The 122,825-nt window shown below is 48.7% G+C and overlaps 3 protein-coding genes across 14 annotated transcripts; all 3 read right to left on the bottom strand.

Annotated features, from left to right (window-relative positions):
- Nucleotides 1-6,217: 6,217 nt before the first annotated feature.
- UPK3BL2 (uroplakin 3B like 2) lies at nucleotides 6,218-14,925 on the bottom strand. Of its 2 annotated transcripts, XM_019493490.2 has the most exons (7): nucleotides 13,389-14,925; nucleotides 11,643-11,786; nucleotides 9,998-10,223; nucleotides 9,157-9,233; nucleotides 8,446-8,575; nucleotides 7,951-8,038; nucleotides 6,218-7,810 (listed from the first exon to the last, which is right to left on the bottom strand). In XM_019493490.2, exons 1-7 carry the CDS (start codon nucleotides 13,447-13,449, stop codon nucleotides 7,745-7,747), a joined length of 792 nt encoding a protein of 263 aa, XP_019349035.1. In that variant the 5' UTR covers nucleotides 13,450-14,925; the 3' UTR covers nucleotides 6,218-7,744. The 2 variants fall into 2 exon arrangements, with proteins under 2 accessions (XP_019349035.1, XP_014465339.2); XM_014609853.3 differs by lacking the exon at nucleotides 7,951-8,038 and having other exon boundaries at nucleotides 13,389-14,919.
- Nucleotides 14,926-19,828: 4,903 nt separating this feature from the next.
- On the bottom strand, nucleotides 19,829-33,066 carry LOC102557773 (uroplakin-3b). The gene is made up of 6 exons (XM_014609851.3): nucleotides 32,875-33,066; nucleotides 30,682-30,831; nucleotides 28,275-28,497; nucleotides 23,548-23,624; nucleotides 22,763-22,892; nucleotides 19,829-21,836 (listed from the first exon to the last, which is right to left on the bottom strand). The coding sequence occupies exons 1-6, from the start codon at nucleotides 32,930-32,932 to the stop codon at nucleotides 21,680-21,682; spliced, it is 795 nt and encodes a 264-aa protein (XP_014465337.1). The 5' UTR covers nucleotides 32,933-33,066; the 3' UTR covers nucleotides 19,829-21,679.
- Nucleotides 33,067-42,130: 9,064 nt separating this feature from the next.
- On the bottom strand, nucleotides 42,131-113,203 carry DTX2 (deltex E3 ubiquitin ligase 2). 11 transcript variants are annotated; one of them, XM_019493460.2, is made up of 11 exons: nucleotides 113,110-113,203; nucleotides 105,786-106,154; nucleotides 98,535-99,141; nucleotides 77,342-77,400; nucleotides 64,754-64,885; nucleotides 50,167-50,211; nucleotides 48,269-48,336; nucleotides 44,395-44,553; nucleotides 44,110-44,271; nucleotides 43,136-43,225; nucleotides 42,131-42,915 (listed from the first exon to the last, which is right to left on the bottom strand). In XM_019493460.2, exons 2-11 carry the CDS (start codon nucleotides 106,063-106,065, stop codon nucleotides 42,691-42,693), a joined length of 1,827 nt encoding a protein of 608 aa, XP_019349005.1. In that variant the 5' UTR covers nucleotides 106,066-106,154; nucleotides 113,110-113,203; the 3' UTR covers nucleotides 42,131-42,690. The 11 variants fall into 11 exon arrangements, with proteins under 11 accessions (XP_019349005.1, XP_019349004.1, XP_014465365.1 ...); XM_019493459.2 differs by having other exon boundaries at nucleotides 48,269-48,339; XM_014609879.3 differs by having other exon boundaries at nucleotides 50,167-50,253.
- Between the last annotated feature and the right edge of the window lie 9,622 nt (nucleotides 113,204-122,825).

Here is a 122,825-nt window from a genome sequence, read left to right on the forward strand (position 1 = left end):
GAAGAGGCGACGTGCTGTTCTCAGAGCCCCAGCCAGCTTGATTTCCCAGCTTAGTGAAGCCAGGGGTTTTCCTTGCTCTGTCACCAATACCCCTGCAAGCCAGACTAGCATTGATCCACAGACTGGCCCCGTGGGCTGAGTGCTCCAGGAGGGACTCAAAGAAGGGGATGTGCTGAAGTGCAGGAGAACTTTAAAGGCTGCCTTCCCTGGTAGTATGAAAGGGGAGACTATGATTTACAAGGGCCTGCTGAATGCATTGAGCTTGCTCTGACACTCCCCACCCCTTTGATGACCTCAGATGCCATCCCCACTGCTGCCTGGATACCCTCCTATTGCCTTGACAGCCCCCCCCACCTCCCAGCCTCTGCTGTGATCTGGGCATGGAGAGCTCTGGGATGTGGCAGACAGTACAATGCCCCCCGCCTCCCAGTGCTGAAATGAATTATAGCCGTCTGGATCCCAGCCCTGCTTATATAGAGCATGCTGCAGAGCACACAGAAAGGCTCCCTGGTCCAGGTCCCTATTGGTAGTGGCCAAAAAGATCCCAGGACAGATGCCTGGGTGAGATGTAGCTCAAAAGGGGGCAAGGTCCTCAGGTTTGAATGACCTCTTTGCCACCCCAGACTCATGCTGTGCCCTGGGGGCTTTTCTACAGCCAGTCAGCATGTAGCGAATGGGCAACCAAGGAGAACCCAGCCAGAAGGAAGAGGAGGTATGGGAGCATCCAAACTCATCCCTGCCTCAGACTTCAGGCCAAGTTTTCCAGCTTGCTGCGGAATTAAAACAAGTTGGAATGGATCGTTCAAATCCCCCCCCCCCCCCAAAAAAAATCACAGTCTACATTTTATTTGCACCAAGAGGCATCAAATTAATTTATTGTGGTGTGGAGCTCTAAAAATCTTGTTGTAGGCAATACCTTGCCAGGAGCTCGCCTCTCCGATTTTTACTTGCCATGCAGGACCCTGCTGTTCAGAGCGGGTTGGACTCTTCGTAGCCAGTCTGCAAGCATCACCGGGGGGGTTATTCCTCCTCCTGCATCCATCTGGATGACTGGAGCCAGGGGGCTTAAAACCACCTGACCCAAACCACAGAGTGGCAGTCTGTCTGGGCTGCCACAGATGCTTCTTACAAGCCCCCATTTTCTTTCAAATGCTCTGCTCCTTCTATGCCTCCCTGCCCCTAGCACATCCCACTGCTGGAACTTGATCCACATGAATTTGCTGCCTCTGGTCTTTCCCATCTCTGCTCCACACTGTCACGGTCCACGTGCTCATCACTAGTACTAACCCCTCAAGGGTGTGGAGAGGCTATGGGGCAGATCAGGGGTCCAGCTCTCTAAGGCTCTGGCTACTGATGTGCTAAAGCCCATGTGCTCTGGAAGGTGAATGCAGGCCAGGTGGGAACTGGCCAGAGGGTCTTAGAGATTAATGAACCACTGGCCATGAGGGATCCAGTCACCCTCCACGGGGCAATGGCAGGTTATTCTGAATGCTGAAAGACCTGAATATCAGCAGATGGCCACAAGCCAAGTTAAAGACGTAACACATGTCACCCACTTTACCTTCCAACGTGTTCCCTGAGCAATTCCCACGTAAGCAATTCCCCCCACATGAGGATGGACTGGCAACCACTCCACCTCTTTTTCCCTGCACCCCAGAAAACATTCTTTGTTGGGCTGATCTATCTGCTTTCCCTCAGACTCCTCCAACCTATAAATCCAATAAAATAACTGCTGCCAGCCTCCCAGGGGTATCAGTGTGGGCCCCTCTGCAGCTAGTACCACCTCTATGCTTTGCATCTCTAGCCTTGGTGTGTTTGTTTCTGAGAGTCATTGAGATTTATAGCTGTGCAGCTACGTCAGGCCTTAAAATGCCATCGAAGCTCATCTACTCCCCCCGTTCAGCCAACCCACACACGCTTCCCACTGCTGCACAGCCTTAATGGCAGCAATTTGAGGGCCTACAGCCTGAAACAGAAATGATTGCCAGTGATGGGCTGGAGCGCATGGTGACTCACTCCTCACGCGTGCTGGACCAATGTTTGCGCCACGTTCTCTTTGTCTTGCGAGTATCCCTCTGCGTTTCCAGTTGATCGCTTGCCCATCCCAGCTCTTTACTAGCAGGAGGTCTCAGGATCCAGGGCTAGTCAGGCATGATTAGAACACCAGCCATGTCTCCTGACGTCCCCTACACAGGGTCAGCCCATGAATTCACATATTGCAGTACTCTGCCAGCATGCATGGGCTTCTCTTACCTAGCAACCCAGCTCCATCTTCATGCTACAAAAGAAAGCAAGTTGCTCGCAAGATGCACCCCCCATTTCCTGGCGAGTAAATGTTCTTCTTCCTAGATTTACAGAGCTGGAAGGGACTCCAAGAGGGGTGTTAATCCAATTTTGTAGCTATGGAGGATTCACCAGCTGCACCTTTGCACCACACAGTCATCTTCTGCTCTTGTGGCAGGTCTTGCGTTTCTTTTCAGCTTCCTGGCATAAGTCTTAATATTGCAGCCCTTCCCTGCTGAATGCTATGGAACTGTCCATCAGTGTAGTTCATGTTTGGGCAGCAGCTCCTGAGCAGCATTTGATCTGCACGTTGTGCCCTATTCAGAAGAAGGCTTTTGGCTATGGGGAGCAAATTGAGTGCCCAGGGTAGGAAAGGGAGGGGAACAGAGGTATGTCTACCACTGAAGATGTGGGGGGGAAGGGTGCACAGAGATTCTGGTGCCCCCTCACAGTCAGTGCCTGGGGCTGATGCCCTGCTCATTAGTTACTCTACTGTGGGAAGCCATTTGGGCCCAAGACCTTCCTAGCCCACAGGCATGCAAATCAATCTATCTATTGTATTAAGTCAGTCTATGGGGCATATGCCAAAACTGCCTTCATGAAAAACACCCAACTTTCCCTACAAGAAGCCAAGATAAATATACATCACACCCAGCTAGGCTAGGTCCTGATGCATTTTAACTCGTTACTGATGCTTAATGGGATTTGTCCAGCTTCATTAACACAAATAAATCAGTAGCACAAATTCCACCTTCAGACTGACCCAGAGCCATAGGGTTACTGCATACAGCCAAAATCCAAATGGGGCTGTCATAGCACATCTAAGAACTGTGCAGGCTTGCCATCTAATGGTCAAACAGCAAATGTCACCAGAAGAAAGGAAAAAATAAGCATACTTCTATATGAGGAGACTGCCTACAGAGAGCAGACCTTTGGTAGAGATCTCCCGGTTACTCATGAAGCAGATATGCAATACTGGACACCCTCATACATGACATTAATCACAGCTTCAGCAGATAGGCTAAGAATCATGGATGGGACTGCTAGTGATAACTACCTGCAAGGGTCCCAGAAACATCCATACAAGTCCCCTGTCTTCAGTTGCTCAGAGTTTATCTACTAGGGCTAAAATGTTTCGTGTTGCAAAGTTTCAGTAAGAAGGTCTCATTCATTAGGTAAAAAGATACTGCTCCCCACTGAAGAAAGAAGCCTCCTCTCTAGGTTGGTTTAGCACTTCAAGTGCTCTGGAGCAAAGGCCTAGCCTTTGGAAAGCAAACAGCATCTGCTCACTTCATTAAGAACTGAATCATAATGCCTTTGCACAAAGGGACCCAATTAAAATTGCCTGCATGCTTTTCTCCTATTAGAGGGGAAGAAGGTGAACCCCCTTTTCACACCTTCCTACTGTTTTTAAATTGGCAAAATGTGGGGAAAGAATGAAACAAAAATGGAAGAAACCTCACTTTTTGCAGCTGTCTGGCAAGAAGACTGCCAGCAGGTCACTTATTCTGCTGCCTTACAGACAAGCCAGTTCCAATCTCAGGCCAATTTATCCTTCACCAATACAAACTTGAAGCTAAAACCCAACCTTAAAACAGGGGACCACACAACACCCACCTCTCTCCAGACAGCCCTTCTCCTCCAGTTTTTAACACTCCTTGTGGCTCTATGCTTATTAGCTGGTCATCACTTCCAGCTGGCCCTCAGCCTCCCAGCCAGGCAGACTATTACCCACTGACAGCCTGCAGCTGAGCTCTGAGCACCCCATTAGACAGATGCAAATAGCACTTTTCCCCAGTTTGTTCCTGTTACCCTAATTTTGCTTTTGGCCAACAGTAACGAAGTGGCAACAAGTACGGGCTGCTTCACTTCCTGACTATGTGTTTCTGACTGCTTTCAGCCTTTGCCAGTTGAGATGGTCAGCCAGCAGGAAAAGCAGCTGCTATTTGAAACCACTTTCTCTGGAGTGTGCCTTTTTTAATTGAATCTTTTATATAAGAAAACAGTTTTGACATTTTGGGAAACCAAACTGTTTCATTAAAAGCCATTTTTTTTTCTGAGTCTTCTCTTAACAAAATCCTATTTGCCACTGAAAACCTCTTTCAGTCAGAAACCTCTTTGACTGACTCTGTTTATAATTATCCTCTGGAATAACTGAGTCACCCCAAACAGGGTTTCTCTGTCACAGGCATAGAGGTGCAGCTTGTTTTCCCTGTGACTCAGATGCCATATTTGTAATTCTCCCCTTCAGGGCAGAACGCCCAGAGCACGGCTAATCCCCCGCTTAAACAATGTGGCCACTCCTTGTCTTACTACATATACAACTGCATGTACAAGCTTTATTGAAATACCTGCACCTGCAAAACTGACTGAGGGTCCTTCCTACACCACAAAGGTTCACTTCCCCTGCACCTAGGATGCTCAGGCTCTGCTGCACTTCAAAGCACAGTACAAATCACTGCTAGTAATGATGCTGTGGGCAGGCTGTCTCTGGGGATTGAGCTCAGGGGCTCGAGAACAAAAGCCTTGAGGTGGTAGCTGTCACAAAGCACTATGCACAAGTCATGGCTGCAGATGAACAGACAGCCCCACCAAACAAGCACGGAGAGCAACCCTGTAAAACTGAGATGATGAAATTGCCAACAGGAGCTGAATGACCACCTGGCCATTGTCCTAGATGCCAGTTCTCCCTTTGGGCTATTTGGGCAGTCCTTTGCCTGTTCTGTGCTATGTGTCCTTCCCATGCCACGTACATCTCTGGCTGCAACTCCATCATGGCCATCACCCAAGCCAGAGAAACAGTGACTGTGAAGAGAGGCCTTGTTACACCTTATGCTGTGAACCGCACAATGTTGATTGGCTTAGTGCTAACTTGGCATTTGGAGCAGTCACACCTTAAGGCTAAAAACCTTCTCTGATCATCTCCAACCTGCACAGTTGTGACTTACCACTAGCAGCTTCGTGAGCAGGGCTGGTGAGCCAGGACAGGCATCTAACCCTGCTCTATGGGCAGGGGTGTGAGACTGGCGGGGAGGGAGTGGGAACGTGTAATGGTCAACAGTCACGTGCCTCCCCTGGAGCCTGGCGGATGCAGCATGCTGGTGGCTCACCATGATGACACAACTCCTCTTTCCCTCCTCCTCCTTTTCCTCCCTGGGCCCTACCAGGGCTACTAAATGCTCCCACTAGCCATGGCATTGTGCTACAGAAGTAAACCAGCAGACTGGCACAGTGCAATGCTCCTGGCCCAGCCAGCAATGGAGCCGTCACCACCTCACTGGGATGGGCAGCAGAACCAGCACCAGAGCTCCCCTGCATAGTGTCCTCCACATCCTCGGTGCTGCTCCATGCAGCTTTCCTCTTTCTCATGCACTGGGCCATGCTCTGCCCACCCTGCAGCAGCATCCTGGTACCCAGCTCTGGCTTTCCATGCCTCCCCCATCCTCAATCCCCACTCTCCCTGACCTGCCTCAAGCTGCCGCCATCTTCAGCTGCACGCAGAAACACCATGTGGGGGGTGGGCCACTGCATGCTGGGATACTGGAGGACTTCAGCTTGGGTGGCACAGCTGTGGGGAGTGGCCACACCTCAGTGGAACAGGAGCTGGGCAGTGCGGATCAGAGATAAACATGCCCTGGAGTGACGTAACTTTGAGTCAACTAATGAGTGCTTTAAACCATTTAGAGGTGATAATGTGCAGCCAGACAAGGGGTTTAAGGCTCCAGAAGCTGCCTAAAATTACCCTGTAACAAGGCCCTGGTGCACCACACCACCCAGGGAGACAGACAGACAAACCATATTGGATCACAGAAGGTGTAGTTCAGCCAGGGATGTTGGCCTACATAGAGGATTAGGGGCTCTAGGACTCCAACCTGCACATCCCAAGAGGCAGAGTGCCACAGGGCAATGTCCAGGTCTGACAGAGGAACTTAGCTTCATGCAAGTCAGTTTTAATGGGTATTTTGAAAATAAAAAAGCAAATGGCAAATAGATACATGGCATGTTGTTGCTGACGCACAGATGTGGGGAAGCACAGGGTTGCTGTTTGCTGGGGCATTGCCTGGGAACACTGTCCTACATGTCAGGATAGGATTGCCAAGGCACCAGATACCACTGCAGTTCCAGGGAAGCAGGCATCCAAATTCATCAGGCTTGTTTGAGAACCCCAGTCCTTTCTCCAGGGGGCCTTGCAACTGCTGCTGACATCCAGCTCATACAAATCTAGCCCAGCTCTTACTCCTAGAAGATGTACACCCAGAGAAGTCTCATGCCTTTAATACCAGTGCTCCATTGGGTTGCTTAATGCCTGTCATGAATGACACCCAACTCTTGCCTGGAGCTTTACCAAGAAAGCCTTATCTCAGAGCAGAGCTCCCGTTGCTGCTGGATCACAACAGATTCATCAAACCGGATAGCACAACATGTCTCTTAGCAGATATCAGAGCAGCTGCAGAACATGCCCCCTGCTGTGGTTTCCTGGGCTCAGATGGGACTAAGGTAGGCAAGGGACTGGGATGGCTCTTTAGCTGGCATACATGAAGCATGGGGGCCCTGAGCAAATGATCTCCCTTGCCCACGGTGTCTTGCTGATCTAACCAGCAAAGCCCCCAGATGTTATCGTGCCTAGTGCTCAAGTACATGCTTAGAATTAGCCTTGTGCTTAGGCTACTGGGGCAGTGCAGAAAGGGATTATATAGGGCGGTGTACAAGGAGGGCATCAGGCCACCCACCAGTGACTTCTCTGGTCATGCAAGGGATGGAGTTGTGGGGTCTGGAAGAAGTTGACATCCAAGGGGGCCAGGCTGGGGCCTGCTACTTCTGCAGGAAAGTCAGGCTGTATGTCTGTCTGAGTGGGTGGCTGCAGAGAGCCTTGAGCCCAGCATCTCCACCTCAGCCATATCCATGGAAGGCCTGGATGATTGCAAGGGAACACCATCATCCCATCCTGTTAAGAGTAGAGTATGCATCCTGTACCCCAGAAATGCCAACTTCCAAGGGCTGGTCCCAGCCCCAGGCTGGATGTAGACTTCTACCCCTAGCCATGGCATTCAGGGGGTGTTGGAGCTAAGGGCTGGGTGTGTCCTGTCACAGGGTTTGGGCCTGGCTCTGGTCATGTTAGAGTTAGAGGTATGAGACTTCTCTCTCCTAAGTCATGGCTGAGTGTAGCTGGGGGAGGAAGCAGGGCAGGAGGGAGAGCCTGGCAGGAGCACGGGAGGGGTGTTAACTAAAGCCATCATCCATGGAGCATGCAGTAAATGCATCAGAGGGACAGGAGCAATCGTCAGAGAAGGTGTCCCAAAAGCAAGAGCCCCCCGCTTCCCCAACCCCAACAGCCTCCGAGAGCAGAGCGGCAGGGGGTGCTGCTGTTTCACAGGTGCTGTCCAGGAGCTGAGAGGTTCTGCTGCGTGGTGGTGGCGGGGCTCAGGGCCTGTTCTCAGGCTGGCTGTATACATGATGAGTATTATAGCGTGTCACTGCCACGGGGGCCTCCTTGCTGGATATCTCGCTGCTTCCGCAAATATCTGTACTGTGAAAGGAAGGCGAGGGAACAGGTTGGTGCAGAGCAAGGGTTCAGCAAGGGGAGCAGTGTGTGGCTATCCTGACCTGTGGGTCAGGCACCGCACTGTCTGTACTCACTGCTGAGAGCTGCCTCTGAGCGATACCTACATGTGTCAGCTTCACCCCCCCTCTCCGGCTACCGCCAGACTCTTCTGGGCTGAGCTCCCTCTGCTGAGCCGAAGAGGCGGGTGTCAGGCTAAATCAGAGAGAAAGGGTTTGGTGATTTCCTATAGGCCAGTGGGGCTTCCTTGGGGGCTGATAACCACAGACCCTATGATCTGTCCACTGGCTGCTCCCACTGGTGAGAATTTAGTTGAGACCAGGATCTACCAGACCAGCTTTAGCTTTAGTTCAGATCCAAATGTCCACAGCCCCTGCAGTGTGGACATGACCAGGCTATCTTTAAACTACCCAGTTTGGCTCCTGTTCAGCTCCTGGGGATGGTTTCCAGCCTCTACTCAGCTGCATGTTACTGGATTCGGTAGCAAGCTGGGTAGTTTAAAACTAACAGCAGTCTCTCCAGACACAGGCAGTCTGTAGAGAGGGTGCAGAGCTATCTTCAGTGATTAGATGCATACTAGGGGCAGATGAGTGGGGACTCACCATACGTAGATCAGCGTGGCAATGAAGCAGACCAGCAGGATGGCCAAGAGGATGGACAAAATGGTTGTGATCACAATCATGCTGGCGCTGCGCCTCCTGGGCTGGGGGTCGATGGTGTTGGACTGTTGTGCTGGAGCAAGGAGCAGGGGGACAAGAAATGATGTCATACAAAGAACTAGCAGGGACCCGCACACAGCAAAAAAGAGAGCTAGGCCGTGATTCAGCAAAGCACCTGCTTGCCTGCAAGCCCATGAATAACCCCATTGCCCTCAATGGGACTAAAGGTCTTCAAGAGGACAAGTCATGTACTGGGTGGGAGTGGTCTAGCCAGCAAGACACTGGCCTGGGCCTCAGCAGACCAGGGGTTATTCCTGGCTAACCAGGAATATTCCTTCCCCAGCCCTATCAGTTTCCCATGCAGTACAGGCACTGCAATTGCTGGCTCAGGGGCAAAGGAAAAAACGCAGCCATGTTACTTTCAGTTTTCTACTGCACCTCACAGTCCATGACACCCCTGGGAGGTAGAGCAGGGCTGTTACCTTGCTTTTACAGAATGGGAAACTGAGGCACACAGAGAATAAGGGACTTGCTCAAGGATGCATGAAGAGGCTGTGGCAGCTGCAGGAATGAAGCCAGGCCTCTGGTAACTAAACCGCATGGCCTTGAGGTTTGTGATGGATGGCAGACAGCGAGCAGTGCACAAGCAGTTACCTGTCTTCAGCATGATGTCATCTAGCCACTCTGTCTCAGCCTTGGGCTGAGAATTATCCATTGCAAGAAACTTCACACTGGGAAGAGAGGAAAGCAGCTCAGAAGTAGCTGGGGCCACTGGCTAGCACCTGTTGGATTATAGGTAACAGTGGGTGGGGGAGGGAACCTCATGGACTCATGGACCCTGCCAGACTGCAATGCCACGTCCCATTATTCTCAAACACTCAGAACTCATGAGACCAGGAAAACAAAGCCCAGGCCAGACTTCAGCACCTGCAGACTGGTGTTGCTCTAGGAAGTCAGTGGGGCCATGGCAGTTTGCACGTACTGGGGATCTGTTGTCATGCTCTATCCCTGGGGCTGACAAGGAGAGGACTGTTCTGGGGGTGTGATGAGCCTCAGAGGTAAATCAATAGGAAGAACCTCCAGACGAATGAAGTTCGTGAGCTCCAGCCCCCCCATCAGCCCTCACAATACGGAGGAGTGATGCATCATTTCTCTGCACTCAGTGGACTCCACCATGTAGCAAAAAGGTCAGGAGTCCTGACAGCCCCTAGGGATGGTATGAATCAGGCACACCAGCTCCTGCAAGCTGCACAGTGATGACTGGCATCACATACCTTTGACTCCTTTGCCTGACTGACCAGGTGCCATTTACAGCTGGGGCAGTCTTTTGGCACATGTCTGGAGTAAGACTTATTCATGCTTCTAGAGCCATAGCAAGATGCCTTCACAGCTCTGCCACCATCTCCCTCCCATGAGTCTAAAGTGTTTCCTTAGGGCATACACTGCCTACCAGATGTTATGGCATGAGCACTCCAGTCCAGCCATCATCTCTTACCTGTAGGGTCCTGGGACTGGTAGTGGACCATTACAATTGGGCCTGGATCTGTCCGTCATACAGCTGGTCTCGCTCCCCACACGCAGCACAGTGATGTCCGTGGAGTCTGGCAGGCAGGGGTAGTTGAGCCGGGCAGTGTTCAGGGTCATATACGAACTGTTCAGGGGGAAATCCTGATAGGCTGGCAAGCTCTTGGGGGGTACTGGGTTGACAAATTTTGATTTCTCTGCCAGGACAACAGTGAAAAGCAGGTGAGAATCCAGGCTGGATATGGCAGCAGACTGATTCTAGTGAGTCTGCTCCTGATTTACACTGGGTGAGGAGGGAATCAACAGTGGAGTCCCACCAAATTATGGAACCAGTACACACTAGAGGCTGCCCTTTTCCTGTTGTAACTTGCCTACCTCTTTGAGTCTTTGCATTAAGCATTTCTGGGTGGGATAAATGCCCTACCCCATGGAGGTAACAGAATGGCTTCCTCTCCCCTCCTCTGTCTTCTCCCAGAACCACTGTCCATACTATGGCCCACTCCCTCTCCAAGTCTTAGAGGTGCAAACATCACCAGTGCTGGCTTGGATCCTTTCTGACTGATCTGAGTCCTGCCAGGGCCTTTATACGTCTACTCCTCCAGATACTCACCGTGTTAGGTACATACAAATGCATCACCATGCACCTAATATGTGGCTAAGAGTTTCGTTCCTGGGATGCACCTGACCTGCAAAACCCTCTGTATGGAAATGCCCTGCTCTGAGAAAGCCATATATTCCCCAGTAAGAACTGTTTCTTTTGTCCCATTCCTCTGTACAGCTCACTGTCACGGGGCATTATTGAGGCAAATTGCTCAAAAAAGGATCCTTAGAAAAGGGATGAGATGTCTCCATGAATAGGAATGGCTCCAGCTATGGCTCTCAGGATGGCACATGGAAAGAAAGCTCCCAAGCCTCTCCCAAGCTCACACTCTTGTACCACAAGTTTCCTGCTTTGAAGCCAAGGGCCCTATCCCCAGTCCAACATGATACTGGGCTGGATGGACTTTGGGGTTTCCTGGTGATGGCCAGAAGCTAGGAGCTCCCCTCTGCTAGCTCATCCCAAGCTTTTACCCCATAGGGAAAGCAAGCACGGAGCAGTCTAGCTCAGCACTTCCCTGTCATTCTGAAGAGCACTCAGGCAGATAGGGTGTAAGTCCCAGAGCCTACAAGCTGCTGTGCTTCCATTAGCTTCTAGCCCCAACCCCTTTGCATTGGAGTGAGGCACCTTGAGGGCACTGGTTGATTTGTCTGCAGTGTCCAGATTCATGGTGCCCACCCCCATAAGTTGCTGTGGGGGCTTTCAAGCCAGCACATGCCCCACTCTGCAGCCTGCATCCAATGACAGCTTCATCACCTACAAATGGAGAGCTAAAAGCAAGGGGGAGCAGATCTCAAGCCAACCAAAGCTTGGGGACACCATACACTGAAAAGAAAACAGCTGTCTGCCGACTCCCAGCCAACCAGCACTGCAGCTGATCTGTGCAGTGGGGTCTCCCTGGACCTATGTGACCACTGCAAGGCACCTGAGTCCGTATCACTAGAGCAGGCAGTCACTGCACAGAGTGGGCAACGTGGAGGCAGCTGAGGACATGACATTGCAAATGAACCACACATACCACTAGTGAGGACAACCACCAGCCAGATCTCATCGGTGGTGTTGGTGTACGTATCAAAGATACAGCGAGGCTGATTGAGGGCAAAGGTGGAGGTGGTGATCCTTCCTCTCAGTTCTGGACCAGCAAGGGAAGGCTTCTCAGTGACTGGAGAAAAGCAATGAAATGCACAATGACTAGGAGCAGGACATAAGCAGACACCTCCTAATGCCTGAGCGTGGCAGATAGTGGGGACAGATACACAGTGCAAAATAGATTCCCAGTCTGGAGCTCTATCCACTAAACCACTCTTGAGACAAGTAAGAACAGAATGGGGTTGAATATCTCTTTCTGGGGCCAGTGCCTTTCTCCATAGAGACCATAAGAAGGACTGTCCACAACACCCTTTTGTTCATGTAAGCCTTGTCCCCACCAGGCTAACAAAGCCAGCTTAGGCATTCCCGTCTCTTCTCAGGGCATCAATCAATTCTGTACCTGTAGGGCAGGGCAGCATGACAGCAAAGTGCCACACCTGCCTCTGTGCTGCTCTAGAGAACTACACAACCCCCAAGTCCCACACTTGGCTCTCAGAGAGAGTTCAAGGCCTGTTACAGGACAGTTTGACCTAAAATAGCTACTCATCCTTCAGCTCCACCTGGTACCTGGACCTGGCCCTTTGCATGGTCATTCCCACCTCTGCCACAGCATTGCCCAGCCACCTTGCTGATCTGAGAATACCCCTGTCCACCCCCAGAGCAATGGGTACAGAGCTGGAGTCTTTACATCATTCAAAGCTCTGTGACCTTGATTGCTCAGACTTTTTGGAGAGCTGTCTCCCTGTAGGGAAGGGGTGTGAATGCTGTAACTGTCTCAGAGAAGATCCTTCTGCCACCCATCTGAATGCCCTCTAGAAGATTTTCCAAGAGATCTCAAGAAAGTCTGGAGATGAGGAGCCCCTCACCCCACACCTTTGTCTCTCTTGATTACTGGGGCAGGGAGCCAGTGCTTTTGTGCTCAGGAGGCACTCGTGTACAATACTGGGCCCAAGTATGTGCCCAGCCAGGCAGAGAGATCCAGCAGCTCAACTGGGCCAAGACCCCCAGAGCTACTTGGGCAAGTCACTTCCACTCTCTCTGTTTTCCCATCTGTAAAATGGGGTAATTCCTTGCCCCCTGGGCATAGTGAAGCAATGCGTTACCGGGATTTGCATGACTGAGAAGCACTGGTGCTCTGCAAAGAGGAATTCTCACTGCCCTGAGGTCAGTTCTGGCAAGGGAACCCCTGTCCTGCCTCCTCTTATGTAGCAAAGCATTGAGTTTTCAGCTCCAGAGCCCCATGATCTCTTGGGCAGGAGGGGCCAGGCTGGGACAGCTCTGTTCACACTGAGGGATATTGTATCCTACAAAGATCCCCATCCAACCTCAGTATGAAGGCCCAGGGTGGGGTAAAAGGGAGGACCCTATGCTGGGGCCTGAGATGTGCTGGATCCTCCTCAGTGTTGTCACTGCTCTGTGATCTGTGCTGCGCAGGCTACAGCTGGGATCAGAACCGCTCCAGTGAGCTTAGCAAGTAAAGCCTGAGCCAAGCGGCAGCTCCATCCTGATCACTTACTCAGTCAACGAACTGCCTGGTTTCCATAGGGGAGTAACTCAGCACCCTGCTGAGTGCCACCGTGCGGTCTGCTCTCTCAGCCCCAGCCCCAGGAGTCGGGACTCCTTCCCATCAGCCCTTTCCCTGCCCACACCATGAAGCTACAGCCCAAGGACTCACTTTTTTGGGTTGTGTAGATGTCTGTCAGCAGCAACAGCAGCAGAACCCGAAATGCCGTCATCGTGGCTCGGGCTGGTCCAGCAGCTGCTCTCTGCCTTGTTCCCCCTGAACTACTGTGGAGGGGATGGCTTGGGCTCAGTGTTCTGGTCCCTCTGGTCCTGCCTGCGCCCTCCCAGAGACTGACATTCCTCGCCTCTTCTCTCCTCCCCAGGCTGACAGCAAACAGGTCTGGCAAGTTTCTTGGGGAGCAGTTGATATGCACTAGTGCACAGCAGTCTTGGGAGTGCCAGGGTGGGGTGCTCTTGAGGACAAGCCTCTTGCCTCAGTGGAGAGAATTGTCCTGCAACTCCCCGCCTGGGCCAGCTAGCCTGAGGGCACTCATCATCACGGAGGGCAGAGGTGTGACCTGGATGTCCCACTCTTGTCCCAAAAAGGTGCATGCCCGGACCATTCAGCGTACTCAAAGCTGTCCTTGGTAACTGCCATGTGCAACACTGCCCTTTCCTCTTCCTTCCAGTTATACAGATCCAGCCTCCACACCATCCTTCCACGCAGCCTCCCTTGCAATGATGCCAGGGTCTTCTCTGCAGCCCACCAGTTCACTCCCTCCCTGCCTGGCTTCATGTCTTACCTGCAAGCACTGAGAGGTCTAGAAATGAACCTTCCAGTCTTCAGGGTTTCACGGCTGGGTTTTATCTTGGCTCTGTCCCATTGCAGCAGAGACTGACTAAGCCTTGATTTTTCACAGATGCAAAGCAAACAGACACCTCTGATTCACAGGTAACTAAGCGCAGCTGATGTCCTGAGACAAGGGGATTGGTGAGGAGAGAGCTCATGCAATGAGACATGGCACAGCTAGAGGCCTGGTCCTGTTCCATTCATTTCACAGTGGGAAATGGAGCACAAGATGGTAAAACAGCTCATGTTGTTATAGCGCTCACTCAGAACATCATGCCTGGCTAGAACCAGTCCTGGACGTGAAGCTTGGGAACCATTTAGCTAGTGCTAGGAAGGAGAAAGATTCCCCAAAAGGCAGGTTGTTTCTGAGGTACTGCATTTCTAACCTGGCCAAAGTAGGTTGATGCTGGAAGTCTTGTGATACAGCACGATCTTGTGTGGTTTTGGAGCAGCCTGCTCTGGATATGCAGGTCAGGACCTTGGAGACATGCTTCTCCATAATGCCTGGAGAGATGCAGGAGTTTCCTGAATTACTGAGGCAAAAGAATACCAACATGGATGATCCCTGAGATGCTGAGGGTTCAATCCTGTGAACATATGCTCTGTTCGGGGGCTAAGGTGCCAAGTGCCCCATAGGCTAGGCTGGACACTTTCAACTTCCATGACTTGACATGGCTTTTAGTGAAATTCATGGTCCAGTCACAAATTCACAGTCCTATCTTGCATCCACTGAAGTCATCAGGAGTTTTATTTGTCATCTTGGTAGAAAACTGCCTGCCCACAAAAGACTTCTTTACTTTTCATTCTATCCAGGAAGAGCACACAGCAACTGCTGAAACTTTCTTAGCCTGACGAAGGGTTTTTGAACCCAAAAGCTTGCTTAATAACTATTCTCCAACTATTTGGGTTGGTCTAATAAAAGATATCAAATTCACCCAAGGAACCTTGTCTGCCTATGCCCACAAAAGGGGCATTCAGAAGGAAAGGAGCCTGGGCCTGCCCCGTCCCACCCACTGGAAGTCTCTGACGAAGATGGGATGAAAACAAACACCGCTAGAAAAAATGCCAAGGTCAAGTGCAGGTGATGAAGAAAAATGTAACAAGCCTGAACATGGGTTCAGTTGAGTCAGGGCTGCCAGTGAAGAGCCAGCTGCTAGCAAGGATAGCAAGGCTGGTTGTGAGGAGCGAGTGTGCTCGTCTCTGGAGAGCTTTCCAGTTCGAGAAGTAGCTCAGCGGAGATTTTCCTCCCAAACTTCGATCAGCAGTTCAAAAACTGTGGTGCAGTTTTAGAACAGTGATTCTTAATGAGGGTGCCATGGTACCCTGGGGTGTCTTGAGATCCTTACAAGGGTGTCACAGGGTGTAATGCTATCATGATTAAGGGTGCAAACATGTTTTACAAGAAAACACAAGGTTTCAATAGGAATCCATGATGCCAAAAACCCTCTGCCCTGTTCCAGTATTTCTGAGTTCTTTGAAACAGAATTGCTCTATTACTTTCCATAGTCAAAAAATAAGTAAACCCAAGAGCTGGCATTTTCCCATGAGTACCCTGAGTATATAAAAGTTGAGAACCATTGCTTTAGAATCTGTTTTGTTTCCTTCACATCTGTGTTTCCCAGTTTCAGCAAAAACACAAAAGGAAAACAGTTCTCAGGACAATACTGACCCATCTGAATCCAGGAGGAGCTGAAAAACTTTGACAAAGGCCTGAGATTTCATGAGATTTCCAGCGTGATTTCTAGAGAAGCCTGTTCTTCAGCCAGCCTTCCAGCACGTGGAGATCCCTTTGTCACTGTAGAGAAGGTGACTTGTGAACAAGGCATGGGAAGTTGAGGAGGCCCCTGCAGATGACATTGCCTTATGCAGCGGTTAGATTATGTTGTATGAGATGGTTTGGCTAGAGATGATCCGAACTCAGGCAGGGGTTGGACTAACTGACCTCTGGAGGTCCCATCCAGCCCTACTTCTCTCTGACTGTATGACACCAGCTTCGAAACACAGCTGAGCAGAAAAGTAATGCTGCTGCTAACTAGTAGGCATCGGTTTTAGGAAACAAAGCCATTTTCACATGAATTTCCAACTATTTAAATTGTTCTAATAAAAGATACCAGATTCACCCAAAGAACCTTGTCTGCCTAGGTCCTTAGACCAATGTGGCTACAACCTACACCCCCATTTTCACATGAAAACGCCTCATTCTAAAACAGGGTATTTGGTTATTCGCAAATCAGTTTTTTCCAAATGAAATGTTGTTGAAAATGATGCAACTCCACCCTAAAAATATCAGTTCTGTACCAAAACAGTGTTGTTTTAATGGAAAACAATTACAGTGAAAATTGCTCTGGTTCTGCTACGTGCTAGGTGGGGGCTTGGATGCTTATATGGCAGAATGATCCCTCCTGCTGCACCTGACATGGGGACCCCAAGGTGGCTGCAACCACAAGGGCTAGAGACTTCAGGATGGGGGACCAAGCCCCACTCCTCTGTAGGAGGGGACATCTTTATGAGCGGAGAGGTTTGTGGAGGATCAGAAAGGAGAGAGCAAAGGGAGATGGATGATTGGGGGCAGCTCTGAGGGAGCTGGTGGGAAAATGGCAACAGGCTGGAACAGTTTGCACCGCGTTTGCTGTACTAACCCCTGGCAGGCAGGAAGGTCCCAACCAGAACTGACTTACTCCCTAGCCATTAGCTTCTTCTTCACCACTGGCTCAGGCCTGGCTCCTCACTGGCTGCATGCCTGGATGGGCCCGTTCCCCCTGGGTGCACCTGCCGCGCTCTGAAACAACATCCATGTTTCACCTCCCTGCTCCCTCTCTCTTGCAGACGCAGGTGCCTCCCTAAGCATTCCTGTCTACCGGGGTCACTGATGTGTGCGAGCAAAGCTGACGTGAATTTTGGCCTGCCCCTCACCTCTGTTCCCACCTTAAGGGGAAAGCAGGAGGGGGCACTGACACGCCTGAGCAGCAGAGCACCTGCCCACCACCTGGGCTGGGCCCTGCAGCAGTGACTGACTCACTCACCTTGAAGGTGCAGAAAAATTTAGGCAGTGGTGTATGGTAGCAGGGCAGCCCTGCTCTGTCAAGGGAATTTCATGGCTCCCTGCATCTGGGAGGAGGAGGGCGATGGCTGCCCACTTCATGCCTGTACTGGGCTAGGTAGGATTGGAGAAAAAAGGGCTCCCCTCTCAGCACCCCAGCAGTTTTCTGTCTGAGGTGGGTGGCAGCAAGCCCTTTCTGGACTGGGGAAATAGGCCAGTTGGCTCCCACACAGCCAGGAGGCTTGCCACACCTGGTGGAGAGTGTGGGCACTCTGGTCGGATGGGCACGGGCCAGCATGGGGCTAACAGATGCAGCGCCTGGGGCCAGGAGCAGAGAACCTAGTGTCCTCAGGGGCTCTTTTTAGAGCAAGGACCTGACTGGGGGAAACTGGCTGGGAGCGTTGCTTCCTGTACTACCTGCTACAGATGGGGGTTGTGGGAAATTCTATTGGAAAATTCAGTGGAGCGGTGGAGAGAGGCATCATGCAGATGGAGTGAGGACTGCTGAGGAGAGAGGCAGGCTGTGCAGGAGGCATGGGCGACTGGTGCTGACAGGGGGTGGATTGCCTTTTGCGTAAAGTGGATCCTGCTGCCCTGAAAGAGGGAAGATACCTCCCAGCTGGAGGCCATAGAAGAAGAAAAGGGAGGGTCAGCTTTGCAGTACTGCATCTGCCACAAGCATAGGTAGGGGAAGGGGGGCAGGCTAAAGCAGCATAGCACCCGCAAATGCAGGGCAGCGGTAGGGCAGCAAGGCAGCCTGGCTTCCAGCGGCTACAGCGGGGGTGAGGAGGGAATGGGCTTGGAGCTGGGGCTAGGGAAGGGGTGTGGGACTGAGCAGGGAGCAGTTTGTCCAGAGGCCATGGCTCCTGCTGCTACGCACACTCTGGGAGGCATGGGGGCATGTGCCCCCAGATCTGTGTGGGGCAGGGTAGGTTGCTGCTGCGGGCAGTGGTGGCATTGGGAGGGGACCATGGAGGAGGGGGCTGCAGCCACCCCAAAATTCACCATAGCCTCCCCAATCCCCCCACCCCCCAGTGCTGTCCCTGCCCCTCTGCCAGGGAGAGCTCTGTGCAGACCCAGCACCAACCCGCAGAGGCAGCCTGTTCTGCCCCACACAGATCTGGGGCCACATGCCCCCATGCGCTCCTGGGACGCATGCAGCGGCAGGAGCCACCCCGCCCCCCGTGACTCGGGGCAGGTGTAGGAGTCCTGGGGGCTCTGTCCCCTCCAGCCCAGCAGCGCAGCTGAGGCTGGCTCCACTCTGGCCCTCAGCTCTGGGCCCCTCCAGGCGGTGCAGGGAGGCAACCGAGGCTGGTGCGGGGCTGGGGGGTGGCAGATTTCTTGGTGTGGGGGGTGCCAGCACCAGGCAACAACCCTGGGGCCCCGGGTCAGCTCAGCTCCCTCCTGATCCCTGCCCAGTCCCAGGCCCAGCCCCACTCCCCCCACCCGGCCCCTTCCCCCACAGATTTTCCCACCGGGGGGGGTGTGTGCGCATGCACTCAACCCTCCCCCCCACTATTTTTTTCCCCCTCCACCTATGGCCACAAGGTTGGGCTCTGTTAGAGTGTGACAGTGTGCATGGGTGTTAAGAGCATGCCTGCAGGTGTGCACATAGGTGCATGCAGTTTGTGTGTGTAAGAGGGAATATACCATTTTTTCCTGCTTGTTCTGAGGTCCTGCAGAAGTCCCCTGGCAGCCAAAGTAGCCGAGAACAAACACTGCACACCTGAGGATACAGGGACACAGATGCCCTGGTAACCACTGCTCGCTATACACCCCCTCCCTTCACAATCACAGTAACATAGGAAGACAACAGAAGTTACAACTTCAATAGAAGCTAGACCAGGTCACTGTCCCTGTCCCTGTTCTACTGATAGGGAAATGGAGAGGAAGGGACATGGCCAAGGGCACACAGGAGGTCAGTAACAGAGACCCCCAAGGGCTGTGCTATACTCACTGCACTGGCTGTCTCCACCCATGCTCCTGATTCAGGATGGGAGCTCTAGCTTCCTGTGCAAGGCGTTAGCCAGCAGGATTGTTGTTGTCTGAGATCATATTGGTGAGGGCTGACATTTCACATTTTGTCTTGCACAGAGATGCATTGCTCTCCCCGCCCAGCCCATTTTCATGGGGCATGCGTGCAATTCTTATTCTTCCCATTCCAAGGTCTGCATCAGCACTGACTAGCCCTACCTCTTTCTCAGACACAGGCCACCCCTTCCCCTTCAGCTCAGTCTTTCTGAGCCTCTTTCACCCTCCAGCCTCCTTGCACATCCACCCGCCTGCAGGAAAATGCCGTGACATTCCTTGGCCTAAGATGCTTGTGTCTTTACACAGTTTAGCCTGCTCATGGCTCCCCTCTGTAGTTTTGGGTGCTTGAGGCCTTTCCTGGCTGTGCAGCATTGCTGTATATCAAACAGCTGCTGCACCCAGTTGATGCCAATGCACTTGGTAAGTCCTTCTGGTGGAAGGTGCCATGTTAGGGAAATGTCATTCGTGACATCTCTGGCTCCTGGAATGCACCATTTTCTTGCAGTTATACCATGGCCACATTGTTTGGTGGGGTGGTAAACAAAGCTGGGTGAAGATGAAGATGGAGCTGGAGCTGTGTAGCAGTTTGTGCTTGCAGTGTGTGCTTAGCAGTTCTGCCTCCTAGACACTCCCTGATCAGGAAGGTTTGGGACAGCTGCAGAGGTCAGAAAGGGCAACAGAGATGCAGCACTTTAAAAATGCATACTACAGTTTACTTCTCAGGGGGCAGATCATTTGTATAAACTGACCCCTTCCCCCAGCAATATGTACAGGAAGCTGAGCCTCTCACAGTCCTGGCTCACTGGATGGTCCCCGAGGATGGCTTCCTACTGGGGCCAGGGAGGGAAACTGGTATCTGGTCCTTTACATGAGGCCTAGAGTTCCCAAAACTGCACCCCTGCTGGGCTGATTCATCTCCTGGTAGGACAGCTCTGTTACAGCCTGACTGGGCTACTGAGTTGAGAGCACTGGTAAGACAAACCAATGTCAGTAGCCATTAAACTGAGACTTTGGCTTTGCTCCCAGCCTTTGGCCTCGCTAGATGGCTCAGATCTCACCTAGATAACTGTCTTGGACTTAGAAGCCATGGGGATAGGCTGTGGAGGGGGAATACTGCTTGCTTTCTTCCCCAGTCACCTGTTGGTGTTGGCTGTGCTGGTTGGGCCAGTTCTGGGCTCCCTTGAAGAACTGTCACATGTCAGACAACCAGGCAGAGCTTTGGAAAGGGCCTTTTTTGGAGCAGAGGAACCTCCCATGCCTCCAGCCAATCTCCTTGGTTTCACATTGACCTCAGGTGGAGCCATTATGGACAGCCTGCTGTTCTATACTGTGGGCTTGGGAGTAAAGAGTAAAGAGCAAGCCATTGCGGGGAGGGGAATGATGAGGTCACAGGCTGGATCACCATTGAGTCATCGTGGGCCAAACAGCCAGGAACGAATGCCACTGGCAGAATCCAGGTCTAGACTCCCTCAAACTGGCCAAAAGAGAGCTGTTTGGATCCAGGTGTCTGGCCCAGGCCCATGCCTGTCTCCTGGAGCAGCTTCTGCTATGCTGGGATGGGGAGAAAAGCCACTGAGAGCAGCAAGTCCTTGCCTGTTCCCCACACTGTGGATACAGCATTGAGGTTTTAGCAGAGGGAAGATCAGGCTGGGCTGGACTGGGCTGGGCTTGGTTTGCTGCTGGCCTTTCCATGCTTAGGGTCTTTGCTCTTGTTGCAATGTTACCACCCCTGGAAAAGAGAATCAACAGGACAAGGCGGACTGCCAGACTAGCACAGCACCCAGGGATGTGCCCTGGGCAAGGGGAGGCTCCTTCTCCAGAGCACCCGGCTGGGCTGCTTCCTCTGCTTACCCGGAGGCGGCAGCCTTGGTTCCCACAGCAGTGCAGGGAGGAGGCTCTGCAGAAAGGGGATCCAGCTGCCCATGCTCTCCTGCTCCTGCCTCCCCGCATCCTTGTGCTGTGCTGTCCCCATGTGGCCTCGCCCTGTCAGCGACGCTGTAGCTGCTTACCGCATCTGCCTCACTGGCACGGGATCCTGGCCAGGGACGCCTGCCAGCATCCGCACCTCGGCAACCCCCCTCCACAGGCTCCTGTTGTTATTCTGGCCCCATCAATAAGTCTGGGAATCAAATGAATCCTGTGAGCCACAAATTGTGGAGAGAGGCTGGTGGGCACCAAACCCTGAGCTCAGCACTGGGGAGCGGCATGGGGAGTTAGCAGAGCCTGACCTTTGATTGACAGGGGCTGGGAGCGTGGTGTGTTTACAAGAGCCACGACCAGGCAGGGCAGTAGAAGCAACAACAGCAAGGCAGGGACTGGAGCTGAGGGCCTGCGTGGGGTCCCCTCCCTTCCTGGTGCCATTTGAGGCCTGGCAGCCCAGGGCGTGTGAATACAGTGCTGGGCTGGGTGCAGGAATGGGGGCTGTGTAGTGGGGTGCAGGGTGGGGGCGCTGGGGTCAGGGGCCAGCAGGGAAGTTGAAGCCATATGTAGAGCCTGAGTGCACATCAGCGAGCCAGGGACCGTGGAGCAAGGGAAGCTGTGGCTAAGAAGAGGCAGCTGGGGACCCTGGCACATCACTGGGGGGCTGGGGTGGGGCCTGAGATGGAGGGATGTGGTGGGTATCATAGCGCCGCCCCTTGAAGGACCCGGCAGGCGGCTCCTCTGCCACGACAGGATCCTCTCGCTGCCAGAGCTTAAAGCTGCAAGAAACAGAGAGACTGTAAGCATGGAGGCAGTCAGTCGCAGGGAGATGCACAGGGGACCGGACAGTACCCCCTCCCGGCCCTCCCACAGCACCTGGCTGAGCTGCTGGCTGTGCAACGGCCAAACCACCCTCCACCCAGCTGAGAAGGTAGGGCAGGAAGGCCCCCAGGGCAAGCTGGCCCCACCCTGGCCTCATCCCACCAGGTGCTGAGGGCAACTGGCTGGGAAACTGGGGTAACTGCTCCTGAGGGAAAATGGCTGGGAAAAGAAATAACCCCAAAATTGGTTTTCTGTTCAAAGCAAAGCTGAAACCTGTGGCCGAGAGCCCGGCGGGAGTAATGGAGTCATGGCATGAAGGGCAATGCAATGGGAGGATGCTTCGTGTGATGGCCACGGGATGTGCCCTGTGCCTTCTTGTGGGGCCATGGCTGAAGGACAGCCTCTGAGCAGGGAGGCAAAGCAATAGGGCCACTTCAAACACCTCTGGACAGGCAAGGGAAGAGACTGGTGCCAGCTAAGCTCCATACAGACAGCTTCCTAGGACTGACCAGATCAGAAAGCCACTCTCTGGAGAAAGGAGACTGTCTGTCTGGAGAGGCTGGGCCTGCCACTGCTGGAGAGGGGAAGCTCCAGGTAGCATGCAGACCTCCTGTTCTCTCCAGTGCCTTGAGGTGTCCCTGCTGGCAGGTTTAAACAGGCCTCTGGTGTAAGCCAGCTGGCTGGGCACTGTGGGCACCATGGGTCACCCAAGGGAACAACAGAGGGTCCCAGGTCCAGCCAGACCCATTCACACCAGGCAGGGGGAGGCAGTCCACAGGAGGTGAGCAAGTGCTGGGGGCCCTTAGAGTCCCACAGGCTCAGGCTGACCGATTGCTCCCTTAGCAGAAAAGCCGGGCTGGTCTGCGTTCCCCTTGGGGCTTACCACTCATAGGCGCTTGTGCAGAGGAATGCAATGGTCAGGATGCCGACTAAGCTGGAAAGGATGACGGTGATGACAACCATGGTGCCGCTGCGCCTCCCTGGCCAGGTGTCAATGGTGCTTGACCTGTGGCCTGCAGCACACAGAAGGAGAGAGGAGTGGAGGGGATCTCCTGGAGGACTGAAACCAGTGCCATGAGGGAGGAGAAACCAGCTGTGGAGGGTGCTGGATACGGAAGGGTCTGGGAGGAGAGGGAGGTCCTGAGCAGAAATAGGGAGGAAGATGGCAGAGATTGGGATCACTGGGGTCCAGTTCCCTCTGTAGTGCTCAGTGCTGCTCAGTCATTTCCTTGCTGAGCTTTCACTTTCCTCTCTGGTTCAGTATTGTGACTGTTTGACGAGTGTCTGATTCCCCCTAAGGACTGGAAAACAGTTGTCATACAGGGTGTATGACTGCTGCTATAAGGCCAAATGTGGAGAGGCAGCGCTGTTCCATCTGGCTCACCCCGGCAGTGAGACCAAGTGAGTCCCAGTAGTTAAAACTTGGGTTATGAAAAGCCGAGTCTTTCTGAGAGGGGAAGGGGCTGCTGCACTTGTGAAGAGATCCTGTAAGAAAGTCCATTTCAGGCATAGGTCAGTGCTGCCCCTCAGGGATTCATTACAAACTCTGGAAGTCTGCAGCCATTTTTTGTGCTGCCCAGGCAGTGGGAATAGGCACATGCAGGGCTTAAAGGGAACAAGAGCCTTACCAGTGAAACTGGTAAGTGGTCCCTGTCCTGCTGGCATTACCTTGCTTCAGAGTGATTCTTTCAGACCATCTTGTCTCTGCCTTGGCGCCATTGGAATCCAGGATGAGAAACTTCACTCTGAAAGAAGGGGGAGCATGGAGGAAAGAGAGAAGGTCATAGATTCATAGATTCATAGATGTTAGGGTCGGAAAGGACCTCAATAAATCATCGAGTTTGACCCCCTGCATAGGCAGGAAAGAGTGCTGGGTTTAGATGACCCCAACTGGATGCCTATCTAACCTCCTCTTGAAGACCCCCAGGGTAGGGGAGAGCACCACCTCCCTTGGGAGCCCGTTCCAGACCTTGGCCACTCGAACTGTGAAGAAGTTCTTCCTAATGTCCAGTCTAAATCTGCTCTCTGCTAGCTTATCGCCATTATTTCTTGTAACCCCCAGGGGCGCCTTGGTGAGTAAAGCCTCACCAATTCCCTTCTGTGCCCCCGTGATGAACTTATAGGCAGCCACAAAGTCGCCTCTCAACCTTCTCTTGCGGAGGCTGAAGAGGTCCAGGTGCCCTAGTCTCTCCTCATAGGGCTTGGCCTGCAAGCCCTTAACCATACGAGTGGCCCTTCTCTGGACCCTCTCCAGGTTATCCACATCCCTCTTGAAGTGTGGCGCCTAAAACTGCACGCAGTACTCCAACTGCGGTCTGACCAGCGCCCGATAGAGGGGAAGTATCACCTCCTTGGTTCTGTTCGTCATGCATCTGCTGATGCACGATAAAGTACCATTAGCTTTCCTGATGACTTCGTCACACTGAATACTCATGTTCATCTTGGAGTCGACTAGGACTCCAAGATCCCTTTCTGCTTCTGTGCCTCCAAGCAGGTCATTTCCTAGGCAGTAGGTATGCTGGACATTTTTCCTCCCTCGGTGCAGCACTTTGCATTTCTCCTTGTTGAATTGCATTCTGTTGTTTTCCGCCCATATGTCCAACCGGTCCAGGTCTGTTTGTAGTTGTTCCCTGCCCTCCGGCGTGTCCACATCTCCCCATAGCTTTGTGTCATCTGCAAACTTGGACAGAGTACACTTCACTCCCTCATCCAAGTCGCTGATGAAGACATTGAAGAGTATTGGTCCAAGGACCGAGCCCTGCGGGACCCCACTGCCCACACCCTTCCAGGTCGATACTGACCCATCCACTGCGACTCTCTGGGTGCGACCCTCCAGCCAATTCACCACCCACCGGACTGTGCAGTCATCCAAGTCACAGCCTCTTAACTTGTTCACCAGTATGGGGTGGGATACCCTATCGAAGGCCTTCCTGAAGTCTAAGTATACGACATCCACCCCAGTCCTGCGTCCAGGCGTTTTGTAACCTGGTCATAAAAAGAGACTAGATTAGTCAGGCATGATCTACCTGCTACGAACCCGTGCTGATTTCCCCTCAGCATAATTTTTCCTGCCGGGCTCTCACAAATGTGAGCCTTGATAATTTTTTCAAAGACTTTGCCTAGGATGGAGGTGAGACTGACTGGCCTATAGTTGCCTGGGTCCTCCTTCCTCCCCTTCTTGAAAATGGGGACTACATTGGCCCTTTTCCAGTCCTCCGGGACCTGGCCCGTGTGCCATAAGCGTTCAAATATTCCCGCCAGTGGCTGCGCAATGATGTCGGCCAGTGCCTTCAGCACCCTCGGATAGAGCTCGTCCGGGCCTGCCGACTTGAACGCATTCAGTTCCTCCAAGTGACTCTGCACCATCTCAGGGTCTACGCATGGAAGTCTGGCGCCATGCTGCTGCCTCTCTACAACCCCAGTGAGAGACTTGTCGTGCCCCTCGCTTAGGAACACTGAAGCAAAGAACTCGTTGAGGAGTTCAGCCTTGTCCCCCTTGTCTGTCACCAATTGCTTATGCCCATCTAGTAGGGGTCCTATTCCACCCTGGACCTTCCTTTTACTCCCTAAAAAACAATGTTTTGTTAACCTTAACTTGGGATGCCATCCTCAGCTCCATGGTAGCTTTGGCCCGTCTAACTGCCTCCCTGCAAGCGCGAGCAGAGGAGGTATACTCCTCTTTAGTAATCTCTCCCCGTTTCCACTTTTTATATGCCCCCCTTTTAGCCTGTAGACTGCTCTGGATTTCTCTGCTCAGCCAAGGAAACCTCTTGGCCCCTTTCCCCCTTTTTCCCCTCATCGGAATCATCTCCCTCTGTGCCCGAAGGATCATTTCCTTAAGGCACAGCCACCCTTCCTGGGCTCCCAACTCTTTAAAACTCCTACTCTGCAGTGCGTCCTTGACTAATCACCTGAGTTCACTGAAGTCAGCTTTCCTAAAGCACTTTCACCCTACTAGTTACCTTACCCACTTGATGTCTTATGGTGAATTCTATTGTTTTGTGATCACTGTCCCCCAGGTGACCACCGATCTGTAGGTCTCCTACCATGTCATCCCCCGTTGCCAATACCAGGTCCAGTAAGGCATTCCCCCTAGTGGGACCATGTACTTCCTGCGTCAGATGGAGGTCCTGTATGCAGGATAGGAACCTGCGTGAACAGTGGGACTTTGCTGTCTGCGTCTCCCAGCAGATGTCTGGGTACTTTAGGTCCCCCATGACTACCGCCTCCCTGGTTTTTATGGTCTCTGAGAGCTGCCTCAGGAGCCCCAAATCTGGTTCTTCCCCTTGGTGTGGGGGTCTGTAGCAGACCCCTACCACCAAATCCCTTTCTCCTTGACCTCCATGTAACCTAACCCATAATCCTTCTACTTTCTCCTCCTTCGATTCCGTTTTGATAAGGGTCGATGTATATCGCTCATTGACATAGAGCACAACCCCTCCCCCTCTCTTCCCCACCCTGTCCTTTCTGTACAGCTTATTACCCTCAATGTGTACCGCCCAGTCGTGGGAAGAATCCCACCAGGTTTCTGTTAGCCCTACTAAGTCGTAGGTGTTTTCTGCAAGCAGGAGCGCTAGTTCATCCTGCTTGTTCCCCATACTCCTAGCATTAGTATATAGGCACTTGAGCCCTGCGACTGGCGTCTTCCATTGCCTTCATATTTTGCTACCTCTTCCATTCCTCACCCTGCTCATCAAGATTTTATGGCAGGGTCAGGAAAGCCACCAAGTGATCTCAGGGTCTCCCCAATCCTCCAGAAAAAGTGGGAGAAATTTGGAGATTAAAACAAAAGTGTAGCTTGCAAGATGTATTTCAATACTAAGGTCAGTGAAATCTAGCTGGAATCCAGCCCCTCTTTCCCTTTGGCACCAGAGATGCTGAAGCAAATTGCAAAGCCAGATAGGTCTCTTGCGCTCCATGATAAAAAACATCCTGTTTAACAGGCAATCCCTGGGTCTGTCCATGTTAGCCAGTCCAAGACTCCTGCCTACTGGAGGGGCTGAGGCTCTGCTGGTATCAAGTGATGGACCTGTGCTGAATCTAAAGGAGCTGTAGTGCATGAGACCAGCAGATGCTCTGGGCTTTTATCTTGTCTGAATTTTAAGGCTGGAAAGGACTGATATTGTCCCTTCTGCAGGCCACAGAGCCTTATCATTCATTACTGGAGTGAGGCTGTAGCTTCTTTTTGAGTTGTGACATTTCTTTTGGAAGGACAGATAGTGATTCTTGAGTGCTGGAGAATCCCCAGCAGTTAATTATCCTCCCTATTTAAACATCCGTCCATATTTCTCATGTGCATTTGTTTCTTTTCAGTGTCCAGCTATTGGGTCTCACTTTGACTGGGAACATGAAGGAAGCCCCTGCTCTCAGAAGCCATGTAGTGTAGGAACAAATGGATTGTGATCTTGCCCCCTCCGAATCTGCTCTTTGGGAAACTAGAGAGAGCAAGCATAAAAAAATCCCAGGCTCAAGGTCCCCGAAGCATCTCAGGTCCTGTGGGATCACATGTCAGAATAAGTAGGAAGGAGAGAATGGAGGAGAAATCTTCCCTCCTTCTCCTGAAGAGGTGCAGGTGGCACCTACATCACGATTCTATGGACAGGAGCCAGGAACACATTGGGGGCATGAGTTCTTCAAGAGCCCAGGAGTTACTAAGGCAACTGAATCGTTAACAAGCACAAGATCCTTAACCCTGTGGTCCAAGGACTGGAAGCCAGAAGGCTCCTGGAAATGTCATTGACCCTTCTTGTCCCTTAGTCAGCCCAGCCATATAAAGTGGGTGAAAAAGAACCAGGAATCTCCTTAGAGCGTGCATATGCTGAAGAGAGAAGTAACTGGGGGAGAGAAAACTCAGCTGCAGCCAAGGTGGAAAGATTCATAGGGTCGGAAGGGACCTCAGTGGACCATCTAGTCCAACCCGCTGCCCCTGGCAGGCAAGAAAAGGGTCATCAAACCTGGGATCATATGATCCCATCCAGGTGCCTGTCCAGTCCAAGATGCTGTACTGCTCAGAGGTGATAGGGAACTCACAAGGCTGGGAGAGAAGAGTTGGGGCCCTTAATATGAAAGATGTTTAATGTCTTAACAGTAAGCTCTTTGGGGCAGGGACCTCTTTCTGTGCTGTGTTTGTACAGTGCCTAGCACAGAGAGGCCCTGCTCTATGCCTGGCACTCTTCAGAGCTACCTACTGCAATCCAAAAAACCCACTAACCTCCCTTCTCCATGTACAGCTGGACTGAGCCCCCTCCTGCCTCCAGCTGCCTGTTTCACTGACTGAAGGTTTCTACAAACTGCCAAGAGGTTATTCTGCATCCCCCTGGGTGTACTTGATGGGGGATGTGCCCCTGGAGGCAGGTGATGCCTTGCTGATTTACCTTGGGGTCATTCTGCCTCACCTGTAGGGCCCGGGGTTGGGCAGGGGTCCATTGCAGTGCTGCTGGCTGTTGTCGTTCCTGCAGAAAGCATCACTGCCTACTCGGAGCACGCTTGTGTTGGTGCTCCTAGGACATGGGAAGAAGGTGATGGTAGTCCTCAAGGTCATGTAATGGAGAGCAGTCGAGAGCCGCTGGTAAGGTGGGATGTCAGTGCGAGATGTTGGGTTTTTTAAACTGGAGGTTGCTGTTGGTTAAAGATGAGGTGAGAGGGAGCATTGATCAGATTGGGGGTGAGAGAGACAGACTTGAGGCAATGCCAAGATCCTGGGGGGTCAGGGTTGAATCCCAGCCTTGCCAGTGACTTCCTAAGTGACTTTGGGCTGTCATTTAACCTTTCTGTACCTTAATTGCCTGTGGATACAATGAAAATCTCAACCTTCCTCATGTCATGGAGACATGCTGGGAGGCTAATTCTGTTGCCACAGAGGGGCTCAGGTACTGTGATCCTAGGGATATAAACACACTAAAAATCTGCAATCCAAACATTGTACAACTAGAAACACACACAGAGCAGGGATGGTCTCAGGACTGGCCAAGGTCCTGGTTACAGCAGACTTGCAAACACTACACCTGTTCAGGACTAGAGGTGAGGCTTCCGCTTGCACCTGACTGCTCTAAAAGCACAAGGCTGCTGCTGTAGCTATAGCAGAGGCTGGGCTTATAACCTGAAAAAGGGCATGTGGCCAGCAGAGAATGAACTTGGGCTCTCCCTTGGGCACTGCGCCAACACCTCCTCTGGTCTCTGACCTGAGTTAGGTGGTGCTTTACACTTAGGCTAAACAGGATAAAACCTGCTTAAGGCTTCCACTGGGGCTGGTAATCTGCAGCAAGGACACAGGTTACATCACTTGAATGCTTGCATTCCTCCTAGTGACATGCTCAGAGGGCAGTCCTGGGAAGGTGCATTAATACAGATGGTGTTGTGCCCTGTGGCTGCTCGCACCTCAGCCAGGCTAACCCTGCTGTTCAGCCTGGGGTGCTGCTCACCCACATAAACTCTGTAGCAAAATCCTACCCCAGGCCTGGGAGACCTCTTGGTAGATAAACTGCATCCCTACTGTATGTCTTTCTTGTTTGGTGTAGGCTGGCAAAACTCCTGGGGTAATCTGGCACTGTCCTATGACAATGGCCATGAGTCCTGCCTGCATCTTTATAGCATGGCTGTGCAGGAGAAGCCAAAGCCAGAGTGGAACATGTCTGCTGAATGGCAAGGCCATATCAACTAGTGCCTGTGGATGCCAATGACAGTGTCCCCCTCCCCCCTACAAGGACAGAGAGCACTGAGCAGCCTGCAGGGTGGGGGACATGGGAGAGCCTATTGATGGACTGGCAGCAGGGCCACATAGGTAGACTGTGATACACAGGAGGATAGAAATGTTCCAGGCCTGGGGAGGAGATGGGAACCTAAGATGCAACAGCAACAGAGTGGATGGTAGTTGGCAGGCAACACTGGCCCTACTGGCTGGGCTGGGAATATCACAGGACTGTTATGAGCACCTCTGCCCCAGAGGCAGATATCTGCAAAAGGGCAGATGAAGTTATCCCCACTGTAAACAGGCTGAGATAAGAGCAGTTGAGGGCCATGCTCCAGGGTGGGAGCTGATCATGTGCAGGACTCAGAAAGGTACATCTCTCCCCTCCTCTCCCCTCCCCTCCCCTTCACACAGTCTGGTGCAGCAGCTGGGAGCAAACCAAGGGCCAAGGTTTCCCCTCAGGCATTAACTAGAGTAGAGACGACAAACCTGCAGGACCGGTGGCTCCGACCCACCATGGCTGACCCCACATTCCTGGGAATCTATCAGCCCCTTACCCTAAAATTCCAGGCAGGTGCATGGGCTAACGCCCATTACTACTATTCAAACTATTGGCCTTGAAGGCCTGGGAAAGCATGTTTCCCTTTACCAATGGCTGGAGGCAGTGCAGATAGTCTGGATGGCAGCTGTCCACCCTGCCTGGACTGAAAAAGACATTGGGAGCCCTCAGGGTGAGCTCTTACATAGTTTTCCCACTATCTTAGATCTCTCAGTCTTGAGGCCCTGGGCATCAGAAGTCATTCTAGAAATTCAAGCCTAAGTGAATTATTTGCTCAAAGTTACAGAGTAAGCCAGTAGCAGAGCCAGGATGAGTGCCTAGGCCTCTCAGTGCCTTTTCCTGCCCAGGCTGCCTTTGCTACCCCAGTGGCTATAGATTAGGTGGGAAAGACAGTGGAGCTACAAACCGGTGCCCCCTAGAGAAGAGGCAGAGTTCAAATCGGACCAAGGAAGCAGAAGGTAAGTAGAGGCAGTGGTGTTCCTCCTTGACAGACAGTGTGTCCTAGTGCAAGGGAAGTCAAACGAGCAAGAGGTACAGTGAGGTTAGCAGCACATACCATTAGCGAAGGCAACAACTAGCCAGATGTCATCAGTGGCGTTCACATACTGATCGAAGATGCAGATGGGCTGGTCCAGGCTGAAGGTGGAAGCTGTGAGCTTCCCTTCCAGGGAGTTGCCTGTGATCTGCGGCGTGTAGGGCACGAGCTCTGGGAGACCACAAAGGGAAACACAGTAAGTGCCAGTAAGGGGAACACATGGTAGGGCCAGAGAGAGACAGGGTGTTCAAGCCTTCCCCTTTTCCACTGCATGGGGGATCCATCAGAAGTTGAATTGGGAATAAAAGACCACAGGCATGTGCAGGTTGAGGCTGAGCACCATTTGGATTTTCACTGCCTCGCTGCCAAGAGATAAATGGACAAACCAGGTGCCTCAAACCAACCCCAGACAGCTGCCTGGGCTAATTTGGGAGCAGGAAATCCTGTGTCTGTGCGGAGGATGGACCATGCAATCTTGGAGGTCCCTGTCATCCTAAATCAGGGACTCTGCCTCAGCTGCATTCGCTTTCAAGGCTCCTGCTGGCATTCTGGGCTGGCTCCTTCTTTGCTCTAGGCTGGCAGGGCTCCAGAGGCAAAAAGGCATTGCTTGCTGCCTACAATAGAGCAACACTGATCTGTGCCAGCTGATCTGTGCCCTGGGCACCAATGTGACTGATGCCCCCACGGTTCAACCTGGGAAAGGGCTTCCTGCAAAGCAGATGAACAGGCTACTAGAGCTCTGCCCTATCCTAACTTCCAAACCTCTGGAGTCCATCCCCATCCTCCTCCAACAAAGTAAGCAAGCCCCCAAACACCTGCTCACCTCCTCTTCCAGCATGCTCGCCTGCCGTGGTCCTTCCAGTGTCTCCCTGCCTGCCCACCCCCTACCCAGCCTGTCTTGCTGGACACGCATGCATGTCTGGAAAGGTCTCAGCAGCTTCTTGTGCTTTGTGTGGGAAGTACATGAGGTTTAAAGGTGTCTGGTGCCCAGCAGGGGCTGTGGGGCTTGATCCCAGAACTCCAAAAGCAGCCGGAGCCTGGGGCCAGCAGGGAGGGACTTGGGGAGGAGCATGAGAGAGGAGAACTGCTAGACTAATGCTTTCACCAGTTCCCCTCACATGCCTCTGGGAGTTCACAGCTCAAACTAGTATCACCTGAATATCTGCTGGTGCTAATCGCAGAGGTGTAACCGGTTGTACTTGCTCCTGTCCAGGCCTTTCCAAATTGTCCCTCACAGGCCATGGGCCAGTGCTTGCCCAGTCCAGTTCTAAAGGAGCCCCGTAGTCCTCTGTGACTGAACAGGCTGCTGGACTGGCAGCTCCGGACCCCGGAGTCTTTATTGCTCCGTTGTGTTGTAGTTGCAATGAGGCTCAAGATACAGATATCCCCTGCCCCAGACAGCTTACAATCCCTGACCCAGATGGGTACAGCATGGACACCAGCAGGGCCAATGGGCCCCAGCCCTGGTGTGGAGAGGCCACTTGCACCATGAGAAGACCGTTCAGTCTCCACAGCCCATTCAGCTCCATGCCCCCTTCAGTGCAGCTGACTATTGCCATAGCTTCCCAGTGTAGATGCTGGGCCAGGGGGAACAGACTGGTTCCATGAGCTTCATTTCACCACAGAGCTGCAGGTGGCCCTGGTTTCAGTCTCTTCCAAGAGGTGCCCAGCTCCTTGCCACATTAGCAAATCCAAACAGTAGATGCCCAGTTCAGAGGCCCAGCTCTCCCTGCTACTCTGAGGCTGTGTGACTGCCCAGGGAGAGAAGACCCGGAGGTCCCTCTAGCCAAGTGAAAGCCAGGGGTGGGAATACAGCCCAGCTCCATGCTGATGCCAGGGCCACCTGCCTCTGGCAGCAAGCTGGTCCCGAGGCACTCACCATGCAGCTGACCCAAAGCCCAGTGGAAATCAGTGGGTCTTTCCACTCTCTCCAGTGAGCTTTGGATCAGGTCTCAAACGCTTCCCCAAGAGCAGCAGGAGCAGTGATCTTAATGCAAAGCCGTTCAACAGCTGTAGGATACAAGGGGTTTCATGTCTCCCCGACTGATGTTTTGGAGAGGAATGCCCCATCCCCACCAAATTCCCTTCTTCCATTATGAATTTAGCAGAAAAAACCTGTCGGCTCCTAGAGCTCTCCCTCCCCACAGCCGTCAGCCACTCCTCACAAAGGAAAAGCAGCACCTGGTAACATCCCCTGTAGTAACAAAAACTTACCTAGGCCCTTGACCAGGCAGCTCCCAGTCAGCACCAGCAGCACCAGGGGCAGCTCCATCGTAGCACTGGTTCTCCCCAAGCTTTCCTCTGAATCAGAGTAGACACCTCTGAGGTCACGCTGCCTCTCCCGCTGCCCAGTGTACTGGTGTGAAGAGGATGACGAGGGTAGGATCTTTCCCCACAACCCAACCCTGAGGTTGTCTGCTGTCCCTCCTCTCCCCCCACCCTGCATCCCTCCCACCTCCTGTCCCCCTTGGGAGGATCCAGTCCTGATAGCAAACAGGTCAGGCTGGTTCTTCCAAAGCGCTCAACCCCCCTGTTGAAAACAGAGCAGCCAGACTAGGGTATGAGGCCATCCCCTTTGGCTGGGTAGGAGTGGGAGGATGAACAATACCCTTTTAGCAGCTGGGCTGGACTTGCAGGGAGCTGTGACCTTCCACTCACATTTGCAACAAAGGAGCAAAAGTATCTGAGGCTACCCCTTCTCCTAGCTGGTGTATGCAGCTTTGCTCCAGCTGACACCCAGCTGCTCAATCCCTCACCAGCTCTGTTGGGGCTTAGCGATACTGCAGGCAGGTAGGAGCTGGGACCCTAGATCTGAGCCCTGCCCAGCTGTGAACCTGTTTGTTTGGTTCAACAGGATAAGGGTCTCTGGGTTAGCCTGGAAGCCAGACAGGATGAATCTCATAGTCCCTTCAGCCTTAAGTGCTGTGAATTATAGGGGATTTGATGTCACCCTTACAGGTGCCATCCTCAGTCCTGTGAGCACCAGGCCCAGAGGAGTTACCTTCACAAAGCTCCTCTGAGGTAGGACAGTGTTATCATCACCCATGTCCTGCAGAAGAGGAAATGAGGCACAGGAGCACTTGGTCCCCACAGCTCAGCCAGAATTTCCATATGATGGGTACTGATCTCTAAAAAAGATCTGCCTGAACAGAAGCTGAGTTCTTTGGGAAATGTGTCCATTGCAGACACTCAGCCCTTGAGAACCCAGCCCCATGTGGTCAAGTCATCCCATAGCGGGGTCTGTGGTCCTTCCAAATTTTCTGAGTCTTGGCCTAATGTTTCACCTGGAAGACCACCCACCCTGAACTCAGATGCAGCGCCCTTGACCTGGGTTAGGGTGGGCAGGCCCCAAGCTGCCCCTTGTGCCCAAACACCTTACATTATGGCGACATTCAGCTACAACCCCAAGTCAGAGGTGCTTAGGCCTCTGCCCAGTTATGGAGAGAGACAGGATGAAAAGCAAATTGAGGGAGTTTTTTTCCATTAATGGGCCTCAAAATTTGCAGCTTGGGTGGATCCAGCCTTCACTTTATAGATGAAGAAACCCATGAACAGAGAACCCAGGCCCAGAATTCACAAAGGAGGTGCCCAGTCCTGGCTGGCTCAGGAGCCAAGCACTTGTGGCTCTGTAACTGGAGTGGTAAACTGGGCTTTAACTGGGCAGTGGGTGTGAAGCACCTCTGCCAACCAGGCCCCTGTGTGTCCCATGCTGAAGGCTGCCAATGACTGAGGCACCAGCATTTGCCACAGTTTAGGTCTGAGGTCACAGATCCTGCTTCTCCCCATAGGATGTTTTTCTTCCCTTGGACCATGTTATTTTCTGATATTCCTTGCTGTGCTGCATGTGTTTCTGGGCCTCCTACGTTGTTTCTCTGCCCTCCAGGCATGCTGGGGGGGAGGCACTGGAAACCAGCTTCAGCTCTGGTTTTACACTGCATTTTTGGCATTCTTGGCAAGTTGGACAGTGTAGCAGAAACCTGCCTGAATGAATTTGCCTTTCAGAATGGGAACAATCCACCACTGGAGTGTATTCTTCCAGGGGAATGAGGAACACAGGACTATAAGGGACCACTCTGACTACCAAGTCCAGTCTTCTGAGGTCACAGGTTATTGTGACATAGATGGTGAGCCCCAAGAAGTCCACAAGTACATCTGCTCCAAGGACTGAGCCCAGCAGGAAAAGATGAGACCTCTGGGTCTGAGCCTACTTCCAGTGACCCCAATGCGAATGATGATGACACCATTACCGTACATGGCATCACATCTTGAGGAGGATAAGCTGCCAGGAGTCACTGGGAGCTTTGCCATGGACTTCACACACTTTGTATGCATCATGGTAAAGCATCTGGTCCCAGGGGTGCCCACAGAAACCCCAGCATTTGTTCTTCCTGAGCAACTTTCATCTTAGAAGGATATTTGGGAGGTGAACACAAAGTGCTGTCAAGCTTTCTCTTTATACTGATACTCATCAGGAGCTGAAATGCCATGAGGCCCCATTTCACATTCCTTAGAGCTGAAAAAAGCTCATTTGATAAACACAAAACTGGATCTCAGGCCCTTCCCTTGTGCACGTAGCTGTGTGAGTGCCGTGTGCATGCAGTAAGGGGAATGGTGAGATAGTCATGCACAAAATAGTTTAATCGTGTTTCCAGAAAACAAAGTCAGACCTTGTGACCTTCTGGCTGTGATTTCCCTTCCACTGAGATGTAGCTGAGTTTGGCCAAACTGATCGGGCCTCGTTCCAATCAGCTGTTTTAAGAAATTCTACAATTTCCATTCTTTCTTTCTTCTTCCCATGCATCTTGGAACCCTGTTTGCTTCCAAAAAATCAAAAACAGGATCTGTCCCTCACAGAGGGAAGCCATCTGCAAAAGGGGTCTTCTCCCACAGGGTCCTAGTGACAGTGCCAGCAGAAGGAGACCAGGCAAGAGGAGACATGCATCAGAGTGGGGTCAATGGGATGTGCCAAGCTGAGGCTCTGGCTTCTGGTCTCTAGCTGGAACCACCTGGAAGCCCCGATTCCTTTGCCCACACTGCAGGAAGAGCACCCATACTAGCAGTCCCACGCAGTCCCTCTGCTCTGCAGCTCCCACATTTGTTTAGGAACCTGCCTGCTACTTGCTGTTTTCTTAATAGAGTATTGGGTTCAATAGACTCACTAACAATGGCTACTGTGTTAGCTCTAATCTCAGATCAATCACTGGTGGTGTCTAGACACATGCTGGCCCATGCAGCCCACAAGCCCAACCATAATCTCCCAGAGCTAAAAGACCCCTCCAGATCCCAGCACTAGCTTGGCAATCAGGCAGAAAAAAGTAGCACAGTGATCATGAGGCCTAATAGAGAATTAAAAACACCAGCTGCTGCAACAGGCCCCTTTAATGGTAAGTTTCCAACCATTTGACAAAGGAGGGCACTGTTGTTATTCCCATTTTACAAATGGGGAAACTGAGGCACATGAAGAAGCAACTTGCATGAAGTCAATGAGCAGGCCACTGGTAGAGCTGGGGTAAAAACCCCGACCTGTCACAGACACAGCCTGGGCAGGGACACAGCTAAGGAAGCTGTATTGGCTGGGCTGCATGATGGTCTTGTTGCAGATGCTCATTACAAAAGGATCCACCCAGTGCAGTTGAACTGCGGGGGCGGGGGTGTGTGTGTGTGCAGGGTCATTGTGCTGATTGCTGACCCCCCTAAAGGGTAGGTGGGCAATTGGCCACAAACCTCGGTGGGATGGGGGTTTGCCCTGTGTTGTGCATGTGGCAATGGGAGAGTCATTGCTCTGAGTAGCATCTGCAACCCAAGTCTCCCGTTCAGATGCTCCACTCACATACATACAGGATCAGTTCTCCATCAGTAATAAACTGCCTGATTTTTAACAGTGCTCATTGCTGGTGCATAGTGGGAAAGCCAGCAGTGCAGGGACCCACATAGCTCCTCTCCTCAGACACTGCTGTCAGCGGAAGGAGGCTAAACAGTCCAGTCCAGACATAGGTTGGCTCAGTTTCATTTCCCCATCATTCAGTCAGCATGTCTCAGATTGCACTTCCTACAACACACCTAACAAACAAGTAGTGATACCTGCTTCATTCAAATGCAGAGTATTTGCAAGAATGAATGAGGGTTAAAGAAACTTTGTGAGTGAGACAGGGGGAAGGAGACTGCACTGGAGGCAACGACAACAGTTAACCAGGTATTTGACCAGACCTGTCCTTATCATCTGCTCCACAGCCCAGACCTGTCCCATGGCATTGCAGAACTCCTCCGCCCTGCACCTGTCCCCAGCCCCACCCCAGGCATGGCACTGGAAGAGTGAAGTATCTCTCCCGTCTGCCCCGTGCTCTGCTCCTCGGCTCACCCCTGCCCTACAGCACTGCAGGTGTGCAAATGCTGCCTGGACCCAAGCAGGCAGGATAGCTACATTGTACTGATGGGAAGAGACCAAAAGACTCCTTCTCCCCTCTGCCCCAGGAGCCCCAATTCCCAAAGGGAAATCATCCGTACATCTTCTTGAGCAGCTCAGTTGATTCATTCCTCCCTTCAGGCCCATGGCATGAAGGCGAGTGCACAGAGTGCTCAGAGCTCGGTTACTTGGGTAAGGGCTTTTCCAATGGGCTCCCTGCGGTCTTCAACAGTCTGGGACTGCCCATGCTTTCAGATGGGTGCTTATTAATGTGATCAACACCCCCACTCCCAAACACAGAGCACCAGCACCAAGGTAAACAGGGATCCAGCTGCATCAGGAGGTTGTGGCTGGATGAGGCAGTGCCCTGCTGCTCTGCTGGGATGGGGCAGGCAGGTTGAGTGGATGGAGCTCTGCCCTGGGCTTAAGGGGAAAGGGTGTCTGGCCCACTTTGTAAGTTTGGGCAAGTCATGGTCCCATTCTGTGCCTCAATTTGCAATAACAGTTAACAAGGCATTTGGCCCTCCCTCTGTAAAGGCCTTTAAGACCTTCATACCTGCATATCTCACACCTCATGGCAAAAGACATTATGGCACCTCTGGGTGCCCTGGCACCCTGGCTGAGTGACAGCCATTGCTCTAAGGCCTCAGGACTACCTAGCTTTCACACAGAGTCTCCCTACATCACAGCCTGTGGGGCAGCACACCTGTCCCTGGAGGAAAATGGCTTTGACTCTAGACTCTTTCCTCCTTTCCCGACTCCCTCCCTCCCAGCAGCCCCTCTCCTTCCCCACTGTGGTGATGGTGTCGCACCTCCAAGTCAGTAATGGCCCCCCCTTCCTCCTCAGGACCTTTGGTGCCTCTTCAGCATGGAGCCCTGCTGTGCCATGGAGTCACAAAAACAGTACCTCCTTCCTTCTCCCCATACCCAATTTGGTCTCTGTTCTGCCCACCCCTTGGTAGTGCCAGCGAGAGGCAGGAGAGAGGAAGCAGAGCAAGGCAAGGTGGGTTGTAGACCACAATTTACCTCAGCATCCCCTTGTACTATGGCTTCTGAGGCTGCTACAAGACACTATCGAACTAAGCAGCATTCTACGGGTGAACAGTGGCTCTTCCTCCCATATAAATCAAGCAAGATGTGCCACTTCATTAATGCCTCTTCCTGCCGACACGCATGCACACACACACACATGCACTTGACTGCAAGCGTGGCAGTAGGCCAGACTCACCTGGGATTGGGTCACTGAGAAAGGGTAACTGTGGCTTATGCCTGGATGCCAGTATATGCAGGAGCAGGGCCTGAGCCCAGGAAGGTGGAAACGGATTAAAAGCAGGATTCTCTTGCAGGGGAGCCTCCCTGGGCACAGAGCCAGCTGCTGCAGGGTTAACAGGAGGATGCGAGGAGACATGATTATTGCACTACAATAGCAACTACAAGCCCCTGCCACAGATGCTATTGTGGCAGATGCCTCACAGGCCCAGAATAAACACGGCCCCCAAAGAGCTGCTGTTCCCCTCTGCCCTGCAAATGGGTTCCAAGTGTTGCACAAGGTTGATGCATCCCCCATGTGCAGAGCCGGCCTCGCTGGGAAGTTGAGCATCACCTGGTCTGACAGCATCGTAAGGAGGATCAAATAAGGCCACAGGTTGGACCCCCCCGCCATAAAATACCACCAGCCTCATCCCTCAACTACTTCCTGATTTCCATGCAGCAGCCAGCCAAAAGCCCCCCAGCAGGTTTAGATAGCAAAGGCATGTAAAGCACCCTCCCTGCCCAGCAGCGCTCCACCTTTATGCACCATGCCAATGCTGCTTGGGCCTTCTTCTTATGCCCCTGCTATTTTTCCTTCACACACTTCCAAAATCTTCTCTGCTGAAATGCAAAGCAAGCTCCGAGGGCCGTTTATGGCAGGATCTGGATTCAATCCAGCATCCTAAAAGGCAAGCAGCTTGTAACCCACCTGAGCCACAAAATACTTTCCACAGGATAAGTATTAAGCTGATATCTCCAAAGATGTCACGATTCAGCTGGTTGCACAAACACCAGCTCAACCCCCAGCTCAGCCAAGAAATCATGTAAGAGGCCTAGATTCCACCTGTAAGCTAATGAGAGATCAGGTCAGGCATTGCTTCCTGTTTGCCCAGCTCTGGCAGCCTATACAGCACACTCCCCTTGGCCATTTCCACTCCTTTCCTTACACCCAAGAGCTTCATCAGTCCCACTTTGAATATGGAGCTCTGCAGGAGCTGACCCCCAGCCTCTCAGCTCTGGGCTCACTACTCCTCATGCCTCACCAGACTTTTACTCTTCTTTATCTTACACGCAGGACACCACAGTCTTGTCTTCATTAAGGACCATCATGACCCTTTAAAACCAGGCATCCCAAAGCTTGCAACCCCCCACTCCCCTTTGACACTAGTATAGATGCATCCTGAGGGAAACAAACACTTAAGAAATCCCATGGGTTTGTTTTCCTCAGCTTTACTGCTCTTCTTGGTTGAACAATTAGGAGGATGGCTTCTAGGTGAACAGAGCTAGTACCTCTGCTCTGATCTCTTAGAGGTGCTGGAGGGTCGACCATAAAAGTGCTTCCACATTAGGATATAGGCCCCTTGACTAAAAGTCACCTGTCTACTGATTCAAAGGGCAGCGATCATGTTGAACAGAGAAAGCTGCTCAACCCCTCTCAAGTAGAGACAGGCCTGTCCTGTCTCTTGTCTTTAGGGCCACCTTAACTTTTTGGTGGTACAAGCAAAAGAAGGTTGCACTTTCTGTGTCTAACTGGAAGGGGCTGGTTCTAAATGGACACTTAGGGTGCATCCCACAAGTGAGAATGTGCATTTGCCTGGGGACAAGTAGCAGCAACACGTATTTGTGCTGCCAGTAGTTGTCCCCAGGTATGCCCCTGCACATGCACTATGGCACATGGCAAATTGCTCCAGGTAGGGTAGGGGAAGCTGGGGCCAACACCTGGGCTAGCTCAGCAGCCTTACCTAGGGGCCTCTTGGGGCTTCAGTGGCAGTGATCTGGGCACGTGGAACCTGGCAGGCAGCCAGGCTTTGGTTTTGAGTTGCGTATGCCACAGCCATGTATGCTGTGGTGCTTTTTTTGGTGCATTTTTTGTCACTGGGATTTCCCAGTGTCAAAAAACCCTGCTGAGCTACTGATTAGCAGTGTGGCAAATGCATGCATGTGCAGCATGTGAGGTTTGCAGTGCTGCAAATTGCATGTGTGCAGTCTTGGGGGCACACCCTTAGTTGCCAGCTAAATTATGAACTAACACTGAGAAATTATCCCACCTAAAATCTGTCCACTGGCTCCTAATTTAGGTGTTAGCTTGCGAAAACCTGACATGGGACAGGCGAGCACAGGAGCAAGAAGCCCCTGTGTTCTGGGACTTCATGGAACAAATCTAATAAAGATGCTGGTGGGGGCTCAAAGTTACACAGCTACAGCTAGCAGCAGCTGCCTACAAGGAGGAGAATTAGGCTAAGGGACAGCAGAGACAAAGTAGTGTGATATCAATGTGTTTCAGAGCTATAATCTTTCTGGCTTGAGAAGGGGCTGATCCTTTTGCTTACCCTGGACATGGTTATTGCTTTGGGATGAAGTGGCAGCAACTTGACTTTGATTGCTCCACTAATGCTTTCCCAGGGCCCCTGTGCTTTGACAGTTGTAATCAACTAGAGCGCTGCGTGGAGGGAGAGCAAGTTACTAAATTACTCTTGCCTGGAAAGGAGAAGTAATTGCTACCCATGGCATTTAAAAGGCAGGTCTGTCTCCAGGAAAGCTTACTGAAACAAGTCCTCTCTACAGCCACACGGTGGCACCAACCTCCCTTCTCTCCATTATCACGCTTGCAACATTACCTTTTCTAATTCTACAAGTCAGAGAAAGGGAGAGCCCCTTACCCAGGCAGCTCAACTACATGCAGCAGGAAAGGGCCAGACAGTAGTGACTTCAAAGTTAACCCCAGGGTCTGAGAAGTGCCGGCACTGGGGGTTTTCCAGTTTGTTTTACTGAAGCAATTACCCCCTGCTCTTCCCTGCACCCTTGTTTTAAGCTGGAGGTGACAAAGAAAGGGAGACACTTTCACCCCTTCAGAAGCCACTTAAGATCATCTTTGGGGAAGGTTGCAGAGGTATAGCACCAACTAGGACTCCGCAGCAGATACCCAGTCACAGCTGGCTTCACCAAGTGACTTGCTCCATTGGGAGAGGCAACAGCACACTTATATATACGATGGTCAACTTCATCCCACATTGTATAGCCCAGTGTCAGGGAAAAGGTGCTTGATTAGGGAAGACTGCACTAGCCTGATTAGAGCATTGTCCACAGGGGCTGAGGCAAAGGTTTTTAGTTAATATTAGATGCATCTAATGCCTTTTGAAATAGGGGCATTTAGCCCAACCAGAAGTCACCTTTTGAGCAAGGCAAACCCTGACTGACATTTAACTGAAGGTGGCCCTTTGCACATTCCCCTCACCACCTCAGGAACACTGCAGCTGCTGGTTCCTACACAGGCCTATAGCTTTTCTATCCTACAGGACAAAGAACAAGAGCCTGTGCAGAGAATCAAGCTAGGGCTCAGGACCTGCCTTGGAAGCCAGACACTTCACTTTTTCCTTAAAAATAATTCCTGTCCCAAGTCAAATCAGCCAAATCATTTTAGGGAACAAGATGACTCTCTTTTCTCTAAGGCCATGTCACCACTGGGAGGGCTTTTACAAGGAAAGTGCCAACTCCTCCCTACCCCAACACAATAAAATTGATTGTGTTCTAAGGCAGCACGATGAGAAGTCTTCTCAGGAAAGAAAAAAGGACACAGAACCGGTCTACTAAGGAGCCTTCCTTCTCCTGGGATAGGCAGTGGATTAGACTGCAATAGGTCACCATGTCCATGACACTCCTTTAAGAGGCCTGGGCTGCACTGCTGAGAAAAGCCCTGCTGTATCCAGAGAGGCAGCCATTCACTTGGTGAACAAACACTGCTGGATGCTGCAGGGAGTCCAGGACGAGCTCCATCAGAAGAGCCACGTCTAAGAAAGAAACATCAAAAGCACTGGATGTTGTTTCAAGGCTAATCAGCAATTCTCCATGGCAACGCAGCATTTATTATGACCACAACACAAAAGTAATACGTATTAAACCAGCAACAGGGGAAGGTGCAGTACCCTAAAGTGCCTGAGTGAGGCGCAGTTGCAGCTCGCTGACAGGACAAGCAAGGACATCTCTTTCCACTTGCTGCAGATCCAAAGGCAGCAAGACCTCCCCCCAAGGCAGCACCTGGGCAAGAGTCATGCCTGCCCAAGTGCTTTTGAAGCACGCAGGGAAAGGAGAGGCTTAGCCACCGAATGAACATGTTCCAAAGTGTGCCCTGGCTGCAGCATCAGTGCTACAATGTACACTTGCAGGACCTTTGATTATACAAAAATAGCCTTCTCTGCAGAAAACAGACTGTACAGAACATGTGGCTTCCAAATATAGTGTTATTGCTCAGTGTGACAAGTGATTAGATGCAGGAACTTAAGGCAACAGGAATAAGTGCACTAGCTGCCATTCACAGGCTCGAGTAGGCATTGAGTGTGCAATGCACAGACGCTGTACAAATCCAGGATTGGAGCAACTCATGGTCTCAAGCAGTCCTCGGTGACACCCTGAGCTGCCAGCTCCGCCAGCACATTGTCCAGGTAGTTGGGGTCAGGGTAGCCATGGCCACTGAGATTTGAGTCCATCTCTGTCTTGTGGTGGATCTCATTCCAAACCACTGTGTTACTCTCACCAGTTGTGCTAGATGTGCCCACTGTGAAAATCAGGCGTCTTTTCCAGGCCACCTTCAATAGCTCAAGGACCTGGAGATAGGACAGGGGAAAAACAACAAGGAAGCTTTGCTAGCAGATCTGAGCTTTTGGAATATGCTCTCCAACCATGTCAGATCAGTTAAGGTAATTCAGTTGGCTCCACAAAATGGAAACATTTTAGACATGGCTCATTTTAGGCTAAAAACAAACATGTGTGTGGGCTCAAAGTGAAAAGGTTACCAGGACAGCAATTATCAGACAAGCCAGTTACCTTTTTGCCCTTCTCATTATCTGGTAGGTAGCAGTAACGGGGAAAGCCTCTTGCTGTGTATGGCATCCCTGGATTGGGGTGCTCCGGACCCTGCAACAGAGAAAGGCAACATGTGCTATAATAATTCTTACAACTTTACATAGGCTGATGCCAGGAAATAATTAAAAAGGTTCAAATAGCAGAAGGATTCAAGATAGTCCTGTCTGAAGCCAGACTTTCAGTACAAGGGAGGTCCTTGGGTTTACTTAAGAGGCCACCTAATCCCTTGTAAAGAAAATCAGATCTCTTCTCAGAGGTTAGTATGTCCCAAGAGAACTTTGTGGCTTTCAGATGCTGGTAGACTCAATTATCCAGCAAGCATTCAAAAAAAAATTATAAGTCATGGTATGAATACACTCCAGCTTTGGGAGAAATAAGATTTAGGAACCAACCTCTTGGCCATGTCTAGTTCATATGAACTTCAGATGGCTCAGTTTACAAACTACTTGATCCAAATCTTGCCCAATTCACATCTTGTGAGTCCATTCACACTTGTGCAGTGCTTGTGGAAACACTGCTAGCAATTCCACAGCACCACTGTACAAGCATTAACACCGACATCAGGTGAAAGCCAGTAGGGAAGAGAGCCCAGCAGCTCCCAAGTAAATAAAGGCCTTCCTTTAAGAGTTCCATGGCCACAAATATTGTGATTGAGCAATACTCAAAGCTGCTGCATGGCCATGAAGTTAAATTATTCCCTTCCCCCTGCTCCAAATATCTTGGTTTAAGATGGATCTGAGTCTCTGAATCATTTGATCCGATTGCCCAAAGCAATTCCTATCGACATCAGGGGCAACTCAAACAAGCTCCTACTGAGGAAGAGAAGAGAAATCGAGTCAGCTGGTTAGTACTTGGAAAAGATGGCTGTTGAGCCAGTTCCATATACTTCCTGGACTCAGTGCTCCCTAGTAACAAGGTTACCTTTGCCCAAGTACCTGAATTCCCCTACTGATGTGGTACACAATCTGTATTGTTCCACAGTCTTCATGGCCAGGGAGGGACCGAGGGAAAGTTGACACCTCCATCTTCCCTTTTGGCTGAGTACCAGTCTTCTCTCCATAGATGGCTTTGCAGGAGGGGCACTGCAAGCTCCCATCCTGTGAGGAAAGAGGGCCACCATTAGAAGCACACAGCTACAAGACTTTAGTATCTGCAGTTCTGGGCCCCACTCCTGGGTTTGGCCTCACCCTGCAAGTCAGTGAGATGGGGTAGTTCAGTACCTTGTTCCCATTGGTGTACATGGCCAACACACAGAGTAGGTGGAAAGTGTGCTGGCATTTCGCCAGTCGCCCCACAGTTTCAGGTCTGATTATCTTGCACTCATATGCATCGCTGTAGCCAGAAGGTGATGCTAGCTTCTCCATACAGATGATGCAATCCTTGAATCAAAAGGCAGCAATATTATTTTATATTAAAGGCACTGAACATGGTGCATCAACTTACTAGAGGCAGTACACAGCACTGCACTTTTCATGTTATTAATAACCCCCTTTGAAAAAATCCCAGCCCTTCCTAGTTTTTACCTCTTGGGAAAACCATGATTTTTTCCTATTTGGAGGGGGGAAAAAAAAGCTCCTTTAAGTTTTATGCCTCCCCATCATTAGTCCAATTGATGCAGGGACCCTCCTGCAGTAATCCACATTGTTGTTTTTCCAATAGCCCATGTACTGTAAAACCCCAAAGTTCTGGGCTGCCTCTGCATGGGAGACCACTGACTCACAGGTGTCCAAAACAGGAATGAGGGGATAGGAAGTTTGCCAGGGGATTTCTAGCATGTGCACAGGGTGGTGATGATTTCAAGAGACCAGTCTCACAGATACAGGATGAGAGATGCTAGGAGGGCTGAGCTGGTGCAGGTCAGGGAATGGGGTTTGCTACTTTGATTTCCATCCCTGTTTAATCTATTCCTTTCCCAGTGAAAAGAAAGGAAAATCTCTTACAGCTTTAGCACTGGGCCAGAAAAAGCACACAATAACTGCCTTCTAGATCCCCCAAGTGGCACTATGTATTCTCCCTCAGAGATCTCAGATTGAAAGCTAGCTCTTGGGATCCTGAAGTTCACTTAATGGCTGAATAAGCAGTTTCCTTCCCCGATGAGTAATCTGCAAGGGAAAAAAACACTGGGATGCCTCTGCCTGCAGAATATTTGCATCACACTGTGCAGAAAGTCTGCCTCCTACATGCTCCAGCAATACCTGGTACAGCCCTGCGCAAGTCTCAGACCTCAGGTCAGCATCCTCAGCTGGCTCCTAGCTACTTGCCCACTTCCTCAACCACAGGAAAGGTTGGACAGTCTCAAACTGACAGGTGGATTCTGGAGAATACAAGTTCCACGCAGGAGTGTAACTAGGGAAGGATGAGGGGGCACCAGTCTCAGGTGCTGATTGATGGGGTTGGGGGGTACCAAAATAGAAGTAGTTGTGCTGCTAGTCCAACAGCTACAGCAGGGGTGGGCAAAATGCGGCCCGTGGGCCGGATGTGGCCTGCCAGGCCATGTTTATTTAGCTTGTGCTTGGGAAGTGTTTACACCACTGTAAGCCAGGGGCTGGTACTTAACCATGTACTTCAGTGACCTGTACCGTAGGTGGGGCAGAAGCAAGGTGGTGAAAATCCAACTGTGTGTTTAGGATCAGGCCCCATGGGGCCCCTAAAAAATTTAGAAAATTAGTATTTATCTGCCCCTGGCTGCCTGCCATGTGGCCCTCGATGGCTTGCCAAAACTCAGTAAGTGGCCCTCCGCCCAAAATAATTGCCCACCCCTGAGCTACAGACTCAGGCTGTGAGGGGAGGAGCTAGGAGCTGGGCAGTGACAACAAGGAGATTCTCTGGCCCTGGCAGCTAAATGCTATGAAGGACAGAAATGGGGTGAATACAGGTGACACCCACCGTGCTGCCAAATTAGGCACCTTATTCCTTCATTCAACATGGTATTTGGCAGCATCTTTGGGGAGGCTAGGGGGGTAGGCAAGAGGTTTAACTCCCTAGCTGGGGAACAATTCTCCCCAAAGCTATCAGGACTCTAGAGCTACTTCGGCTCCACTCTGGTGTCCTTCCCCTCCCTGTGGAGCTGGAGCCTTGCAGTTCCCGAGAGCCCCCTTGCTTTGCCCTGTGTCCCAGACATATCCCTGGGTGTTCCCCACCCCACAATTTTGCTCAGGGCAACAAAGGAGGCAACACCACCGGTTCCATGGTGGGAGCAAGTGCATAGTGGTCAAGAAGCAGAGGGTGTTCCCTGGAAACCATCTTGCTAAGAAGAAGGGTTGATTTTTAAATAGTAATCTAACAGGAGTTAAACACATAGTCGGATTTTCACCACCTTGCTTCTGCCCCACCTAGGGTACAGGTCACTGAAGTACATGGTTAAGTACCAGCCCCTGGCTTACAGTGGTGTAAACACTTCCCAAGCACAAGCTAAAAAAACAAACAGGACATTTCTATGACCATTGCAGCTCATTTGCTGGGAAGGCAGTACATCATAATTGCAAATGATAGCAGCATAGGATCAGATTTCAACTTGCCTATATCAGTGGAGCTCTACTTAGGATCATAGGAAAGTATGGCTGGAAAGGGACCTCACAAGGCTATCTAGTTCAGTCCCTTGTTCAGGGCAGGATCATCCCCAACTAAACCATCCCAGCCAAAGTGTTTGTTTAACCTACTCTTGAAAATTCCCAGGAATGGAGATTTCACAACTTCCAATGGCTGACTATCCTCCTAGTCAGAAAGATCTCCCTATGTTTCGTCAACTTAAATTTCCTTCAGTTTGAGGCTATTGCTCCTAGTCCTGTCTTCTGTAGTTATAGAGAAGAAGATTATCTTCATCCTCTTGATAGACCACCCTTTAGGTATTTGAAGACTGTTATCACAGAATCATAGGAAATTAGGGTTGGAAGGGACCTCAGGAGGTCATCTAGTTCAGCCCTCTGCTCAAAGCAGAACCATCTCCAACTAGATCACCCCAGCCAAGGCTTTGTCTAGCTGGGTCTTAAAAACTTCCAAGGAAGGAGATTGCACAGGCCCTCTGCGTAACCTGTTCCAGCGCTTTACTACCCTCCTGTGAGAAAGTTTTTCCTAAAATCTAACCTAAGCTTCCTTTGCTGCAAATTGAAGCCATTACTCCTTGCTCTGTCATCTGCCACAACTGGGAACAGTCTAGCTCCTTCAGTGGTGACTGGTGCCCCCCCGAGTCTGGGGTGGGGGGCACATTTTGTGGGCAGGCCCAGTCCAAATGCCCCATATCCACTGTTGTGCCATGGCTTAGTGCACCCCCACAATACACTGCAGGCTCATGCAGCAAAAAAACTGCCCTGACCTAAGCAGTGCCAAGTCGGGGGCCAATCTCCCGGGGGGGGGGGGAGGGGGGGGGCATATGCCCTCCCTACCAGTCACCTGTGAACTCCATCCTCTTTGGAACCATCCTTCAGGTAGTTGAAGGCTGCTATTAAATCCCCCGTCCGTCTTCTATTCTGCACACTAAATAAGCCCAGTTCCCTCAGGCTCTCCTCAGAAATCATGTGCCCCAGCCCCCTAACCATTTTGGTTGCCCTCTGCTGACTCTGCAATTTGTCCACATCCTTTCTGTAGGAGGGGGCAAAACTAGATACAGTACTCCAGATGTGGCCTCCCCAGTGGCAAACAGAGGGAAAGAATAATCACTTCCCTTGATCTGCTGGCAACACTCCTAGTAATGCAGCCCAGTATGCTGTTAAGCTTCTTCACAACAAGGGCACACTGTTGGCTCATATTCACCTTACTGTCCATGGCAACCCCCAGCTCCTTTTCTGTAGAGCTGCTGCTTAGCTGGTTGGTCCTCAGGCTGCACCGCTGCATGGGATTGTTCCATCCTAAGTGCAGAATTTGGCACTTCTCCTTAATGAACCCCTTTATCAAATTCCCTCCTCCCCAATCTTCTCTTCTCCAGACTAAATAATGCTCAACTTAAGGGATAAGAGTTGGGTCTAACTTCTGTTCCAAGGAACTGTCTCACATTTTAGGCATGGCTTGTCCAGTACACAGGAATCCTGGGGGTCTTTTTGCATTCTTCCCTAATTTGGGGGAAAATTCTGTTATGTTTGTTTGGATTCCCACACTCACCTCATCAGCAGGGGCATCTTTCAGCTCTTCCAAGTACTTCCTCACCACTAGTTCAGGCTCAGTTGATGCTGCTGAACAAGGGGGAAAAGAAATAACAGACCAAAGGAAAAATGAGAAACCCAAGAGGTACAACATGAGCAAAAGTAGGAGGAAGAACAGCAATGACAGGCCAGGCTGCTAAGGAGAAAGGTTAAAGGTTAGAGATAGAGCAAGTTAATCCAGCAAGGACTTTTCTGATTGGTCAGCATTAGACTAGCAAATGGTTAGAAGCTATATTTACATAAAAATCATGGGGTTATAAAGCTATAAGAGACCAGTGATCATCTAATCTGGCTTCTTGTCTAACACTGGCCAGAGAATTTTACCCAAGAAATGCCAGTTAGAGAATTTAGAAGAATGTTTTAGAAGCTATTATGAGTGGGACTGCTAGAGAAGAAGGGATGGAGAGGTCTACTTTTGAAAGCAAAGAACATCCGCTATCCCCTTAAAAGTCAGTGAGAACAGCAAATGCTCAGCTCCCTGAATGCAGGCCTCAAGATCCTTTCTAGGCTTCTTATACTTTGCTGAACCATGTCCTTCCCACACACTATAAACACAAAGTGAATCAGATCAAAACCTGGCAATCTTCGTAGCTTTGCTGTCCAGCAAGCTAATGGCCTCTGAACCAGACTCCAGGATCCTGTACTCCTTAACAGGGTGAAAACATCATATCATAAAAGTAGGCCCCTGAACAGCCTAGTTAATACACGTCTAATGAGAAAACCATGATATTTATGCAACAAAGCTCTTGTACCAGAGAAGGCCCAAGTGAAGACACACAAAGGGTTTGGAGCATTTAATCACACCCAGCAGCAATTTTCTCCTTGGTATAAGGAGTAACCAAACAGTGCAATTAGGTCTTGCCTTTACTGAAGGATATAGGGAAATGTTCTGACCTCTCAGCAGGGAAGAAGGGCTTTCTTGATCTTTCTCAGCAGTGTCCAGTACATCACATCCAGCACAACCCCCAGGGTTTACAAAACACACAAGCTGCAGTCATCTTTCTAAGAGCCCACTTTACAACATGGGAAACTAATCCATGCATTCTCCCAGGCTCCTCAGCTCAGAAAGGAATATAGACTCTAAGCATCTCAAGGTTTTTCCCCTACAACAACAGACCCTGCTTCTGTTCAGAAAGAAGGCCCCTGCATCTGAGCACATGGAGCAGTTTCAGCAAAAATGCCACACTGTACCAAGATAGCAGTGCCCTGCATTATGCAGATATGGATCCATGAGGAACTTAACTCTTATTACACAGTTGATGTAGGACACTTAGTAGCCATCACAGAGCAGCTTCTCCTCCCTTCAGCATGGGCTCCAGGGCCTGCCACTCCTAACCCGTAGGGCTATCATGGGCTTTTATCAGGCTCCTTTTTATGGAGGAAAAGCTCTAAGTAGTTTCTCTTCCCCAACCTGTAATAGGGGGAGGAGGAGGAAGAATCCCTAGTCCAGAGGCATCTCTTATTCAGTTCACATATTGGAAGAGAAGACCTCCTGCTCCCACCTCCTCAAATTCTTCTACAACAGACTCGCACACAACAGCTTAAGGCAGAGTTTTGTGGAACATTATCTGGGCCCTTGGCTTTGCCAGCATCACACGAGTAGTGGACTGCTGCTCCAGTGGACAGCATCACCCTGAGAACTCAAGGCATCACTGAAAAAAAAATGAGGGTCCACTGAGGAATTCCCTTGCCTCCCGGGGGGGTTAAGCTGGGACTCCCTCCTGGCAGAACAGAGGTTCCCAGGAAGACCCAGGCAGAGTCATGAGTCTACGGTGAACTGTGCTAGTCAGCAAAGTCCCTTGGCTATTTCCATGGGATGTCCCTCACATAGACTTGGAGGGGACAGGAGCTCCTTACCAGCAGCTGGGTCCATCACAGTCGCCATCAGGCTCTTCCACCAGCCTGTAAAGGGAAATATTTGCACAAGCGACGTTAAGACACCACCTAGCGGGAGGCAAAAGAAAGACCAGTCACTCTGCTAGCATTGAGTGCTCCAGCCGCTCCCTCCCAGGCAGAGGGAGGTTGGAGGGGAAGAGGAGGACCATGACAAATGTCATTACTAAAAAGTAATTCCTCCTTGTCCGTTCTCCTCTTCCTCTGTCCAGCCAGCAGAGCAGGTGGGGCTTACAATAGAGGAGCAGCTTCTGAGCCAAGGCCTCACTCAACGGCAGCTCACCAGGAGTAACCAATGTGGGGAAGGGCAACCATTCACCTAACAAGCATCAGTGGTCAGTACCTCATGGCCTGGCCACCCAGGAGGAAGCTGTTCTCTTTGCACATCCCTAGAAGGGCAGACTGCTCTGGGGATGACTCTGAGGCCCTGTGGGTGCTACATTCATGGATTCCCAATATCTCCAGGTCAAATGTACTCAACTTACAGTAGGGAAAACAAAAGTAAGAATTTTCTGACCCCCATAAGCTTACTCGGGGCACTGAGATCAAACAGATGATCTGGATGCTTCTTGCATCACCATCAGGAGCCATTAGTTAGTTAGAACTGAAGACACATGTGTGCTACCCCTTGGTCCTCCAGTTAGCTCTACACATTAGTGCTATGACAGGCTCCAGATGCAGGTTTCTAAGCTCAGGAAGGGACAATTGTTCTCTGAGAATGATCTAGCTGATGATAGACAAGCCATACTAAATCCAGCTTTCTCCCCTAGAGCTGTTCAGCCCTAAAGTATTAGTAGAAATGAATAAACACCCGCTACACCTTATTTCAGTCACTGAAAAGTTATGGCTATGCTTGTGCACAGGGACAAGGGATAGGAGAAGAGGCTACCATTTCTTGCAGTCACTTCTCAGAGTAGACATGAGTTTTAAGTGGTAGAAGGGTAGGATCACCCAGTTTTATATAAGTGACATTCCTTGATTATCATTAAACAAAAGTTTGAGCTTCTCAGGTCCCTTCCTTAGTTTCTATACCAGAAGTAAAGTGCCTCTTCATTTCCTGGGGAGCAGGCTGTGTCATATATAATAATAGGGGACCTCACAGAGAGTTGCCTATTCAGGAAGTAGTTAAGTGCAAGGCAGCAAAGTCAAAGTGTGAGTGAAGTTATAGATTAATTTATGGTTTCATGTTAACTTATTGGGCTAAGTCAGAGAAGCTACATTAGGTGGCAAACCATCTGGGTGAGACAAGACCAATAAGTAAAGGCTGCAGTTCTTCTGCCTTCCTGGATTATAGCAGAGTAAATAAAAACAGAGCAAACAGCTAAATTCCCACTGCTGTCACAGGAACCAAGTTCTAGCCCAGAACACGTTGCTAGAAGGAAACCCACCTCAGCAACACAAGAGAAGAACCCGCTTGCAATCCATTCAGTGGCATTACCTTAGTAACGTTTGGGTACAAAGAGAGCTGCCCTCTAATGATCTGGAAAAGAGATCAGTAGGTTTTAAGGCAAAAAGGACTGTGACAGGACTGAACACCTGGAGAACATGGGCTCTGGAGTCTCACCTAGTAAAAGCTGGCTTAAGACCATAAGAGCAAGAGGGAATAGGGCTAAGCTACAGATAGCAGCTCTAAAGCTCACATTTCTAAGAAGCTGCTATGCCCCCATGCCACAAAACCACACAAAGCTCTGAAACAACCACCACAGCTTTGGAGCTAGCACCTGAGAGGTGAGGCTTGAGAAGCCACAACCGCATACCTCACTGATACTAGAACCAACCTTCTAGGCAAGCCCTACCTGAGATGGTATCACAAACCTAAGAATGGGGGGAAAAACTTCAGAGTTTTCTTATGCACAAACAGCCAAAAGTTTCCACAGACCTATGGCTAAGCAGAAGTCTTAATGAAAGAAGCCTCTGCTGCTGCTGTCATACAGCTGGAAGTGATTGCTTCCCTTTCAGGGCACTGTTAAGAGAAAATGTGCAGGGAAAAGAATTCACCTGTGGGAAGAATCCAGCATTATCCCTAATTGGAGAAGGGCTGCACAAGAGTCATGGCAGCTGACAGGGATAGGAAGGAGTTACTTGGTGGGGATGGCTGGATTAGAAGAGTGTGTTTGTGGGAACATGGGAACAAATAGGCTTGTCATAGAGGGGGGACAACAGCAGGTATCTGCTTAAACCCTGCTGTTCTTGTAGAGCTGGAAGGGAGCACCTGGATCAGTAAGCCATTCTTTTGTAGCTACAGGCAAAACGAATCAAAGGGGGCAAGAGTGCTCAAAAGCCCCCATGGCTCACCAAAGGCATTCAGGAATGTCTGAAAGCTAAAAAGGAGGTGTACACCTGGTGGAAGGGAGGGGCCATCACCAAGGAGGATTATACCTTTGTTGCTCAAGACTGTAGCAGGACTGTTAGGAAGGCTAAGGCAGAGACAGAACAAGGACTAGCAACCAGGATCAAAGATAACAAGAAGTCCTCTTTTAAATATATAGGAAGTAAAAAAAAAAGGCACTGGGTAATGTGGGGCCCCTGCAGGAAACGCTTGACATCCTGGTGGTTGCACTAGATGATAAAGCTGACCTCTTTAACAAATTCTTTGCCTCCATATTTCTGAGCAGAGACCGGGACATCCCCCTCACCGGGATCCCGGAGAGGCACAGTCAGGCCCAGGGTCAGTGAAGACCTAGTCAGGGAACTTCTGGTGGGGCTGGATGTGTTTAAATCAGCAGGTACAGATGTTCTCCACCCCAGGGTGCTGAGGGAATTGGCAGAGGTCATTGCAGGACCTCTGGCACAGCTTTACAAGCACTCATGGTGCTCTGGCCAGGTGCCAGAGGAATGGAAAAGGGCCAATGTGGTCCCCATTTTTAAAAAAGGGAGGAAGGAGGACCCAGGAAAATACAGGCCCGTTAGTCTTACCTTGGTCCTGGGGAAGCTCTTTGAGAAAATTATCCAGGAGCACATCTGGGAAGGACCAGCAAGGGGGAGGTTGCTCAAGGGCAACCAGCATAGGTTCATTAAGGGCAGGTCCTGTCAGACCAACCTGGGTGCCTTCTACGACCAGGTCACAAAATCCTTAGATGCAGGTGTCGAGGTGGATGTAGTCTTTCTGGATTTTAGGTAGGTCTTTGACACTGTCTCTCACCCCATTTTCATTAAAAAGTTAGATGACTGTGGCATTGATGCCTGCACGGTCAGATGGGTCGCAAATTGGCAGAGGGCTGCACCCAGAGAGTGGTTGTGGACAGGTCATTTTCGACCTGGAGGGATGTGGGCAGTGGGGTCCCCCAAGGCTCAGTCATCGGGCCCACACTGTTCAACATCTTCATCAGCAACTTGGACAAGGGGGTGAAAAACACCTTGTTCAAATTCACAGATGACATTAAGATGTGAGGAGAGGTGGGCACACTAGAAGGGAGGGACAGGCTAGATCTGGACAGGTTACAGGGCTGGACAGATGAGAATAGGATGGGTTTCAATATTGACACATGCAAGGTGTTGCATCTGGGAAGGAAGAACCAGCAGCATACCTACAGGCTGGGGACCCCCCTTCTAGACAGCACAGAGGCAGAAAAGGATCTTAGAGTCATTATTGATTGCCAGATGAACATGGGCCGCCAATGTGAGGACACAGTAAGGCTAGGCACACCTTGTCATGAATCCACAGATGCATCATGAGCAGGTCCAAGGAGGTGATCCTCCCCCTCTATGCAACATTGGTCAGGTTGCAGCCAGAGTACTGCGTCCAGTTCTGGGTGCCGCACTTCAGGAGGGATGTGGCCAGCATCGAGAGGATCCAGAGGAGGGCCACCCACATGGTCAGGGGGCAGGCCCTATGAAGGGAGGCTACAGGACCTGAACCTGTTCAGCCTCCACAGGAGAAGGCTGAGAGGGGAACCAACTTCCAAGGGAAGTGGTGCTCACTCCTACCCTGGGGGTCTTCAAAAGGAGGCTAGATAATCACCTAGGCCGGGTCGTTTGAACCCAGTGTTCTTTCCTGCCCATGGCAGGGGGTCGGACTTGATGATCTGCTCAGGTCCCTTCCGACTCTACCAACTATGAAACTATGAAAACTTGTCGCAGTGTTAGATTCAGAAGAACCCACAAGGATATTTGCTTTGCCTTTCCCTCCCCCTCACTTAGCACAAGGCATCCTTGACACCCTATGGCAAGTTTAAGACTTTTGCCATGTGCCTCCTAAACCAGAGCATGCTGCAGGAAAAAGGACAGAGAAATCAAGAGACCTGACAGTACCTTCTCATCTGATTTCTGTGCTCAACCTGGTTGAGCAGGGGTCTAGTTCGTGGCTCCCATGGAGGCCAGTGGGGGTGCAGGGAGAGGTGTCCCTCTCTGATTTAGCTGAGCAATTATAATCTTCATACAGCTCCTAAAGATGTTGATTCAATAGGGGAGGGAGGCAAGCTGGTGACAGCCGCTCCCAGCCTCATAGCACGCAAGCTGCCAAATATGCATTCTGCAATTAAGCCAACAGAGAAATCCTTAAGGTGCTGCCGTGGGCTCAGAACACTTCACTTCTATTCTCAACTCTGCCCCCAACTCATATGTGTGACCTCAGGCAAGTTACAAAGTGTCCCTGTGCTTCTGTAAAATAGGAAAAGCAACTCTTCCTTCCTCAACAGAGACTAAAAGGACCCTCCAGGCATTAAGAATTGTTGTCTGGACAGTCTTGTGCTGGAATCCACAAATGGCTGTAGTCAATGAGGTGCAGAGCTATGGCAGATTCCTGGAAGGAGGTATGAAAAGAGAGATGAAACCTGTGGGGTGATCCTTCTCCCTCCATCACCCCGCTAGGCCCTAGACCCAGACTGGAAGAGATGCTGAGGGGATGGTCAGAGATGGGACTCTGGCATTACCCCCAACAGGAGTGCAGCTGCTTGAGAAAAGACTGCATGACCTTCGGCTCTTCTTTGGGCCCTGAGGCCCCATCCCTTGACTGTACAGTATCTACAGCCTCCACTGCAGTGGCTGCTGATTCAGGCCACTACATATGCCATTCCAGGGAACTTACTGCATGAAGGATGGAGACCACTTTGTACTAGCCAAGGTGAAGGGGATTTCATAGCATCTATGCCGTTAGCCTTCCAGGTCCCAGGTCAAACTGCACAGCACAGGCCCTAAGCATAGAGTTATTATTCCTAGAGCTTCCTCAGCAGTTTTGGGAGGGGCCTGCATTTTAGCCCTGAGACATGAGGTACCTTCATAGCACACTGCTCGACACTGCACTGGGCTGGGAGCAGCAAGATGACTTCTTGGGCCATTGCCATACACATTTCATTGTACATCAGTGTGTCTATGTCTGTATGCACAAGTCTCCACTCCCAAAGTGCCCTTGGCTACGTGTTCCTTTCAACCCAGAGAAGGACTTCATACTTTGTACTTGTGAAGATGCTGAAATCTATGAATCTCCTTTACTTTTCTCTTTCCCACAAGACCCAAGTAGGGTGTGACAGGGGCCTTTGTAACAATTGGTGTTGTGATTTTAGAGCCCTCTATAAATGCTCCTCCATGACTGGGCCTCAGAAGTCCTCAGTGGAAGGGAGGAGCTATCACCAAGGAGGAGTACTCCTCCTCGGTCCGTGAGTGTAGGAGGGCTATTAGGAAGGCCAGGGCAGAGAGGGAACTCAGGCTAGCATCCAGGATTAAGGACAACAAAAAGTCCTTTTTCAAGTACATTGGGAGCAAGAAGAGGGCACTAGACAATGTAGGGCCCCTGCAGGACTTAAATGGTAACCTTGTGGCTACACCAGACGAGAAAGCTAATATTTTTAACAGTTTCTTTGCCTCTGTTTTCTTGAACAGGGATCGGGACCTCCCTCCTGCCAGAGGTAGGGACAATCTTGGGGAGCCTAGCAGCCTCTATCAGGCTTGGGTCAGCGCAGATGTAGTTAGGGATCTTCTGGAAGGGCTGGACATTTTTAAATCTGCAGGTCCAGATGCCCTCCACCCAAGGGTGTTGAGGGCAGGGGTCCAGTATTGGGCACCGCACTTTAAAAAAGATGTGGCCAGCCTGGATAGAGTTCAGAGGAGGGCCACCTGTTTGGTGAGAAAGCAGCAGGACAGGCCCTATAAGGAGAGACTGATGGACCTGAACCTGTTCAGCCTTGACAAGAGGAGGCTGAGGGGGGATCTGGTGGCTGCCTACAAACTCATCAGGGGAGATCATCAGCAAATAGGAAGAACCCTATTCTCCCCTGCACCACCTGGGGTGATGAGGAACAATGGTAATAAGCTGATGGAGAATAGGTTTAGGTTAGAGATCAGGAGGAAATATTTTACAGTTAGGGTGGCCAGAATCTGGAACCAACTTCCCAGGGAAGTGGTCCTCACCCCTACCTTGGGCAAATTCAAAAAGAGGTTAGATGATCACCTGTCTGGGGTCTTGTGAACCCAGCATTCATTCCTGCCTGTGGTAGGGGGTCAGGCTAGATTATCTATTCAGGTCCCTCCTGCCCCTAGCTACTATGAAACTATGAAGTCCTGAGAAGTCCTAGATAATAGGCAAAAGGTTGCAGGTTACCCGATGCCTTTAGACATGGGTTCTACCACCTCTCACTGACAAACCTATCATGGTTAAAACAAGCTCTCCACGGGACTGGTGGACTGGGAAGGTGAGGGCATTCTGCTCAGTCAGGCTGCTAGAGATCCCCTTACACACCCAGCCTGGGCAAGTGGATCTCCAGGGAAGTTATGGATGTGAAACTGCGCAAGCAGGAAAATGCACCCAGTGGTAGAGACATTGTCATATCTCAGGCAGGAGAAAAATCTCAGCCTTCGCCCACAGCTACTTAGGGGCAAGGCCAGGGGCCTCATCATTCTTTGGTTTTGCTAAGCAGTGGTAAGGATGACCCAGCTTGAGTTCAGGAGTGTTTCCAAGCAACTTAACACTTCTATATTCAGGAAAAGGAAGCTGTACAAGGTATAGGCTGCCAGAGGTGCACAAGACCCAGAGCAGACATAAATATCAGCAAAGAGGCATGACGTTAACAGTCCTCTCTGCTATTACACATGGAGAAGAGCAAAGGATGCCACGGTCTTGAAGTGAGGGAGAGGAATCCTGACAACTCCTACCCAGCACTTCTCATGGCAGAATGTTCTCCAGGATGTGGGGGTGTTCCTAAATGGCCACTGCCGTGGTAGACCAACAGCAGGGGAAGGCTGAAGGCTGGAGTAGGGTTAGGTGTGTGCATGCTGGGAGGGCAGGCTGTTTTGTGCATAGGTGGCAGCTGGAACTATCCCAGCAGCCTTTGCAGGGCTGTGTTCACTGTATAACCTTAGACAACCCATTGAGGTCACTATGAAGAGGGTCCACCTTTCCTGCACTTAACACTGCTCTGCTAGTTCTGTACAAGCCTGGAGGCAGGCAGACTTCCCATGCATTCGTAAAGTGTCTTGGAAAATCTGGATGAAGAACACTGTATGAGCCCCAGGCAGCAGTGCTAGCTGCTTGTCATGCCTCATCACCACCCACTTCCCCAACAGCCTCACCAACATGGATGAGGAAGTTGCTATAGTCATGTCAATCACAGGCCTGAGGCTGTGGCTGGGATCCTGAGGACTGCATGCCAATACTCCTCCCTGCAGCATTTCTTTCTGGGCTGATGCTTTTTAAGATCTTTTTTTCTCCCTTTCCTTTGGCTGGGAGCTGGTGAAACCAGAAGAGACAGAGACAGGAGATGGCAAAAGAACAGACAGGAAAGCACTTGAGTGGAGACTGTTCTACCGGCTGCAGAATCTCTGCTTAAAGGCTGTCATAACACTGCCAGCCACCTGTTCCCACTTATAAGGCATGTGATAAATTAAAGCAGTTTTAGCAATCCTCCCACATACAAAATTGTGGGGGAACATACCTTGTCCAAAGATCCTTCTGAGAAAGTGCATACACCCTGGCACTTTGTGCCTTACACAAAGGAACATAGTCTTACACAACAAACAGGAAAGAGAATCCCACTCCAGAAGGTTTTACAAATTATATTTAAATAAGAGGAGGAAGAAAAGGCAACACTTGACACCCAGTCTGGACTAGGACAAGAGTGAGGACAAAAGGACCAAGCAGAGATTCATGAAGCTGAGAAATGTTTTGATGGTAATGATTGCTGGGACTTCTGTCCACACACTGTGATGATGGAGTGCCGTCTCAAAAAAGGGTATTATTTGCACTCTGGTTGCTCTGATCTTGGGTATTTACTGAGCTATCTACATTTTAGGGCAAATACCATGTGTATAGAGCAAGTGCCTTTCCTATGATAGCATATGGTTGTACTGCATCTTCTAGTTACACTGGATGTCAACCACTGAAACAAGCAACAAAGGGACAACGAGCGGCTTCAGGCAGATTCTTTCCACTCTGTGTCTTCACTGAGCACTACAGAGACAGAGAAGGGTCTTTATTACCTGTTCCATTGCACAGAACTCTGTGAACAGCAGAGGGCCCCATAGGAAATGAATTTGGAGAGGACATCACAATTTTGATGATATATAAGTGAGAATCCTATAGGAGGAAGGAGAAAGAGACCTGGGTTCTCCTTAAGTCAGTACCCCTCCATTCTCAGCACGGACAAACGGCAGTGCCAAGCCAGCCTGCCTAGCTAATTGAGTACAGAAAAGGGGCAATAATAAAGGAGCATTTAAGAGGAAAGGGCCTCAAACAGCTTTTTCTAAACAGATTCTTACTCCTGTATTAAGCAAGGTGGGGACCATTATTAGCTACTGGTTAAATTTCTGCCAAAGAGGCACCAGATTGTGGTACTTTGTCTCTATCTATTAATATGTGCCTTGTGTGGGTATCATGCCAATAATTCCCACAAATAGCTACATGAGCTCAGCCAAGTTGTAAGAGGCTGCATGCAAATCTAAAGTCATGGTTTCATGGTACTAAAGGCTAGACTTTCAAAGACCTCATATAGGCACCAAAAGAATCTGTTGTATTTTTCAGGAGAATGTGTAGGCCAAAGAGCACGCTGAATGAGCTCTTCTGAAAATCTGGGCCCAGTTTTGAATGCTGGGTACTTGCTGATCAGGCCCCAAGAGACTCTCTTGACCCTAGGAACTGACTTGACTTGAATGCAGCTAATTAGCTCCAAATGCTGAACAATAATATCAATTCCAAATACAGATTGATATCCTGGCCTCAACTAAAGTGAACCAATCATCACCCAACCAAGCTGAGAGAGCTAGAAGCAGAGATGTAAGTGGTTATGATACCTACACTGACAGACTAAGGCACCAAATGAGGGCAACAACTATAATGGATTAACAAATGAACCACCTCACTTCATACCGCAAAGATATTTGGTTCAAGCTTCTGTCTAAATCTTCTCTAATCTACTGCTACTCTGGGCCAAACGTTGAATGGCACTCTATGGCTTTCTGAATTCCACAGTGAACTGAAAATGCTATTGCATAACCTCATTACAGTGTTTCCACACACAGGTCATTTGCTGTTTTATTGATTAATTGCAATGTGAAGAAATATTCACTGTTCCTTGGCTTACAGGCGAGAGAGGAGATGATTTCCTAGTCCTTCCCGCTGCAGATAATGAACTGCTTGCTAAAAATGATGCCTTTCTGTGGTAACATTTAACAGATGTGTTTTGAATGCTTGCTCAGCAGCCTGGAGCTGACAGCAATAACACACTTCCTTCTGGATACTAAATGGAACCATATGGATTGCTGCAGATATCTTTTTCATACATGGCATATGCCAGATACGAAGAGATGAATTCTAACTAAGGTTAGGGAAAGACTTCCCTGCTCCCTGATAGTCTCACTCCATGTTCTTTGGCTTCAAAGCCAATGATTTATGAATTGGAAGCTTGAACCCACTGGCATCAAATCTTATCCAGAGAAGATGGAACAAACATATCCAAGAGCGGAAAAGGAGGAAAGGATTGCTCCTTCACCTTAATTAGAAATAATCTCTCTGTATTTATTTCCCAAATACCTCAATTGCTCTGAGTAGTGGTTGTGAAGTATTGTATATGCTCTACAGCATTCAGTTTTTGTGCCCTTTGCCACACAGATAGCTTTTCACTGGAACTGTATTTCACCCCCTTCAATTAGCTCTTCCTAATCTAATGTCTGTTGCAATGATAAAGCAAAAACCATCCAAGCGACAATCTACATGACCAAGGAGACCAAGAAGGCCCCAGACCTGTGTGGAATTAAAGTGTGGGGAGTAATCTCCCCCAGAGCCACTGCTCTAATGGAGAGTGCTTGAATTTGGTCCACTTGGGATTCAGTTCTCTTCCTGGTTCTATCTGAGATGAATGTGGTATTGAAGAGAGAGTACTTATTTTCTTCCTTATTTTCACTGCTGCTGCATTCAGCATCTTCTTCTGTCCTTCCCAGAGTACGGAGGATGAAAAACGGGCAAAGGTATCTGCCTGGGAAAAAGTTGAGAGAGATGGATTGCTGGTCTATGGCTGGTGGAACCAGACTAATTGAACCCTGACAAACACAGGTGCAATCAATTAGCAAATGGGAAGGAGAGGCAGAGAATCCAGGGACGGCACCCTATGAACCCCCTCCCCTCGCAAAAATACCTCCCAAGAGGATGACAAGCAGCTGGCTGAGAACTGGCTAATGACTCTTATACTCCTGTGGCTCAGAAGCTGTCTAGTGGTTGTGTTGTCACTCAGAGGGATCTCTGTCATGTGTTTTTGCTCTCTCTTCCTAAGACAAAGGGGAAAGGCTAAAGGGTTGATGTTCCTTTTCATTTATTCTAGGCAGGCTAGACTAGTTCTCTCTGTCAAGTCCACCCACCTGCTTGGTTTCCAAGACAGCCATGTTAAAAGACTTAAACAGGGACCTAAAACAGATGCAGCCACTAAATTATTCGCCCTTTGCTGACGGATTGTGATCCTTTTGCAGACTCCACCTTATAGCCTTATGCCAGACTAAAAACTGTGTTCTTTTCTAAGGAGGCTGAAAACTCTTGAGGCAACTTGACTTGCAACAGCTAAACCATCCAATTTGTCTACACCAGAGAGAAAAATCACCTTCAGAACTGAGATAACAACAAAAATCAACTGATTAGCCAGCCTATATTAACCAAGGAAGCTATTCATAGAACCGATGCATAATCCACATTGCTGGCTCCTTTAGATCTCTCTCAACTGGCACATAGCTTGGATTTGTTCTTTTACCGACATGAGCTACTTATTAAAATGCTCTGCATCATGAAAGCATGTAGTACTGCTATGGAAACACCATCATCAGTGAGGGCATGCGTGGCGGTGGGTGTGGGACTTGAAACATTACAGAAATTGCCAGTATTTGGCCTCCTGTGTTCAGCAATGGGAGCATCAATTTGTAAAGTGTGGTAAACACTGCATGGACTGGTGCACAAACAGAAACGAAACACTCCAGATGCATCTATTTATAACTGTGTGTACGTGTGTGTGTCTGCACATTTGTAACAACTTCTGGAATGTAACAGGATCAAAAGGATCTTGCTTCCGCTTTCTGGTCTTTAGATACTAAAGACCTACACAGAGGGACTGAGCGAAACAATAACTAGAATGAGAAATAGATTCCAGACTGTCCTTATGACTCATTAGTTCTGCTGGAGTAAGACCTGGGGTCTGAGACAAGGACCAGAGGCCCTTTGCACTAAAAGGGATGTTCCTTAGAGAAACTGAGCAGCCTCACCACTCAGGTAATGGAAAGCCCAGGACCCTGAAGAGCTGGACCCACAAGTAGCAGAATCTCAATGTCCTGCTGGAGGAGGAGATACCTAATTGCTGCAGGTAATGACAGAGCGCTGTGCTGGAAAATACCTGTTTAATAAGATATCTTTGTACAGCAATAATGAGGTGCTAGACCAACAGAATGAAAACAGTGGGCCAAATCCTGAGGGTGCCACATGGGAACTCCAGATACTCAGCACCGCCTCAGGACTTTGCTCCGTGTCGTGAATTACTATTCACTCACTGGTGGGTGCTGCTTTTCTCTCTGTTCACATGGACAAAGGTTGGAGGAAGTGTAGAGTGGTCTTGGCTCCAGCAGACAGGACCGATATTCAGAGGGGGGCAGGCCAAGGGGCAGGCCAATTACCCAGATGGCAGCGAAATAACTCTGAACATCCTGCTGGCTGCCACATGTCAAGTCTCAGTGGTACATCCTAGTAGCAGAGGACTCAGCTGATGGTCTTGGCACTGTGAATCTGGTGCCAGCTCACTCTCCTTTGGAAAGCCCCTGCCTACCTGGCTGTTGTGTTTATGTTAACCTCATTCCCTCATCTCTGATTCACAACCTTGGTCAGAGAAACCCAGGCAGTCTCACAGGGCTGGGCAGGGAGAGGCACTTCTCAATATATGTTCTCACATAGCCATGAGTGTATGTGATGTTCTGCTACCAAAATAGTAGGTGAATCGCCTCGCAGAATAACACAGCGTTTTTGCTTCGAGGGTTTGTTTTCAGAGCACTAGGGCAATACGCTAAGTACTTTAGAATGAGAGACTGACCAAAGAGATGGGACCTAACAGCCTTGCAGATTGGATTGGAGGGGGTCTGACATCCCTGATGGATACACAAACACCTCTGTATCGCCTGCCTCCATTCACTCAGTTCACCACAGCTAAAGTTCTTCTCTTGGTCCACTCTCCAATAGCATCCGTCTGTTCTGTATTTGCACGCTCAGTCTCACACACATGCATGGGCACTCTTCCTTACTGAGACCATCCCACCAGCTTCCTGACTAATTCCACATCAAAAATTTAAACTCCTCTTCCCTTTACAAGCTCAGCACAATGGCCCTTGCCCATAGTCTTGCCTCCTAAAAATGCTACTCGTCTTGCAAGGCGAGTTCTAATAAACAATACTGAATTCTTCTTTAAAAGCTGTAAATGCACAGTTTGCCATCAGACAACTTGGAGGTAAACAGACTGCTTGAACTTTTCTTTGAGCCTAATTTGCATAAAACAAACTTTTCTACCCAGGGGAACCTATTACTTCTTTTTATTCTCCTGTGCAATATGAAGTTTCATTTCTACCTGGGAGAATGGGAGAAGTGTTACAATCTATGCATTCTCCTTTGCCTGAGGAAGGGCAAGCAGGCCCAAAAGCTTGCAAATAAAGACTTTTTTTGCAACTATCTAGTTGGTCTAATAAAAAATATCACCTCTGCCAAGAGTTCTGCATATGTTTTGGCAGTAGACTGACATGGCTAAAACCTGCATTGTTAAAAGAAAGCCTGTATCTTTTTTCCCCTCCCTCTCTCTTTCTATGAGCTCCTAAGCAAAATGCTTTCCCTCTGAATCTTCTTCCACAGTCTCCCCTAAAGAAGCAGACTGGGACTGAACTGATGCTGGCTCCTACAAGTGCAGAGCCAGCCAGCTGCCTCTCTCTAAACCTGCTCCCCCACAAGCAGCCTTTCCCTCCTTCACGAGCCTCTCCTTAGCTCCACTAGATGTTAGCTATGGAGGTGGTCCATGTGGGAGGTGTCACTTGTGGCGTACAGCAGCAGAGGCTGCTCAAGCTGTGGTGTCTCTCAGCCCCGCTGCTTGAAGTACTGAGCAGTGAGCAAAAGCTGCAGCCTGGAGGGACGCACAATTGAGCAGGGAGTGACTCATCCTCGTGAAGCTCCCTCCCCAGCTTTTGGACAGGCTGCCAAGGGCAGGGCCTTGCATGCTCCATCCATCCTTTATCCGAGAGAGCACTGCAGAGCTGAGTGTCACCTTCAGATGGAAACCTGGGCCCATCCTCTACCCCATTCACTTAGGACTAGTTTCATGGAGTGGAGGAACACCTGGGTGTGTCTGCCTCAGAGCCAGTAAACTTTTGCTAAGTCAGATTAACCATGATTTCCATATTAATTCTGCTATAGGCCTTCAATGCATCAGAGTACTAAGACAGCACTGACAGACAGGCAGACCCAGATCTGTCCACAGGCCTCTGCTTGTGAAACACCATCCTCCATGAGGGGTCCAATCTGCAGGGAGGTGGAGAACCTGCTCCAGATTCATCTCACCTTTGCAACCAGGTTGTTGGTAGCTGCTGTTCCCATGATGCCTGGACATTGATGTTAGAACCCAACCTGGGGCTGATCCCATTCAGCCCTAAATGAGCAAGGACCTTGCTGCCTGAAAGGACTCCTCTCTCCCCTCTCTCAGGCATAATCAGTGGGGCTGCCAAACTAGAGACTCATCCAAGACAAGAACGAGGGAAGGGATAAAAGGATGCTCTCCACAGTAGCTGCTCACTTTTGCAATTCACCCTAACTTCTCTATGCAGGAAGAGCTACAGTATATTGACTTTCAGCATGTGCTAGAAAGCCCTAAATGTGAGCAACAGAGGGGAACTAGGGTGACTACCACACAGGGCTTCAATACACATACAGCTGCTGGTAACTATTAGTCCAAGGGAGTAAGTCCATTTTTACCATCTTATTGACCAGTGTCTGTTCCTTGTGATGGGAAGAAGGTTATTAATTGCATAAAATTAGAGAAGCCAAGGTGGGGGGAAGAATAGAGACTTCAGAGAGATAAAGAGAAGGAGATGGAAGCAAATATCAGAGGGTTTGAGCAGCAACTACCTTTCTTGGTCAACTTCCTCCCTTCCTTAACTGAGCTGTATTTTTTAGTGGCTCTACACGTGCTGGCAGGTTGTGGCACACAGCTTAGGCGCACAGGAAGTCCAGTGGCTGACATCAGAATAGCCGTCATGCCTACAAGGGACACGAGATTGACTTGGAGGAAGGAAACAAATGTGGAAATACATTCATTTAGGGAAAAAAGGAATAGAAATGTTCAAAGAAAAAACCCCAAAAACCTTGATTCCAAGAACTCAAAATCTTTGTAACGTTAATTGACATGAAAGGCGATTTGGGGTTTCACTATCCTGGTGAAAGAAGTGGCCTTGGCCCACTGTCATCCTCTAGCTCCATTGCAGCTGCTGGCATGTCACCGGTGTTTGGAATTCAGCTCATTAAAGCACTTAAGCACGTGAGCATTCCCACTGGTTTCAATGGGATCACTCACATGAATAACTTTCACCAAAGCACTCAAGCACATGCTTAATCAGAGCCATATTAAAAACACAGCATGTGGATGTATTTATTGGATACAGCTTTTACAATGATTTATTAAAAGGTCATTCATTCTCTAAAAGACACAGAGAAAATGGCCAGTTTGGCTATATTGAACAAACATGACAACACTGCTCGCAACATAGAAGTCAGAACGATCCTAACGTAACAAAGTGTCCCTAAAACAGATTCCAGAATACTCTCGTCTTCCTTTCCCCCACTAAGAAGAGAATTGTAGTCTGACAGATACCAGTGGACTAGAACAGTGTTTCTCAACCCGTGGGTCGCGACCCAAAAGTGGGTCATAAGAATAACGTCAGTTTGCAACCCTTTCATAGAAAAATGGATCAACAAACTTTAAAAATGGATTCCTCCTTTAAAAGAGAAAAACGTGGGAAATGGTGGCTTTTCCCTTGCAGGCTGGCAGAATTCCAGCCTGCGAGAGGCTGCTTGGGGCCCCCTATGCCCCACACGTACCCCCCTGCCCAACACACTGAGGGCAGGGGGCAGCGGGTCAGAAGGAGGGGCACTGGCTCAGGACTGGCCATCAATGTTTGCAAATCGGTCCTGGTACAAAAAAGGTTGAGAACCACTGGACTAGAACATTAAGTCTCCTAGTTGGTATTTCTCGGTATCGTGTGCTGCTTTCCACATCTTTATTCAGATAAGAAAGGAAAGGAAGAACATATAAGATATAAAAATAGATTCATTCTTTAACTAGTACAATAAAATACTAAACAGACACACATACACATGCAACTGAAAACAGAATATTATGATGGGAATTGTCAAGTAATCCTAAGTATGGGCAGGGCTACCAGCTCCACCTAAAAGAGAATGGAATAAGAGGATTATGCCTACACAAAGTAGTGTAGGTGCTACCTAATCAGCATTGCCCCTTTACCAAGAGCAGCCTTTTGCACATCCTTTGCAACAGCTGTGTTAATATAAATGATACAGTAGCTCTTTCAGCCCTTTCTTTCTACTTAGGGTATGGACTGATGAATGCATACCCAAGTGTAATTTGTATTGGTTTTGTTCACTGATATAAATGATGCTGGGATCTGGAGTGGACACAGTCATCCCTGGGTAGCTGCCCCACAGTAGACAGCACTTACTGTACCTCATTAGGTGGCAGGGGAGTAGGTATTAGCATGTTTATCTTCACCAAATGATTACCCTCGGATGGACATGGACAGATGATACCTAAATGGGCATAACTTACACTGGTTCCAGTTTTTCCTGTTTTTTAGGCTAAGTACAGACATTCGGGGGCATTAGGGGGAGGTTGAATCAATTCAAAATGGCTTCCTGATACCAGGTAAGTCAGAATGTGGGGGAAGACACTAGCAGGGGGGTTAGAGGTCTGCCAGAGGATGGGGAGGAGGCATAACCCATGAGGGATGGTTAGAGTCAGTGCAACCCACAGGAGGGCCTGGTGCGACCCACAGGTGGGGGGGGTGGCAGGCATGACCTGTAGGTGGGGTGGGGTCCCCCCCAGCAAACCTCCACCCCCAATCCTCCCACCCCTCCTCCCACTGAGACTTACTTGCTTGGTTCCAGCGGTGATGAATGCTGATCAAACCGGCTGCACCCCAAGCAGCTTGTGGGATGGGGGTTGAGAGTGCTGGCTGGTCCGGGTTTAAACTGATTGCCAGTCACCGAGACTGGGTCTGGAAGTGTAAAGTTGGCACCGGAACGAGCTAAGTTTAAATCGGGCAGCCATTTTGAACCCAATTTAACCTCCCCAAATGTCTGTTCTTAGCCTTAAAGGGTACTTTTACATGAGACTGGGCAAAATTAGCAATGGCTTGTGCCATCTACCTTTTTTACACAGGTGTAATACTGATTGTGCGGTGTAAACACTTGGTCTGACCAAGCCCTTTGAGTCTGCAGCTGTCTTAAACCCTTCCAATCTAAAGGTCTAGCCAAAAGCCCACTGAAATGGAAAGACTAGAATTCAACCCAGATTGAACTCTACTCCCTTTCTAATAAAGTGCTACACAGTACAAGCAAATAAATAATCAGTATTTGTATCCTTTCTACACAATTGCAAACAGCCATTACAAACAGTTATTCTGCCCAATGCTAGGATGATGAGCATTTTAGCAATGTATGTCATATTACAACAGTAACAAAAGTGATAAGAAATAAAAGATCCAAAAGGGATAACGAGAGGAAAAAAAAGTCAAAGTTGGAGGGATAAAGGAGGAAGGGAGTTATTTTAGCAGAAGAATGAAGTCTGATCAGAGATCTAAATGTACAGTAAGCAGGAAGTACACCCACACTTGAGAGACACGAAATGTATTTGGACCAAGCCTTCAATGATTGTCAAAGTCTACAGGCACTTTTATGAATGCTCCAGGGGTGGGAGGGGGGCTGCGCTTTAAATTACAGCGGCTCTGAGAGCTGCTGTAATTAAAGTTCCTCCACATCTTGTGCATCAGGGTCCCTGTGCTTAAAACGGATGGCAGGGTGCTTGAACTGAAGCTTGTTCAACAAGCTTCAGTTCAAGCACCTTCACCACCATTTTTAAGCATGGGGACACTGATACATGAGACACAGGAGGCTGCTGGAGTGCGATAATTGCCACAATCCAACAGACTCAAATCAATCGATTAATCGAGTTTGCTCCGATGCACTGAAATTCCAGCGCATCACAACAGCCTCTGCGGTCGTGTCTAGGCACCCTACATTTCCTTTCATTCACCTGCTGCTCACCCACAATTGAAAAGGAAAGTCCTTTGAAACTTTGGTGGTTAACAGCTGCAGGCAGAGATAGGATATTGGAAGCCTGTGTTCCCGTTTTTGGGGCACACTCCACTGTGGTAGACTGCCACCAGAAACACTTTCTGCTAACAGCAAGCGCACCTCTGGGTAAGAAAACATGATAAATAAGGTAGGAAATTGAGGTAAATCTCTAGTAGCAGTGGGGCTTTGGTAAAACTTTTGTTTTTCAGTGGGTGAAAACATTAGGGTAAACATAGGTCTTGTGAACAGTATAGGGCTAGATGCTCTACTGGTAGAAACCTAGGTAGCATCACTAAATCTCCAGTGATACCAATTTTCACGTTCTGGCAAGGTTTCTAATGGAGCGGGGGAAGCATAGAAAAAAATCTAATCTGAACCATCTCTTCTTAATCCCATGATAAAGACAAACTCACAAGATCACTGTGTCCCCTTCAGTTCCAGTGCAAACCAATAATGCTCAACAACTTTGAAGAAGTACCCTGCATCTGACAAGACCGGACATTAAGTGCTTTTGCAACATCCTAAGAATTTCCACAGAAATATGTACTAATATATTTTTATTATTAAAGAACATTTGGATCATTTTTCTTCCAACCTTAAACTTAGTCAGAACCATGGCATTGCAAGAACACTAATGTGGGGTGGCTACACATAAGTTCAACTTATCACTCTGAATTTGTTCATCCTTAAAGCAATAAAAACAGGCATTCTGGGAACTGGAGGGGATTGCATATCTGAGTTCAAAGTCAAAAGGCATCCCCGAGCTACTATGGGACAACACAGCTACCAACATTTTGATTTGCTTCATCACATTTTTATTAAGTAGCGTAGCTGCATATTGCTAACAACCATGTTTATTTCATTTTGAGAGACTTAAAATGGAGCTCATGCTGGAAGATCCACCAATGCAGGGAGTATTTACCCTAAGCATATCTTTATTTTTTGTATTAAAAAATACAAACTGCAGACTAGTGCAGTTGAATAACCAAGTTAACAGATTTTTAAAGCCACAAGGGACAATTATGATCCTCTCCAGTTGACCTTCTCCAGAAGACTAGCCACAGAATTTCAACAAAGCATCTTCAATCTTTCCCAGAAGAATGATTATACCAGCCCACAATTTTGGCCATGAGTGGGGTGTGCCCCTGGCAGCTGGGGGCGGGGGGGCTGGTACAGCTGTGCTGGCAGTGGCGGAAGCCCAGTGGCGGTAAACTGGGAGCTCCCGCAGACGCCGCTGGCACTGTCACGGCACCTTTGTGCAAGGGGTGCACTGCCATGCTGAGGGGGTGCACATATACCTGCATGCACCCCCTGTGTCACCCCCAATTTTGGCAACACTCTGAAGCTCCTAGAGTGGAATTTTATTTTTCCCAGGATGCCTTATACCTACATTACAAATTAGGAGCCAGAAACACACCTGCCATTTATTTATTTATTCTCTCTCTCATATGTAGTTTTGAATACAAGAAATCAAGATATGCCTAGGTCAAATATTCCCTGCATTTGTGGAGATATACATCTAGCTACTGATATCTAGATATAATACACATATTGTACACGGTGCTGATCTGCTGATCACATGGCACCAGGAACGATTCATCCCATCAGGCAGGAAGATGAGCTGTTAGGTCATTTTCATATCCAGCTTCTGTTATTTTTTGGGGAAGCCCTGTAGCACATTAATCAAAGGCACAGCAAAATGAAGGGAGACACACTGACAAAACACATCCTTCTGTTGGAGCCAAATCACAGAAATACTGTCAGTTAGTACATCACTGTTTAGGCTCTTCTGTGTTTGCCAATAATTGGCCCAGGCAACAGCAGTTTCCTTTGCAATAGGGGTGCACCAATAGAGATTTTGGGGGCTGATACCAATATTTACAGAGGCATATCATCCGATATTGATCCAAGATATCCAATACAGCTGTCAACAGGTGGTAAGTCTGGTGGGGGGCGGAGGCAGATCAACACCCCCGGGATGAGGGAGAGGGCAGGTGATGCCCAGCCGGGGTGTGGGAGGGGGGCATGACGGAGGTACAGCTCGGGGGGGGGGGGGGGGGGGGGGCTGTGCCCCTGGATCTGCACAGAGTGGGGTAGGCGGCAGCTGCAGGGTGGAGCCGGAGCTGGTGCTGTGCGGGGCTTTTCTTGCTGGGGGCTGACTCGAAGCAGGCTCCGATGGCATTGGGAGGAGGCTGAAGCCACCCCAAATTTCACCGCAGCTTCACTCCCAGCCCTGTGACATGTACTGCAGTCCTGGCTGAACACCCCGCCTCCACCCAAACACCAGGAAGAACGCCCTGCCTCCACTCAAGCACCAGGAAAAGCCGTGGCTGCGCCAGATGGTGTCTTGGAGCTGGGAGCAGAGCTGCGGCAAAATCTGGGGTGGCTGCAGCCTCCTCCCAGAGCCAGAATCTGCTCCATGCCAGCCCCCGGCAAGAAAAGCCCCGCACAGCGCCGGCTCCAGCGCACAGATCAAGGGGCACATGCCCCCCTGCCCCTGCTATCCCAGGGTGCAAGCAGCAGCAGGAACAGCCTACAAGCCACACCTCTGTCCTGACTCCCCCCCCCCAAATCTTGCCCCACCTGGGCAGCGCCTGCTCCCCACCTCACCGCAGGGGGCATTTATCTGCCCCTCCCTTTCCTCCTTCCCTTTCAACTTACCAGCTGGAGACAGCTCTCCATGCTGCCTGCTCTGCTCTGTGTTGCGCTGCGGCTGCACACAGTACAGGTTTTTATTGGTCAAATTATCAGCCCCATCGGGCCGATATCTGATACAGACAATTTTCTTTATATTGGTACCGCTCTGATATTGGACCTATGTATTGGTGCAACTCTACTTAGCAAACTTCTAGCACAACAGAGGGAATCTTAGCATTCAGAAATCATCCCTCCAGAAGCTGGGTGTGAGAAGTGACTTGCGAAGCACCTTCTCTACAGAGCAGCTGGCTTTGCTACTAAAGCCTGTCTTAGTGTAGCAGAAAGCCCCCTTTCCTCTTGCCTGCATTTGCTCTTCCCTCTTTGGATATGTTTCTCTTTTTCTACCTTTTCTTCCTTCCTCTCTCTTTCACTTTAAGATAAGGAATTGTGTTTTAAAATTTGTGTGTGCGCATTTTGTATCTCCCCTTGTAGTTTGATATTTTTATCTATTTGTGCGCCATGGTATTTGTAGCTTATATTTTATACTCCTCACCTTTCAACTTTCAACTGAATGTGTTTAGTTTCATAAGTAAATTATACATTGTAACCATGTTAACAAGGGCAGGAATCAAACTGCCCTTCCCTGTATCAGGCTGGCCTCTGAAAGAGCGAGTGAATCAGTGATTGAATGTGTAATGTGATTGAATGTGTAACATGGAAGCAGGCAGCAATTAACACCTGGAAGCTGCAGATCAACCAACGGAAGAACTCAATAGAAGACAATGTAACAACTGGGAAATCTCTAAACATCACTGATCAAGGGCTAGAAGCCCTGGCCTGAGTTAATCAACGCCAGGGACCAACTTTTGGGCTGAGTATCTCCAGATCAACTGCTCCCAGAGCCCTATTCTAAATTCATCAACGGACTCCCAAACTTGCACGTAAAAGCGGACGACCCCTGGGGCTGACAGATGCCGTCCAGCCACAGAGGGGAGGGAAGTCCCATGAGGGTCAATGACCCCTGGATTGGACAAACCTGAAAACTGGGGAGTCACCAAAGTCTGCCAAGGACAGATAAAAGGCAGTGAAAAGTGACCCTCAGGGGCGCCCTCTTGATCTCCAACTCGACCAGACCTGTCCAGCCAGAAGGACCAGCCGGCGATCCCCTTCTGGAAGATAACACCACGCTGAAAGAAGCCTCAACAACAGACTCCAGCGCTTGTAGGATAGGTATACCTGACTCTGTAGCCTGCTACTATGTGTGTGTGTGTGTGTGTGTGTGTGTGTGTGCGCGCGCGCATGTGTACATGTGTGTGTGTGTGGGGGGACTAGCCCCAAGGTTTATGATTACAGTGTTTCAATCCGCCTAATAAACTAGAATTTTAAGGATCCCAAGTTGGACATTTGTAGCCAACATTAGGCCATACTGGTAGTGTATATGCACAAATGTGCTAAAATATTCACAATATTTTGAGGTAGGTTTGGGGTTTTTTTCAGACCCATACCATGAACCAAAGTCTGTGTTGCAGTAGCACCAAATAGCCTTGATGGAGTAAGGCCTGTGGTAGATTTGGCCCTATGACTAACGCTACATTGCTAAATCCTTGAGTAAACCTGAAAGTACAAGCCTGTGGATTAGCTAGATCAAATCTTGCAAAGGCCTGTGTGACTCACACTGATTACATTCCTGCTGCATAAAGGGTGCAATCACTTTGGGAAGGTTCTGCATTTCTTAAGGAGCAGCTGTCACTCACTAGGCCACGTGAAGAAAGCTGTAATTAGAAGTCACATTAATCCTCCTCATGTGCTAACTGCTGCACTTTCTGCCCAGTACAATACAAAAAGAGAAACCATCTCTGTAACCCTTGGAAAATTCACCCTGATACCAAGGTGCTGAATACAATCTACAATCCAAACAACTTCTTGTATACTGGCCAGATGCATTAAGGAGAGGTCTATTTTCATCAATCTGTCTTGTCTAGGGCCAGTTCATTTAATCTGTTCAAGCCCATAACCTCTAAAGTGGCTGCTTTGGTCCTTCATCTGCAGCAAAGGGTCCTACAGGATCAGCTGTTCTTCCTTTTACCTTGAAGCTGCCAAGAAAAGGACTTGTTTGGGAAGCCTCTTATACAGCCCTCAGAATTTGGGCAAGATAATTACCTCTTCCCACTTGTGCTGCTTGCTCAGCTGTTGGTACCTGCCACGCCAAGATCTCAACCTTCTTTATTCTGAGTGAGTACCCAGTGCAGGCATCCATGTTGAAGTTGTTTAACTGCCCTTAGTAGTCATTCTTCCAATACATTGGAGTCAGAGGAGTATGCTGAGGACGCTGTTACTGACAATTAGAAGCTCAATGCTGATGCCAACAGAGTCAGATTTGTTTCAGGATGGCCTTTTGAAAAGTAGTATTAGCCTTAACCACCTGCATCATTTAATTATAAATGCTGTCATAAAAGTTACGGAAGAGTCTGCCTAGGCAAATAAGTTCATCTACAGTACTTAGTACTCAACCCTGTGTTCTTCTAAGATTATAGAATCACCTGATGTCATATTGACTTCCATAAACTTGATTTTGGCCTGCTAAGACCTAATTGTTTAGCAGTTCTAACTAGGTGACTGAGCTTTTGCACCATTTACAGATGGGTTCAGGAGAACAATATCCAAAGTCCAGATCTCCAAGCATCCCATCTACCCAAGAAACCCTTGGCCCCATACAAGAGGTTAGTCGCAGCAAATTCCATGACTACAGATACCTGTTACCATACAGTACAAAGCCAATTAGCCCTTCCTCTTGCCAGATAAAATCAAAGATGCTTGGGGCCAATGTCTGCCACATGGCCATAATCCTAACCAGGACACTGAAGGAGGCCTTTTTATCCTTTTCTTTTTACCAAAGCAATGGCCACAGTAATCAAAGATCATCTTAGTCTTCCACACAAGAAAAACCTACCTCACAATATCCTGTGCCATGCAGGGACTGAGGACTGGAAGCACCATATATATACACTGAGCTTGGCAGTTGCAGCAGCTGCCCTATGCACAGGCTGGATGTGAAGGCAATTGCTACCATGTTCCTCTGGCCACTGGCTCCAGTTGCTATTTTTCTTCGCACAGACACTGGATGTATGGTGCAGTTTCAGTTGTGACTTGTACGGAGGCCAGTGCTTTTCTTCAGTGACAGATCTTATGTGCATCAGAACAAGGTTGCTGATTCTTGCTATTTTAATCATCGCCCTTACACATCATTTAGTGTTTTTCTTAAAGGCCTAGGTTCTAGTGTCATATGAATATGTATAAATCTCAGGTTTCACTTATTTTTTTAAGGAAGAAAGATAGGGCAGAATGGCACTTTAGAGACTAACTAGTTCAGAGAAGCATGAGCATTTTTAAGCAACTACCTGCTTCATAAGGTGATAGGAATGGACACTCCAAACACTTTAAAGTTTATTTTTAGCCCTTTCAGTTGCAAAGAAGTTTTAAAAGTACTGAGCACACCCTGAAAGTGCTAGAAAGTAAATCAAAAAGGAGCCTGAAGCATTTTTGGCCCTTAAAACTGTGAATTTTAAGGAGCGTTGTTGCAGATACGACGGTTCAGGAAATGCCAGAGAGGCATGGATTTTTTGTGATATCTTTCGTTAGACCACTGCATAGTTGGGCAAGCTGGCAGACAAGCCCTCGGGCATCAGGTGCCCTTCCTCAGGTCATAATTTTTAAGGTAAATTTCACCATTGTTGTGGGCAGGGGAAGGGATTTTGTTGACAGTGCTGATCCTCTGAGCAAAAAGCATTCCCATTGCCCAGAAGTTTTATGCACTCATTATGCAAATCAGATCTAACTTCTCATTCTGCCTAGCGGCAGCACTGCCCTATTCAACTACTTCCTCTGTACCTTTCACAAATTACTTCTGCTTTTAAAAGATTTGTTTGTAGCCTCTCTGAACCCTTAAGATTTAGCTTTTGTTTTTCAAATTAGTTATACAGCTGTTTCTTAGTTCAGAAAACTCCCTGAACAGCTTCTAAAACTCAAGAGAATTTAGGCCATTCTACCCATTTTTTCATTAAAAAAACCCAAAAACCAACAGACAAAATGAAAAAGAATCCAATTCAGCAGTAAATTATAGTTTACAGGAACAGCCTGGGAGGCATAAATTGTGATTTTATCTCTGGACAACTGAGCTGGGTATTAAAGACCCTTGCAGCATAGTCATTATATGGTTTTCACAATAATCTGTGTGGGTCTGCAGTAAGATGCAAAAGGTCTTGCTGTTGGTCAACTGAACAAATTGTTTGAAGCTTTGGAAGATGAAATGGGTCAAAGAAGAGACTTTTGTCTTATAAAGTGATCTGAAGAATTAAAAATTGAAGACTCAAGATCAACCAAGGATTTTATAAACTAGAACAGAACAAGTTTGAAGAGAGGACCCTGAAATGGATAGCCAAACAGAAGGAGAGGTCATGAATTCAGAGGATTGGCCAGACACAGCACTGGTGATATCAATAACATTGTCACCAAGCCTCTGTTGTCTATTCTGCATCATAAGTGGTTCAAGATATTTTTTCATCGCTCAGACTGATGAATCTCCACAGAATTTTCCTCTGCAACTTTTTACAGTATAGATTCCCCTCCCACCCGCAAAAAAAGAGAGAAAGATTGTAAACTGTCATAACTGTCTTGCATCTTTAAGGGCTGCAACATTTAACTAAGGCAACACAGAGCTTCCATTAAAGATTACCACCCTCGGTTCCACTCAAAGTAGTGTCCTCTGAAGATTCAGATCTAAACGAGAAGCTTGCTTGCCTGTTAGAAGCCAGCATTTGCCTATTGATCTTACTCTAGTCTAACCATTTTGAACCACTACAGTGCAGCATACATCTTATCAACTGCTGGATGTATGATTTCATTCCTGTTGGCTCCAGCTTTAAACTAAAGGTCATTAGCCAAATTAATTATCCTCTCTTTTTTCCCCCCTGCTCCTGACAACAATGGGAGAATTGATTGCAAAAGTGACTTAAGAAAAAGGGAATGAGGGCAAAACACAGATGCTATTGACTGGTTACCACCCGTGGTTCCTTTATATTAGATCATATCATACCATAACAATTTGATCAAGTCCAGGCATCTCCTCCAAATGGAAAATGACCTATACATATATGGAACAACATGCCAGCACCAATTTTAATTAAATATAGGTGGATTACAGCAATATACTAAAGCACAATGTTTTGATCTATCTTGGACTACAGAATCATAGAAAAATAGGGCAGAAAGGGAACTCAAGAGGTCACCTAGTCCAGCCTCCTACTCAAGACAGACTATCCCCATTTAAACCACCCCAGACAAGTGTTTGTCTACAATAAACTGAAACCATCATAGTCACTGCATATGGCAACAGGATGACTGTTCTCTGAAGATTTCTCATATGTGATTGCTATTAATACCACAATGATTATGTATTTAGTGCTTTTTAGTGCTTTGCAAACATCAACAATGAAGTCAAGATCATCAAGTGGCATTGATGCCAGTAGACTGAGGCACCCAAATTGAGGACTCTCTCTCCAGAAACCTATATTCCAATCTTCAGGAGAAGAGTAGCTACATATTCCTCTAGGTGATATGGAATTAGGTGATCCAATAGCCATAAAACAAAATGGCACAGATAGCTGCATAAACTTATAAGCAAAGTCTACAAGCTGCTAAGAGCTTACACTCTAACAAAACATGGAGAAAGGATGGGAGGGGAGGGGGAACGGAAGACATTCTCAAGTTCTCAATCATGTCCTGTCATACAAGAAGAGCAGTGGACAACAACAAAGACGATGTAACAGTTTTTTTCCCCACCCAGACTGAGAGGAAGGGCAATATATTGTGATATTTTTTATACAGGTGGACTATGTTACTTTGGAGAAGGCATCATAGGATCCAGAGAATATGCAGTCTTAAAGACACTGCCAAACCAGGATCCCAGGCTCTTTGCACTAGTTAAATTAAGAAACTGCAAGCATACCCACCAATTTTTTACTCTTTGGGACTCAAAGTAAAAGTGCTCTCGTTGAAAACCACAGGTGTGCAGGATTATCAACACAACACTTACAGTTTTAAGGTGCAATTCTACTCTGAAAAGTGACTGTTCACATGGCACCTTCTTCCCTGCCAGATATGTGCCCTGTGTATGCTCAGAGTCAGATCTGCTGACTTCACTGACCAAAGCAACCTTTTAATATATATTTTTACTGCAGCTACAGGAGAGTTAGATGGATTCATTCTGCCTTATGTACCATTAAGACTACATATGCTAGAGACTTGTTGAATGAGTTGCATGTGCCTGATTTCAACAACTGTTATCAGACTGTACATTGGAGCATTTTCTTTTGCATCAACCTTTGCCCTTGCAGGTACCAAGCCTGTAAACTATGGTACCATAAAATATAAGGCTAACACCAATCCTATGTCATTATCAAAGCACGTAAGGCACCACAACCCCAATTAATAACCACAGGATTAGTGGGGTTGACAAAGAACCAATCAGCTCCTTGGCAACTATTCTGTTCCTATTCTGCTTTACTAACAAGGGGTTCCAGGACCAGAGATGCTGAGTGTACACCAAGAGGCTCCATGTTCTTACCAGAAACTAAGGAAGAAAGCAAGGAAAGGAAATCCCTTCAATACTAAATCTAAACAGAAAAATAGTAATTGGGAAGGATTTGTTACCTGCCAAAGCTTGGTTCACTTTGCTAGACTTCGGCATCACAACTGGCAGATTTGGAACACTGGGGAGAAACAAAAACACAGAAACAAAATGTTTAACATCACTGTACAGATGATTAAAATGAGAGAGGCAGTTGAACAACACATGATGTTCCTTCCAGTTGCCACTTACTATTGATCATGATTTGGTGTCCATAGTAGCCAGGGTAACTAACAAAGTCAACAACTGCAGAATTATGGATAGTAGTAATAGTATATTATCAAGTCATACATATACATTGAAGGAGAACATTGAATTCTTGGGCTGTGATGCTGAGAAACTCCATTTATCATTTTAGTCTAGGACAGACTATTAACCAAAGCCCTTGTGACAGCACAAAGACAATCCAGTCAATGAGAATAAACCCTGTTAATAGAAGGTAATAGCTCAGCTGGACATCCACATGGCAACTGACACCTCAAAAAACTTCACTGAAATGAAGCCAGCTTTAAGCTGGAGGGAGGCAATGGAGACAGAAGAGAAAATTCTGGAGCTAAGTTAATTTTATAAAAAAGGTCATGGCACTTTTAGGCTGGGATTTTCAGCATAGCTTAGAAACAGTTCAGTGCCCAAATCCCACTGATTATCAGCATGACATTGGTGCCCTACTACCTGAGGCTGCTTTGAAAAATCACGCATCCAAAAGGAATATCAAACAGATTCGCGTATTCATTTTCGTCTGCCTCCCTGCCAGTTCTTCCAGAGCAATAAAAGCAGGTCTCAGGGCCTGGGACACATGCATACTTGCCAAGGGAATCTCTGGATTTCTTCTGGCCTGGAACCAGTTCAGCCACTGTCAATATCAGATTCAAAATAATGCACAAAGCAGATTTTCTCTGAACATATTTTTAGTGGCCTACACCCCCGCCCCTCCTTCTATTTCCTTTCTGCCTGTCCATACCTTGACACACTCCAGCATAAAAAGAAACGACAGGATCAATGAAGGCGGCGGTGGATAAGGTTCTGTGGTCTGGGCTACACTGGAAGGCAGGCAAGATGATCATGTTGGTTATTTAAATTCCTTATGCCGGTGCTTTCCCCTCACTTCCCCCTCCCCTTCAGTGGTTGTGTTTTCCCCTTAGACTAAAGCTACCCACAATTTTGCAATCTATTCAAAATGATGCAAATTACTGTTCCAAAAGCCAGATCCTGAACCCACTGAATTCAACAGACTGACTCAGAGCCCAAAGCCCTCTTCATCTTTCACACTAGTGTTTCTCAACGTTTTAAGTAGCAAGTACCCCCTAACTTCTGAAAATTTTAATAAGTACCCCAACACTCATTTTTCCAGGGGATTTTATATTTACAGACTAATGTGTGCCATATGTTGGGAAAAGGGCTGTGTATATAAGGGTGTGATATGACAGATATCTGATGTGGTGTGGGTAGGGTTCCCACCTTTTACACCAGGGGTGCACAATTTAAGTATATACCCGAGCTAGAGGTGATGTTGGCCAAAGCTAGGAGGGCTGAACCAGCAAATTATTACTGGGGAATTTAAAGTGCTGCACAATGAACAACGCACCACATTTTTGCCATAGTTTTGAGAGGAGGAAAAGAGGGCGAGACAGAGAGACAGACAGACAGACAAGGAGACAGCTGCTGCCAGCCATGTAGCCCAGGCTGTTCCCAGCAGGCAGCTGAGAGGCTGCAAGCCCTGCTGCAAGCAGCTTGGGCTCTGTGGCTGGCAGCAGCTACCCAGAGCCTGGGCTGGCTGCAGCCAGGAGGCTGCAAAGAGCTGCTCTGGCATCATGCACCTCAGAGTGGACGGTGGGGGAGGTGGTGGGCCCTAAGGCAGCTCAGCCCAGAAAAGCCTGGCGCTGCTGCCAGTCTTTGCCTGTAGCCAGCCTGGGCTCTGGGCAGCTGCAGCAGGCCAGGCAAGCTGCAAACAGCTGCACCAGACTCTGCAGCCCGAGCATCTGCTCCACACCAGCGACTGCACACATGCCTCAGAGCAGAGAGCAGGGGAGAGTTCCGCTGCCTCAGACCCAGAGCATGCGTGCCGTCACCGCCAGCATGGAGCTGGTGCCAGAGCTGCACAGCCCGGTACAGCTGTTTGCAGCCTGCCCGCTGCCAGCTGCAGCTGCTCAGAGCCCAGGCTGGCTACAGGCAGGGGCCAGCTGCAGCTCTGGGCTTTTCCCAGAGTTCGGCAACAGCACAGGGGGAGGCAGGTTGGGAAGGGCTATGGTGAATATTGGGGTGGCAGCAGCTCCCCTCTCATCACCATAGCCCACCCCGAGCACCAGGAAGAGCCCAGTGCCACTGCCAGCCCCAGCCTGCAGTGGCAGCCTGCTCAGTAAGCGCAGTGAACTGGGCCCCAGGTGGGACAATCCCACAGTGCAGGAGGAAGTGGGGCAGCTCCCTGCGCCTCCTGCACTCCCTCCTGCACTGTCGGGGGTCTCAGTCCACAGCTCTCCCCCACCCCCCCCAGGAGGAGAGAGAGAAAATTACCTGCCTCTGGCTAGGTCAGCGGAGAGTGCATGGGTATCTGTGTGCCTGCCCTCCCCCTCCTGCAGCAGCCTGTGGCCAGCTTGTGAGGGGTGAGTGGACGGGCATGAACCTGGCGGCAGTGGGGATGTGACAGCGCCCCCTTGTCATGGGGGTTTTCATCTCTCACGTACCCCCAGGGGTACATGTACCACGGGTTGAGAAACTATGGTTCACACCACTTCTCTTCTCTTCCTCCACCATCACCGACCTAGTTATTCCTATTATATTTTTCTTTCTGATGTCCTCATTCCCTCTCTCTTTTTCCCCACCTTTCTTTCTGGTTACTTGCCATCTCCCCACGTCACCTTCTTGGGATGAGGGCCAATGCACAGCTCCCACTCGTCTTCCGGTAAGATAACGTGAAGTTGCCAATGAGCCATCTGCCCTCTACCCAGAATAACGCCCCCCCTCCAGGAAAACTGCACCGAGGAGCAAGATGTACAAATGCCAATTATTCTCGGAAATTATAAGCAGCCTTTGCTCAGTCAAAGAGCATGTGATTGTGCTGTAAATTCCCCAGCTTCAGTGCTGGGTGGAGCACTCCGCCTCCTCTCATCACACCCCCAGCTGTTGGCCCATTTCACTCCCACACTGAGTGGGAGTAGCAGACACTAGTGCAGTCAGTTCTCCCCCCCCCCCACCCCTCTCATGTGTTAGAAACCATGAAAGGATGCAGACTCAGATCCTCAGCCCTGCAGGGAAGGTGGGTAGATAAATGAGATATTACAACTCAAGTCTTTGGAGAAGAACAGTTCCAAGTATGATAGAAAATCATAGAAATATGGAGCTGGAAAGGACCTCAAGAACCAAGTGCCTCTCCTTGCTCCAAAGCAGGATCCAAGTATATATCTAGACCACCACTCCTGACCAGTGGTTGTCCAATGTGACCTTGAAGAACTCCAATGAAGGAGATTGTACAATCCTCTTCACTACTCAGTTCTAGTGCCAAACTATAACTAGAAAAGTTTTCCTAAAATCTAACTCAAATCATCTATGCTACAAATTTTAAGCTAATTTTTTTTTCTCATCCTTCCCCCACTGGACATGGTGGACAATTGAGCACTCTCCTTGTTATTCCCTTCATTTAACTTTGTCCTATGCTAAAAATAAAAGAAGAAAGAAAAAAGAAACAATTCCTTCCACCTTCTTTCCAAGGTCATGTTTTCTAAACTTTTTATCATTCTTGATCTCTGCACTTTTGCCTATGTAACTATATAACAAGAAATTGTTTTTTAGATATATTGGGAGTAAAAAGAAGGCCCAGGGAGGAATAGGACCCCTGCTAAATGGGCAGCAGCAATTGGTGACAGATAGAGGGGACAAGGCTGAACTCCTCAACGAGTTCTTTGCCTCAGTGTTCCTAAGCGAGGGGCGCGACAAGTCTTTCACTGGGGTTGTAGAGAGGCAGCAGCAAGGCGCCAGACTTCCATGCGTAGACCCTGAGGTGGTGCAGAGTCATTTGGAAGAACTGGATGCCTTTAAGTCGGCAGGCCCGGATGGGCTCCATCCGAGGGTGCTGAAGGCACTGGCCGACGTCATTGCAGAGCCACTGGCGGGAATATTCGAATGCTCGTGGCGCACGGGCCAAGTCCCGGAGGACTGGAAAAGGGCTAACGTGGTCCCCATTTTCAAAAAGGGGAGGAAGGAGGACCCGGGCAACTATAGGCCGGTCAGTCTCACCTCCATCCTTGGCAAAGTCTTTGAAAAAATTATCAAGGCTCACATTTGTGAGAGCCCGCCAGGGCACATTATGCTGAGGGGAAACCAGCACGGGTTTGTGGCGGGCAGATCGTGCCTGACCAACCTAGTCTCTTTTTATGACCAGGTTACGAAACGCCTGGACACAGGAGGAGGGGTGGATGTCGTATACCTGGACTTCAGGAAGGCCTTCGATACGGTATCCCACCCCATACTGGTGAACAAATTAAGAGGCTGTGATGTGGATGACTGCACAGTTCGGTGGGTGGCGAATTGGCTAGAGGGTCGCACCCAAAGAGTCGTGGTAGATGGGTCGGTCTCGACCTGGAAGGGTGTGGGTAGTGGGGTCCCGCAGGGTTCGGTCCTTGGACCGATACTCTTTAATGTCTTCATCAGCGACTTGGACGTGGGAGTGAAATGTACTCTGTCCAAGTTTGCAGATGACACAAAGCTATGGGGAGAAGTGGACACGCCGGAGGGCAGGGAACAGCTGCAGGCAGACCTGGATAGGCTGGACAAGTGGGCAGAAAACAACAGGATGCAGTTCAACAAGGAGAAATGCAAAGTGCTGCACCTAGGGAGGAAAAATGTCCAGCACACCTACAGCCTAGGGAATGACCTGCTGGGTGGCACGGAGGTGGAAAGGGATCTTGGAGTCCTAGTGGACTCCAAGTTGAACATGAGCCGGCAGTGTGACGAAGCCATCAGAAAAGCCAATGGCACTTTATCGTGCATCAGCAGATGCATGACAAATAGGTCCAGGGAGGTGATACTTCCCCTCTATCGGGCGCTGGTCAGACCGCAGTTGGAGTACTGCGTGCAATTCTGGGCGCCGCACTTCAAGAAGGATGCGGATAACCTGGAGAGGGTACAGCGAAGGGCAACTCGTATGGTCAAGGGCCTGCAGACCAAGCCCTACGAGGAGAGACTAGTGAAACTGGACCTTTTCAGCCTCCGCAAGAGAAGGTTGAGAGGCGACCTAGTGGCTGCCTATAAGTTCATCACGGGGGCACAGAAGGGAATTGGTGAGGATTTATTCACCAAGGCGCCCCCGGGGGTTACAAGAAACAATGGCCACAAGCTAGCAGAGAGCAGATTTAGACTGGACATTAGGAAGAACTTCTTCACAGTTCGAGTGGCCAAGGTCTGGAACGGGCTCCCAAGGGAGGTGGTGCTCTCCCCTACCCTGGGGGTCTTCAAGAGGAGGTTAGACGAGTATCTAGCTGGGGTCATTTAGACCCAACACTCTTTCCTGCTTATGCAGGGGGTCGGACTTGATGATCTATTGAGGTCCCTTCCGACCCTAACATCTATGAATCTATGAATCTATGAAACTGTTAGCTCCAAAGGGGCCATTTATCAAAGTACTGAAAAGCTCCAGAGATGCATTTATAGAGGAGTATGTCTCAGAGGTCCCCATCTATTCCAACAACACTGGGACTTGTAACACTGCATAAATACTATCTCAGTGGTGACCATTACTCTGGGAAACTAGCTGACTGGTGTATGGTCAGCTCAAGGTTTATTCTACATGGTCAGACAAGGGTATTCTACTGCATGGCTCATTTTAACAAGGCAAGCAGCTACTGGCCACCTAGGTATTTGAATGACCTCTCATCACAACAGCATCTGAACTGCTCTACTGTTCCAAATTCAGAGCAATAGTAAAACTCTCTTAACCAGAACAACTGTTTATAGGTTTCCTGAAAGGGCTAAGGGACATAGGAGGGTTGGGACACTGGGTAATCTGTACTTGGAACATGTTCTGAATGCCTAAGAAAACAAGCCTGGAACTGTCCACACGCATGAGCTTAGACAACATGACTTTGTGAAAAGAGGCAGGGAAATAACTTCACAGTCCCTTATTGTCCTCCTGGAACAGGCCAGAGATTAACCACAAACAGTTAAACCAAATACTGGTAATTAGTAGGAACCAAGGGGTTCCAGTGAATGCCTGTGCCTACTGCACATATATAAATTTCTTTTTTTTACATCATGGATGCACTAGTGAAGGGGAGGGAAATTTCTGGTTGTGCATTGAATACTTTACATGTTTCACAGGTATATTTAAAGCCACAGGACATGGGTAGGAAGTGTTGATATACAAGAGAAAAACAGCAAGTGAGCCACTTTCTAAAGAGCTCGCCCTAGATTCAGAATCCAGATATGGCAAAGGGAAGAAAGGAAGCAGCAGAGCAAGGAAGATGCAGTCAAAGGGCAAGACCTGCTCTGTCTCAGCACTGACAAGATGTGCAGCAAATTGAGTGGCAAGTGTCATGTCATTCATGTCAAGACTAAAGGGACTTGACCATTATGAGGTTGTAACATCAATACAACAGACTCAGGCCTACAGTGCTGAGAGGCAATAGGGATCTGCTCAGAGAAATGATCCCATTGCCTCTGCAAACCCAACTGGATCTTTGCACTACCAGTTGTCATTAGTATTTTACCCCTGAACAGATCCTGCATGCTCCTTGATGGACAGGGGTCACAGATAATTGGGGGCTTTAAACCTAATGCAAAAATCCAAGTTGCATTCAATGCCTGAAACCCTTGGAGGCTTGCTGAGACATTTATGCCTCCTGTTTCCAAATTCAGCACTGAAGCTGAAATTACTATGCCCTGTCCTCTACCTACAACAGAGGGCAGGGAAGGTGTATCAGCAGCCATGATGATCTTGGAGGAAAGCACAGAAAAATCCCACTACAGTGAAAGCTTCCCATGGTGATCTGGCAGAAATACAGCCCCCGCTGTGCCCACACATACAAAGAGAGAGTAGAGTATCTGACACACAGTGGTCAGAAGAGGGAGATCTCTATTTTAATAGCAACAAGCTGCGCTGGAACTGTTTACTTCTTTAAAATTTCCCCAGCCATGCTACCCTTCACCACAGCCTCACTGGTGGCAACAAGGGAAGCATTAGTACTGTGGCAAAATGCCCCCTCACTCTCCCCAAAAACTATGCTCCATGACAACTTGGTTAACATGGGCACTGCAAGGGGCAGACTCCTCTGTCCCCTCTCTCAGGTGACCCCGAGTTGTAACCTGAGCTGGATACATTCCTGAGGAAGGAGGGAAACCTGCTCCCTCTGCCTACCTGACTGGTATCATATACCTGGGTGAGGGGCTTATGCTCCCTATTGTTTAAGCAATGCCAACCTGACTGGGAGGGGGCTAGAGACCCTGGCAATCTACCCAGCAACTAGTGATACATTTCAAATTGGTTGGCTGGCAGCCAACAGGTGCTGGCCTCCACTGGACTAGGTAAATTAGGTCATAAGGTGTATAAAAGTTAGGGACTGCCTAGGAGGAGGTGCAGTAGACATGATGAAAACTCAGAGAGACAAGAGCTGGACCATCTGAAACTTGCTCTCACTCTTAAAACTTAGGATCAATGAACTGCCTGCCTCCAGAGGGAATCTCCACCTGCCTCTGGATGATACCCATGAGTAAGCTACCTGAGATCTAACTAGATATACAAGCTGCAGTAACTCAGATGTGTGGTCATCAAAGGCTATCCAGCCACCCTGTTTGCTCTAAAGGACTTCTCTGATATTGCTCTACCCTGTACCCTATTCCAAACCTACTTCTTGTAACCAATAAAGTTCTCCTTTGTACCTAGTCTGGGAGACTTATTGGGAGAGGGTCTAGATTATGCCTTGGGGTCCCCTTGGTTTGGCTGACTAAGGGAGACCACTATTTGTGCTTCAGACTGAGGGAAGCACCCCACCTCATCTAGCCACAAGCTCACAGAGCAGGACTTCCCTCAGCTCAGGTCTCAAAGACAGATTCATGCATACAAATGCCACTAGTAAACCTTGAACAGACTTCGTCAGAACTGGCAGAAACAGAATCTTGGCATGAGATCAATCTCTGACGGAGAGGCTACCAAAGTATCTGTATGAGGATAAGTGCCTTTTGAAACACTCTTCCCTTCTTCCTCAGCATGGGAAGAGCTTAGTGTTTGGCCTGCGCTAGTCAGTTAGGATCAAAGCAAGCATCTGCCACATGCACAGGTTCAAAGAGAAACAAGCCTAGATTAGAACTGCATCTCTTTCCTCACAGAAACCGAACCACCTGTGAGAAGATCAGACTGCAACATCCATTTCAAACATGGACACGTCTGCTGTTACCTTCTGAAAGCAGATTGTGTGTCAGGGACACCCTTATGGAAGTGATTCTGGGAAGGGGAAATAACTGAGAATTCAAAGTTGACCAACTTCCTCCAAGTAAAACTAGAATTTAGGATTAACATCACCCTACACCGGGGGTGGGCAAAGTTTGGCCCATGGGCCAGAGCCAGCCAGCACTGGACTCCATTTCCCAGCAGCCCTTGCCCACGTGGCTGGGGCTGGTTTCCATGGAGGCCCCAGCAGCAGCCAGGCTGTGATAGTGCTGGGCCGGGGTTTCTATGGAGACCAGTGCCGCAGCAGCGCCAGCCTTTTCCTGGTGGGGGGATTAAGGGCAGGGCTGTGCTGCAGGCGGAAGCGGGGCAGACTCAGCTGCCACTGCCTGTGCAGAGCAGCAGCACCACTGGGAGGAGTGGCTACAGGGAATTTTGGGATGGCTATAGCCCCTCCAAACCCCTCCTAGCACTGCCCCTGCTGGCAGGGTGCACGGCAGGACAGACAGCTGCTCCAAAGCCCGGCTGGGATCTTGCAGTAGTGACAGCGTGGTCCAGAGCTAGGCATGCTCCAGATAGGGACATGCAGGCAGCGGGCCGCAGCTCTGCCCCAGCTCCAAACCATGCTGTCACCACTGCAAAATCCCAGCCAGGCTCTGGAGCAGCTCCCCACCCTGCCGCGCGTCCTGCCAGCGCTGCTGGGGCCGGTCTCCATGGAAACCCCAGCTTTGCACTATCACAGCTGCTGCTGCTGAGGTCTCCATGAAAACCGGCCCCAGCCACATGGGTAGGGCCTGCTGGAAATGGAGTCTGGCTGCTAGCTGGATCCACCGTTTTGCCCACCCCTGCCCTACGCTGTTCCTTATTACCATAGTGTTTCACATATTCCTCCTCAGAGCCTTCTTCTGAGGTAAGACAGTGCTGTCTATCCCAATTTTACACTTGGGGAACTAGGGCTATTAAGGGAACATCTATTTACCCACGTGTTAGCTCAACAATGGAGCTGAACTGTCTTATTCACATGAAGCAACAGCAAGACATAACCACTTCTGGCTTGGGAGGAACTGCGTAGCAGCATTTCGGCCTTCGCAGGTGAAGACAACTGCATCCAGCGGGGGGAGGGGAGGGAAGAAGAGAGAAAAGAAGTGGGGGGAAAAAAGGGAAGGAGAAAAGGGAAAAGGAGAAAGGAATAGAAGAAAAAAGGGAAAGGGACGAGAATGAAGTGGGGGTGGAGGCTAGGTCACATGAGTACATAAGTGACATAAGTCTGATCTTTGCTTTGAACAATCTGCTGCAGCAGGGGCAGGAAAGCGATGAGGACTGGATATGGGAGGTTTTCATTTTCCTGGCTGTGTGTTTCTTCATTGGTTCTGCCATGTTGCTGTTCAAAGGCCAATGCTCTGTTCTGGATTTGGGATCTCCAGGATGGACAGTTGCGAGCGGTTTGCTCCCATGACTCTGGGTCGATGCCAAAACTCTTTAGGGACACCTTTAGGGTGTCCTTGTACCGCTTCTTTGGTGCACCACGAAAGTGTACTCCATTTGACAGTTCGCCATAGAAGACTTTTTGGCAGCGAGCGTCAGGCATTCTTGAGAGGTGGCCGGCCCATCTTAGCTGTGCCAGTTTCAGCAGGGTGTCAATATTGGGGAGAGTTGATCTTCCAAGTACCTTGGTGTCTGGAATCTTGTCCTGCCACTTGATCTTTAGCATCTTGCACAGGCAGCACAAGTGGAAGTGGTTTAGTTTCTTGGCATGACGCTGGTAAATGGTCAAGTTTTCGTAGGCATAAAGGAGGGTCGGAAGGATGATGGCTTTGCAAACCTTCAGTTTTGTCGACATTCTGATGCCTCTGTGGCCCCAGACTGACTTACAGAGTCTGCCGAAGGCCACGCTAGCTTTCACTAATCTTGCACTGACTTCGTCATCAATGTGGACAGCATGGGAGAGCGTGCTGCCTAGATAGGCAAGCTTGTCAACCATTGACAGTTGTTGGCCTTTAACCACGATGGGTGGTTCCTGGGGTACTGTGCCAGGTACAGGTTGAAACATCACTTCAACCTTCTTCTGCTGACACCTTTCTGGTCACAAATGGCATCAAGCAGAGGGGCATGCTTGCACCTACCCTCTTCAGCATGGTGTTCTCTGCTATGCTGTCAGACACCTTCCAAGATGAGGACCTTGATATGGGTAGCGTTTTGACGGAGACATCTTCAACCTGCGCAGGTTCCAAGCATGCTCCGAAGTCCAGACAGCCACTCTGCGAGACTTCCTCTTCGCTGATGATTATGCGTTATGCGCAGGCTCACAGGCTGACATGCAACGATCCATGGACCTACTCTCGTCAGCCTGTGACAACTTCGGGCTGACTATTAACATGAGGAACTGTGTAGATTGATGATTTAGGAGCCTTCCCAGAGCCCTGTACAAGAAGCTATTGGTTTGCACATGTCTATATTCAAACGGATTGGGAATTTACACTTACTCCCGTCTCGAAAGCAAAAAGACAATGAGGGCCAAGCAGTACAATCCCAGCTATGAAAATCAACTTCCTGCTCAGACAGGCTGGAAAGTTGAACATTGAATGCTTTTTGACAGCAAAACAGAAATTTAACTCAGACCCTACTGAAGGGAGACATTTTGCTTATGTGAGTCCGCATGGATTTGGGCCATTTAATCCCCAGCTAGAACAAGAGTAAATTCATCCACTCATGCAAGCACATAAACACACAATGAACACTCAAGAATACCAGTTAACATACTGTTCTCCTTTGACTTTGGAATAACAATAAAAAAAAGAAAAGAAAAGAAAAATAATAAAATTATGCTGGTCTGAAATATACCATAGCACAGGGGTTGTCAATCGGGGGTACGCGGGAAGGCCCTAGGCAGTACACATGGGAGGGGACGGAGCGCTGCCACCCACCAACCTATGCCGCTGCCTCCCAGGAGCAGGGCTGGGAGGAAGCTTTCATATGGCTGCCAACCCCCCACCCCCATGTCCACCCGCCAGGGGTACACTTATTTAAAAAAGTTGAAAACCCTTGCCATAGTAGAATCTCGAGACCTTGGCTGAGATCAAGGGCTTTGTCATTTAAGGTACCATGTGAACATGCAGCAAGAGGCGGTTTTTGCTATAAAAACTCATCTTGTCTACAGACAAGATGCAGGGTGGAAGGGGAAACGAACACACCACCTTACTGCTATGATGACTGCCTGCAATCGCATGCTGAACCAGGCACCCAAGGCCAAATACATCCTTGGTGTAGTTTCAGTGAAGTGACGAGTTACTTCAGGGATTCATTTGGCCCAGGCTGCATTACACATTAAGAAAGCAGCTGCCTCTACGCTGTTGGTTTTTATTACATGCAGGATGCTTTTAAGTGTTAGCAATTCACTCCTCTCTGGAATTAGCCCAAGTGATGCAGAGAATGGTATGGTTCTGCAGCTCTCATCACTTTGAAATCCACCCTTTCCCACTTGTGCTGTTATCTTCAGACAGTAACTAAAATCACTCCAGGAGCTCTTCTCTGATTACTCTGAGTCAATCGGTAACTTGAGGGACTTTGTGGGAGCTGCACCTCCCATATGAAAGAAAGATGCCATCTTCCAACCTCCAGTGAAACTAATCTATTTCACTGCTTAATGCCAGCTTCCCCCAATGCTACTAACAAATATTAGACTTCACAGGCCCTACAAACTCCCATATCTCAAAGGTAACAAGGCTTATTCTTGCTGTATAGAGAAAAACAAACATGTTATAACAGTGTTTCAAACCCAAATATGTTTCAGGGGTGAAATGGACTTTATTTCTGTCTACGCCTGTAAGATGTAGATGTTCTGCAGCAGTATCCCTTATGGTGAGGTATACAGCACGCTAGGAGCCCTAGTCATGAGCCAGCACCAGCCACAACCGTTACAACCAAGTAAGGATTTGCAGGTGCAGCTCCTTTCTAGCAGTAAGATTTTTTCCCTTCCTAATAGGAAATGGCACCCTCCCCCAAAACTGCGGCTAGGTTCCTTGCTGGAGTTGGCAATTAGACTTGAACTCTTGGTACAGAATTGGAAATACCGAGGTGAAAAAACAAACTTTGGCTCTCACTCTGAAGAGCCAAATCTCTTGTAAAGGTGAGTCAATATCATAAAATCAAGTTATGGCAAACACGACGTGTCACATCTTAGAGGCATCAGCAGAGCTGCGTATTGGAAGCTCCCACAGACACCTGACACTTGCCAGGGTAACAAGTCTCTCATTTTTGCAGACACAATCAGCCAAAACACTTTGAGTGTTCCTTGGAACTTGCCAACTGGAAAAGAGAAGACCCACACTGACAGTAATGGAAGAAAAACAAGTATTATATGGAGGGAGAGAGGGAGAACACTTACTGTGGGGGAACTGAGTGTATAAAGTAACCCAGGAATGTCCCGGCTAGAAGCCAAATGAAACACACTGCTAGAGGCAGCTGCTCAGGTTTCTTCTAATTCATGGTTATTAGAAGATTTTCTGTTGGAATATGGTATTTCACAAGCCTGAGAATGTAACTCCGGACAGATGCCATTACGCTGGGCCAGCACCATTTCCAAATCTAATCTAGCAGGTAGAAAGAAAAGGGACAACCGCGTAGGGCTGTCTGCTTGTGTTAAAAAGTCCCTTTCGCACTTGCTGCTACTGAAGGCCACTTCTGCTTTGAACCTATATCTGGAGGAATAACCATTCTTTGGAGGGTACAAACAAGGCATGCAGGCATACTAACAGCAATGTACTGCTCCCTCCTCCCAAAGACAAGGTGTTTAGGCTTTGTCTTTAGCTTTAATACCCTCTTCCTGATAATATTTGGACCTACACATATGCATACACAGAAGACATGGATGCATTACAGAGCTTCTGCCACTATTGCTAGGCTGGCATAAATATGTCAACAGAGCACCACAAAGGAGACGCATGGCAGCAGAAACAGTTTTTCTGCTGACAGTTGCACTACATCCCTGAAGGACATGACCTAAATCAGCGGAAGACCTCTTCTTCTGTGGGTATCCACACTGGGATTTTGCCAGCCTAGCTGCACTGGCAAGGGGTGTGATCTTTTTCAAACCCCAGTGGACAAAGCTTTGCTGGAAAAATGTGTAGTGCAGAGCAGACCATGCTCTCTCCCAGACCTATCTATAGGAATGTGACAGGTGTGGACTTTTGTTCCCACCTCTTGTAGGTACTACCCAGTCTACCCCATCTCCTACTTCTCTCCTGCCACTATTTGATGGGACCTGGTGTGTATTTAGAGGGTGGCTGCTGTTGAGACAGGGATAGTTCTTTCCTGGGCACCTTAGGGCTATTTCTATGCCATCCTTGCTGGCCCCCTCGCCACACCCATGGTCCCCTGCCTGCCCCTTTGTAGGGACTCTCCTTCTCGCATGCTTTCTCTTTCTCTGCACAGAAAGAATGCTGGGCACCTCATGCCCCAACCTTTGTTTGGGCTTCAGCCTTTTTGGCTTTGGCCCCTTTTTCTCTAGCGGAAATCCCTCAAGCTCAGGTCCACTAATTCGGGCCCTGGCTCTCCAGGCCTCAGTTTGGGTGCCTGTCCCGTACCCTGCCCGTGATCTCCTCTGCCCCTCCAGCCACTCCAGTCTAAAACTAAAACAAAAATGCAAGCAACCACTTGAAATGCAAACTCTCCAAGTCCCTCCCTCTGGTTTATCATCATCAGGGATCCTGGTTTTCCATATTTAAAAATCCCTAATTCTCTGATAAAATATCCCAAATTCCAATTAAAAAATGATTGTGGGGATCCTGTATCATCAGATCCCACTGCATCTTCACTTGCACATTTACCAGGGGCCTAAAGGAAAAAAAACTGGGTTTAGAATAATTTACTAGAAATTATCACATCTCTTGCCCACATCGCTATCATTCTTCATTATTTACAAAAAACTTTAAATCCCCTATTAATTCTTTATTAGCTCTCTCGTGTTTTTTTGGGGTTTTTTGCATCTGACTCAGCTTGGACAATTAAACTAGCCCAGTCAAGTAGAGGTGCACCGATACATCAGTCCCATATTGGATCGGCACCGATATAGGGAAAATTGACAATACTGGAAGTTGGCTTTTTTGCCCGATATGACGGATAATGTGGCTGATAAAGGCCCCGTGTATATGCACAGCTGCAGCATGTACAAGGCCAGGAGCGCAGCCCGGTGGCTTGGAGAGCATCTGGCTAATAAGTCTGTTGTGGGGGAGGGAAGGGGCATGGGCAGGGGGTGCAGATCAAGGCCCCCTGCAGTGAGGGAAGTAGTGGGGTGGGACAGGCGCTACTCAGCTGGGACATGGGATGGAGCTGCAAGCAGTTCATCCAAGGGGTGCGGGGGGAGGGGCTCAGCTCCCACCACTGCACACACCCCAGGAGGGCATGTGCCCCCGGATCTGCACAGGGGGCGGCGTGGGGCAGGTTGCTGCTGCGGGCTGGGGCTTTGCTGGGCTCTTCCCGGTGGGGGGCTGGGCCAGGGCGGGGCTGCGCTTGGAGCAGGTGGCGCTGGGAGGGGGAGTTGGGGGACTACTGCAAATTTTGGGGTGGCTGCAACCCCCCATGTAGCCCCCCCTCCCAGAGCCGCTGCTGCCTGCCCCAAGCGCAGCCCTAGCCCAAGCCCCTGCTGGAAAGAGCCCAGAGCAGCCCCGGCCCCAGCCCACAGCAGCAACTGCCCTCGCCCTGCACGCAGATCCAGGGGCACATGCCCCCCATGGTACGTGCAGGGCGAGAACTGCCGCCCCCCCCCCCCCCCCCACATGTCCCTTGGACAAGCCGCTTGTGGCTCCCTCCTGTGCCCTGCCCCGGCTGTGCAATGCCTGTCTCTGTCCTACTCCCTCCCTGCGGGGGCCTCAATCTGCCCCCTTCAACTCCCATGCCCCTTTCCTCTCCCCAATCCCAGACTTACCAGCCAGACGCTGGCTTACAAGCTGCCCGACTGCATATTGGAATTGAATCGGTATTGGCCAAAATGGCTCCTTAGAAATTGGCCATCAGGATTGGCCCAAAAAATTTTCTATCAGTGCACCCCTACAGTCAAGCTGCTCTTCATATACTCATGGATACGATGGCTGGTTATGGGGAAGAAATATTTATAGAGCTCTATAAATGCATGCAGCCCTTTACAAACATGCCAATCATGCAAAACCTGACTTGGTGAAGTCCTTTGTTTCAAAGGGGCTTCTCATGTGAGCAACAGTTACTGATGCGAGTAACACTTTTTACAACTGGGCCTAGAGGTAAAATATGGGCCCTAAAGCCAAAGATCTTTTCCTATACCGCAAGGGAAGATTCATATCCACAGCACTGAATGGTCACTGAAAGCAAGACAGAAAACTAGCATTTCTACCAGTCCCAGTTTTGGCAACTTCTTTAACAAACAACTGTAAAAACTATTCAGCTCTCATGTGAGCATTTTTCACCTCCAGGTCTCAAAGTAATTTGCGCAGGTATGTCAATACGAGTTTTACTGTGGAGAAACTGAGGCAAGAGTGACCGACCAAAGGTAATGCTGGAACTCAGGGGCAGAGATGGGAAAAGAGCCAAAGTGTCTCCTGACCTCCCATGCTTGAGGAATTGCTTCATAGACTGCCCGCAGTGTGAAAGGCTGGAGCTGCCCTGAGCTGTGGCTGCGCCTGTTCTGGCACTGTGATCTATACCGACAGCCCACAGCTGATGGAAATGCACATTTTGAGCACCTGAAATGCACTGACCAGGCTAAACAGGTGTCTTCCCTTTTATTTCACATAAAGGCAAGCAATACCAGAGTAGAGGCTTAATGGGAATTGACTGACCAAGTAATTGAGACTGTCTTTGCAGTAGACCACGTTGGTTCCACAGATGATTAATTCCACTTCTTTACATATACTAACATCCACTTCCAAGCAACAAACATAGGGAAAACTCCAGATTTCTCCCCAACCCATGCTTAAAGCAAGCTTCGGAACCAATTTCAGAAATGGCTGCTGTTATGTTGCAATCTCTCCTGAACTATCGTCTCCCTGCTGGGAAAATCAAAGCATATCTCACTGCACCTCCCAGCACAAGACCTAGAGCAGAACAGAGAAAATTCACCTCCCCTAAGAAAGTGTTGTAAAATTAGAGCGCTCACAAGATGACGGTAGCTTGGTCCAATTTCCTCATGCTTTTCCTGAAAGGCCCCAAATGCTCTTGGTCCATCTTTGCATTACAGAAGGAGAGAAGCAGAGCTGGACTTGTTTGGCTTAGTGCACCGGAGGCAGAGAGGCCATTGCTCCAAGTACAGGGAGAGGAAAGAGTTATTTAAGATAAAAGACAAAGTTGAAGCAAGAAAAATGGGTACAAACAAGCCATAAATAAACATAGGTAGGACATGAACAGGTTTTGTACCAGAGCAGTAAGGCTCTGAAACAACCCTTCTACTGGGATAAGCAATGGAAACAAACCACTTAAGATGATCTAATGTGGACCTAAATCACTTTATGAATGGGATATTCCAGCATTGCCACCTTTACAGCATGGAGCTGGACTAAATGAACCAGAAGGTTTCCTCCACCTCTGTATGTCCAAGGCTGCCGAGATGGCAGCATCCCATCCGATCATTCATCTTGATTCAGAGACTTCAAGGAAACCCTATTCAGTGGTTGACTAGTTTTTGCTACTCAATGCAGCAAGCACAAAGAAGTGGGGGAGGCTTTCTTCCAATACAATCTAACTGTCCATCAGGGACTTCTTAAGAAACAGAGTTAGAGATCACTCCAGCTTTTAAAAATGTCTCATTTCTTTCATTGCTGGCATGGGAATGGGTGGAGGTCTTATCTGTTGGAGAGCAGAGGGCAGGAAATCTCATACAGCATTAGGACTTGAACAGTTATTACTTAATGAAGCAGCCCACAGGAATCAGAGGGTCTCAGTGCTACTTCTGATGGTCAAAAATGACTGTATGACCTGGGAATCATTGCAATCTTTGCATGTCTCCCTTTCCCTCATCAGTAAAAGGAAGCTAATACATTCCTCTGAGAGCAACGGGAAGCCTTAGTTCTTCTCTGTTTGCAAAACTTGTGTGTGAAAGGCTCTTTACAAAGGAACACCATGAACCAGCAGCTGATATTGTGATTACCTACAAAGGAAAAGCTGTCAAGGATGTCTGAACATGTTTGGAGAGAGGAGAGGAAGGCGGTTTCTTCCATTTGCAGAACCCACCCAGTCATGCTGACATGGGTGCTCCTGTGAGGGAGCAAAAAAATGGGTTATGGCACAAAGCTTTTATAAAGTAATAGAGCAGAAAGGAAGCAAGAAGGTTACTAATACTCAGAACAGGGCCAAGAGCCACAGTGTTGGCCTGGCACTTCCTAAAGCAGGGGTCAGCAACCCCCGGCACGCATGCCGAGCATGGCACACAAGGCCATTTTGCCTGGCACACCACTACCAGCTCAGGATCTAAGCAGCTGCTGCCAGCCACAGAGCCCAGGCTTCTCTGTGGACCTGCTGCAGTTGGGAGGCTGCAAACAGATGCCCCAGGCTCTGACCTGTCGGCACTGTGGCACCTTCCAAGGTAGACTTTGTGGTTTTTCCGGCACTCTGGCCAAAAAACGTTGCCTACCCCTGGTCTAAAGTGGTAGTAGGTCAGGAAGGATACCAGAGCATCTTGCCTCCCCTTATAGATGCATGGTACAGACAAAAAGTCCAATTTCATCACTTGCCTGGGAAAGGGGATATAAACACAACCCACTGAGTCACTGAAGGTAGTAGGTGCGGCTGGTGAACTCAGACTGGTGGGGCAGTGGAGCATGCGGGGGGGGGCGGGGGCGGGAGGAGGTTGCAGCTGGCCAGGAGCAGGGGGGTTTGCAGCTTCTCCACTAATGGCCAGAGTACCCAGCCAGCTGCCAACACCTTCCCCCCCCGCCGGCTGGCTGAGAACCCACAATAAGGAGGATTTTAGCCAATCACAGGCCAGAAGGATCAAAAGGGGTCAAATTCTAGTTCAGGACATATGATCAACTGCAGAGCGTGCCTTCCATATAACACCACACCCTCTCAAGCAGCCTGACCCCATCCCAAAGTCCAAGCCGCAAAATGACTTCAGAAAAAAGGCTCAGAAAAAACAAGCCCCAAATAGTCAACTTTTGCAAAGGAAGATTCTATCTGGAATGGAATCAATTGTGGCTTTGCTGCATGCCTAGTCTGGCTCTATCATAAATAATGCTTGCAGCATCAGAGTGTAGGCAAAATAAATCAGCTCCATGCTTGTCCAACATCAACTCACTCTGCATTGCCCCCAACTCGTTAGCTTCGAGTAAAAGAAGAACAATCAAAATGGCTTCCCTGGTTTTGCTGGAGGATTCATTGCAGTCCCAGATGCAGCTCTCTCAGACCTTAACTGAAGGAGTGCAGTTTTTTCTGCATAAACATCTTTATGATTAACTGTTTATTAGCTGTTTGAGTTGAATGGGTGTTAACAAATGTTAATGTTTCTACCACCTGAATAAAAACTTCCTACTCTTCCAGCACCCACCTTTCACTTCCTAGATCCTGCGGTAGCATATGAACTCTACTAGGTTCTCCAGGCCAGACGATCTTAGAGATTTCCAAGTACACAAAACCTGGCTTTCTAATGTGAAAAAAAACAAGGGAAAGGTCCAGATGGAGGAGCAGCATCTTCCAAGACTGCTTTATCTATCACCAAAGGAGGCATAAACCTATGCTCCCCCTTCCCTCCAATGCATCAGACTCTGGTTCTGATGATCTGTCCCACTGGTTCTATCCCCCTCCCCTGGTGAATGCCAGCTCTTAGTTTTCACTCTTTTTTTTTTGGTAGTAAAAAAAAAAAAAAAAAAAAGCAATTCTTGTTGTAAAGAAATCAGAAAGACCACAAATAAAGCAGAATGTTTGTGACACTATGGAATCTTATTTGAAGTCTCTGGGCACCTATAGGAGTGCAGCAAGGCAGCTCCGACGCACTGTAATTACAGCGTGTTGGAGCAGACTCCATTAATCGCTCCAGCAGGCTCCAGCATATGTGTATCAGTGTCCCCGTGTTAAAAAATGGCAGCAGAAGCTGCTTTTATTAAAACACCCCATCCCCCACGCCCAGAGCACATATATAAGCAGCCTCTGGAGTCCTCATGAACAGATCTGTCTCATCCTGGCGTGAAGTGGCCAGCGGTGTCCCTCAGGTGTCTGTGCTTAGACCGGTGCTTTTCAACATCTTTATCAATGATTTGGATGGGGGAGTGAAAAGCTTGCCGGCCAAGTTCACGGATGACATCAAGTTATGGGGCAGTGTGGTCATGCCATAAGATAGGCTGCAGATACTGGACGGCTACAGAGTTGGGCAGACTGGAACCAGATGAAGTGTGAGGTGCTCCATCTGGGGGCAAACAACCCTCAACATACATACAGGCTTGGTGGGGACAGCTTGACTTGCACCATGGCCGAAAGGGACCCAGGGGTACTGATCGACCATTGCATGAATATGAGCCGTCAGCCCGACGTGGTGGCCAGCAGGGCAAATAACACGCTGGCATGCATCAACCAATGCATCTCGTGTAAAACTAAGGAAGTGGTACACCTGCCGTACTCAGCACTGGTGAGACTGCAGTTGGAGTACTGTGTCCAGTTCTGGGCGCCACACTTCAATAAGGATGTGGAAAAACTTGACAGGGTCCAGAAAAGAGCCACCCATATGATAAGGGACTTGCAAGACAAGCCATATGAGGAAAGGTTGAGGGATTGGGCCTCTTTAGCCTAAAGAAGAGAAGGTTGAAAGGGGACTTGATAGCGGCTTACCTCTTTATCAGAGAAGTGCATCAGCTCAGTGAACAACTGTTCACTAGAGCACCCCTGGGGAAGACCAGGACCAATGGATCCAAACTCCTGGAAGGCTGCTTCAGGCTTAATACCAGGAAAAACTTCTTCATAGTCTGGGTGTCCAGACTGTGGAATAAACTCCATCCAGAGGTGGTACAGTCACCTACCCTGGAGGTTTTCAGGAGAAGACTGGACAGTCAACTCGCTGGGGTCACTTGATCCCAGCTGTCTTCCTGCCTAGAGCAGGGGGGCTGGACCTAATGATCTGTGAGGTCCCTTCCAGCCCCTAACAATCTATGAATAATGTTTTGGTGTTTGTACACCTAGCAGTGCCAATTCTGAGTGGCACCCATGGTACTCTTTAAAAGATCTCATGGCACCCAAGGGTGTGGTGGCATCCCAGCTGTGAATCACTGATCTAGACTCAAATGCCCACTAGGTGGTGAATGCATTCTAGGACAGAGGTAAGCAATCCCCAGCATGGGTGCCAGAGTGTGGCACATGTAGGCATTTTGCTTGGCATGCAAGCTGCTAGGGGCCCAATCCTTGTTGTGGAAGTGCAGCACTGGCCCCTTCCCCACCATCCACCTTGAGGCAAGTGTGCACCCACTGCTAGCAACAGGGCAGGCCAGGGCTCTGCAGATCCCAGTGCAGCTGCTTGCACCCTCCCTGATGACTGCTGCAAGCAAGCCAGGATCCGTGGCAGGGGCCTTCCCAAGCCTAGGCCAGCTGTGGCAGGGAGCCGGGAGGCTGCAAGCAGCTGCCCTGGTGTCTGCAGAGCCCCAGCCTGGCTCATTGGTAGTGGTGGGGGCACATGCACCTCAGGGTGGACAGTGGGGAAGGGGCCAGGGCTGCACTGCCATAACAAGGATCAGGCCTCTCATGGCTCCCCTGCCATCCACCCCTAGCATGCCAACACCTTACAAGTTGAGGTTGCAAATGTTTTGAGCGCTGCCCAAAAACATTGCTGCCCCCTTGTTCTAGGGCATTAGCTACTGTTCCATCAAAGAACTTGCTGTTTTACACTTAATTAGATGACATACCTGACACCATTTGATGCGGGCTGTCCTGTGCTTGGGCCTCCTGTGCTGGGGCCTCCCGTGCTGGCAGGCTGAGGCAATGCCCATGCACCATGTGTGTTCAGTCTTGGGGCTGACCTCGATCCAGACAAGGTTGGCTTGTTATAGGGCACGAAGCCAAGACCGGAAGAACTTACTGCTGTTGTCCTACTTGAAACCTGAGGTACAGCCGAGGAGCTGGGTAGGTTTATGGAGTGCCGATACCGCGTAGTAATAGGGCCAGTCCCACTATTCAACAAACACTGCTGGCAAGAGCAAGCCATGCCCGTGTGAAGAGGCCCTGTGGCAGCAGTCACTGGATAAGGAGTGTCCAAGCGCCTCTGGATGCTTCGGCGGTAGAGGGTGGTCTTGTTGGTCTGGACTTGGGATACTAAATTGACGTCATAGTTGTAGCCTAGGGGCCCAAGGTCCACGTGTTGATGGCCACTGGCATAGGCTTGTTCCAAGAACACACAGACATTCATCTCATATGGTGACCAGCCACCCTCATCGTTTTGCCACTCCCAGATGACCCCCTGCCCAGCAGCGGAGTCCTGAGGAAAGAGGTGTCTACGGACTGCTCGCATCGTCCCTGGATTAGGAGAAAACACAGATAAAGCCAGGAGGTAAGTAAAGACCACTTGAAGACTTGGCAATGTAGTAACTATGGACACTTGACATAAGCACCCAAAGGAATTAAGCACCCAAACCCTATTAGCTGTCTTGGGAAACTGGAATCTACCACGCCACTAGAAATCATGATGAAGAACAATGAGACTTTTTTTTGACTGACAAAAGGCTGCTACCCAAGACTTGCTGTGCATCAGATGTAGTCTTCTAAAGGCTGATTTATATGGAGACATGCACTGAAATGACCTCTTGGCTCAGCAAAGCAAAGCAGTTTTTCTAGTTTTATATGTTGTCAATAGAGTTAAAGGGAGAGGCAGAGGCAAACCTGGGAAAGCAGCTTTGGAAAGTCTAGAGAAAGCAGCTGTTCATACAAAGGGAAGGGGAACAAAACCAGAGCTGCTGGCTAAAGGGCTATTTTAAAACAGCAGTGGGAGCTCAGAGCTGAAATCTGCTCAGGTACCAAAAGCTCTGCTTCCTGGTTGCTCTCTGCAGCTGGGAACAGACAGGATTAAGCCAAGAAGCACATTCCTCTTTGTTACTTTTACCTTTCTCTAAGCATTAATGAGGGGAAAGCAGCCAACAAACAGGAGAAATTAAACCTCGACAAAATGTCTGCCAGCACCAGAGACCAAACAGCTTCTTCTCCTCCTGGGAAAATCTCCAGCTCTTTTAGGAGATCAAGGCATGAAAATCTCTAATGCTAGTGGGTGTGAGGATGCAAACAAATGAAGACCAGGAATATATCAAAAAAGGATCCAAGAAGGCTTTTCAGAGCATCTAGCATGCACATAGGAACACTTCTAAAGGCAACGTGGTAGCTCAGGACCCCAAGTTTCATTATCCAAGGTGACTTGGGACTTGTTTATGCAGCAGTCAGAGAAACATCAGCAGTCTCCATGTGCACAGAAGTATCATATCATTGCCTGCAGCTAATGGAGTCGAGCATGAAATTTAATTATACTTAACACCCAGCAAGTGTATTTAGGAGGAGCAAGATAAATTAGCCTACAATGAGCACCATGCTGCTGTATCTAGGTTACTACTGGTACCTAAACAAACTTAATTAAGTTAGGTCGAGTATCTACACTACCATGCAGCCCAGATGTATCTTAAGGCACTTAGATGATGAAAGTCACTGGAACTTAGGGTGAAATTACACCATACACTTAAACCATACTAACGGCACTTAAAATGTGAGGGTCCATGTTTTAAAGCTCATTGACTCGTACTAAGTGTCCTTGAGCAACTCAAGTTATGCTGCTTCAGACAAAGGTTACCTCTGAGCCATGCTACCTAGCTCACGTTAGGGCAACTTCAGGCTGCTCCACAGAGATAGAATAAGCAATTTGTAGTCCTCCAACACCACTCTGAACTCTTGCCTGCTACCCCTGACCAGGGATAGAGCCTAGGATTGGTATTCTGGATCCTAGCCATCACCCCCTTTAATGGTAAGTCAAAGTTGTACAGGGAAGAAATGGTATTGACCAGGGTGCTCAACCTGTAGCCTGTGGGCCAAATCCAGGCTGTGATGCCGTGTCAACTGGCCTGCAGGACTCCCCATGGTCTGGAAATTTGGCAGATGGGGAGTGGTGCCAAATCTCCAGACACATGGGGAGCCCCAAGCCCTGTGCACTGGATCCAGCATCAAGTCCCAGAATGCAGGGCCAAGTGGAGGTGGCAACAGGCCTCACTCCCCATGTGAGTGGGCTGTTAGGGGGAGGCTCTGGGCCCCTGGAAACCAATCTTACTATGCAGGAGGCAGGATGGGGTTATGCTAGGCCCCAAAGCCCAAATCTGGCCTGCAGACAGGCCCCATACCACTCATCTGGCCCATGGGGCCATAAGGTTGAGCACCAGTAGTATTAACACTTAACATGTGACTGTTCACAGCATGCTCTAACTTTATCCTTGCTTAACAAGCCATGGATTCAGTATGGTTTACATGTAACATAGAGGGCATTTTTACATACGTTCCTGATATAGTGTTGGGAGCAGGTGTATTAGTGGCGCAGTGTGTGTCAATGCTGAGAAAATGCTGGCAGTGTGTTGAACTAAAGTACATCAAACGTGTTTTAGTTTAAAGCACACCACCACCATTTTCTCAGTGCTGATGCGTGCTGTGCCACTAATACACATGATGCTCGTCGATTTATGTGCCCAAGCAGACTCAATTAATCAAGTCTGCTCTGATGTGCTGTTGGAGCAGATGCCCCGCATGTGTGCAAGTGCTGCAATTTCTTGTTTAGACTCAGGTCCCAGTAGCACTCAGTTCCCTCCTGTGTATCTTCTATGAAGACAGAGTTTGGTGCTTTTGAAAATATTCCTTTTAGTTGCGTGGGCAAGATGCATCTTTCTATTTCTTACTGTGCTTTGTTGATTTTGGGATAGTGCTTATTTGGTTATAATATACCAACAAGACTCTGCACAGAAATGCAGAACTGGTCTGGTGACTCATGGTAACCAGACCAAGTGGATCCAATTTATTCTTCAAAGCTGGAACATAAAGGCTGAGAAGCTCTTGCAGGTAAAAGAGCTAAAGAATGAGAATAAGAGGGTTTACATGAAATTGCCCCAAATACTTAAGCTAAAGTTTACGCGTGTAAATACAGCAGACTTCACTTATATGCATATTGGAGAAAGGCACCATGGCTTCACTGCATTACAAGATGCTGGCCCCAGGTCCTTGCCTACTCCTCACACTGTAGCAAACACTGGCTATCTGCACATCACCTAAGTGTTAGGCAAGAGCACAGTCACACTGTTTACAATACTTTGTAACCCAAGATACTCTATTTACTGGTAACTGCATCATTGGTAAAACTGACAAGAAGCCATCAAATTCAAAGCTTCTATAGCAACCTTGAACTAGCTAGGTCCAGGCAATTTCAAGGTTATTTGGAGGTGCTCTGAGAAACAAAGAGCCTTAATGAGGCAGGAAAAGTCTGTTCCTCTATTTAATGAACAGTGCTTACATTGAAAGGGTCTAACTGCACATCCTTTCTTCAGTCCCCAGGCTAAAACAACCATATATCACAAAGCCCTGATTTCAAATAATAATGGGGGGGGGCACTCACAGATCCACAGTCCCTTTCATTCAAGAAATCAGAGATGTTTCCTTTGGCATCTCCAATGAATAATGGTGGATGTCAGGGCAAGTATTACATTGGAGACGGATCACACTAGAGTGACTAGAACTATCCAGTTCAATACTCTCCATATATAGCATCCACTTCTGCCACTGAAGGAGACAGGCTATTGGGCTAGATGGACCATTTGTCTGACTTATGTTCTTAAGAATTTATGTGCTTTTCAACCACTAAACCTCATGACTCCTACCCCCCCCCACCCCCCCAGTAAAGTAGACAGGTATTCTATCCCTTCTACAGGTGGGGAATCTTAGACATGAATCAATGAAAGCAAGACTTTTCAGTAAATCAAAAACAGGACTAGACCAGAAAGAACTTAGGGGTCCTCTAGTGCTCCAACTCCTGAATGACACCGCCCAGCACCAACCTCACTAACTTGGGGGGGGAATTCCCAGATACTTTAAAACACTGTCCCCAACAAATAGGACCTCAGGAAGACATCTGAGCATAGCTCAGGACCACATATTTTAGATGCCAGTTATATGGCTTTGATGGCATAGTAAAATACTGCTTCAAAAGGCAGTACCTCCTCAGTGGAAAAGCATTCAAGGGGCACTGTTTACTTTACAATCCTAAGAGCGCTGAAACTCTCAGCAGCACCAGAAAATGTGGGAAATGCTACTTAAAAGCTACTGAAAGCAGAGGAGTTATGGCAACTTCTCCAGTGCTGGACCCAAAACCAGGCTGGACTCTGCTAAGCCAAATCTCAGGCTTAGGAATTCTTGCGGGCCAGATTCTCAGTTGGCATAAAGTAGTGTAAATGAGCTCAGGGGACTGATACCAGCTTGAAAAAAAAATCAGAGCTCATGGCTGAAAGTAGGTTGTAGCCACAACTTCCCAGCTGTTCTCTGCAAATTAACATCTAGCATATGGGAATCAACTGCATGGCGCACAGGTGAAGGAATGTATGGGGAAGAAGCCAGGGATGGGGTTACAGCCTGGAGGCTAGTAAAAACCAAGGGTTTAGGGAGGACAGAGCAAGCCCGTCCTTAAGAGAGTTTCAACCATGTTGGCTAGAACAGTCTACCGTAATGTCTCAGTGGTGGGAAGAAGGGCTGCTGTGGCTCAGCTGGGGTTAGCAGTTAAATCCAATGGTCTAGCAGAATAAGGAACAGAAAGTATGAGGTGCCATGGGGGAAATAGTAACAAGCCTGCGAAGAACAGAGCTGCAGTCCCTTGTAACCAACACTGGGAAGAGGTCGCTTTTGGCATCAGCATCGTGGAAATCCTCCAGCAGCCCTTCTTATCTTGCCCTAATGCTGCTGCTGCCTGCATGCCAACTCCTGAAGCCTGCCTATGATTACTTCCTAGCTAATCTGCCCAGGACAACAGCTGTGACTTGCTCCTAATCCAGCGTGTGGAATCCGCCTCTGCAGCTGTCACTACCCTTGAGTAGACATGTTGGGCCCATGACCACTGGCTTCCTGTTATTCTCCTAGTTTCCTCTGAAGAGCCTGCTTTCAGGTCTCACAGCTAATGAGAAGGCAATGGCCCACTTTTTTTCCTAGAAGTGTTTCCAGCAGAGGGTTTTTCACCTCCAGCACATTCTGAAAGTCAGTCTGAAGGTCACCTGATCACTTAGAAAGGTTGAGAGGCAAGGAGGCTCACACACAGAAACCGGGATTTGGCTCAAACAAGGACAGGAGAAAATAAGAGGTAAAAGCATAAAGGTCACAGCAAAATGCAAAATAGAGCACGTAGCTTTGTGGGGTCAGTAATGTATCAAATACCCCCAGCCCTAGCAGTACCCAGTTGGAATCCCAACAGGGTCCTTTAATTTAGCACATCAGCCCTTCACAAACATTTTATCCTGCTGGGGAGACTTTCAGGTAAAATGCTCTACAATGAATTAGCTGCTGCAACATTAAAGACACCATCCCACAGTAACAGAACTCCAGGGACCATGGCCAACATCATCACTCCCCTACCCTAGTGGTTCCACCCCACAGGAAGCAGATGCATTTCAGTGGTGCTGCAACAATATAGTTTGCTGAGTGTTTTGGAATCTACTGAAGTGAAAGGGATCTGAGAGATTCAAGACAACAGATGGCACCAGTAGGTGTTTTCATGATTCAGGGTCAGAGCATCCTTCTGCTGAGGAAGAATATTTTGTTTACAGGTTGGCTTGAAGGACAAAACTGTTCGATGCCCCTTCCCCAGGCTGTTCACAAAATTAGGCTGTTCTGCATTAAGAACTGGACCCACTGCTGAGTGCTGTGAACATTGACTCATTGCAATTCTGGCACAAATTCTCAGTAGCAATTCAATCCCACTGGCTGTAACTACAGTCAGAAATGGGTGGGTGTGGGTGAGTTTGGGGAGAACTGGCTACCAGTTAGAGCAAGGTTTGAGTCAGGGTACCTGGGTTCGATTCATAGCTACACCACTAAGACAGCAACGGAAAGAGGCAGCCACAGTGTGAGCCTGGGTGATCTCTGCCAGAAAATTCTGAGCACCACCCAAACAGGGATGTCAGTGGCCTAAGAAAGATTGGTACCGAGCCAGTTAGGGCCTTACAGATCTCGCTCACTCCACATGACCTGCTAAGGAAGGACCTCACTCAGGACACCTCCTTAAACACACTTCCTCGCTAGGCCCAACCCAGTCGTAGCTCGGTGACTAATGTTAGAGTTATAAAGTATAACTATGAGCCAGGCCTGTTACTGTGCAGGCTGTGCTGGTGTCTGTACACATCAGACAGCTGATCAATCAGATGCAGTTGTCAAAAAGATTAGAAAGTAGGGGTCCTTTTCCAGGGCCTTCAAAGTAAATTTGAGGTGCTGCATTAAGCTCCATCACGTGCTGTGAGGAAGGCATTACCCCATCCTATAGATGGGGAAACTGAGGCACAGAAGGGCTCCCATTTCCAAAAGCAGTCATTAACTGTGGGTGTCCAGAGCAAGATCTAATTTTCCAGAGGTGAGCAGACACTTAGGAGCTCTGAGGGTGCAGGGAAACAGAATGGACCCAAATTGTCTAAGGGTAATTATCCCAACTGAACAGATATTGAACCACTGGCTTGAGTGACCTCAGAAGCAGAAACTGTGAAGAGAACCCAGGCCTCCTGGCTCTTAATCGTGTACCTTATCCACAATGGCTAACCTACCCGCCTTCCTAGAAGATGGGGAAAACCCCAGGAGAATGAGCGCAAGCAGGCAGCTTTCTATATCATTCTGGGGATCAGGTGTTGACAGAATCCTGCACGGGGTGCAGAGCCAAGCCCAAACAGCTGGTGCTACTGTCCAAGGGAACAGGGCACTCAAACCACAGCATTTTAATCATAAAGGAGGCCTTTTTATACAGTTCTTCTTGAGTGTGGGTGTGTGGGGTGAGGGAGGAAAAGGAGAGCCCTTTGCAAGATCCTGACCCTACAGTGATGTAAGCACAAGCTCCCACTAGTGAGCTCATTGATTTCCTAAGAGGACAGGACTTGCATGTAGCCAGGTAAGAGATCTTTTACCCGTGTCCTGCCGGAACTGCATCAGGCTTGGGATATCGATGACGTATGGGGCCAACATGGCATCTGCATGGCCCAAGGGGATGCTATTATTAGCAGGCCCTGGCCCCAAGCGCTTCCCCTTCTGCTGAGAGGCCTGGAAAGACTGTTCGATGTAGCTGCACACGCTCCCTTGGTATGGCCTCCACTTGCCAAATTCATCTTGCCACTCCCACACTGCCACGGCTCCAGGGCTGCCACTCCCCGGCACAGGAGCGGAGAGTCCCGATGGTGCTGCTGCCATAGTTCAAGGTCTTACGCTAAAAGCGAGAAGAGCCAGGGAGGTTGACTGGCCAGCCCTCAAACCATCCTTTTTAACAGCATTTGTCAGGCCTGCAAAGAAAAGCAAAGACAAGATATGCAAAGTTAAGGAGAGCACTCCAGGGCTGGAAGCAAAGGAATGGGAGAAACCCTGTTAAATGGGGGAAGGTCTGAAGTCAGAGGGTCACGTTGCTGAATGATTCGAGGGGCTATGACAAAGCTAGTTTTCATTCCATCCAGGAAGAGCGCACACCAACTGCTGAAACTTCCTTAGCCTGACGAAGGGTTTTTGAACCCGAAAGCTTGCTTAATAAATATTTTCCAACTATTTGGGTTGGTCTAATAAAAGATATCAAATTCACCCAAGGAACCTTGTCTGCTCAAAGCTAGTCAGGTTCAGAACCAACAGGTAAAATGCAGCTGTGGGTGCTGCTTCAACCCTTTTGCCAACCCTGGTGGTTTTACAACCAAGCCATGCCTCTCCACAGCCCCCAGACTTCTAAATTACAGCAGAAGCTCTCTGGAGCAAACACTCTTGGCATTATACGCCACCAAGCACATTGCTGGTGCTTACATATACAGGCAAACATTCCCAATTTTTGCTTTTCCTCATTTACTTTGCAGTACATCCACAGGCTCAGATCTCAACTCAGAGCCCCCACCAGGTCAGCCCTGCAGAGAGGTCCGACTCCAGACCAGAACCTATGAGCAAGCCCCTGTACACATGCATCACCAAAAGCATCCCTGCAGCATAGAGGGGACTCTGTCTGTTAATATACAATGTGATTCACAGAGCGAGTCCTCCACAATGACACAGGCACTTGGGAGCAAATGTTGGGGTTATGGGAGAGCAGGGCCCATTTAAGTCACAGTACAGTCATCTGCTGTCTGGAAGATGTTTCCCATGACAGCTGCTTTATTGAGAGGCTTGAGTCTCTCAGCAGCATCTGTCGGAGGCAGGCAACACAGAGAGAGACATCGCTTTAGGATGGAGGAAGATCCACTGCTGCAGGTGACACATCTACCAATCAGGTCTGGCTCGTTATTTCAGACTAATCACAATGGAAGACCAAGGCCACCTCCTGTCTGCGTTCCCCAAAGGAGAGCAGTGCTATATAGGGAAGAATGATAACATCCTTGGTAAAGCCTACATGGGTGACTCATAAACAAGTCCTAGTCCTCTTACCTTGGAATCACTGGTAGCAAATGAAACTCCTTCAGAGTGCTGTATGCTAAAAAAGTTCTTGCCCCAGGAATGAGACATGGATAGCTGGCAATAGCACGTCATGCATCAGGGCTGGGTATTCTACTGCGTGGGATCACAGATCACATGAATAAACCACAGGAACAAAACCCAACACCTACCTCTTGCTAGTTCTTTTTACACTGCGTTTCACACAAGCACCTGGCAACACTGCTCTGATAAGACGACTATCATTGTTTTGAAGCTAAACTCAAAGTGACCTAGTTCAGAGCACGCCTGCAGAGTTTCCCATGCAAGGCTGGTGCACAGCATATGCCCTGCACTCCCCCTAACTAAGGGTTTCTTGCTTTCCATATACTATACCATTAACTGTAAGAACCAGCAGCAAAGCAAGCTGACAGTGGGAGGCTTTGCCTCCGTGTTGGAGGCATCGCACCACTTGTTTTTGTTCCTTTTAAAAATATAGTGGCAAAAGAAGGGGAAGAAAGATCAAAGCAGAAATCAATCTACTTACATGCCCTCCTCACCCTGTCATCTCCCGCAAAGCACTAATGCCCATGTGAGGTCAGCCTGTTACCTGGTACACAATAAAATCCTGGCTCACAATTGGCTGAAAATGATCAGGTAGGTACCACTTACTTCTTGGAGGGCCAACAATGCTTTTGAGTTCTGGACCCACATTAGCCAATCGGCTCAAGCATGCAAATTAGGGCATCCTGACTGGCTGCAGACAAGTTCTGTGTCAATATACGTTCACTGCCCAGGATATAATGGATCCTATTTCCTGAACTTGGAAACTGACCCTTTAAAAGGGAGGAGGGTCTCAACCTATGCCAAAGTGTGCATCTGGATGAAACGCGAGCCTGCAGCTGTTTGGAAGGATTGTGAAACAATCCATGTGTGTTCCAGGGCCCAGCAAAACACTATGGTAACCTAAAGTTAGAACTGGACACAAGCAATCATGGAACTGAGGACAGTTCTCTTAAAAAACCCCAGAAACATTTAGAAACCTGGAAATTCAAAATTAAAGTCACTCACACCTCCTTAACTCTGACCCTGGCCTCCAGCCTACTTCTTGAAAGATGGAGGCAGTTTGCAACAGGGTGTGGTAAGGACCTTAAGAAGTTTGTGGTCTCAATATGTGATATATCCACTGTATTACCATCAGGCACCAGTGGCAACTTGCTACAGCCTCAGATACTGCAGCTACATAGCAGCACAAACTCTCACAGCATGCCCATTGGCCTGCTACCTTCTGTTACTCACAGTACTTTTAATCAGCGATTCTGAACAAGGATGCTGTGGCCGCTGTCCTCCCCAGTCCAGTGCCCTGTTTCTATCTCAGTGGTGCCTATAGCTGCTCCTATAAGGACTGCAGTCTTGCCCCTGCTGCTCTCACCGTGTACCAGTTAGATCAGTGGTTCTTAACATTTTGTTAGCATCAAGGCAGCCTTCCATATCTTTCTGAATTTAAATTGTAGCTCAGTGATTCTCAACTGGGGTGCCACAAAATTCAGAAAAGTTATGGAGGGAGGTCTTGAGGCTAAAAAGATTAAGAATCACAGCCTTCAACTGCAGGAAATGGCTGTGCTACCATAGTGTCAAGCACAGTGAAGTCCTCTCTTTGCCAGCAGATCCTAATGCATGTAAAAAACCAAACTGTTCAAACCTGAAATGTTTAAATTTGAGTTTGTTCTTCATGATTTATGCTGCTTGCTTGATTGTTAGCTTGGGCTCAGTTCCTGAATTCAGCTCTGCCTGTCCCTTGTGACTTGACTGGGCCTTGTGTGAGGACTAACCCACATGGATTTATTTAATTGTCAGATTTGGAGAAGTGAAGGAGGAAAACAGTCTTTGCAAATTTCACCTATGTTTCTGCTCATATTCACCTCTGTCTTCCCGAACTGGAGTAAAGCATTGCTGGGCTGGAGATCACGAGGCTGTAGGAGAAAACGATTTCTATTCTATGAAAATCTTCCTACGTTATACTTAAAACCTCTCAACTGCAGCTCTAACATCCAGATGACAGAGTCCCTTTAAGTTTCTGCCAGTGCTAATAAAAACTAAATGGCACAGTAGTATGCACCACAAGTGAAAAAGAAAAAACCACGGGAACCCTTGATCTGGGCTGTGATTGCAGGCTGTCTTTAAATACCAACATAAGGACAGTCTTACAATATGTGAGCCGTTTGAACATGTTATTCAAACAGGAGGGCACCCAGCAAAGAACCACCAGGCACTAACAACACATTCAGGAAACGGGAGGTCCACAAACAAGTGGCTACAGATAATCACCATGAAGGGATTACATTTGAATTAAGGGGCTGCTTTGGCTAAGCTAGCGGGCTCTCAGGCATCAAGGATTGGCAGCGTAGGTTCATTATATCACTGTGGGTACTCTGTACCCTCTGCAGTTCCAAAATCCCAAAAGGAAGAGCAAGGTCATGAGGTTTAACAAATGCCACTGCAAAGCTAATGCAATTTTAGGTTCATTCTGTTCTGAGCATGCAGAAATCCCAGAGCAATCATCAACCCTTGCTCAGAGCAGGCTAGGGGGAGGAGAGGGTACAGCTGCAGAGCATCCTTGGGGCCTTTTCTGTTCCCCAGCCCCACAGGCCAGAGCAGACCCTGCCAGATCTCCAATTAAGCAGCACAGTGAAACTTACTAGAATCACATCAGTTCCAGGCAGCCCCCCTGCATCAGGGTAGGTTATGCAACCTCCCTCCATCATCCCTACATCAGCTTTTACTGGAGCCAAAAACCACCTCTTAGAAATACATGTATTCCTGATTTGGGGTTCAGAGCAAGCCAGGGGCTGCCCCAGCCACCTGGTTAGGAATTCATAGATGCGAAAGAAAGACCAATCAAAAACTCGCTCTGGCCTGAGAGTCAGGAGAGCTGGGTTCAAGTCACTCAGAAAACAAAACAGAAGCAGTGAAACAGAGTGAAACATGCACCTACCCTCTAGATCAGTGATTCTCAACCTTTCTAGACTCCAAGCACCCATTGATAGCCTGAAGACACCACTCAGAAAATGCCAGCTCTTTGTATTCACACTTTCTTTGACTACAGAGAAATAATCGAGCAATTATTTCTGAGTTCTTTCTGTTGCAAAGAACTCCGAAAAAACACAACAGGTCAGAATACCTGTGTTTGCCTTGTGAGTCATGTTTGTACACCTACCAGCACTAATACTGTGTGGCACCCCGTGGCACCTCTGAAAGGATCTCAAGGCACCCCACAGGTGCTGTGGTACCCTGTTGAAAATCACTGCTCTTGATAAGGCCAATTTCAGCCATGACCCTACGCAGAAATTCGGAGGCAAAACAAGTTGGGGGTGATGCTGTCATTTGTCCCAGGAAGTGTGCAAATGGAAGATGAATTTACCCACTTGTGCATGAACTTAATATTCCTGGCAAGATATACGAAAAGACTGGGCTAGAAGGAAATCAGCAACTTGCTAAGTCACAAAAATTAACAGAGCCAAAAGATAGAATAGCACCCACCCAGACCCAGGAGCAGCATTATGTCAGTGACTACAAGGTAACAAGTCCCAGCACCTAGTCCAACAGAGAAATCAGATTAATAGGTTTCCTTCTGGTTTTTGCAGTCAGATTTCAACATGCTTTAGGATGAGTCAGAAGTCCAACTCCCATAGGCAGCCTGAGCCTTTGTGTCATCCAACTCGCATCAAATCTTGTCACCTTCCATTACAACATACGCCAATTTGAAGCCCCGTAAGACACAGGGAGATATAAATGAGACATGGCATGCCACAAATGAGGACACATCACAAGAGAAGAACAATACACAGCACTGCTCACATCTGCCGGCATAAATACCATCAAGCAGTTACGATCATCCACAGATCTATCTACAAGGTTCTTTTACAGTGCCAGTCTCAGTCTGACAAGTCAAAAGGAGTTTAAGGAAGTCATGCTGATCTATGTGAATGCTAATGGAAGAATTAACAACTGCCAAGTAAAAGCAAGGGAAGGACTCACCCAGCCTGATATGAGAGATTAGAGAACCATAAATTCCATTTCGGGACCTTGCAATCACTGCACTTGCCTGCAGATTATGAAGTGAAGATTGCAAGCGGATTTGAGATCAGCAGAATGATTTTCCAGCATTAAAGACTTCCTACCATCAGCAATTTATAAACTGCAGGAGCTTTAATCAAGATAAGGGACCCCCTGGACAGAGCCCTTTAGGAAAGCAGCTGTCAGTTATGATTTAGAGAGATGACAGATAAAGAAAGAATGGTCTGTTTCTACAGATGGCGAAGCTGAAGCAGTAATGTGACCTGCTTATGATCTCAAAGAAGACCATAGCAGAGCCAAAAAGTGAACTCAGTAATTCAGTCTGAAGTTGGTACTTTAACAAACAGGCCTTTTCCCACCACTTCCCACTTTAACCCCAATGGAAGCAAGTGTGATGAATATTTTCTTAGGGTGTTGCTCAAATACAAAGTTAGGGAAGACTGCATTAAAAACTCCCAGCAGAAGGGACTGTTTGTTCAAAAGCAAACAGCAAGAGCCTAAGAGCAAACCAGAACATAAGCAAAACTGAAACTGATACTGCTCAGTCAAAGGTCACTGTAGTAAACTACTAAAAGTCAAAAATGGATTGTCAATTCAAGCAGTTTAGGAGACACAATAGCTCTTAGCCACAGCAGGAAGGAAATCCGATTTAAAAACTTCCAGTGCCCCGTTAAAGAATCCTAATCAAGAAACCATCGTAATTTGAAGGCAGGCACCACACCTAAGTGTCAAGGTGCACAATTACCTAGGGAGACTGGCCTAAAGTTCAAACACTAACCTGGGAACTTGGGTTCCAGTCCCTGCTTAGCGCTGGGTGACTCTAAATAAGTCACTGCATCTCTCTGCCTCAGCGTCCCACCAGTAGAAGGGGGGTAAGAGCACTGCTCTACCGCATGAGACTTCACCAGAGATTAGGATGCGATTGTATACTATGACAAGAATACACAAACTTACTGCCAGTTCCTAGAGCAGCAGCTCAGACTCCAGCCCCTGCAACCAGACCACGAACAGGCAGAGCCGTTCTGGGTCCAGATGCAGGTTCAGAGCCAGGGGTCGGATCCTGCTGAGCATACCAGACGCAGTGTTTATCGCCATAAACAGTCCCCTTGTGGCCTACAAGACAACTCTCAGAGCGTGACTGCACTGAACAGGTTCGCTGTTACGCTGGCTGGGGATGTGAAAACATTGCACCACTAACGAACAAGTTTCGCCGGCACTTCTCGCAATCCAGACCAGGGCCTTGGTAACCAGTGTTCGCAGGCTCTGATCCCAAAGACGCGAGAGTGAAATTCCTTAAAGCCGAGACAAAGGATACAATTTTCAGGAGCCGGGGAGCCAGAGTCTGGCTTTTCCAGGAGCGCGAGTCTCACTGCACCTCGGGGGATTTGGACAGCGAGAGGCCCGCGTCGCTCCCGGGAGCCACTGGCCCACACCCCCGCGGGCAGCTCCCACGGGCCCGGCTGCTCCGACCCGCCGACAGCACTGGAGCCGGTGGGGATGCAGTAAAACTCCCGCTCGTGTCGGGGCCTCAATCCCCATCCAGAGGGAGGCGGACAGGCCCGGTCGCGCTGACGGCCACGCGTGACACCGGCTCCGGGGCCTAGTGCGGCCGCCGCGGAGGGGCACGGGCACGGCTTGGGGGCGACCGCGGCCCCGGGCTCCCGCGGGTGGTGGGGGGGAGGGGCTCCCAGAGGGCGGCAGGGGCAATTGGCTGGAAGCTGCCGGGACCCCCGCGGCCCCACACCCGCCTGCTCCCCTCGGCCCGGGACCCAGGCTCACCGTGGCGGTGCGGCTCCTCAAACGACGGCGACCACGACTGGGCAACGACTTCCCGGCGCAGCCCGGCGAGCCCCAGCGCGCATGCGCCCGCGCGGGGCATGCTGGGGGATGTAGTCCCGGCGGGCGGGGCCGCGCGCTAGGGGGCGGGGCGAAGCGTGGGGAGGCTCGTCCTGCTTCTTCACGTGGCAGCGCGGCTCTCAGCTCCAGGGTCTCTCCCTCTTCCTCCGCTGGTAGCAAGTTCCCCTCACCTCCTAGCTCATGGGTTTACTCTCTGGTTTCAGAGTATTTATCATCATCTCTTCTTTGTCTGCCCCTTTTAATGGAGAGAGAGTTGCTGTCTGTGCTGCGTTTCGAGAGCCGGCTCAGATAAAAGCTGCTTTGCCCAGTGACGTTGTGGTGGATTAGATGGTGGGATCAAGACATAACGATGAGAACAACCTGTTACAGGGATAACTAGCAAGGCTGGGGAAGGTGATTGAAGAGGGGCATTTTAGGATCTGAGACTTCCAGCAGGGAAACACAGACATTCTTGTAAAGAAAACCGTGTTTATGCATCGGTTTTCCATCACTCTGTGCCTCAAAGAAGATTCATTGATGCAGGTTAATCCTGAACTCGCGTCCTGTTTTCTGCGTTGCTCTGGGTTCTTGAACCCTCCGACATCAAACGAGCCTAAGAAGTCTGAACAAGAATCAGATACGGCTTTGAAACCAGCGTCTGATGAACACTAATCATCCCCATTGTGGCTGTGAGTGATAAAGGCAGGATTGCAGAAGTGGCACAAAGGAAGAGAATTACCTGCAGGATTAAATAACCTTTCTGTTCTCAGCCTTAAGGATGAGCACTGAAGAAAGAGCTTCATTTCTCCAAAAAGATTTGAAAAGCCTTACAGGGAGGGGGCTCAGTTCTCTCCTCTGCCAAATTCAGGGTCAGGCTCGATCACACATTTTTCAAGAACAATTCTGCATTGGTGGAGACAGCTGGGTTAAAACAACCTCACTTCTTCCCACTTCTGAGACATTGGCAATTTTTATTCTGAGTCTTTTGTTGAAAGCTTTTTATTGTACAGAGCAGGAGGATTGATTTTTTTTTCTTTAGCTCTAATTCTCTTTGGTGCTTTAGAATTGCTTTGCATTCTCTGTTCTTCCCTTGGATGCAGTAAGGGTCAGGACTTGAGCTCAGAGATGGGCCAGCCATGAGGGGTGGAGATTGTCAATGTTTTGTGGATTCACCAAACTAGCAAAGAAGTGTCCAAGACAATAAGAGAAGTTTGCAAAGCTGCTGCAGCTCTGAACTTTGGGTCAGTCCTCTTGGAAGAAACATGAATGTGAAACCAGGATCTTGTTCCTCAGCAAAATACCGTCTTGAGGCAGCATTATAATGGCCCTGTGCTTTATCTGCTGGGCCATGTTTCCTGTATCTTTCAGGTCTGGGGGTATGTTCACAGAGCTGAATCTTCTCTCAGATGCCTGGCTGGTGCGTCTTGCTTATGTTTCCAGGATTAAATCAATTGTCAGATTTGGAGTCAGGAAGGAATTTTCCCTTGGTCAGATTGCAAGGATACTTGTAAGATTTTGTACCTTCCTGTATGGCAGTAATTCTCAACTAGTGTGCCACAGCACCCTGGGGTGCCTTGAGAGCCTTTCAGGAGTGCTTGCAGGGTGTCATGTGATATTAGTAGTTAAGTGTTCAAACATGATTCACAAGATAAACCCAGACATTTGAAATAGGAATGAACTGGTTGTGTTAAAAAACACTGAATTGTTGTGGGCTTTCTGAATTCTCTGCAAGAGAATTGCTCTATTGTTTCTGACTACAGAAAAATGAGTGAAAACCAAGAGCCAGCATTTTCTGAGGAGTGCCTTGAGCCTAAAATGGTTGAGAATTGCTCTGTACTATGGGGTATGGGCCAGTCCCTAGGATTATATTGTTGCCCCTAGGATTCCTTTTACCAGAGACCCCCAAGGATTGACACAGCCCCTCGTCCAATTTGGTATCAAGTGAATTTAAATAGCAATCCCTAGGCTTTATTACAGGTGTCCTCCCCATAATATAACCTGGCAAGCAGTTCCTTTAGACGTTACAGTAGCGACCTTCGCTGGTACCGGGGTGCGTGGGATGTTAGTTCTGGATTCCTCGTTGTTCAAACAAGAAGTCCAAGGTTGATCTTGTGTTGCCACCTTAGGGAGACAGAACACATGTGTTGCTTTGTTTGTCTATCACTTTTCTCATCTCAAATTGTCCAATCCCCTGGCTCTGTGCCAAGCATGCTTTATATGGCGCGCCAATCCCCTGGCACTGTACCAGCCACATTCCCTATAGAAGCACCAGACATACTTGCATCCTAGGTACCATTAAGATAGTACTTGGGGTCTGGCAGCTGACAAGATCCCCTGGTCAGGCTGTTTGAAACCCATACAAAGTCCAGCCAAAAGCAGCACTTACCTGCTCCTAGGTCTCAGTGTTCTGGACACAATCATTTCTGTAATAGGTGATTCATGATCAGGTGGGACCAAAAGGTTGCCATCTTCAGTAGGGTTCTCTGCAGTCTTTCTTGGTATTGATCAGCAGTATCTCTGAGCAGGATTTCCCCTCTGCTCATTTACACCAGTATCAACCAAAACTATCTCCACTGAAGTTGATTATACCTTCATGGTAGAGTTGTGCATGGGCCAGAGCAGTCCACTTTCCTCAGTTATCCTGCCAAGCAGATGGCTGTGTTTATGCTTGGCCACCCTGCAAGACACATCTGCTTGACTAGGCCTTTAATCAGTGAGTTCTGCATGGTCCTATCTGACAGCTAAATTTCCCCCACCTAAATTCAGGGCTGCAGAGTAGATATGGAGAATATACTCTTTATATATATATATATATATATATATATATATATATATATATACACACACACACACACACACACACACACACACACACACACACACACACTCTTTATATAATATGCGGGCTGGGAGGACAGGAAAGATGGTGCTGTTTGTTCTCAAATCTAACCCTCACAATGTTCAGGCAGATACTCATGATGGATGCCTCATACATGGCTATTCAAATCATAAAACAGCAGATCTCAGAGTCATGAAGTTTGTTTTAATATTCACCAAATCTTTTCAGAACTTGTAGAACACTGAATACAAGTTCTTGACTGAATTCTTACCTGTTTTGATTGGTCCATTGATGGGTTACAACTCACATGACCTCATCCATCGCAAAGGCCTTCCAGGGGACCTTGCCCACCTATCAATCAGTGACTCTGGGGTCATCTCGTTTCCATGCCTAATATCTTGTGCTAGTTTTATTTTATTGCTTTCATTTATTTTACCATCAATTAGGGCTGTGCAAAGCTTCGGGTGGTGATTTGATTCGGAGGAGATTCAGCCCAATTCAGTGGCTGAATCTCCAAATCTGAATTGAATCAGGGGACCAATTTAAAGGTCTAAATCGATTCAAAGCTCTCTGAATCTTCAGAAAAGATTATGTGGGCTTTTTACCGGGGCTTTTTTTTTTTTTTAAACAAGTGCCAGGAGCTAAGACAGCCATTGCCTGGCTGGGGGAGCAGGTGGGGGATGGGCCTGGCTGATTTGGAGATTCAGACGAATCAAATCAGGACAGTGATTCGAATCACTGAATCGAATCACTGTCCCCCAAATTGGCCAAATCTGAATCCAAAGCAAGTACTAGCTGCTTCACACAGACCTGCTATCCATATCTCAGCACAACAGAATGTGCTGGTAAAAAGGGTATGTGACCATAGTCTTCCCAGTTGTCAAAGACAATTTCTAACAGTAGCATATTTTCCATTTGGACAGTCCCTCAGGAGGTCTTTCTATTCCCCTTCAGGCATCCTCTCTCTAATATGCAGTAAACAACTGTTGATCCTCTGGATCCTGGTGTATACATAAGAGGTCTACCGAGATGCCTGATGAATCCATATGTGGCTGGCAGGCCCAATTCAAGAGTGACACAGCTTGTTGGAAGTTTCATAGATCCATATGTTGTCTGAGTTGGAGGCCAAGTTTACAGCATGCTGCTTTCTTCTCTCTCACTTTGCTTCCAGCCTCTGGATCAAAACCGCTTCGTGCTGAGCTGTACCCAATGCCAGATGTTGCCTCCAGATCAGACAAGATTCTGCATATTACTCCCAGCTTTCTACATTAATGTTGAATGACTTCATATTATTTTTGCACACATTGTGGTACCACCAGAGGGTGACCCCACTTTCTAGAGTTATCTCAAATCTCAATGTACAAAATATTCTTGGCGATACGGTCTCCTCCCATTCTCCTGATGTAGCCGATCCATCAGAACCTCCTCTTTTTTATAGTGGTTTCTAAGTATGTCAGTCCTGCGCGCTCCAGTACCTCTATTTGGTATTCTGTCTTCCCACTTTATTATCACGATCTTTTGTAGACATCTCATGCGTAATCTTTTCAGTTTCTTGATGTGCCTAGCATATGTAGTCCACATTTCTGAACCATAAAGCAGGGATGAGAGCACACAGGTCTCGTAGATTTGCATCTTCACCTTAGCTGGTTGTTTGCTGTTATTCCATGCACATTTCACCTTTTGGACAAACAAAAGCTGCTATGATCAGGTATTAGCAATAACCAGCCACACTGAGGCTGGATTTCAGCACAAATTAAAAACAAGTGCAGCATTTATAGACCTTTCCTCCACATATAACACTGTTTGGAGAAAAGGACTATTGCTAAAGTTGGTGCATGTCATCAAATGCAGACCAGTTCTTGCACTAACACACGCATTCCTATCAAGCCATAGATTCTGGGTACATCTTGGCAAGGTTATGAGCCACTGGTGAGTGCTAAATGATGTCTCCTTCAGGAGTCTATTCTTTCTCTGATTCTTTTCAACCTAAATACCAATGACATCCCACCAACAGCATCACATAAATTTATTTACACTGATGATATTGCATTGGTCACACAAGGCGATTCCTTTGAGGCAGCAGAAAAAAGTATTTGAAAATGATCTGCACATCATAGAGGACTATTTTCAAACTAGGCCCTTGAAACCTAATGCAGCTAAGATGGTCATTTCTTCATTCCACCTTAACAACTCTCAGGGCAATAAGACACTAAATGTACAGTTTTGTGCAACTAAACTCACACATAAAAACACCAGTGGTACCTTGGAGTCACTCTAGATCAAACCCTAAGTTACTGCCAGCATCTCAAAATTACTGGCAAAAAGACAACAGTGAGGGCAAACAGAGATGGTTGCTGGAGTATCCTGGGAAAAAGGATGCTCAACCCAGGCCCTGGTACTCTCTATAGCTGAATACTCCCATCTGGTGCCAAAACCCTCACACCCATCACATCAACAGACAGGTGAATGCCACCATACAAGTAGTAAGTACTGCTGTAAAATCCACACTGCTTCTGTGGCTGCCGGTGTTATCAAATATAATTCCCTCCATGGTGAGAAAGGATTTGGCCATACTTGAGAGTATAAAAAGATAATGGCTGAACCTGAACTAACATTGTATGAAGATATCACCCACCCACCAAGATGTAGGCTCAAATCATGGGAACCTTTCTGGTTACACATTCTCAAACTTTCATCGAACAATCCAGACACTGACAGCTGTTGGTACAAAAATCTAGTCTGCAGCAACAGTGTGCAACAAAAAATAGGTCCTAGATCTGATCATCAAGTTTCTGAGTTTCTGCCTGCAATGTAAATATTGGACTGCGCTGAACCGCATTTGTATGGGATGTGGAAAGAGTTCCTATTTATTGAACAGATGGGGCATCAAGGACTCACCAAACTGCATATGTGGTAAGGTGCAGTCAGTGAGCCACCTTGCAAACTCCTGCCCTGAATTTGCACATCATGGAGGGATTGAAGCAAATCCACTTAGCTGGCCAAAATGTCATCAACTGGCTATCAAACCTCAACATACAGCTTTAATTAACCTGCACCTTCTATGCCATTGCTTGCCCTAGCCATACAAAAGAAGAATAATTAATGTTTCTATAACAGCCTGAAATTATTAAATGCTTTTCTAATTCTGTTAGCCATTTCAGTCTGAAGGTCAAGATTCCTGTTGATTGTACAATCCAAGTAGAAAAAATGTCAACAACACCAAGGGATTTATCCTTTAGAGTGATGTCAAGTGCATGATCACCCCTTGGTTCATGATCACAGTCTTCTTGAGACTAATTGCCATCTCAAAGCTCTTGCATGGTTCAGAAAAATCTGCCCACAAGATTTTGCAGGGAAGATACACTGTGGGCAACCAAGGCCATGTCATCTGCAAACAGGAAGTCTCTCCGAACCAGTTCTTTCACCTTGGTTTTTGCTCTAAACCTTGTGATGGTGAACAAGCCTTCATCTAGTCCATTTCAAAGATAAAGGCCATAGTTGCTCTAATATGAGCAGACTGGTAATCAGATAAAAACATCCTCACAAATAAATTATATCTAGAATAACTAACTACAGCAGAAGAGTCAGTGCTCTATATGAACTTGCTTTATAATCTCAGCCTCAGAGAGCAAGTGTTTTAAAAGCTCTACTTTTTGCATTAAATAAACTGTGGCATATAATCTCCCCAGCACTCACAACCTTTGTCTGAGGTGCAGTTTTCTGATTACAGATCCTTCACTTGCAATGCTGATCATGTAAACAGTGTTACTTAAATACAAATTCTCACAAACCAAAGCTGCATGCAATTTAGCCTCATGTGCTAATGTGCATAGATTTATCTGTTCTAGGATAGATGAGTCTGTCATATACTTGAGTTGAAAATACTTACTGAGCACCAATAATTGCCAGATGTGATTGATGACAGGTTTGTAATCTGTCTGTTTAAGTAATATACTTCACATTTACAATTTAGATGCTGGGAGTTCATACCTCCTGCTGTCATAATAAGAACAATATTATTCTTTTTCTTTATGGCCACACAGGGTTAGAAAAGGGGAAGTTCATAAAGACCACAGGCTATCATAGAGGGCCTATACCCACAGCAATTCAGCCAGCTTTAATAGTTACTACTGAGTTACCCAAGTGTAACTGAGGTCCGAATTGGGTCCCTGTCTCTGCTCTTGGAGCAATGTAGATGACCAGATAAAATAGGAAGCATTCTTTGATAGCTCTGTGATAGCATGGGTGAGAAAATGACACCATATCTTTTTATATCACAAATAGTGTTGTTGCCAAAGCACTGTTTGCACTGTTCCTTGTGAGAGAATTAACTGAAACCAAGTGGGTGTATTACTTTGCAGGTCTGCAGGTAGAGATAAGATTCTACAGGGACACAGTCCTTAAATTATTTTTTGAGTGTAAATAAAAGACAGTAGATAGAAGCTTTGTGGGGGGGATAACTCTGAACTTGCAGCTTGCTTGGAGCATGAGCTACAGACACTGATGATATGCCTTGCAACTTCCTCTGTGACTTTTGCCACAGCCATTTGCAAGACCAAGATTGCATTAACCATTGACAAACCATCAGGTTAACCAAGAGGATGCAATGGTACAGAGCTGAACATAGTGGCAGCTTTTACCAGCTTCGGAAGTGTTCTTATTTAACCACATTTGAACAGATGACTCTTAAGTGACATCTCCAGGAAACTAGAATTTGGTCATCAACACAGGTGCATGTAAATGCAATGAGATCTGCCTTCATACAAGTAAGGCATCCTGTTGTGTAGGGCTGAGGAGGACTTGCCACTAACAGCTGATTGACATACTAGAAAAAGCATCCCTAAAACCTCATTTACTCCAGGGTGTAAAGTGGCAAGGACGAATAGCTGTATTGGAGCACAAGCATCACCTGGACTGATCAACTGGTATTATCATGGTAGCACCTTGAGGGCTGCATGTGACTGAATTCTTATTTTTGGCAGGTGAAGGACAAACACACCCTCAAACAACAGAGGGATGAGGCGGTTAAGTGACTTGTCTGCTGTCACATAACAGATGTGCAGAAAATCTGGGAATTCAGATCTGCTGAAGCCAAGAGCAGTGCCTTACCCAAAGGGTAGTCCTTAAGGTTTACATAGGAGACAGCTGTGACAGATTAAGTAGGTTTTTGACCAGCTTTGTCTGTGTAGATGGTAAAGATTTTGGGGTGGGGATTGTCTCTCACTGTACTTAGGTACAGCACCCAACTCAACTATAGGCTGAGCCTAGAAATGTTAAATAGAAACTATAAGGTAATGGTGCAGCTGAACTTTTGAATTAGGGGATGATAATGTGAGAGATCGTTTTCAGAGAGGAAAACCTACCACAACAAGTGAATCCAAAATCTATTGGCTACATAGAGTCTTCCTTGTTATATTTTTATTCCTGTAGTCAGCAGAGATCACTCAACAAATCAGATCCTTACATACTTGCTGCACAATCTGTATGCAAAGCACTGACTGCAAGCACTCCAACATGGGGAACATCTTTTGTTAGAGTAGACCGTCTATCACAGCTAGCTATCTAAATATTTGTCCTCTCCCTCTTTCTTTTCTTGAAGCAGGGCCACAGCTGGCAAGTTAGCTTCTCCATGACTACAGCCTCCCACAGGTTTTTGAATTGTAGCAGCATTAAAATTGTACTTACCTAAAGGGATAGGAAGGGCTGCCCTGCAAAGGGATAGTGTGTGAAGAAAGAGTTTGGCCCAGTGCGGCACCATCTGCTCTGAGGGCAAGTGAAGCTGCCCTCTTTGTAGTGAGAGGAGTGATATAACCACAGCAGGGGTCTGAATTAGCAAAACCCCTGGAAGAGCCCTGGCCTGGGATTGGCTGAAAAGGCTTGTTTAAAAGGTGGGGAGCAGTTTTCCAGGGGAGAGAGAACAGAGGGGAAGGGAGACAGGCCGGAGGTCAGGAATAGGACCTCATCAGGTCTGTGCCTCAGAGCCCCTGGCAGAGCCCTGCAGTGGCGGCAGCAGCAAGAGGCTGCACCAGAGAGAATCAGTGCATCTTTTCTGCTTCTTGCCTCCCCTTGGAGCCCTGCCAGGGCAAGTACAAGAGAGGAGCTTCCTGTGAGGAGACCCTGCTACATGGGCGACAGGTGCCTCCTGAGTCTGGGGGGGCACCAGATTGCCGACAGGGTGTCCCCCAGCAGCCAATTGCCAAGCCAGCAGTGAAACCGGAAGTGCACTTCCAGCGGCACTCCTAGTTTCACAGCTGGAGTTTTGAGGGGGTGCACAGCCAATCTCAGGGGGTGCACGTGCACCTGCGTGCACCCCCTACACATTGTCAATGCCCTGCTACAAGCCCTGTATGGCTGGGCGAGCACAGGAGGGTAGGGGATGCAGGACCAGGGGAAGAGGCTGGAGACTGCCCTGTGAGTTTCATAGCTGGTAGGGCTGGAAGGGACGTAAGCAGATCATCTAGTCCGACCCCCTGCCATGGGCAGGAAAAGATGCTGGGGTCAAATGACAAGGCTTGTCTTCATGGGCAAAATTGACCAGTATAGCTTAAAGCTCTTTGAAGTCATGTCCTGCCTTGTTTTGGATTAATTCCTGTGAAGACAATCCTTAATCATGGGCTGAGTGTTTCTATGTACTTTCCCATAATGCAGGTGGTGTAGGCTCTGACAGAATATTCTTTGAATGTGTTGTAGAAGTTCCTGTGAGGTTAAGATGGTCTTGCAAATGGCACCCACCCAGGAAATGATTGATATTCTTGCTACTGGGTAGGGGGTACATCTGCCATGCCCCTTCCCTTTCTGGGAAGTGGCTAATGTGCTGTGC

The sequence above is a fragment of the Alligator mississippiensis genome, chromosome 14 (assembly GCF_030867095.1).
Source record: "Alligator mississippiensis isolate rAllMis1 chromosome 14, rAllMis1, whole genome shotgun sequence".
In the NCBI taxonomy this organism is placed as follows: domain Eukaryota; kingdom Metazoa; phylum Chordata; order Crocodylia; family Alligatoridae; genus Alligator; species Alligator mississippiensis.

Bases quoted from the DNA above. Each gene is read 5' to 3' on its own strand.
- LOC102557773 (XM_014609851.3), bottom strand. From the start codon at position 32,932: ATGGAGCTGCCCCTGGTGCTGCTGGTGCTGACTGGGAGCTGCCTGGTC. The intron at 30,832-32,874 runs GTAAGTTTTTGT...GTGGTCTCCCAG, and splicing joins CTGCCTGGTCAAGGGCCTAG to AGCTCGTGCCCTACACGCCG. The intron at 28,498-30,681 runs GTATGTGCTGCT...TTTAACCAACAG, and splicing joins AGTTGTTGCCTTCGCTAATG to CAACCTCCAGTTTAAAAAAC.
- DTX2 (XM_014609877.3), bottom strand. From the start codon at position 106,065: ATGGCAGCAGCACCATCGGGACTCTCCGCTCCTGTGCCGGGGAGTGGC. The intron at 48,340-50,166 runs GTAAGGAGCTCC...CCCCTTGTTCAG, and splicing joins TGTGATGGACCCAGCTGCTG to CAGCATCAACTGAGCCTGAA. The intron at 42,916-43,135 runs GTAACTGGCTTG...TCCTATCTCCAG, and splicing joins ATAATGAGAAGGGCAAAAAG to GTCCTTGAGCTATTGAAGGT.
- UPK3BL2 (XM_019493490.2), bottom strand. From the start codon at position 13,449: ATGACGGCATTTCGGGTTCTGCTGCTGTTGCTGCTGACAGACATCTAC. The intron at 10,224-11,642 runs GTATGTGTGGTT...TTGTCCTGGCAG, and splicing joins GGTGGTTGTCCTCACTAGTG to AGAAATCAAAATTTGTCAAC. The intron at 9,234-9,997 runs GTAAGAGATGAT...CTCTCTTCCCAG, and splicing joins CCAGTCCCAGGACCCTACAG to TGTGAAGTTTCTTGCAATGG.